The sequence below is a fragment of the Mustela lutreola genome, chromosome 5, assembly GCF_030435805.1.
Source record: "Mustela lutreola isolate mMusLut2 chromosome 5, mMusLut2.pri, whole genome shotgun sequence".
Taxonomy (NCBI): domain Eukaryota; kingdom Metazoa; phylum Chordata; class Mammalia; order Carnivora; family Mustelidae; genus Mustela; species Mustela lutreola.
Window position 1 is genome coordinate 62,997,415 of NC_081294.1, and position 144,179 is coordinate 63,141,593.

General features: G+C 38.6%; 2 protein-coding genes across 5 annotated transcripts; both read left to right on the forward strand.

Annotated features, from left to right (window-relative positions):
- The first annotated feature begins 25,006 nt into the window (after positions 1 to 25,006).
- CPEB4 (cytoplasmic polyadenylation element binding protein 4) lies at positions 25,007 to 88,700 on the forward strand. Of its 4 annotated transcripts, XM_059174331.1 has the most exons (10): positions 25,007 to 27,550; positions 44,101 to 44,182; positions 63,281 to 63,331; positions 72,415 to 72,438; positions 74,177 to 74,350; positions 77,654 to 77,743; positions 78,142 to 78,260; positions 80,292 to 80,406; positions 81,647 to 81,828; positions 84,247 to 88,700. In XM_059174331.1, the coding sequence occupies exons 1-10, from the start codon at positions 26,426 to 26,428 to the stop codon at positions 84,472 to 84,474; spliced, it is 2,190 nt and encodes a 729-aa protein (XP_059030314.1). In that variant the 5' UTR covers positions 25,007 to 26,425; the 3' UTR covers positions 84,475 to 88,700. The 4 variants fall into 4 exon arrangements, with proteins under 4 accessions (XP_059030314.1, XP_059030315.1, XP_059030316.1 ...); XM_059174332.1 differs by lacking the exon at positions 72,415 to 72,438; XM_059174333.1 differs by lacking the exon at positions 63,281 to 63,331.
- Positions 88,701 to 106,365: 17,665 nt separating this feature from the next.
- On the forward strand, positions 106,366 to 121,359 carry C5H5orf47 (chromosome 5 C5orf47 homolog). Its single transcript, XM_059173462.1, has 5 exons — positions 106,366 to 106,705; positions 115,171 to 115,256; positions 116,626 to 116,725; positions 118,138 to 118,171; positions 121,065 to 121,359. The coding sequence occupies exons 1-4, from the start codon at positions 106,429 to 106,431 to the stop codon at positions 118,155 to 118,157; spliced, it is 483 nt and encodes a 160-aa protein (XP_059029445.1). The 5' UTR covers positions 106,366 to 106,428; the 3' UTR covers positions 118,158 to 118,171; positions 121,065 to 121,359.
- The last annotated feature ends 22,820 nt before the right edge of the window (positions 121,360 to 144,179 follow it).

Sequence of the window (144,179 nt, forward strand, 5' to 3'; positions counted from 1 at the left end):
AACACTTGCTCTGTGCCGGGCAAGGTTCCCAGGGACCATACCCTTCTTGAAATGTCTAAGAAGGAAGTACTATAATTATGCCCACTTTACAGGTGAGAAAACTGAGGCAAGAGGAGGTTAAGTTAGTTGCCCCAGGTCATCCAGCTTAGGCATGGCAAAGCCAGGTTTAAATGCCAACAGCCTGGCCTCAGACTCCATGGAAACCTAGGCTACTCTGAACTGTCTCCACATGCAATCGCAGGCAGGGGTGTTGGAGCTGGTAGCAGAGGAGGCTGCTTCCCTTTTCCTCATTTGAAGTGAATCAGTTATATAGAACAATGCAGGGAACACTTCACTAAATCCCTGTTAGGGGCTTCTATGTACTACTTCACTTAGATTTACTAACCCCTTGTGAAATGAGGACTCTGGTCAAGCGTATTTCCCAGATGAGAAAACCAAGGTTAAGAGAGAGAAGACGTTTTTACCTAAGGCTAGGCGGCTAGGGAAAGACAGACTTAGAATGGGGACTTTGGTCAAGGGCAATGACCTCTCTAACTGCACTGTGTGTATTCATATATGTAAACCATATGTATGAATTGCTCAAGTTTGCTGAAAAAATATTACCGATTCAACATGGGGCGCACGTGCGATGCTGTTCCTCCTGATGTGACAGAGCGCTGCCACAGCCCTAGAACGCCTGGTGAAAGATCCATCTGAAGCCAAAATTCCAGCTTCTTCTGTGTTTCTTTCTCTGATCTTGGCCGTGTGCCTTTTTCTCTTCTTTTTTTCATGACCTCATAAGAAAGGAAGTTAGACCTAGGCCCGTTTCTTTAATCTTCCACCAATTTACCGCTTTGAGACAGTCTCTTGTTTCTCTTTTATTTTGCTGTCTTTGAATTTTTTTCAATATTCCTCCTTCTTCTCCTCCCTTCCTTCCTTCCTTTGTCACTCAGGCAACATCTATTGAGCACTTGCTGGCTGCGATGCTGTGGGAAGATCACCGGTAGTGGGGCAAAACTGGCCAGTGCCCACTGCCCCTGACTGACTAGCTCTGGCTTTGGATTAGCTCTTTCGCCCCTCCAGCCTCAGTATCCCCATCTGTAAAATGGGCTAATCCTGCAATGTACTCCACATGGGTGGTCACTCGAAAGAAGCCGTCGCAGCTGTGGAAGTGTCTGATAGGGAACTTGGCATGGGATGGGTGCTTGGTACGTGTTGATGGACGCTGTGAGAGGAGCGGGTGTGAGAGGAGGCTGAGGATGGGTTGCAGACCTTACCTTTGGAGAGGCCCCTGCCTAGAGAGGGAGATAGAGCAGAGACAATGCAGGCTGTGACAGGGCCAGAGGAAGGGGAAGATAAAGTGTCCTGAGGATTATCGGGAAGGAGAAAGGCTTGTCATGAAAATGCCTTCGGTCCTACAGAACAGCCTAGAAACACATTCCTCTCTCTTTCTCTATCTCTCTCTGTCTTTCTCTGAGGGGTCAGAATGATGTTTTTCTAGGCCAGATCTGAATCTGCCCTGAATCCTCAGTAAAATAGGGCAGAAGGTAATGAGAAGGAATTGAGGTGATCCTACCTGTGATTGAGGCCAGCGGGCTTAGACACTTGAGAAAGCTCCCTCAGGCTGCTCACATCCACAGCCAAGAGCCAGAAGTCCAAGTCTGCCCTGCGCCTGGCTCTGCCATTCCTAACTGTGTGACTTTGGACAAATACCCCATCATCCTAAAGCTTCAGACCCATCACCTACAAAATATGAAAAACAACAATTCCTATATTTAGGGATGTTATGAAGACAGAGAGAACTATATGCCAATTCAGGGCATATGGAATTTGTATAAGAATCAGCTTTTAACTTTCTTTCTCTTCCTGGTAAGTGTTGGGGGCTCTTCTGAGACAGGTGGGTTTTACTGGTCGATTGGAATTGAGGCAGCTTGGGGCACCTGGGTGGTTCAGTGGGTTAAAGCCTCTGCCTTCGGCTCAGGTCATGATCCCAGGGTCCTGGGATTGAGCCCCACATCGGGGTCTCTGCTCAGCAGGGAGCCTGTTTCCCACCCACCCCCCCGCCTGCTTGTCATCTCTGTCTGCCAAATAAGTAAATAAAATCTTAAAAAAAAAAAATTGTGACAGCTCTACAACACCTAAAGGGGTATGTTTTCCATGTTCAGCAGAGGAACTCTCAGAAATAGGTGACTTTTGAATCAACGGGAGCAAGCTACTTAGGAGAGGGTCAGGATCCTGACTCCAAAAGCCAAGTTTAAGGGTAGCACCCATCTGACTTGCTCTTGAGTTCACCTTGCATGGTGGGTTTAAGGTAGACGTGAAGGGGATGATATCCAGGGGCATTTTTTTTGGCTGCAACCATCAAAATGGGGCGAACCCTGCGTGAAGGTCAGCACCATCAATGATGTTCAGAGCTTCATAAAGCACGCGCGTGTGCACGTGCACACACACACACACACACAGACACACACACAGGCTCCACTGGACTATTCATGCAGTCAGCTCATGCATATGCATGAAGTAACTGTCCAATGACCAATCGGGGAACATCTTCTGATCAGGAAAGGAAAGGGTGTTCAATCAGGGAAGCCAAACTCTGTTCAAATCCAGGCTCTACCTCTTTCATCTCTTTGAGCCTCAGTTTCCTCGTTTGTAAAGATGGGGATAATAGCAAGGGCTGTTCAGGTCTATTACGTTAGAGAATTGAGATGAAAATGACCTGACACAGTGCTTAGAAAATAGGGGCTTAATAAATGCTGGTTAAATTGGAATCTGTTGAGGACTACAGGGACAATCAGACTGAATCAATATTTTTTAGGATTCTAAGGTAGCCTTGTGTCAGGTTCTGGGCATACAGAGATGACTAAAACATGCCATCGTGGGGTTTTTATTTTAGACAATGGGAGGGACATATACAAACATCAGGAAAGAAGTCACAGAAGTAGTCAGATTTATGCCAGTTTTAAAGGACATGAATGGGTTTGCAGTCAGAGATGGTCCTGAATTTGCAAAGTCCTCTTTGGCCATTTCTGACTTGGAAGAGCATAACCATAAAGAAAAATGAAACTCAATACTCTGTTCAGTTTAAATTGGTAGAGATCCCATCCAGGGTGTAAGGGACTGAGGGGGATGTCAGGCTAATGGCTCAGCCTGCACAAGTCTGCCAAGCATATGAGTGCACCAGCCTATACTATTATCCCAGAAACAGGCCACCACCATTGCGATCCCAAACTTCCTCTTTGCCCGCAAATCTCCAGTCCCAGGGAGGCAATGGCCTCTCTACAGCTCCATTTGAGAAGCAGTGTTTCAGAAATCTTCCCTTTGTCCATGCAGTCCCACACTCCATCCTCTTCCACCACGCTCTGTGCCCTGGGGAGGCTGATCTGGGTGGATTGAATCAATGGAGCCCCTTGCCCTCTGGTTCCTGTTTGGGCTCAAACAATGGGAAGCCTCAAACAGAGGGAGCCAGCAATGGGAAGGAGGGAGGAGACCAAGGTTTTTATTTATTTAGTCCCCTGCCTCTGCCTTGCTGGGCCACTGTAGGTTGGCTGGGTCCCTCTACCAAAAGCCACAGCTCCTGCCAGGTGGGCCTCTCCATACAGTACTGCCTCAGGGTTCAGGTCACTGCTCTGTCCCCTCTCTCTTCAGGCCTGGGGGAGGTGACAGCACTCAGTTATTACCGGCCCCAGCAAACTGCACTATCCCTGTGGTCTCCCCACATCTTTGTAAATAGCTCCTTTATGAAACTCTTCTCGAATCACTAATTTCAGTGTGGCATCTGTTTCCTGCCAGCCGCTGACTGACCCCTCCTGCTTCTCAGCCTGGATAGTGCTTTGCTCTGTGCATATATTTTTCCGGACCAGTGGAAAATAAGGCTGGAAATTTGGCCACGACAAGGTTGTCCTTCCAAATTTTTGCCCATCCTGTTTGCTGCTCCGTTTGGGCCAGTTGCAAGAGTCATTTTCCCTCCCAGTTGTAAGAAAAAGTGGTTCTTCAGGCCTAATCAGAGATCAGGAATCTCAGATGTATACGGGGACAGAATTCACATGAACCACTGAGGCACACTCCCCTACCATACGGGAAACTTCTCAGGATTAATATTCAATTACACACACCAAGCCCTCACAAAGCCATCCCGACACAAAGGATGCATACCCTTAACCTTAGTTGGTTTTATGACATTGGCTTGACTTTATTCCCTAATGATTCGCATAGACAGTGTCCCTAACATCCTCTGTTCTGTAGTCTTGTCATTTATAGATCTGCAGCGTGGAGAAAGGTAGTTCACGTTTTTTTGAACTCCTACTGGCTTCCAGGCACTTTGGGGCCTGTGGTAGGAAGTGGGACTGACACAGCGAACGGACATGATTCCCTACCCATTTGCTGCCTTAACCACTGACCAGCTTCTAACCCTGAGCCAGCTACTTAAGGCCCCCATTAATGCTTCAGCCTCCCCATGTGTAAAACCCATGTAATAATTGTCCCTATCTCCTGGAGTTGCTGTGAGGATTAAAATAATACAATGTATAAAGCACTCACACATGTTTATTATGGTTATGGCCATGAGCTCCTCTAATCTTCACGACAACCCTAGAGTGTATGTGATTGTCTCAATTTTGCAGGTCTGTCTGACCTTCTTCTAGCACACTCTGTCTGTGGAGATGAGGTGGGGGAACAGAGATGGGGAGGAGATGTAAAGAATACATTAACAATGGCCGCCAGTGTGTTGGGTCATTACTATGTGCCAGGAACCCTGCTAAGCTCATGACAGACACTATCCCAATTCAAACTTAAAATTATGCAAGGAGGAAGCTATTACCAACCTTATTCTACACAAGGAAACCGGGGCATCAAGGGTTAAGTCATACTGGTGACTCTGGCTGGATGGAATTCTGGTGCCCCCCACCTAGACATTCAAGTCCATAACCATGAGGAGAAGACAAAGTGCCACACTTTTCAACCGACAAAACTTGGAGATCCCACAGAAACCTGTCTGAGTCAGGAGATCTGCGCTGTGAGCTCCATCCCAGTATAAACCAGGTCGGTGTCCTGGGCTGCAGCAGTGAGAAGCCAGCTTAGCGCTGAGGCTGGCAAACGCAGGATCTGATGTAATCTATTCCATTACTGAGTGCGCAGTAGCTCATGTTTGAAAAAAAAAAAAAAAAAAGGCAAAGGAAAGAAAGAAGGAAAATGGCTGTAGAAATGGTCGGAAGGGGGGGGGAGGCCCAGAAGCCGGCCAATTGAAAAGCAGCAGCTGGCAGTACCGAAGCCCATCCCAGCGGCCATCAAACAGGAAGCAGGGGAGGACCCTAACCGTCCAAGTCATCATAATCCCCCACCTGCAGGACAATGAAAGAGATGAGGCCACTTTGACAAGGTCCCGTTCAGACAGGCTCCCACACAGCTAAGCTCGGTTGTACAAAGCAGTGTCACTGCTTCAGAGAAGACAGTGTGGGGGCACGAGAGCCCCAGGATAGAGTTCCTTCTCGGGGTGTGCTGTCTTCTCCAGCTCTGCCTCTGCCTGCCGCCTGCATGAGCGCAGGGGGAGACTGCCCAGTTTCCCCACGACAGGCATTCACTCAGACAGGAGAAAGAAGAACAAAAAGCAACGGATAAGATCCGGATAAGATCCGGCTTCATCCACCACAAAAAGGGGTGGGATGAGGGACAATATGTGTCAAACCTGCCATGACAGAGATTGGGGACGAGGCTGTTGAGGTGGGGACTCTCCTGAGAGAGACGGTCAGTGGTACCTAACAGTCAGCAGTTGTCACTATGTAGGGCTGAAACCTTGCTAGATAGAACTAGCTCAACCGTAGGTTGAAATCTGGCTCAGCTCAGATGGCTTCCCAGACAGGGAGCCCTGGATTCCACACCTAGCTCAGTCTCCTCTCTGGGCTTCCAGCCACCAGCCTGTACTCTGTGGCCCCGCCTCCGGACACGTTTGATTGGGCCAAGGGAAGAGGTCAGCTGACCCCCCCCAGATAGACCAATCAGAATCTCACAAGAAGGGGACCCCTCCTCCTTCCCCTCTCTCCTTTCTACTCCCGCCACCCCCCACCCAGGTTTGTTTTGATGTGTTTTGTTTCTTTTTTCCCCTTATTTTGTGCACTGTTATATCCCAAATGCCTACGATAATGCCTGGCAATGTAGTAGGTACTGCGTGTATATTTAACCGAAACTGCCTCCTCACTTCGAATCAGGATTCTGCTGACTGGTCTCTGCAGAGCTGGCACTGAGGTGCCTGTCCTAACTTGGGATCTGAGGCAGCCACATTCTGCAAAATGGATTGAAGAATGTGCAGAGGGAAAAGGAGGAGTAAGAAACAGAAACCAAGGGGATGGAGGCAGGGAAAGTCTGGGCAGGCGACAGGAACATGTGCCTGTATCTTCTTGATGTCTCCTTTTCGCCCTAAGCTAACTTGAGTGGGTCTTGATATTTAAAACCAAATCATTCTAACCAAAACAGCATGTCTCCTTGGAGTCCCTCCCTAAAGGAATTGCTGAGAATTCCTATGCACTCTTGAAGTATTTTTAGCCGAGTACACTTGGAGGCACGAAGGACAACTCTCACCCTTCACCAAATACCTTGTCTGATCTGCCTACTGAGACAGTGAGGAGGGTAATTCTAGAGCACGACTACCTGGCTCCCAGTCTGGCTCCCTCCCAGTGTCCTGCAACCCGTGGCAGGTGATCTAACTTTTCTGAGCCTCGGTTTCCTCCTTTGCAAAATGGACATGTTAATAGAATTTACCTCCATGGGTTATTTAAAAAAAAAAAATCTAAAGTGCTTTGTATGATGTTTAGTTAGTGCTAGATAATAATAATAATACATCCAAGACATTGACCAAGCAGGATTCCTATAAAAGCAATTTTATTTTGGCCTACCATTTCCCTTTATACCTATTCATTGTGTGCAATCTGTTCCTTGCTCTGGAATGAGAATATGGTCAATCCCATGAGTTTCCTAACCACTGTTAGGTAATAAAAGGTCCTGTAATCACTTTAACTCATGGACACTGCTCGAGATCAGTACTTACATCTTCTCCCCTCTTCCCCATAGGGCCTGCTGCCAGCATTTCTGCTCCCCCACTAGCTTGCTAACCTATTTTCTGGATCCTCCAAGGATCCTGTGGGCCTAGAGAAGGAAGGTAATGGGGATAGAAAGTTCTCAATTGCTTGTATACTGTCAAAGACAGCCTTTGCCCTTTCTAAGCGTGACAAATGTTTTATGTTGACAGTTTCACACAGATTTTCTGGAGATGTCCCTGCCTGACCACCTATGATGACAGCCTGTCACCTGCCCATCACAGGGTCATGTCACTACCTTCCCTCCTCTGCTGCCATCAGCCACTGTGGCTTCCCCGAGCATGCATCCCACCCAGGCCCACCGCATCCCCGACTGCAAAACAAGCTCTCTGGGAGTCCCTGAATGACGAAGGAGGAAGACTGAAGCACAAACTCTTTTTCCAAAGAAATTTTCACAAAACCTTCGCTAAATCTCAACCACCCAACCCCATTCTATCCTCCAAAGTGGTGAAGAGCTTTGAGAAGTGCAGCACTGGTTTGGGGATTTTTCTTTTATAAAGTCTTTACTTGGCAGTCCCTGCCCTGCCTACAGAATGCAGCAGCGTTGTACCTCGGTGCTTCTGTTAAAGGTCCCATTTTGATCTCCTGTGAATAATAAACCCACGTGTGCATTTAACCTATTCGTTCACAAAATGTGATGGGGCATTGTCTCAATAAATTCCTTACAGCAACTCTGTCAGGGTGACAATTCTGCTATCCCCATTTTATGGATAAGGACCTGGGAGGTACGGAGAGGTGGAAAAGCCTAACCGAGATCACACAGCAGAAGATCTGGAAGCAGATGTGCGCCGTCTGCCTGACTCCTTTCCATAGCAGCATGTAGCTTCCTGAATGAGGAAGGCACGGAAGGGCTCTGTGCCCTTGCTCTGGGCGGCCTGGCTCTTGAGCTGTGAGCCTTCCATGGCCCAAGACACTCCTGACTCACACACGGGATGCCCTAGAGGCCAACTCGGCTAGGCAGCAGCCTCCTCAGTACAGAGCTCAAACACAGGCCGAGACTTCCTTGATGCGGATGGACACGGCCAGCCCTGTGACTGGCAGCTGGGTTCAGAGAACCAGCCAAAGAAAAGCCTTGCTTCCTTTGCACATAAAGCGCCCATTCTCAGCCACACACACTGGCACAGGCACTCACAGACCAGAGCCTCAAAGGGCTGGACAATAAAACAGACACAGGCGAGAGCAAGAGATTTTTTTTTTTTTTTTCCTTTCCAAATGCAAAACCCAGATAATACTCAACACTTATATACAATTTGCATATGAGCTGAAATTTTTATAGGAAAGGCAGAGATTTCTTGTGCCAGAGTTTTGGGGGCAGATGGCTGGGGGAGGTGTCTATAAAGACAGCTTTATAGCCTGTGGCCACTTCCTCATGGTGATCAGCACATGGGCCCAAAATATACCAGCTCCCCCCCACCCCCTATTGCTCGTCTTCTACCCATCTTCCTTTCTCCTAGGCCCTCTCTCTCTCTCCATTATTGATACCTTCCTTATGGGAGCCCTGGGCTAGCTACAAAGATGAATGATATTCCACCTGGCCCTCTAGGGCCTTGCACTCAGATAGGGAGGCAGGAAAGGAAAAACCAACAATGAAAATCCAGGATAATAAAGACAGAGATACATGCAGAGTGCTGTGGGACCATAGAGTATGGAGGAGGGAGGAGGGATCCAGGGGATTTTCGAGACATTTTATGGCTGGTACAGACAGACAAGGCTGAGTGGTTGCCTAATGTGTCAGAACACATCCCAGCCTTTACACAGGATTGAGCGAATGTCAGCCTGTGGTGGACTGAGAGAGAGCTTCTTGGAGGAGGAGATGCTTGAGCTGAGTTGTGAGAGCACGTTGGTTAGGCAGACTGCGAGAGGGGGAACTCTAGGTCCAAGAAACATTCAAGGCAGAGAGGCAGAAGAGAGAGAGAGTCTAGTGTGTGATTTCAACACAACAAAGTTTCTAAACCCAAGCCTCTATTTCGTTGGAGGCTCAGTCAAAGAAATAGTGATCTGGTCCAACAATGGAAACTGTATGACGTACATCGGATGGCCAAGTCAAGGAATTTTCAAGGGGTGGGGGTTTACAATATGCAATGCATGAGAAGTTGTGTGCGGTTTTGCTGGGTACAGTCTTCCAGGCTAGAAATGGTTCAGGTGATCTTCAGGTTAAAGACCTGTAGCCTGGTGGTCATCCTTATGCCCCTTTGTCCTTGGAGTGTTTGGAACCTTCTGATTCTCAGTGGCCCAAATACCTAGATTTTGTCCAAAACCCAGTACTTGTTTTCCCAGATGGAGGAACACAATGAAAATCTAATAGACCCCACTGTGGTCTTGGGATGCTAGCTTCTGGTTCTCAACTGTCCCAGTCTTTGTGTAATGAACCTCTTGACCCCAGAAAGGAAGGCTCTATAACAGAATGGAAAAGGTCTTCTCCAGGACAAGAAGGAACTTCAGAGCTGAGACCTTTTCTCTTTACTATCCGAATGTCAAGACTCTGTCGAATATACCAGCCATTGCTTGGATCCATAATTCTGAAGTGACCAGCCTGCCAGGCAGCAAATAACATCCAAATTTTACACTAGGCAGTGAGAAAGAAAGAAAAATAAAATCAGGCTACTTCATCATTTTTCTCTCATGAAGGCATCTTATGAATATTTTGCTTTAAAAGACTAATGTGCTGAGGACTCGGGAAAAACGTATTTGTGTGCATTCATTAAGTCTCCCAACTCAGAAACACATTCTGGGACTAATTATTTTTTAACTAACTAATCAGCATGTTTCATTCATAAATTGGGATTTATCAGCATAGCACATGAAAGGAGAGAACATATTATTATTTTAATTTGGTTAATATGCAAAAATGCGCTGTGTTTGTAATGACCTGCTTTCACTGAATAGAAGCAGCCTGGAAACAGTAGTGGCTTCCTCTAATGAGGGTGCTGGCTCCCGGCCCCCCGCTGCTCGCACTAGACACTCTGTTTGCTCCCTGACCTATCGTGCTTCTGTCTCTCCTGCCAAGAGGCAGGAGCGATTTCCTCGCAAGGGAAAATACTGAACACTGGTGTATTTGCTCTGCTGATAGAACCAGTTACACCCGCTTTGTTAGTGGGAAGAGAAAAGCCTGGAGCACGAGGGTGGAGGGTGGTGGGAAAGAGTGTTCACTTTTGTTGGCTATAAAACACACACACACACACACATATGCACACACAAGCACGCACCCCGTGAACCTGACAAGAATAGGGCCCAAACCCACTAATAAGAGATTCCTCTGTAATCTAGTGATTCTCATCTCCTCTCACCCTATTGTGCCTGCCCTCTCGCGTGCTGTTTGTCTGTCATGCAAATAAATCCTGTTCTGAAGTCCCCTGATAAAGGGATTTATTATCAGCCTGACCTGAGTATCCCATTTGTTCCTGCAAATGAGCGGCTCCTCCTTGCTCCCACGCACCCTGATTTAGAGCCACAGAACCAGGGCTGCAGGATCACCCAGTTTATCAGGAGCCTGGATTAACTCCCTGCCCCCTGCAACTGTCAGGTCCTGCTTTGAAGCAGAATCATCTAGGCCCTCTGGCCTGCAGAGTCACCCTGGCCTCACACAGAAGCGCAGTGTGGGGATGGGTCGGGGCAGAAGTCATCGCTGGCCTTTCTGGGACATACTGGAGCAAGGTCCAGCTGCATTCTTTCTGGCCAGCCCTGGTGCCAGTCTGCCTCGGTCTCCGCCCGGACATCCTGATGTGGCACATTCTAGAGCCGGGCGTTGCTTTTCAGTTTTAAAGGACATTTCCTCTTCCATTTTTGTTTTTGTTTTTGGTTGTTGGTTTTTTTGTTTGTTTGTTTGTTTAATTTTTACTCTAGGATCTATTTTTAGATTAAGAAAGAAATACACGTGTTCGTTGTAGAAAATTTAGGTAAAGCAGAAAATGTTCCATTAAAAAAGTCTATAATCCCACTACCAACAGACAACCAGCACGTACACTCCCACTTTCCTTGTGCCCCTTTGTGCCTGTGGCAGACCAGGCTCTCTCGGTGACTGAGAGCAGTCTGGGCTTCCTCTATTTGTGAGGCAATACTGTAAAGCAGGATGGGGAAAAAAAAAAAAAGTGCTGTATTTTAAATGTTTACATGCGACAATCAGAGTCACATGATTGTTAAATGGCAAGAGTATGTCTGTGACTATGTGTAACTATTCAGAGTACCCCTGCGATTATTTATAAAACTGCATTTAGAGATGCCAAGAGGGTAAATTTGAGACCTCAAGGAAACACGAGACCCCAACCAATTGCTCTCCTGGGTCCCCCATCCCACCCCACTGGGTTTTGTATATGTGTGTTTGTGCTTGTAGTATATTAGCAATCATACTATTTTCACATTTTTCTATTCTGACTTAATCATACTTTGTGAACACTTTTACAAGTTAAAGAAAAATTCTTCTGCAACCAAGTTTTGATGGCTTACCCATTATTGAACAGTTCAGAGGATTCCTCACCTCCCCCAGCCATGATAATTAATAATGCATTGAACATCTTTATAGGAAAGCCTCTGTGACTCCCTCGGGTGACTTCCTCTGGATGGATTTCTGAAAGGAAAATGACTGAGTCACAGAGTAGGAACATTGTAGTGTCTTGTTTCGTGTTGCTTAGTTTTTTCCCAAATCGGTGGTACTGATTAACTGTAAAAGTTAGAATATTTTCATTGTTTTAATTAATCTGTTGCAGAAGTAATTCACAGAATGCAGGCTCCTGTAAAGGAATTTAAAAGTTAAAGCCATATTCTCTTCCAACTACCTCCTCTGATCTCTGAAGCCCTCAGTTAGCCACGATTTGCAGTTGGCAAATGTCCTCTGGTAATGCATTTAATTGATTATCTGAGTACTTATATGAAATGTGTACCTATGAACTAATAAAACCTGGTATATCTTTGTAACTATAGAAGACATGATATTTTTTGTGTCCACAACATGTAAAAATCTCTTTTTATACAAACGATATCATATTTTATGTGGGTTACTTGATTTCCTCCCCCACTTTGGCTGTCTTGAAATCTTTACTGGATACATATAAATCTATCTCATTCTAACTTTCCATATAGTTTTGGCAACCATTCATCTATGCACAAATATTTCAGGGGATTCCATTTTTTCCCATTTTTACAACTAGTGCTGCCCTTTTACATAAGCAAGTTATATTTGAACAAGTTATTTTTCTCTACAGCAGAAACCAAGAACTAGAATTCCTGGGTCATGGTCCAAGCAATTTTGGATAGACGCTGCCAAATGATAGAGGACATTTTAAATTACTTTTCTTATGGATTTCTAGAACAACTTGGACTTGGGCTTTATTATCGGTATATAGATCTGAAATGTTCCATTAGGTGGGGTATCACCCAAGGTCTGTTCGTGTATTCATTCATTAGCCCACCTATCTCTAGCTTGAGTACCCAGCATGGCCCTTTAATACAGAGTACACAGTCATCAATGAATGTGGGTTAGGTGCTCTCCTCTTCACCAGCCACACTCTTGAGGGGCCCCAACCTGACACCCAATTCCTTTCCACACCTGCCAACTCCTAGCTCATCTTTCCAGACAGTGCTCAAATTTCCCCTCTTCTTGGAAGCCCTCCCTGGAGCCCAGGCTGAGTAAGGCAACCTCTCTCCCATGTCCCCACGGCACCCTTATTTACTGACTTGTCATGCTTACTGCAGTTTGGTATATGTGCTGCCGAAGCGAGCACTTTACTGCAGTTTGGAATTTAGTCATCTCTCCCCTGTTGCACTGGAGAGTCTCAGGATCTCGATGGTGCCTGGCTTTGGGGCATCACCTGATACATGTGTATGGACTAAAGGCTGAACCACAAGCATGTATTCATGGCAGTGTGTCAGCTTCCAAAGGGAATGGGCCAAGTGTATGCAGCATTTTTCATATAGACCTTCACAGGAAAAGGTTGTAAACAATTAGATGGTTAATAGTTGACCCTTGATGGTGATCATGATGTTGATAAAAATGATGAACGATTGGTAAGTACAGTATATCATGAACTCTCTCACACACACAAATTTCGAACCGTGTCATTCACCTCTCTGGAAAGTGTTCATAACACTCCTCACTTCAATATTTCTCCATGAAATCGAGAAGTTTCTTAGGCAATTTATCTTTTAAAATGCATCGCAGGGATGACAAATGGCAGCAGAAAACCTGCTTAGATAGTTGGAGTGTGGCAGCTTCCTGTCATCAATCTCTGGGTAGGGTCTCCACTATGAAAAGAAATGGATGAAAAAAGACTGGAAATAAAGATATCAAAATGTGAATAATGGTGGCATTAGAGGAGTTAGGGCAATGTGTGAGGTTCTTTTTGCCTTTTTAAACCTTTTGGATTATTTTGCCACATACAAAAATTCATTTTGAATCAGAAAAATAGAAATCAGCAAAAAAAAAAAAAAGAAGTCTAGCAATTAATGGCATTGTATTTTATTTTTTGAAGATTTTATTTATTTATTTGACAGAGAGAGGGAGTGCACAAGCAGGGGTAGCAGCAGAGGGAGAAGCAGGCTCCTCATTGAATAGGGAGTGCAATGTGGGGCTCCATCCCAGGACTCTGAGATCATGACCTGAGCCTAAGCCACACACTTAACCAACTGAGCCACGCAGGTGCCCCAATTAGTGGCATTTAAAGAGAAAATTTTATATAATTGGGATGTGTATACATCCATGACAGAAGAAAATAATTCCAGCAGGTCTAACCTGAGTTATAAGCTCTCAGCTTACCTAGTCACTCATTCAAAATTCACTGGATATGGGGAGGACTATGCTAGGGGCAGAGTGGAAATGCCACCCTCGCAACGCTCACATCTAGTGGGAGCCACAAACTCAAGTACTAATGGGGATCAGGCAGCAAAGAGAAAGAAGTGAAATCCACCCACTGACCCACTCCTAAGATTTGCTAACATTTGCAGGCATAGGGAAAGAGTGTAAATGGACATCCATCTCCCATATGTCTAAATACTTATGTTATAAATAGAATTAACAAACTGAAGTACGGTCTAGTCTACTTGGATGGATACAACTTTACAATGACCTGGAAGGCCAAGTTCAAAGTTAGATTTCTCAGACTCTCAGACTTCCTTACCTGAAGATGATAATAGAGTCCCTGGCCCATGGTGCTCCCCTGCATCATACCATCCAGTCTTCTTTTCCTCCTTTGCTGGACTCCAGCTCACACAGCAAGTGGATGGGTACCTTGGCCTGCACATTCAAGCTTCATTCCCTTCCTTCCTCACGAGAACACCCCAGCTTTCTCTTGGCCACCCCTAAGGCCCAGGGTATGTATCCTAGCAGTGCTAGTCACGTTGGGAAGAGCTGAGAAAGAGGTCTCTACAGGCTCTGGAAGCAGGCACAGGTCTCATGGGCAGGGATCTCCAGTGTCCCTTGGCACTAGCGGTATTGTCTAATAGAGGCAGCGCAGGCATCCCTTGGCTCCTTGAACTCCTGGGGAAGGGCATCTTTGGCGAAGGGGCAGAGAAATGCCTCTAAGGCATGGAGCCAAAGGAAGGGCCCCACTTGCCTGGTTCCTAAGGCAGCACCATCAGCTGGATGGGTAGGGACTATGGTGAACTCAATGATGAACACCCCATCTTATGAGATCAGCAACTATTTAATTCCAGCCCCAAATCACCATATGTGGGAATCCAGATGGCCACATCTTCCATTTTTTTAAAAAAGATACAAATCTGGGTTTTCTTATAAAATTGCATAATTTCTACATGTTAGCAAGTAACAACTCGAAAAAAAAGTAAATTTTCCTGTAGGCCCAATCTAAAATATCTGTGAACCCCCTGCCTGTGACCTCGACGGAAGGAAAGAAAACTAGATAGAATTCCATTTACATGTTGCTTGACCACTTATTTGGCTTTGACAATGATATTCACCAATTCATTAGTGTCACTTAAGCCCATAAGTAAATGATGATATGTCTCCATTGCTGTATATGTGTCTGGATGTCAGGCATCTTCTGTTCTCCAGCAGAAATCCAATTTACTTGGTACCTTTCAGTACAGATGAATGCTCCCGTAACCCTGCAGGAAAGGCCTGATGCATGGATTTGCACCTTTTGCTTTCGTGATGCTGGCTTTCCTCATGTTCTCCTCTGGCCTGCCATAATAACGTGAGCACCTTCCTCTCGCTGCATTTCCCATACACTGCTGTCATTAGCTCGTTATGGCTGTCCCTTCGAGAATTATCTCCATGCCTGCAGGGCCTACCATGAAGCCTGTCACATGGTAGACACTTAATCTATTTTGTTTGTTCTGAACTGAATTTGTTGGTGGTTGGTGCTCTGTAATCACCCACATCTCCTCAGTCACAAATTAATAATAATCATAGCTGACATTTCTTGGACATCTGCTATTGTTTAGGTGCTGTGCCAAGACATTTACCTGCACTGCCTCATAGTATCCTCTCAACTAACTGCTTAATAATTTTCATTCCCATTTTCCAGATGCAGAAACTGAGGCTCAGAGAGACAAAGAGACCTGCTCATGAGTCCCTTGGCAAACGGCAAATGGCACTCTGGTAAATGGCAAAGATGGGATTTGAACCAATCCTGCCTGATTTAGAACATGTGTGTTCTTAACCAGTAAGCGAACATTTCCCTAAAGGGGCCACTGACAGTCCTGGAAACTCTTCCAGGTGGTACACAGAGGAGCTCTGAATCACTAGGCATTTGTTTTGCATATGTATTTACTTCGGTGTGTGTTAGGAAAAAAATAAATGGCAGCATCTGTTTATGACATGACATTGATTTTTCTGCTCATATTAGTGGTATAAAATTTTCCTTGTAAACTTATTTAGTTAAGTTCTAAAAAATTCAGTCCATTTACAAATAACATTGGGTGAAAAGTAAGATAGGTAATTTAATAACACAGCAAAAAACATGTGCATGGGCATATAAAAAAGACTAAAAAAAAACTCTGAACTAGAAAACTAGAAAAACTCAGCTCCATAAACCATCACATACGGATTCAAAAGAAACACAGACACATGCACACGTGCACACACACACACACACACACACCCCGAAACAAATGTTTAAACTCTCACCATGCACTTACAAGTTTGTAGAACGTTGCTTAGAAAATGCATCCCAGGCCTTGCGTAACGAGGGATCCAAACCAGCCTCTAAACTTCTAAATTTGAAGCATGTTTATTTCTTTTTCCTTTTTCTATTTTTGGAACTTAAATGGCCGAATGGATTAAAAAAATTGCCTCTAAATAAAAAATGAGCTAGGGGCCTGGAGCTCTCCTCTGCCTCATTTCGACTCCAAGCAAATGGTGAATTACAACACCCCTGGACATAGTGGTTTCTAACTGCCAAGCTGCCAGGCTTTTAAATAACAGCCGCCCAGAAGTGTGGCCATAATGCTACCTATTTCCCTTGCTACATTATTTATGCATTTATTTTATTTTACATGGGCTGTTGAACCTGAAGGTACTTCTGGGGGGGCCAGGTCATTTCAAGAAACCCATTATTGAGAATCAACTCAGCTACATTAGAAACCGGCACTTGCAAGTGTATATGATACTGTTCATCAATATTATATAATTACAGCCCCTGCAGTTGTTTTGGGTGATGATAACTTTACGTGTATGCATGTGTGTGTGTGTATGCTTGCACTCTCCAGTGGCTTCAAGGCAGTCTACTTCATTAGGAAGCTATTTAACATTGAGGGTATATCAATATAGACCAGCTTAATGCAATCGTGGAACTGTACCTAAACGGACTCGACCAAAATGAAGCTATTACTGTGTATAATGTGTTTTACACAAGACTGAAGTGGTTTACTAAGTTTATAAACCACTCTCCAGGATTTGCAGTGACTGATTTGCCAGAAGATCAGCAGTGTGGTAGAAGTGTTATGCCGATAGTAATTTGATGTTACTAATAGGAGATTGCTATATTTTTCATAGAACAACACAAAAGACCAACAGCAAGATCTAGAGTATTCTTTGTAAGATTTTCCAAAGTACGCTTATTGTTAAATTCAACCTAACATTTCTCACTTCAGATTTGCTTGTGACTTGTATATGTGAAGGGAAAGAAAATGGGTTAATTCAACCTTAATTCAACACGCACTCAGTAAAAGCCTACTGTGTGCTGGCATAATGCAGGACCCAGAGGATATGAAGAAAAAAGAGTATCGGACCCAGAAGAACAGGTCTAGTGAGCGGGATCTAAATGGTCAATTATGTAAAAGTCAGTTATATGGTTTAGTGTCTCTGCCAACTTAGGAGAAGACCACCTGCCTTTGCTGGAAGGTCAAAGAAGACCAGTGAGGGTGCTTGAGTAGGAGCCCCCATGGTAAACAAAGTAGGTGTTCTTGGCAAACAGACCTGTATGAAAAGGCCTAAGGAAGTTGTGTGGTGAGCAAAGGACACACTCTTTGCCTTCTCTAAAGACTCTCCCTTTACCCTTGCTAACAGAATCCTGATTCCGGGTTATGTTTCATGTTGAGGGTTCTTTAGTCTCAAGGAAGGCGGAACCAGGTCTGGTCTAGAATGTGGCATGACCCAGTTCTGACCCAAAAGATGTAACAGGAAGTGTGCTGAAGGGCCCTTGGGAAAGAGCTACTCTTGATCTGAAGAAAGCTCATGACTAGAAAGAAACTGAACTCTTTGAAGCCCTTGGTTTTTTGCCTCTGAAAGCCACAGTGTGATGACCAGATCTGTGGCAGACATCTTAAGTTGCTGAAGGGAAGGCCAAGAACATCTAGAGATTCCAACCCAGAGTCCTGACATCATTGACCAGCCAACATGAGCAGCCACCCACCTCGAGACTCCTTGATGTATAAGAAAAATAACCTCTTATTGCTAGGTCATTCTTACTCTTGCCTTCTATTACTTGTAGCAAATGGTATTCATGACTGATGGCAAGTTCATGGAACCTCAAGTTTTTCAGGATGCTTGAAACAATGTTCTGGGAGAGTTGCACAAAATGATGCTGAAATGTCATCCAGTTTGTCAGGTGCATGGGATGACATGTTAAGGATTCTGGCAGTGTTTTTCAGACAGTAGGTCCTTTTCCAGTGGGGTACACGAGATGGGTGAAGGTGGCACCCAGAGAAGGCAGCGCATACTCTTTAATCGCTCAAAGAAAAATTTAGTTCCCTTTCCATTCTCTATCAGTCCCTCTAATTATGTAAATAAGACCTTTCAAGATTGGGCTAGTAAGTCTTTAGGATCTTCCTAACCTTATTAGTCTTCCTTTTTGGCAAAAAGGAAGAAGCCCTCAACATCAGAGCCTTTGAAAGGCATACAGGAGCTAGAGGAAATTCATACCATTGTTTTGTTTTCAATATTTAAACATGATAATTACTTCTTGGTTATAGTAAGTGATAACTGTTTTTCATTTCAAGCGGTAAATCACGTTACCTTAAACAAGCTTTTAAGTTCTGTTAGAAGTTAAGCCAATTTACAGAAACATTAAATGTGTGACAGTGCAGGAACTATACCCAGTATGGCAAAAATTGTGGTGCTGGAACGAAAATCACTGAAGTTTGAAAAATATAGTTGAAGGGCTCCTGGGTGCCACAGTAAGTTAAGAGTCTAACTCTTGGTTTGGCTCAGGTAGTGACCTCAGGGTCCTGAGATCAAGCCCCATGTTGGGCCCACCATCGTGTCTGCTTGAGTTTCTCTCTCCCTCTCTCTCTGCCCCTCCCCTCTCAATAAATTAATAAATCTTTAAAAAAAAAAAGTCCAATTGAATATACCAGGAAGCCACTGAAGATGTTTGAACAATGGAGTAATTGTTAAGTAGACTCCCCATTTAGAAAGCTTCAGTGAACAAGGCCAGGTATTAAGCCTGAAGATAGCACCTGCAAAAAAACCCAGGTAAGAAATGACCAGACTTGAACCAAAGCAGGAGATGGAGAGAAGGAGGAAGAGAGAAATGAAGAAAACCTGGGGACCAAAATATAAGAGAATGGAGGAGGAAAAGGAGGAATTAAGGGTGACTCTTACATTTGGCTTAGCCAACTGCGATGAATCATGGCACCATTGAGTAAACCAGAGAAAAGGGAAGGAGGACTAAGGTTGGCCACAGTCAACTGAAGGCCCTTCTTAATCCCAGGTGGGCATGTTCTGTGGATCACAGGTTCTCAAAGCATATTCATCAAACCAGCGGCATTAGCATCTGAAAAATTGTTGGAAAAACAGATTCTGGCTCTACCCCATATGTATTCAATCAGAAATTCTAGTTTGTTTTAACTCGTCCTCCAGGTAATTCTGAAGCATGTTAAAATTTGAGGACCACTGGGTAGAGGAAGAGTTCTGAGTCAAGATACCTGGGCAAAATAACTGAATTATTTTAGACAAGGTCCCTCCCTGGACCTGTTTCTTTAACTGCAAAATGAGGGCATTGACTTGGCTATAAGACTCAGGTCAGTCGCTAAACTTCTCTAGGCCAAAGTGTCTCGCCCATCAGTATCCATCTCTCCTTTTCTTCATTGGTAATAGAATGTCACTTTTTAACTAGGTACATGAGTATGAAATAAAGGCCATACTTCCCAACCTCTTTTGGGAAGTATGTTGTACCCATATGGCCAAATTCCTGCCAGTGGGAGGAGAATGGAAGGATGTGTATGTCTTCTGAAAAGTTTCCTCTAAGAGAAGAGTCGTGTCCTTCTTCATCTTTCTCCTTTCAATCTAAAACACACGTATGATGGCTGGAGCTCGACCAACTATCTTGGATCACAGGCAGAAGTTCCATTTTGAGGAGGGAAGCAATGGGAGAGAAGGAAACTGGCTTCTGGTGACTTCTTGAAACCACCCCACAAGCCCTATATTGACTCTCCCAAACCCTTTTTATGTAAGAAAGGAACTTTTCGTTTTAGCCATTCTCATTTTGGTTTTTCTATGCTATTATATTATTTTGAGAGACTCTCTTGAAGTTTAGAATTTTATGAGAGGGGAGCCTAGGTGACTCAGTTGGTTAAGCATCTGCCTTCAGGTCAGATCATGATCCTGGGGTCCTGGGATCAAGCCGCATGTTGGGCTCCCTTCTCAGCCAGGAGCCTATTTTTTCCTCTCCTTCTCCCCCTGCTTGTGCTCTCCTGCTCTCTCTCTCTCTCTCTGTAAAATAAATAATCTTCAAAAAAAAAAAACTTATGAGAAAATAGTATGAGAAAACTTAATCAGAATATCTTGGGGGCGGGGAAGGTCTGGATATGTGCATTTGATGGGCTCCTATGGGGACAGATGCACACTGAAGTGTGCGGTTGGATACTTATGAATCAACTCTTACAACTGTTCTTTTGGAATATATATACTCCAAGAATTGGGGACCAGGAAATTTGGACATAAAAGAAGAGGAGCATTTTTAGTAATTTTCTTAAATAGATGCCTTCCTTTGAACGTTTATTGCTTATGGGTTTCAAAGTGAAATTGTTTAGGTAGTAAAAACTCTGGCTGAAAGGAAATCATCAGACAAATTGAACTAGTCTCTAAGAGTTTATGTCTCTGTTGGGGCTAGAATTTTGGTCTCTGTCTCCTAGCTCTCTGAGCTCTGCCCCCTGAAGCTTTCCTGCAAACTTTGAAAAGCTATTCCTTTTTCCAGTATCACAGGTGAAAATCCTCCAGCCTATCCACAGGGTGTGAGATGGCAGCTGTTCAACAGCACGGCTGTCTGGGGGTGGGTTCAGGGAAGTGAAGTGTGTCCAATCAAAACAGCAAGGGGTAATCTAGGTCAGCAGCCCATCCACATAGGTGGCTGAGGCCACGAAAGAATCTAAGTCATCCCATGTGATGCATGTCACAGTCTGGAAGGTCAACCCCCTGTTGCTGCTCACCTAAATCTTTGCCAGGATAAGGCAATTTCAAGTGAAGCATGTCTGTGTCTTGGACCTTTCCAAGCCATTTATTCAGTAACAATGCATTGGAGGAACTGGTTTCACCACCCCCACTAAAATGGCTTGTTAACTATGGACTCTACGTGAATGATAATACCTTAAATGGGAAAGCAGGAGGAAAACAGTGTTTAAAATGCAGAGGGTTTGTGCAGATTATAAAACAACAAACAAGAAGGGAAAATATAACCCAGCAATTAACTGTAAAAGAAAACACAAAACACAGTGGTGTTTTCTAAGTAAATGTGCACACTTTTCAATAATAAAACAGGGTGAAGACCAGAGGTGGGGTTTAATAAAACCTGCTTTCAGGACTTGGCTTTGTTTCTGTCCAGCTTGCCTTTTGGGAGTGAGCATCCAGATACTTTTGGAAAAGAAGATATTCTGAAGGTAATTCCACTCTATTCTCTTCCTCTACCTTCATAGGACCAGCCTTTAAATATTATTGTTATTTTTTTTAATTTCAGTAAAATATATAGTCCACTACTACATGAGAAGGCTTATTAACAAAGCTAAGCAGAGTAACTGCTGGGTATTAATCTCTTAGGGGACAGGACCATGGACCTGCCCAGACTTGTCTTCTTGCTACAGCTTACTACTCAACACCACCAAGGACAGTGTGTCCTTCAATTCCATCACAGAAAGCTCCTGGGCCAACAACTCTAAAATAAAAATGGATGAACTGTTTTAAATATTTCTGCATGCAATGAGCATGTACTCATGTAATTTATGCTAGTATCTAGTTGCTTTCTTGTACAGGTGTCGTATTTCCATAAGGTGCCTCTGTTTCACTCCGATGAACTGAAGCAGGGCTGCCACATTGTACAATTCTAGGGGGTGGCATTCACATAATAGTCTAAGGTGCCCTATGGAGTTGTACAGTGCACAACATGAGCGGCCTGGGGTGGCAACCCTGGTTACTAAAGTCACCAGGCAGGCCCCTGGGGAGCTGAGTGTGTGCTCTTGGGAGAAGGCTGACAGATGCTTCAAGGACAGAGGTGAAGGACCTCAGAATTGGAAAGGGGCAGAGTTCATCTTGTGTGATTATAAGGGGAGATTTATATCATCTCCCAGACTTTAAAAAGAGGCTGGTGAAGGAGATATTAGAACCATGTTTCCTAGGAGACTTGGGTTTGGGGGTGTGGTGGACTTCAAACCCCAGAGGGGGCTGGGCAGTGTCCAACAGGGTACATGCATTCACTAGTCTACAAGTTCTCTGAAGGTGTGTCAACCTTTTGCTGGACAGGGAGGGAAGTTTTGTTTTGTTTTGTTTTTAGCTGTTGTTTTTATCTGGTAGCAACTTAATGTTTGGACAGAGCTTGTTTTCTCTTAAAGGTCTTAGTGAACATGCTTCTTGGAGGAGCTCTCTTTTGCCAGCAGAGTGTTCCAGCCAGCACTTATCTGCGACTGCAGATCCCTTTGGAGATCCTAAATGGAGCTGCTGAATTGTTGTCATGGTTACCTCGGCCAGTTTCTGAGGCCAGAATATTTTTAAGGAGGGCAGCCCTGAGTTGGGTATCCTGGGTTTCTGAGCAGACAGTTGACCCAAGAGAATTGTTTCCCCTTTCCCTCTCCCATGCTCCTAACCAGGAGCCTGACGTCTATGGTGATCATCTTAGTTTCAGTCCAGCCCAAACCTACTGCCCCCGTTTGATTTCTTAAAAGATCAGGCTGACCTAGTAGCATGCTGACTGTGGCTCGGGTGTGCCTCCTTGTCTACAAATCAACACAAGTTTCATGGATTCAGTCATGCACCACAGCTGCTTCTAGACAAAAGACACCTGTGAAGTAAAAGTTCTCTATACTTCATGTGTTAAGGAACTAATTTTTTTTTTTTTTTTAAAACCTCGGCCCAGCACTTCACATATAGCTCATGTCACTCAGCAACTTGGTGAGAGAGGAAATATCATTCACATTTTTCCCATGAGGAACTAGGGCTTGGTTGAGGTAAAGCCCAGGGCAGTACAAGTAGGAAGTAGCAGAGGTAGGATTCAAATTACAATGTTGGGTTCCAAAGATAGTCCTTTTTCTTTCAAGTCCTGGCTGCCATTTTAGCCACTGAGAGCTGGTAGCTGCAAAGGACTGACCCATCTACTGGATATTGAGCTTTCATTCATTCATTCACTCAATGATTTTCTGAGTCCGCTTTGTGCCAGACACTATGCCGGCCACTAGGGATACAAAGTTAAGTCAAATAAAAACCTCTGCCCTTTGGAAACCAGCCCACTGACAATTAGCAGTAATTTAAAGAGAGGAATCTGCAAGATTTTAGAGAGAGGAAATCATTCTGGAGGAAATGACACCTAACCAAACCAGCAAGTCTCGAGGTATGTCCAGTTGTGGGGAATAGACAGCAGAGTAAGACCCAGTCCCTATGCTCAAAGAACTCGGAGTAGAGTTGTAGAAGGAAGACTCATGGTCATGATATAAGGAAGGACAGTAAAAATCACTTCTTAAGGCTCTAAACAGGTATTCTACATGGAAGTGTTGGCAGATTGAGAAACTGAGGCAGCAGAAACTAGGGCCAATCATGGAGGGCCATAGAAATGAAATGGAAGCCACCTTTGTTCATAAGATTCTTTTTAAAAGTCTTTGATCTTTCTTTGTTTTCCTACTTTTCTGGCTCTATTGTGATTCCTTCTCTTCATTTTTCACTTCTCATTTCCTACTAAAGGAAAACACTTATTCAAAGTCTTTAGAGCATATGCTGAGAGCAAGGCATTACCCTAGTCCTTAATGGTCGTGGTAAGTGGGAATGCACAGAGATTAACAAGAGCAGCTAATGAAAACCCTGAAGGATGAAAGTTTGAGAGAGGTGAACTCCTAATCAAACAGCAGAAGAAATGAAATAATTCATAAACTTGGAAAAGGGACTGTCATTCACCATAGATGGTTTGTTGACTCGTTTTTTCCAGCATTCATTCAGCAATGCTTTCAATCCACAAGATCCTCTCCTCAACGAGCCCACCGTGGAGCCCAGGTATGGCAGACATAAGCGGCCATAACGACAGTGTGATAAATGAGCATGAGAGACATACACAGGACTTACGAGCCATGTATGCTCGCAGGAGAGAATTCAGAAGGCAGAGCTGGTAGCTTTCGAACGGATTGCTAAAATGAAACAGGAGTCTACCAAGTGGAGAAGAAGGAAAGGACATGTTAAAAGGCACCGATAGCAGCTTGGTATGTTTGGAGCAGGTTGATGTGGGGCACTTGTTCGGAGATGAGGCGTTAAGGTGCACTGTCCACAGAGCGGAAAGGCCTTGAATACCAGACTAACGGGTTTGGCCTTTTTCATGGAAAGCGATCTGAACAGGTGAGGACCACGATTTTCGTGTTGGAAATGTCCCTCTAGTACAGCCTGTTCGGCAGACTAGAATAGGATGGAGAAGAGGGCTCAACTACGTACGCTTACAGCAACTGTATCTTTGTGCCTGAGAAACTGCACCAGACGGGTAACTAAGCCAAGCTGGGGAGTGGGGGTGGGGGAGTGGAAGGTGAAGGGAGAGTCCCGCGTGAAGGCTACAGGCAGGATAAGGACATACGCAGTTCTAGGCACGGCCCAGCGGCCGGGGAGACCCGCCTCCCCTTCCAGATCCCTCTGGGGCGGAGCTCGGGCCAAAGCACGTGACGCCTGGGGACCCACCTTTACTGTGGGCAGATCTCCCGGTCATCCGCGTCGTCCCTTGGATCCCCAAGACTCTGACTCTTTTTCTTAGTGCTAGAGGGATCCGTTCTCTTCCGTGCATCCCTATATGCAACTCCTGCAAAGCGTGGTGAGGGGAGAGAAACAGCGAAGGAAACCTTTGCCCACACTAAAGATGGCAACCTGCTGCGTTCTCTCTGGGTAGGGGAGCGGGTTCCAGGCTCCAGGCCTCACTGGGCGAGGCTCAGACGGAAGAGGCGTCTCTCGAGGTATGCTTTCGACCTTCCTAGGAGGGGACCAGAGCCGGGGGCGTGGCCTCCTCTAAATTCTAACAGCTGATTGGTATTTCGACAGGTGGGCGGAGTGCCCTCGGTACCCCACCCCTCCCTCTTCGAACCGGAAGTGTCTCTCGGTCTTTCCAGCTGGTTGTCATTTCACTCGGCTCGGTCCTGAGGAGAAGGACTCAGCCGCGGCTGCGGGACCCGGGCACCGGGAGGCGGTGGCGGCGGCGGCGGCGGCGGCATCGGCGACAGCAGAGGAGGAAGAGGAGGAAGAAGGAGAGAAGCAGCAGAGCCAGGCGGAGTCCGCAACAACGACCCCGGGGACTGCGGGACTGGGGTAAAGCGACGGCGGCGGCGGCGGCGGCGACGACGACGGCCCAGCAACCGTGAGGAGAAACAAAAGCCTTCTAAATTATAGATTTTTCTAAAATCTGGGGGAAAAAAGAGAGAGAGCACAAAGGGGGGAGGCCCTTCTCTTTTAGAATAACTACACTAGTGGGTTTTCCCTTTTTTTCCTCTTTTTTTCCCCCCTGCGGAGAATCGAACTGAGAGAACTGAACAAACCGCCCCTGGGTCCCATGAGGGAAAAAAACCCCGGAGCCGCAGAGAGGGGAAGAGGCCGAAACCGCAGGACCTTCCAGGTCGCCCCGTTGGTCCCCGCACCCCCGGGCCGCCAGCTCACCCTCCTCGAGTCTCGCTAATCCTTCCTGATCGCGATCCCCTCAAGAGGGAGAAACGGGTGTTTTCAACCCATTTCATGGGGGAGAGGAGGCCGGGGGGGGAGCCGAAGAACAGCGACCTCAGCAAGATCTGCACCCAAAGCCTCAGGAACAGCCCCAGAGGCCAAGACTGCACCCCGTGAAAGAGCAGAAACAGGACCAGGAACAGCAGAAACCTCCCTGCAATCATCTTTCCATTAGTCAATGCTGATTTCCTCTCCCGCAACCAGGAATTCACCTCCCACCCCAGATAACCTAATATAATCTATATATATAAATATATAATATATAATGTTCTTAAATTATTCCTGATTTTTTTTAACCAAGCTGCCAAGAAAAGAACGTATTCTCCTCTTAGCCCTATTCTAATTTTTATGTGAGTGAATCTAAACTGCTGAGGAAGATCATATGTGATTGTTAAATTATATATATATATATATATTTTTACTCCGCGCAATGCTTATTCTTCTACATCCATAGATGCTTGAGAAGCTGTGTTTTTGTCATTCATGTACATTTTCCTTTGGAAAAAGAAAGCGCCTATTTTACTAACCAAAGACTTGATTTTTACCCTCTTCGTTTTTATTCCCTCCTAGAAATAAGCCCAGTTGGATTCATGTCAATGTTTTAAGAGATTTTTTTTTAGTTTTTTTTTTTTCTTTCAGAGACCAGAATTCCAAATCAGAACTATTTCAAGTGATAAGCTGCGATCTTTGAGCTAGCTATAAATAAGACATTTCAAACAAACAACTTAAATTTTGGGTAGAGGCTACAAAGACGTGAGACATTAGGTTGTCATTTTTTATCGTAAGAATCTGATCCTAAAAATAATAAATGGGGGATTACGGGTTTGGAGTGCTAGTACAAAGCAATACTGGGAATAAATCTGCTTTTCCAGTCAGATTCCATCCACATCTGCAGCCTCCACACCATCACCAAAATGCCACCCCCAGCCCTGCTGCTTTTATAAATAATAACACAGCTGCCAATGGCAGCAGTGCCGGGTCAGCTTGGCTCTTTCCTGCTCCCGCTACCCATAACATTCAGGATGAGATCTTGGGGTCGGAAAAAGCAAAAAGTCAGCAACAGGAACAGCAAGACCCTTTAGAAAAGCAGCAGCTCTCACCCAGTCCAGGTCAGGAAGCTGGAATACTGCCTGAACCTGAGAAGGCAAAATCAGAAGAAAATCAAGGGGACAATTCTTCAGAAAATGGCAATGGGAAGGAGAAAATAAGAATCGAGTCACCAGTGTTGACAGGGTTTGATTATCAAGAAGCCACGGGGCTAGGTACTTCGACCCAACCCTTGACGTCTAGTGCTTCGTCTCTTACTGGTTTCAGTAACTGGTCAGCAGCGATAGCACCTTCTTCCTCTACAATCATCAATGAAGATGCAAGTTTCTTTCACCAGGGAGGGGTCCCGGCTGCTTCGGCTAATAACGGTGCTCTGTTGTTTCAAAATTTTCCCCATCATGTCAGCCCTGGCTTTGGAGGCAGCTTCTCCCCTCAGATCGGGCCTCTCTCACAGCACCACCCTCATCACCCTCATTTCCAGCATCATCACAGCCAGCATCAGCAGCAGAGGAGGTCTCCTGCCAGTCCCCATCCCCCACCTTTCACACATAGAAATGCTGCTTTTAACCAGCTGCCTCATTTGGCAAATAATCTTAACAAACCCCCCTCTCCATGGAGCAGCTACCAGAGTCCCTCTCCTACACCATCTTCTTCGTGGAGCCCGGGAGGTGGTGGATATGGGGGCTGGGGAGGTTCCCAAGGCCGAGATCACCGCAGAGGGCTGAATGGAGGAATAACGCCCCTGAATTCTATCTCGCCTCTGAAGAAAAATTTTGCAAGCAATCATATTCAGCTGCAGAAGTACGCTCGCCCCAGCTCTGCCTTTGCTCCTAAATCCTGGATGGAAGATAGCTTGAACAGGGCTGACAACATTTTTCCTTTTCCGGTAAGATTATGTTCCATTAATAGATTAAGATGAACAAGGAAGTTGCATGGTTTAATATCTATTTAACTAAGAGAGTTTGACTGGTCCATGTATATAGCAGAACTCTTCTTAGAAAATGAATTAATTATCAGATGTTATTTTGCCAGGACAGGAGTATGATTTGGAATAAAATATTCAGCTGTTTCTTTGATAAATTTCTAATTGTAATCTTCCCCACAGATAATAGTGTGAATTGGCATAATTATGAATACCAGGTAGCTAGAGATGTTGTAATTATTAACTATAATAGCTTTCTAGCCGGACAGGATCATCAGGGTTGGTTTTTCCCTACTTTTTTAGGTGAGAATAAATAATATATAGATATAAGTATACTTCATTGTGGAAACTGATGATCATTTTCTGCCCGGATGAAGTAACCGTATAACCAAAAAATTCATTTTTTTCCCTCCACTGTAGGCTAGCAATTATTCACTGAAAGCCAACTATTGAATTATAGTTTTCTCACTGGTTGCACTTTAAACCTGGAACCTCTCTGAACCTTGCAGTATGAACAGTCTGAATTCATCAATTCAGCAATTCCACTTAAACCTCTTTGCAAATTCCAGCCTGCCCTGTGTCAGAAAGGACTGGTACAGAAATGATCTAAATGTTTTCTTCATCTCCTTGTATTTTCAAATACCATGGAACTGTTGATCTCAGAGTGACTCTTTTATGATGCCTTTCATCCATTTGTTTATTTTCCAGTGTTAACACTAGGGGTGTAGATAAGCCATTCCTAAAAATAGATCCAGGCAAAGATCACTTGTCTTTCTTGCCACCAGTGTTTCCTTATTCTGTAAGAGTCACATGGTTTGATGTTTTTGAATTAATGAGCAGCCATTCTAGTTGATAGAAATAAAGAGAATTTCATAGTTAATTGAACATCAGATGCCCCACTGAGTTTGTATATTTGAGGGTATGATTGTTTATATGTGTTTGGAAAATTTATATGGGATAATAAGTTAACATTGAATCAGTCCTCACAGTGACCCTTCAAGGTAAGTTCTGTTATTATCCCCATTCTGTGGATGAGAAAATTGAGTATCAGAAAACTATAACTTGCCCAAAAGTGCACAACTAATAAGAGTACAAACCCTAGGTTGAAAAAACATGTATACATGTGTATACAAATATACATGTACCACAGATAGAGGGTTATTTTAGAGATGTTTCTGCAAGGGCTAAGACACATTACAAAACAGTTTCAATGTCCCCAGATATGATGTCAGCACAAAGCAGAACTATATGTTTTGATTAATAATTTGCTTAGTGGGAGGGCAAGTTTGCTAAGAGAATCCTGTGTCATTCCAAGGAATTAAATGTCCCTTCCTTCAAGGTTTCAGGTGGAATAGTTAGGATGTATCATAAAATATTTGATTAAGTTTAGTTTTAGATATTTAAAAATAATTTTTTGCCTGAGTATTAGAAAGCTGTTGACTTTTTGTTTTAGAAAGGCCTTTACTCAAACTGAAGAGCAATTATCTTGTGTTAGTGGCTAGGTAAAAGGCTTTTAGACATTGGTGATTTCACAAAGTCTATTTTTTAAAAAGTTGCTTTTAATATTCTTTGAACATAAATTTAAAGAAAATTTAGTGCAAAGGTGACTATTTTGAATTAGTCATATGTTGCTAATTTTTAAATCTAAGGTGGCATTCTGTACATTTTAATTGGATTAAGATTGGCTTGGAATTGAATACACTTTATTTTGTTAGAGTACACTGACAGAACGAACTTATAGGACTGAACTTATATGACCTCATGGTTTATTTTCTGTGGTCAGTTTACCAACGTTTGAAAGTTTGCTTTGGGAAAAATAAAAATTTCAGGAAATGAATAAACTATATACATGCATATTACCAATATTTTGGGAGACTAATGAAATCTTTTGGATCAGTTGGAGATTAAACTGATTTATGAAATAATAAAGTTAACTAAGCTTGACACTAAAAAATAGTGTTAGAAACTAAACTCTTCCCTTAGAATTGTTGTCTATCATGCTGAGGATGGAAAAGGATGAGTCCATATACCTGGCTGAAATATGGTAGGATGAAAAAGTAAATGGTTGATTTCTGCTCATCACTCCCTACCATTTTTAGGAATGGGAGGAGGGTTCAGGGGGCCAGGAACAAATGTGGGGGTGATTTGAAAGTCACAGTAGCATTTTGGGTTTTGAAAAAAAATACACAAGAAGTTAGTAAACTGATTACTGTATGCTTACTTAAATGAATGTAGTTCTCTGTGTGTGTGTGTGTCTTTGTGCGTTTTAACAGTTCTCTTTTGAATTGGTTTTTGGCAAAAAGAAGAAATACAATTTTGGATTGGTATGAATTACTTGGTTAGATTTGATATGAATAACTTGAAGGAATATTTATTTGACTGGGAGGCTGGAGACCTAGGTGGCTCTTGGCATTTGGGGACCTCAGTTTCTCCATAAAATGTGGGGGGTGGGGGGTGACAGAGGTGATGTCTAAGTTCCTTATGGTCCTGATGTGAGCTGTTGTGGAATTGAAATTGCTGCAACCACAACCATACTCTTTCCAAACCGCTGCCATCTTATTTAAATGTATTACCCTAAGCACTATTAATTTTAGGAAAGAAATTTTACAGATATTAGTAATTCAGTTTTAATGGCTATTGTTAAGAATTCCTTAGGTGTTATAGAGAGCTCTGGAAATATATCACAGAAATGACAGAATCCAGCTTACGTGATTATATTATAATATTAGTATTATTGAAAGGAAAGAGTTTACCTGCTATGTAACTAATATTGGACAATGTTTGTTTTATTTTAAAATTAATCAGAATGGTTTTTACATTTGTTTAATGCAGATTTGGGTATATATAGTGAATTAAAATTAATGATAACATTTTTAGTTTGTTTTGTTGTCCAGTCTTAACATTCTCTTTTATCTAAGCTTGTGGAGCAAAAACAGATTTCAAATATGTGACTAGTCCCCTTAATAATTGATATGGCAAGGCAATGTATTTTGGAAATATTTTTTATATTGAAAAAGGGTATTTTTCTAGTTTTTTTTTCTTTTTTGCTTGTTTAAAGCTCTCATTATATGAACTCAAATGACATGCCTCAAATCCTGTTTTCAGATAAAACTAAATGAATATACATTGACTAATAACTAACATGCTTACGGTTTCTAAATGTTTTACATTTATTAACTCATTTAATTTATCCAACAATCCTATGAGGTAAAAGTTATTATTACTATTCATATACAAGTCTTGGCTTTCAACCAATATACTACAGTGCCTCTTCACATAAATATAGTACAGGTGTGTAGTGGGGAGGAGGGAACACCTCCCAGAAACAAGATGAGAGGAAAAATTTTATGGTTTGAATGATTGATGCATGATAATCAAAAGATGATTACAGATTTGAAAATGGAAAAGAATAGAAAATAATAGAATATACCTATCAACTTTAAAATGCTAAACTTAGATAATACTCAAGTCAAAAAAATTTTCTTGTGTAGTTTTAGTATATACCAGGCACTGAACTAGGTGCTTTCACATGTTTGATTTTATTGTCCCAATTTCAAAATGAAGAAACAAGGTCAATATTCATGTGACTAAAGGCATGATTTGACCCTTATATTAAGGAGAAAAAAATCCTCCTTGTCCTGCCAAACACATCCTGGAATTCCAATGTCTAAACCAAATAATACATTGGAGCACTTGCCAGTAATTTTATTTGACTACAGCACCTCTTTGGAGGGGTGCCTAGATCTTCTGTCCTTACAGGAAAGTAAAGGAGAAATGTGTAGCATATATTCTGATAGTCTCTTATCTTCAGCTCAGGTATGCTCACACCTCCATTAGGTAAAAACCAGGAAGTAGGCAAAAAAATAAAAAACGAAAAATAAAAAGGAAGAGAGTGGATAGAATCTTTCACAAAGACCATCCTAAAACTTAATAGGGAGACATTTTAGGATTTAGAGCCCATTTGCTCTTACTTTAGACACAGTCACCATGGATTTGTTGAGTTGCCTTAACCAGGCAAATAATTCATGTCACTTTAATAACTCTGCTTATGTTGTCAGTTTATTGATCCTTCAAATTATATATAGCATCTTGTATTTGAAAACAGTTACTGCATTGCTTCAGTTCTGAAAGTCATGGTGAATTATTACAATTGTCTTAACTGTAACCTTGTTACACTTTTTGTTTTTTAATAATAGTCCCAGGAGGGATCTTTGTATGGGAAACGTTTTCTTTGACTTTGTATTTATTTATATTAGAAGAACGGAGATTAATTTCTTCACAATAAAGTATGGGTTGGATGGTTTTGGCTCCAGCAGAACTGAGATATTGGAAAAGCTTTGGGAAAGCATACCAGCTATATTATGCCTTTTTGTAGAAAGCCTTTGAACTAGGTTTAATTGCTTTTCTGATGGAATCAAAACTTGGGCGGGGTAGAGTTTTTTGATTACTTTTTGTTGTCTTCACAGAAGCCATGGAATATGATCAATACATTGTTCCACATCTTTCAGGAAAAACCTATTTATAGCAAGCTTAGTGAGCGTGGTTGTTGCTAGTTGCAACTAGAAGGATGCTCTTAGTTCATGGGTTTATGTTTTTGAGAATAATCCTTATTGTATTCATGAGAAAGAAGTGGAAAAGTAATCTTAAAGTTAATGTATGCCTAGTTTAAATTTTATAGCCTATATTTATTTTTTTATGACTTTATCTTGCTATAAGGAAAATTAGCTTGAAGATCCATTATCACATTTTTTCAGCACTACATTGTATCTCAGTTTTTGGTTCCATCACAAATAAGATAATGTGTATAATGCATTTCTCTTTAAGGCAGGGAGCCCATAACATGAGTATTTGTTTTAATATTTTCTTTTTTAAAAAAATATTTATTTATTTGACAGACAGAGATCACAAGTAGGAAGAGAAGCAGGCAGAGAGAGAGGAGGAAGCAAGCTCCCCACTGAGCAGAGATCTTGGTGCGGGGCTCCATTCCAGGACCCTGGGATCATGACCTGAGCTGAAGGCAGAGGCTTTAACCCACTGAGCCACCCAGGCGCCCCTGTTTTAATATTTTCTGACAAACTCATTTTATATTTAATTGTACAAAGAAAATTCCTCTTGCAGAAATTAAAGTGTATTTTTACCATGATAAATCTATGGCAATATGTAATTTTTTTACTTCAAATTTAGTATAGTTTCTCATCACATCTTATATTATTGAAACAAAAGGAGTTCTACTTTCAGGTTTTCAGAAAATTCTTAGTAGGTAGAATAATAAAAATGTTATTTTTAATCAGTTTCTGAAGGTGAGAAATAATTACTGAGATAGGCTATTTTATGAGGCCAAACATGTAGTAGAATGAAGCATAACCTCTGGATCCAAGTAGACTTGAGTTTGACTCTGCACTCTAATTAGCTGTGTGACCTTGAACAAATTGCTTAAGTTCAGGAAGAAAACCTCATCAACGTTTTAATACCCAGTAGTGAAGGCTTTTTGTGAGTACCTTAAGGGCCGTAGTAGGTAGCTTAATTTTTTTTTAAATTTAAAATATGGCTCTCTAAAATTTGTAAAATAATGAAATTAATTACAAATACAGTATTTTTGAACAGTTCTTTGTATTGCTTATCTTATTATACATGCTTTACTTCTTAGAGTACTCCTTTTGAATAAACTAGATGCAGCTTAAGACAGATAAAACATTTAGCCAAATTATCAGTTTTCTTGAGAAGTTTTATAATTGTATATATCTAAACTTTCATTAGTATTAGCAGACCACATCATTCAATATCTTGAAAGATTTTGCCTATGGTTATTTTAAGAAATTTAGAACATTTAATTTAGAACATGTGATTGTTTTTATATTCTCCTTACATTAAAGGAGACTATTTCAAAGGAGAATTTGTGATTTTTTTTTTTTTTTTTTTGGAGAAGAGATAGGAACGGGTACCATATATTTGAATTGAGTATATTTTATCTTTTATCCTGGATTTCAGTTTTGTTTTTTATATTTTAGTTAACTTATTTAGTACATTATTTATTAAACACCTCCTATGTTATGGACTAGGGACAAGGCTAGATATCTCATAAAAGTTGTTTTGGTTTGATTTATAATGTATTTCCGACCTGTGCTAACCCCTGAATGATACTAAACATACTTTTTTTCTCATTATAAACAAATTAGCAACTGATAGTTTCGTGTCATTTTAATCCAGGAGCTGTTACAAACTTTAAGACAAATTAGCAGATCCCACTTAAGGTATAACAAAAACAATGTGGTATTTTCAAATATTTTATTAATGGTCACATTTATAAATGTATTACTTTTACACTTATATGCAGCATGTGCTTATTTAAGTTTTGTGGCAAAATGGTAACACAAAAGGCAAACTTTAACCTATGGGAGTGGAGTTCGGGTCTCATTACATGTCAAGGAAGAAACTCCATCAGCCACTCACAAGTCCTCTCTCATGTTTGCAAACTGAATTATTAAAGTTCAAAGTCTTAAGCTGTTCAAGTACTTTTCATATTGTAGAATATTTAGGTTGGGCAATTTTTGTTTGCTGAGTATTTACCAGAAATATCCTAATCATTATTTTTTTATACATCCAAGCTAAATTATAGTTAATCCTCCAGGATTATACATTCTAAAGCCATATTTATATTTAAATATTATATAACATACTTTTCATAGTAGTCCTTCCAGGTGTTTTTGAGGGATGCATATAGTGCTAGTCAGTGAAGTAGTTGTCATCTTAATCTGTAAGAACCTTAAAAAAAAAAAGTCAGCATAAGAATATTGCTGTTCAGAAAAATCTCCTAATTGTAGTATGGAAGTCAGATCTGGGTTCCAAATATGGTCCTCCACTTACTAACTATAAGACCTGGGGCAAGCAACCTTCCTGATCCTTCATTTTCTCCTTTGTTTTGACTGGTTATCAAATAGAAATATTAATTAAAAATCTTGAAAATAGCACATATTCTTAAAATACGAAATGTGAAATATGGTATAATTTGTGTATGTTAATTTGAGCTTAATTTTAAAGAAGAATTTCATAAATCAAACTATGATTCCTTAAAATAAAGTCATTGTACGTAAATAATAGCGAGAATCAAGCTAGATGATGTCCTTATTTTCTTGAACACTGCTAAAAAATTTAGTGACCAACCGTTTTTTTTTTTTTTTTTTCTTTATATTCCCTGTCTCTATTTTGGTAAAGTGTTTAACCTCATGTCTTTTACGTTTTTTATTAGGGAAAAATTTAAGCATATTCAATAATAGACAAAATAGTATAAAACCCCCCCATGTGCATGTCATCTGGCTTCAGTAATGACCGACTCCTGGACCAACTCCTCTGTCTTCTTCCTAACCTTCTCTCCTTGCATGTTATTTTCAAGCAGTTCCCAGATATTGTATCATTCCAGTGTAAGTGCTTTAGTATGTGTCTCTAAAAGATTAGGAGTCTCCCCCCCACCCCCCCACCCCCGTAAAAACAACTACAAAGAAATTTTCTAGTGGTTTTTAAGAAAAGATAGTGAGAAACTGAAGCAAGGCCCACATTTCTGTTGCACTTGCTCAGCTTGTTTCCCCATTCAAGCTGGTACTAATCTCTAAGAAAATCGCTGCTGGCCTCATCTCCTCCCTTCTGGGCAGAGAAGTATGCTGGTGGTCACATGGCCATAAAAAAAATAAAGGAGGGGTGAGAGATCCATCAAAAGCGACAAAGCATCAATTGGTGGCTGAAAATTTGGGAGGAGATTCTCCAGTTTTCCTTTCTCCAGCTTATTCTTACCTTTTTAGCCCCATTTGGACTCCCAGGGACTTGTGGGAAGGTTCTCTGAAAGGAGAGTGATTAAGACAGGACTGGGAGCTCTTTGGTTGTGTTTTTGTTTGTTCGTCTGCTTTTATTTTTAAAGAGGAATTTCGAGGTTTGGGGCCTTTTGCTGGCCTTTGCACTGCATCAAATTTTTTCACTTCTTGCTCACTTTCAATCTACAAATGTTTGATACTTTCAGTGGACCATATGCTGGCAACACATGACCAAGGCGAGCATGCTCCTTCTTGTGACGTGTATAGTCTGGTGACCTCTTTGTACCTGAGTGTTTAGAAGTGCCTTCTATTCGGGGAAACTCTGGAGAGCTAAGGATATGAGGGTGGGAATTGTGAGAGCCCAGAATGGCTCTTTTTTCCTATAGGCTGCTTTTTGACTTTGGTCTCGGGCTCGCAAGAGAGATTTCATTGATTACAGGACACAGGCAAGCCTCAGTTTAGAAATAAAGATTGTGCTTTTGGGTGACCATTTTCTTTGCTGATTCTTGACCCTGATCAGGCCCAGCAGACATGGAGCAGAGGAACTCTAAAAGCCAGTAAGCAGCCAAAGATGGAGGAAGGGTCAGAAGGGTCTAAATGACTTCATTCTTTAGGGTTGAGTGTTAGTAATATTTAAGTATTTTCCTGAAACTAGTGACTTCTTGGCCCTGAGTAGCTTATTAATATTTTTTCTATTTCATTTTCCTATGAAAACAGGCTACAGGAAATAGCACAGAACAGCTGAATTATTCAGATATAACAATATCTAATTTAATATGTTAATTTCAGGCTCTTTTGCCATTTCACCAGAAAGAAGGGGCAGAAGGAATGTTTATTGAATGGGTCTGCTAACTGCTGCACATTTTGTGCAATCTGTCAGATACCTTATCCCATTACTCCTCACCAGCTTTATAAGGTCTCCTCATTTTGTTGATGAAACCAAAGTTCAGAGATGCTGTGGTGTCAAGATCACTTGTCTAGTAAGTGGTAATTTAAACTCAGGTCTTGGAATAGAGTAGTTTTTTATTGTTGTTTTGTTTTGTTTTGTTTTTTTTAGAGAGAGAGCATGAGAGTCCATGTTGGGGAGGACAGAGGGAGAGGGTTGTATTCATTTATTCTACTGGGTGTAAGAGCTTGATGTGGGGCTTGATCTCATGACTGTGAGATCATAACCTGAGCTGTTATCAAGAGTTGGATGCTTAACCAACTGAGCCACCCAGGTATCCTTTAGAATAAAATAGATTTTAATTATTTCTTTCTGCCAGGCAAGGTGAGAATCTACACACAGTCAAGAGAAGAAGTAGTCTGTTGATCCAGGAATTGACTGATCAAGTCTGGAATGGCAGTTTGTTTTTTAAATTCAGTTAAGTGGTGATAAGAAATGTTTACCATTTTAAGGATTTCTCATGCTCAAAATGAGTATGGTTTATTTAATAAAGGTGGAATTAAAGAAAGTTTCCTCAGAGGCTTTCTGAAGAAATCTGATTCATCAGTTCACATGGGAGCAAATGGACTTGTTGCTTCAAACAGGGTAATACACTAAAGACATTAATTTTTTAGTTATAGTTTTTTAAGGGAGCATCTGGTAGCCTGTAAGATTCTGCCTTCACTATTATGCCATCATAATGAGAAAGTACTGACTGAAGGTGATTAGTGTAGATGATTACCTCTTTGACTTTAACCTCTGACCTCGTTCTCAACATTCAGGTTCTCTGCATAGTGAAGGATGTCATACCTGCCAGGTGTTTGTTTATACATTGAAATTTCTAGGTCCTAATGAGGCTTATGAAATGAGCCACTTTTCTGAGCTTCTGCTCTGAGGTCAGACTCCTCCACTACTATATGACTTTGAGAGTTATTAGTTAACTTCTCATAGCATTATTTGCCTAAAATGGGGATGATACTTATATACACTTTATGTGATGGTTGTGAGGAATGAATGTATGTAAATCGTATATAATTCATATAAGATGCCCAACATGGAACCAGGAAGAACATGTTAGCCACTCTTTAATAATGGTGGTGTTGATGATGGACTACAGCATGCTACACCTATGCTACAGTCTGTGGCTATGGAGAGATTATGTGCGTGGTGCTTACAGCCTGCCGGGGGGATAGCTATAAGGGAACTTGTCAACATCCTATGGAATGGCATTATGCTAGTGGGGTGGGGGAAAAGGGACTTGGGCCTGCACTGGGATGTAAGGGTCATCTGGAAGTGGAATCATGAAGGTTGACTATGTAGTCAGTTTTTGATGCCTGTGGGCTTAAATGTTTAATCCAAGAAGAACATTTATATTTTGGAAAATCTCAGATTAAAACTCCCATAGTACCTTTGATTAATTATGGGCTCACTGGCACTTCAAACTTCCTGTTTATTTTGGCAGCTGACATACTGGCATATACTTTCCTTTCAAACCTAAATATTTTCTTTTCCCTTCTTCATTAGGGAAACTTTAAGCCAAGAAGAGAAACCTCATCAGCTGATACAGATACATAGTTGTCTGGGAAGTGACAATCATAGTAGTGTCTGTCTATATTATAGGGAGAGAGTGAGTAAAGGGAGTAGCTGACTTTTGGCTTTGGTTCTTAATAACGTGGTTACATTCAGTTAAGTACTTTTTGTGTTTTAGACCCAGTCTAGTGATGCAAAAACATACTAACTCAAATATAAAAAGACAAGACCAGTAATAGAATGGTCATGGTGGTTGATCTGTTGAAATTGAACTTGATTGTAATCTTTTTCCAAGTTAGGCATCTCAGAGCTTGGAGAAGGCTTTTTTGGGGGGGGTCGTTTTTTGGGGGTCTGAGAGCAAAGGCTGCCTCTTCATGCAGATACCTTAAAATGGTTGATGTAGAATATTTAAACTTGACTGTATCATGGCCAGTCTGCTACAAGTCACAATGCAACGTATCTAAGGAAGTTAACCTGTTGAATATAATTGCTTAACTCAGTGCTTCTCAAAGTGTGGTCCCTGTCATCACTTAGAAACTTATTAGAAGTGTGAATTCTTGGACCCTACCCAGAACTACCGATTGAGACACTTTATGGGTAATCTGTGATTTGACAAGATCTCCAGATGATTCTGATATGCTCCCAAGTATGAGAAACACTGGCTTAGAGTAGCCATCTGAGTGTCTTAAAAAAAAAAAAAAAAAAAAAAAAAAAAAAGCCACGAATGATGATTTTGGTTTGTGGTATAATTGCAGTGTAGTTGTTCTTCCTGTTGGTAATAGACCAACAGGTTCACGTGTTTATTTTGGCTACTTCTAGAATGTTATGCAAAGTCATGTCATCAGTTATTTGCTGATGCAAGTCTTCCTATTTTGCCATGGCAGTCAGGATTACTCAGGTGTAAATTAAAAGGATGGGTCCTGATTTTTGAAATACTTGTTTTATAAGAACATTATTTTTTTTCCAACTTTGATTTTTATATTGATTTGTATGGTTTTTCCTTTGGAAATTGTCCTGTAGAGATGACAGAAACCAAAGCCAACCAGTTACTAACATACAAGTTAATATATTAAATACAACAATTAAGATTACAAAATAAAATGAGGTCTAAGTATGGTAATCAAGTTTGTTTTGCTGAGCCTTGAAGATAATTGGTGCTCTTCTATTTTCATTCATGATTTATAATCTCACATGTTGTAGAGTCAGAAGGTCTAGGTTCAAATTCTGCCTCTCCACTTACTTTGCATTGATAGAGTTGTCTAATCACTCTCAACCTCCATTTCTTCATCTGTGAAATGGGATAACTGCTGAACATACCTAATTGTGTAGGATTTTTGTGAAGAATTAATAAGATCCCACATGGAAAGCATTAGATCTTGATAAGGGTCAGCTGCTGTTATTATGATGATTATTACTGTTTCTACCACTTCTACTTCTGTGGTTAGCAGTAGATAACTACGAGAGGCATCTGTGGTAGCTTTCTAATTTGTGTACCACGTCTCTTTGTCACCTCAGTGGGAAGAAGGAAGATAAGGCTTCTTATCTTTTTAGTACGTCTGATATTATTCCTGTATTATTCTTATACATACATTTTGTTCTTCTTTTGAGTTATTGAGAAATACTTGAGTGCCTCCTATTTTCTGGGCACTTGCCAGCATGTTCCTGCTCCCGGAACCTTTACAGCAGAATGTCTTATTCATTCAAATGTATGCCTTAATTAGTGTGGTCCTTGACTCCCATGATCATTACGTTATCCAAGGAATTATCGCCTGCTTTGGAGGGAGACTTAGGCTTGAATCCTGACTAAGCTGCTGAACTATGCAGTAACCTGTCTGTGCAGTAATTACAGAATTTTTCTTGGTCTTAGTTTTAATCATTAAAACAGGAATAATGCCATCTAACTTATAAAGAGGTATTAAGACAGTATTAATAAAGTACCTAAAATAATGTCAGATTTCTTAGTAGATGCTCAATAAAAGGTAGTTCTCTTTTTTTACCTTTTCTCCCTTTACGTTGCCAAGAGAAACTGGCTGGTGGTGGGCTGAAGCAGATTTGGTTGCTGGTGTTTTTTGTTTCATGGTAGATTCTTTGCCCTATTATCTTAAATCAGGACATCCCACATCAATCAATTGTTTTAAGTAAATTTTTTTTTTATTAAAAATCTTGTTATTTTGCATTGTGTATAGCGTAAGAAGATGCAGCAAATGTCCTAAGTTGCTAAGGGTTCATTTTCTTATTAACATTATTGATCCTCACCTGTTTGTGGGCACAAAGGGCACAAAGTGATGAGTTTTCATTAGCCATTCTCCTTTATGCTTTGCTTCCTGCCATACTCATCACCATAATTTAAGCCAAATCTTGGGAGAGCACAAGCTAAGGATGTCGGAAAGCTAGAATACAAATATATTTTGGACTTAGGAAAAGGACATTAGAGGTCTAATAAAACTCTTTCCTTTTTCAGATCAGTAAAGAGGTCTAGAAGATGAAAGAGTCCAAGCTCACATGACACACCAGTGGTGGAGTTGGGGCTTCCTAGTGTCTAATGCTCATTCTTCTGATTGACGCTGATATTCATATTTTGGTTATCAGCTCATAATCAATCAAGAAGAGTTTTCACTTAGCAGGGTTTCTATTTTATAGTTAGCTTACTTTCTGGAAATGGATCCAAGAAAATAGATAAGTGGTTATGATATTTGGCCCAATTAGCAATCAAAAGGGTAAAATCAAAGAATGAAATATGGAAACCAAAGCCCTCTTGATTTGATACTTTATCGGGTAAGAAAACCAACATTGTTTGTGCTACTGTTCTTATTCCTTGGGTTTATTTGTTTGGATCTACTTCCTTGGGTTTATTTGTTTGGACCTACTTCCACCTACTTCCTGATGGCATACTTACATTCTAGATTTTTGTTTTTGTTTTTAATTTGGGGTTAAAAGTAGATGGAGAAGATCAGTGAGAGGATAGTGAGAAGGATAACTTTAGACCCTCTCTGAGAATAGAATGTTTACTTGACAAAATATGTGGCTTTTGAACTCTTTGAATTGCAAAAGAATCATAAGAAGTAAAATGTTATACAAATGTAGTCATTTATAATAATTATAATAAGATTGGACTGTGGGAAAGAATACAGATTAGGCAAGGGTTGGCAAGAATGTGGTAACTGTGCCATTGGGTCCTGTACCTTGCACTTAAATCATTAGCAATCTGTCCAGACACTGTTCCCTTCTGAATCCATACCGAGCCTAAAAATCCTTCCCAACACATTGCATCTGAGGGGCGATACCAGTTGATGAGAGTTTGTATATTGGTGTTTATTTGTCACCCTTGTATTAAATCATGACAAAATGTAAAAAGGATAGAGGGTTTGTTTTTAATCCCATAAAGCATTACTTGAAAATTTAAAAATTTCATTAAGGATTTTAATTTTAATGTATTCCACCAATTAGAAGTGAGGGGTTATCTTACAAAAAATCTTCTGTTTCAGGCAGTATGTGATAGCTGGGCAGGAGGTAACGAAGTTGCTTTGCTAAAATTCATTTAGAAATGTACATTTAGAAATGTACAGGTAAAAAAGTAATTTCTTTCTTTAATGGACACAGCTGTCATAAACCAAAACATACTGTGGATGTGTATGTCTTTATCAGCTGCTTCTCTTCAGTGTTCTTGTTATTTAGTGATTGGCAAAATGTAAGTTCTGGAAATTCACAAGGTTGCTTAATGCTTTAGTTGCATTAAAAAAAAAAATAGCTGAGTACCCCCTACCCCACTACCCATTATAGTTATTTTGGCAGAAGAAAACCTATAACTCTACGGCAGGAAAGGGAAAATGTAAAAACAAACCTTAAAGAAGCAGAAGGAAAGAAACGTTTTAAACATTTAAAAATTACTTGAAGGAATTCATTTATTCATTACTTTAGCAAACACGTGTGCCTTCTACCTGTCAGGTCCTGTGTGAGGCACAGTGTTACAGAAATGTAGGACAAGGCTTCTCAACCTGTGTCACCTCATGGCACACCTAGAAAACATAATACTGAAACAAATCATCTGCTAGAGAGTTCCTGCCCTAGCTGTCAGTCCTGTGGGCTTAGGAAATGGATATCTTGGCATATTGTCACCCTTTGGGTTTGTATACATTGAGGACATTTGATGTAAGACATAACTTCCTACTCTTGGGAAACTGGCTAAAGATATAAGCAAGTTACTAGATACTGAGAATTATTGCCTCCAAGATAGGTTTTGTACTGGAGATAGTAGAGACAGTGGCTGGTGGGGTTATGGGTGTGGTTCATAGATTTCAGAACAGAGGACAAATCTAGTAACTGTAGAATGAGATAGTGGAATTTTAAATTAACTTCTTTCTCAGATTTTGCCTCAAATCCACTTTGCTTCCAAAAGAATATGCAATACAAGTTTTGAGTTAATTCAGTGCATAAGATGAAGAAGGATAAGAAAAACAGAACAGTGTTTTCCTTTTTGTGAACACTAACCTTTAAAAATTCTGATTCTGACCATGTGTCCTCCTGCTTCTCTATTGACCATGTTGAGTAAATGAAGATGATGAGGAAAGAATCAAGAAAAAAAAAATGGGAAAGATGTTCTGGAGGGAGTCATACCAGTTCAGAGCAGAATAGCATGTTAAGGCACCTGCTCCCCATCCCCATCTTCATCCTCTCCATACCACCTCTGCCCCAGGAAAAATCCTGTAATACTCTCTTTTAATTATTGGATTATATCCAAATATAACTATCTTTGGACTCCTAAAGTTGCAGAGTTGAAAAAAAAAAAAAAACTGGTATCCTATAACAATTCATTCAGTGAACACTCTGATTATCTACACGGTGTGGTGGGGTCAGGAGACGTGATCCCTGATTCACGGGATAAGACAAATAGTGTTATTGAAGGACAGAAGAGAAATGTCAGGTTGATCACAAAGTGCTCTCCAGTGGAGAGCGTGCTCTGTCAGTCTCAAGGCTCTAGAAATTAGCTAGGAAAGAGGGAATGTGAGATTCAACAAGTTTAAAAAAAGGGGTGGGGGATAAAATCAGGTGAACTTTTTTAAAAAGCTGGGGCTTTGAGTTAAAAAATAATATAAAAGAAAGCTGAAAAGGAGATTATAGAATTCTGCTTGTCCAGTTCCTGTGGAAGCCCCTTTTCTTTCATATTCTTGTGGTTGTATCCATGTGTGTACCAGTTTTATTCTTCAGGTGGGTCAGGAATCTGTATTACTGCTTCCTTTCAGAGTTTAATTTTAAAATGTTTTCATCTATTTCTCACTTATCAGGCCACACTTTAATTTTAGTTATTACTGGTACTTTTCCTCCGGAAGAATGCCAGAGCAGTTGGGTCGTTGTATATTTTAAGATTCCTCACCCACTCTTGAAATGCATTTTGTTAAGCCATGGTTTAGATCAACATGTTGACATTCTGTCTTCCCTTTAATTTTAATGGCCACAAAATCAAGACTGCTTTGCCACTTAGTGGTCTTACAGACCTTGGATAACTATTTTCACACTTTGGTTTATGAGAAAATACAGCTATTTTGAATAACTGTTCTGAATATTGCCATTCGGTAGCAGTATCTGCTGAATGTCAGCAAAGTTCATAACTGCTGTAACAAGTTTGGAAACTTTTGCCATGTTACTGCAATCTTAAGTGGCAGACAAAGGTTATAAATTTTATTTTACATTTGTTTCATGTTGTTGGCTATATGGAAATTGGTTTTAGTTGCTTCTGCTTTGTTAGTAAAAATAATGCTTTTATTGAAATAATTATTAGAAATCGGATCACTCTTTGCTGAGCCCTGGTTACTTTTGTGGTTTGTTTTTTTTTTAAGTGTTAAAAAATAAAATGCAAGAATAAATGAAACAAGACTGGATCAGAAGGGAGAAAAACCATTAGAGACTCTTAATCTCATAAAACAAACTGAGGGTTCCCGGGGAGAGGTGGGTAGGGAGAGGGGGGTGGGGTTATGGACATTGGGGAAGGTATGTGCTATGGTGAGTGCTGTGAAGTGTGTAAACCTGGCGATTCACAGACCTGTACCCCTGGAGCTAATAATACATTACATATAATGTAATAAAATAAAAAAATAAAATATTTAAAAAATAAAAATAAAATGCAGTAATAATGTACCTCATACACAGGGGGAGTAAAATTGCCCCTTTTGATCTGTGTCCCATCGAATGCAGCTTATTATTATCTCCTTTTGTAATTAAAAGCTATTGTAAAAGTGACTTGTGGCTGTTTGTGTTTACAGGATCGCCCCAGAACGTTTGATATGCACTCACTGGAGAGTTCACTCATTGACATTATGAGAGCTGAAAATGATTCCATTAAAGGTAATTTAAAAAATCGATTTGATTTTTAGTGAAGTAGATAAAATGTTGTTTTATTTATATATTCTCATGAACAGTATGGCAAATATTATGGATTCATACTTTGTATGTAGTCAGTTCCATCAATTTCATACATGTACCTCTCATTAAAAACTCAGACATATTTGATGGGCATCACTGTATGCCCATCAAAATACCAATTAAGAGAACTACAAGAGTACTGATTGCTAAGGGTGGGCAGTTAATGGGAAAGACATGAACCATATACCTCATTTTTTCAATATCTGAGGCAAAAAAGAATGCTCAGTGCCTCAAACCTCTTATGTCTCTCCACCCATGACAGTGACTATACACCCATAAGAGTTCAAATGTTGATAGAGTTTTGGTCTAGTTTCACATTTTTAAAGAAATGGCCAGTAGTTTCAAAGTTGAGATGAAGTTGTGTGCTTGAAATATTTTCTGTGGATCCTGTTAAGAAAAAATAGTGCTATTTCTACTTGGATTCTGGTCTCAATTCTAATACTAACTAGCTGTGTTATCTTGAATAAGACATTCATTTTGACTAGGCCTCAATTTCTTTCCTCTGTCTCTCTTTCTTTCTCTCTCTCTTTTTTTTTTTTTTTTTTTTTTTTAAGATTTTACTTATTTATTTTGAGTGAGAGAGAGAGTACAGGTGAACACACGTGCAGGGAGGGGCAGACAGAGAGGGAAAAGCAGACTCCACGCTGAGATCCCAGGACCCTGAGGTCAAGACCTGGGTGGAAGGCAGATGCTTAACCTACTGAGCCACCCAGGCCCCAAGGCCTCAGTTTCTAATCTTTATAATTACTGTTGCAGTAAGGGACTTATAATGGGGAGCTTTCAAAATAAAATATGGAGGGGCACCTTGGTGGCTCAGTGGGTTAAGCCTCTGCCTTGGGCTCAGGTCATGATCTCGGTGTCCTAGGATTGAGCCCTGCATCGGGCTCTCTGCTCAGCGGGAAGTCTGTTTCACCCTCTCTCTCTGCCTGCCTCTCTGCCTACTTGTGATCTTTGTCTGTCAAATAAATAAATAAAATCTTCTAAAAAAAAATATAGATGTGTAGGCCATATTCCAGGTGTGGGGTAGGGCTTGCATGTTTGTTTTTAATGTCTCATGTGCTTGGGTATCCAGGATTGAGAATTACCAGAGGAGGTATTCTTTAAGGGCCTTTCTGGCTCTGATTTTGTGAAAACTACCGCACAGAATAAAATATTTTTCTGCACAAAAATCTTCCAATTAGAAAGGAGATTTCTTTTTTCTTTGCTTGTTTTTGTAAAGAAATTTGGAATGTTTGATGTATTTGGTCATCCCACTTGTTTATTTGTTCATTCATTTGTTCATTCATTCATTTGGTGTTTATGATCCTGCTTTGTGCCAGACATAGCTTTGCACTGGGGTCAAAGGTAGCAAAACAGCCTGTACTTTAAATGGTGACTAGCCTGGCCTGGTTTTCCTTTGAGTTTGGTTTATTACATTACTAATGGAGTGAAACTTTTAAGTGTTTTTCAACGGACCAACAATGGTAAATTTTTTAATGAGGGGAGCTGTTTGAAGTTTGGAGAGATGAAAAATAACATATGATAAAAGTATGCATCCAGCTGTTGAGATAACTTTGAAATAAAAATATTTTGAAGATCCTTACTGAATTCCTCATGGAATTCTGATGGGTGACTTTAATCCGAATACACAATCTGGTTCTGAGGAAAGATGATCTCTCATTCAGAGTGGGCTTTATTTTTGCCATTTCTTAGTACTCTTTGAGTGGTATCTCAGCCTCTTTCACCCTTCTTTTAGTATTTTCATCAGAAAAGTGAGGAGAATGTAAGGCCCTTTCTAGCACCAGAAAAACTGTACACTCTTAAAAAGTAGCTAAAGGAGAAATTTGAATATGGTCTGTGCATTGATTGTACCAATGTCAGTTTCCTGGTTTGTACTATAGTTATGTAAGATGTCACCACTTGAAGACACGGGGGTAAGGGGTATATAGGATCTCTCTGTACTGTTTTTTTGCAACTTGCTTTGAACCTGCAATTATTTCAAAATTAAAAGCTAAGTACTGAAAAAATAGTTAAAGGTAAAGGACATTTGTTTATTAATGTATTAGATGCCTTCAGCAACTAACTTTCTTTCTTTTCTTTTCTTTTCCTTTTCTTTTCTTTTCTTTCTTTCTTTCTTGGAGAGCCTCTTATGTACTTGATACTACAGATAATAAATAATTAGAACTCATTTTCATGATAAGTGCCTATTTCTTTTTATTTCATGATATTTTATTTTGTTTCATGATAAGGGCCTTTCAGAGAAAACAGTTTACAAGCTGTAGCAGATATAAACTATCTATTATGTATTGCTTCTAAGAAGCAAGCCTCTACCTAGTACTTAGGTTAGATGTAAGAGTTGCACACATTATTCTAATAAAATTAACAGTAGCATTTCCTTGATTTATCAGATATAGCCAGGACATATCACAGGTTTATTTCTGTTTCTTCTTGTAGTTTGCTAAATCATTATGTAAAGTTCTGCTTTTATTCTGTATTCCCTTTTTAATTTCTTCTATCAACTTTTACTTAAATTAAGTTTCTTTAAGCTGATTCAGTAAGGATAATGAAAAGTTAAGTCTGATGACAGAAAACATTAAATCTGATTGGCCTAGTCTGGGAACATAAAAGTTTTGTAAAATACTTATTTATAAAAGGAAGTGTGGCAGAGTGAAAAGGCCATGGGTTTTGGAGTCAGATAGATCTGGTTTTAAATTGCCATTCTGCCACTACAGTTTGTGGTGGTTGTGAGGATTAATTGGTATGATGTATTTGTGAAATGCAGCATACTGCGTTTCATAGGAAACACTCAGTAAATGGTATGGATTATTACTAAGTATCTATTAAGTCTATTTTTATGCTTATTAAATGAGAAAGTCAGTTTCGAGGTAAGTTTAAGTGCCAGAGTGACTTAAGTATATTAACCGACTGAGCCTCTCAGGCGCCCGAAAGTAACTTAAATGTATTAAATGAACTCTGTCCCTTTTTTCTTCAAAGAGCAGTAAAGAATTCATAGGTGAGTTCATGATCCTAAAATGCCAAATTATAGTTATGCGTATTTTTTTTGTAAACCACAGTGATGAACTTTATCACTGTAGGCTGTCACTACCAAAATGTAGTTTGGCATAAGGGAATACTTCATTTCTGGTCAAATTCTTCTTTTGATTGAGATAGCTATAGAAAGGCTGTGCTTGGTTTTAACAGTGATTCTATTGTGAGATTTTGTTTAAAGGTGATATCAAAAGCTGAATATCTTAAAAACAACAACTTGTTATCTTTTTAAAATAAGTATATAAAACTTGCCAATCCATTTTGAAAATAAAAACCCCTCCATATGCTCTACTACCTTAGAAATGGAGGAAATAGAAAATGGACATATTTTCTGTGAGACTAGTAGAATATAATATGCCTCTCACAAAAAAAAAACTATAAGAATTCAATTAAAAGAATTAATTTTAGAACTGTTTTTTAAAAAGGCCCATCACTGGGAGGCAAATTTTATATTTGGGTTTATTTTATATTAAAAAAATTTCATAAAGTATATTGCAAATGACCTCTTACTTTTATCCTTCTTTTGCAGTTCCTCATAGAAATGTGATTTGTCATATGTGTTCAAATAATAAAGCCAAGAGCTGATACAGGAACTACATGTCGTATCAATTCTGATACAGCTGTATTATTTATTTAAGTTTAAAATACAAACCGAAAACTGAATTTTGTTCTTCCTTATGGGCAAAAAAACAAAAACAAAAACAAAAACAATTAAAAAACACTGCCTTCCTGTAGTGCAGTTTAAAATTATATTTTTGCAGTCAACAGACAAAATGCTTAATATACCTAGGGACCCTCAAATATAGCTTTTGAGTTTCTTTATGAATGTGTTATTGATTCCAACTGGCTTTGAAAACCTTTTTTTTTTTTTTATCATTTTAATCAATGTGGAAGAGGAGTATCTGGGTTTCATTTCATGATTTATATTACTATTGCTTCCTGTTTAAATAGTTTCTTGAAGAATTTTAAGGCTACTATAATTTTCTCCAAATACAGCTCTTTGGGATGAAAAGTATCCTCCCCCTACCTTATCTCCATGTTTTTTCTCTGATCAGCTGGCATGTCTGTATGTTATTTTTATCCCCGAAATTGTATATTGCCTTCTCCATAACCAATGTCGGTAACAGTCCACAGAAGCTCTTCCCCCGAGACTGATTTTATTTCTTTACTGCACACCCAGTCTCATAAGCTAAGAGCCTAAGCTATAGACAGAGTTGGAATTTTGATATCCCAGGTGGCAGCTTGCTCATTGCTGCAAAATTATTAGGCTTATCAAGTATTTTCTTCACCTGGACAGAAGAATCTTCTACTATTATAGGTATACCTACTATTACAGGTAGTCAGTTGATCATTTGGGGAATATTGTATCTTACAGTTATTTGTGCCTTTGCTTACCTGTGAAATTGGTACTTACTGTTTAGAAATGGAGCAGCTGGAAATAACGTGAAAACCACATGCAAATACATCTGTTTTCAGCCTTCTGAAGTATAGGTTGGACACAGTGTAATAAAGATTCATGAAATGGTATTATATTCAGTGTATAGGAGGAAAGACCTTGGAAAATTAAGGAGCCTTTTTTTTTTCTTTTCTGTGTGGGAAGGAAATAAAAGACTACAGACATAAACCAAGAAGTAGCACTTATGGAGTTGAAGCAGCGGGAGACCACACTGGAATAAAGAGGGGGAAAAAAAAAAAAACAGCTCTTGAAAATTATCAGATGTCCGATGGAGTAGAATAATCTGGGATTTCATCCTGGTTGGGTTGGGTATTTTAAATCCAATATATGAAAATAATTTCGTATCTAGTTTGCTTCATTTCACTAGAACGCCAAATGAGACAGCAAAATTGAGAGAAAAAAGGCCATTTGTAAGTTGTCAAAACATTATAATTGTTCTTCAGATATTAATTAACTAAATTATGAGTCAGAATGTCATTTTTCCTCAGAATATTGTGAAATTGGAATCTTTTTCTCTTTATATTGTAATAGGATGTATCTTGCTTTCATCTTTTGGAAGAGGGAACTCAACATATCTACCCCATCCCCCTGAGTTTCAGGCATTTAAATACTTGATTTGAATGTAAGCAATAATGGTTGCATTCAGAAATGCAAGTAGTTTCGAGTGCCAGTCTTTTGCATATCCCATGGTGCCCAAGAAACCTATTGCATATGGAGAGTAAGTAGTGGGAGTATGTTGTACAGTTAGACATTACTGCCACACTTGTTTCATGCATTCATTTAATACAAATTTATTTTAAGAGCTGGATCTACTCCAAAGATACTATGTATTTAATTTCTGACTGCTGAAGGTATTGTGACCTTGCGTTATAATATTTTTGATATATACGTTTTTCCTTTTTTACTCACATTAAATTTGGGGGCCCTTCCCCCACTAGTTTTCATTGCTGTGGATTTGTTTGAAACAAATGCTTAAATGAGTAGGCAAGTGATGATTCCATCTGTGCCTCTTTTCTTTGTTGCTAAGCAAAAGAATTTATAATGATCTCTCTAGAAGAAAATCATGAAACTCTGTTGAAAGTTTAGTACACAAAGCCTGTTTCATTTATTCTGTATAAGATTTTTTTTTTTTTAATGTCACTATAAGAGAATGACCATTGGGATAATTTAAATTCTTTATCTTTACAGTAGGGTGAGGAGAAAGTTCTACTTAAAAAAAGATAAGGTAAAAAATAACCAGGAAACCTTAAATTTTCCTTTAAAAGAATTTTTAAAATATTTCTATATTCCAGATTGCAGGCACGCAATTCTCTGTTTAAAGAGCAGATGTTGCAGACTGCTGCAGATGTTTTAGAACATTTAGAACATTTAGAACATTTATCGCATACCGACTTTATGTAGACCAAGATAGCTCCAAAAACTTTGGATGAGAGTTGCTGAAAATAGGACTAACTTTATACCATTGTCATAGATTTGAATTTTGGAGTAAATAAAAATATAAAAACAAAAGGAGCTCTTACTAAAAGAAGTTTCATTGCTATAATATTAAAATGATTTATTTCAATTGGTGGTGAGGGTTATTATTTCTTAAAGTATTTAACCTTTTCCTAGTTGAATCAGTTTGCCTCTGGCAATTTGAGAAAAGACTGCTATGCATTATTCTGAACCCCAGTCCTCCATCACCTTTATACAGGACCAGATGGCCATTTTCCTTTAAGGGACATGTAATGGAGCAGGATACAAAGTATCATAAAGAAGAAATGGGTAATGGAAAACAGCTAATTTAACTTGTGATTCTCTCTCTCTCTCTCTCTTTTTTTTTTTTTTAAGATTTTATTTATTTATTTGACAGAGAGAGAGATCACAAGTAGGCAGAGAAGCAGGCAGAGAGGGGGAAGCAAGCTTTCTGCTGAGCAGAGAGCCTGATGCAGGGCTTGATCCTATGACCTCGAGATCATTACCTGAGCGGAAGGCAGAGGCTTAACCCACTGAGCCACCCAGGCACCCCTTACTTGTGATTCTTAATCAAATTCCACCTTCCAAGTAAATTACCATTACTTGAAGTCAGATGTCTTCTGGTGAATTGGGGGATCTTTAAATATTACCCTTCCTGAGAACCCGCCAGGCTCTGAAAGCCCTGCTGGAGCCTTCCTGAACTCGGCTGGTTCCTTCTAGCTCTGTTTGGATGATACCAAGTAACTCAAAGCAGCATAGCAGGGGAGTGGGAGAGGCCTCCGTAGAGTAGACAGTTGCCTTATTTCTAGAAGCTTCATGAGTAATAGAGTAAGGTACATAACAAAGAAGACAGTTAAAACTCGGCTACCGTGAACTTCTTGTGTGGCTGTTTAGAAATGAAGCGGTTTCAACTCCTTTAGCACTCTCCCTTTTATGACTGCTGAAATGGAACATCCTAAACAGTCTTTCTCTTTTGCTTGGCTTAGTTGTGCGGCAGGATGGGACCTGGGCTTCTGTGTTGAGGTAATTCTTTTGTGAGCAAGGAGAGGACAAAGTAGTGGGGCATGGTTTTCTTTGTATTACGGATGCAGGGTGTATTCTTAATTTTGAATTACCGTCTCCTTTCTGGTTTCCTGCTGGTCAGGATTTGTTGGATTCCTCACAGCTCTGCATAGGCATAGCTTACAAAGGTGCGGATTTTGAACAGTGTGATTACACTTTTTTGGATTGGGGATTGCGGTTGTTTTTGGTTTTGTTGTTTTGTTTTAAGTGGGGGAGGGGAGTGCCTGGGAGAACAAAATGTGATATGTGTGTGAACACTGATGGGCTCGTAGCATTGGACTGAAGTCCTCACTGTGGCCTCCCAACTGAAAACAGCTCATTTTATACTAAACACTCCTTGTGTGGTGTCCAGGTCCTTCTCTGCCCATGTTACTGACTTAACATGTACTGGTAAGTAGAAAAGTAGTGATCCTTTGCCCTCTCTCCTCCCCACATTTCTGACAGAATATTGACCCTTGTTTTTATTTGTTCTGAAAGTCATATAAGCAGTTGTCACAAAGGGAGAGTTTGTCTTATGTCATCCATGATGTGGGTCCATAATTACTAAAGCAGTCCTCTTAATCCTGAACATGGGGCACAAAGAATCTCGTTTTGAGTCCATGAAAATTGAGTGGACCTCTTAAAACATTGTTAATCTCTGATTTTACCTGGGTGAGAGGTGAGGGTAAAGGGGCGTGGGGGAGTGTGAGAGGGTGGGGTGGTAAGTGAGAGTGAACTTGTTGTGATACTAGAAGGTTCAGGATCCTAAACATTTCTTAAAAGAGGCTTTTAACTTAGTAACTTGTTTTTTCCTTTACAAATTGTGTTAAGGCCCGCATGTTTTAAGGCTGTTGTGACTCAATTTTGTTGGATACACATTCAGGACAGGGACTGGTAAAGGAATCAACTACATGTGATAACGCTTAGAAATAAGAAGAAAATAATAACTTAGAAAGCAAGCAGTAGTCAGGTAACAAATTGACAAATGCTTTTCCATAATCTTTTACCCTTTCACAGTGTTGTGTACAACTTAATAAGTAAACGTTTTACGATATGGATAGAAATTAATACTATTTTCCATTCAGAAATGAAATCAGGATGACATTTCAGTAGTAAGGTTTTCAGACTTTGTTAAGAGTTTGTCAGTGTTAAATATTTGTGCCCTCCCTACACCATAAAATTCGTAGAAAGAGGCCCAGAGTATTTACAGAGGTCTCTTTTGCTTCTGCTCTGCATCCAATTTAATAATAGTATATGTGCACCTTTTGGTACCGTCACTTATTTTCTGTTTTCCCCTTCTGTATTATAAAATTCTGTGGAGTGGTAACTTGCTCTCTCATTTTGTGACAGGTACTAAACCAGACCTGTATACTCTTATCTATATAAGGAAAGCTCTTTTGATAATGGAGTAATATAATAGTGGCTTCACAACAATAGTGAAGGTCTTAAGACTTCCCTTGATACTGTTATATAATCTTTGATTGTTATTTGCTGACTTTGAGGGAGGGAAGCAGTGCCACCTTTATGACATAGCTGTCATAAAAATATCCAAGATTCTCTCTGCATTCAGTTTAATAACAGGAAGGACAGAACCATTGCTCAATTGTGGCACAAAATTATTTCTTCCTTTATATGCCTGGAATTTCTACCTGAATATTCTATGCAGTTGATTCATTTATCACCTGTGTATGCTTCATACAGTGACTTTCTCTACCCCAGCATTCCTTATTTTCTCCCCCCTCATGTTACCACTGTCCTTGCTACTAAGGTTAAAAGATGGAAAAGAGCTAAAACTCAGTGAATTTGTTGTTGTTCAGCAGTAAAAATTATGCAAAAGGAATACTTTTTAACTAATTTGAACTAGTTACTACTTTTTCAATCAGGTATTGAGATGGCCAGGCTGCCTCTGGGCTTCGTTATTTTGTCTAATTGGCTGATTCTGAATTCAGTCCCATGCCAGTGCACTCTGTTCTAAAAGCAAGGCTTTGTTTTATTCCGGGTATTACCTGGTAACCAGTCAATTAAGAACATTAGTAGAACTCTGAAGGGAAAGCAGTTCTATAATCTCTTTGGAATCTAGTTGGGCTGGTGCCAGTTGCTATACATTGGGAAAGGGGAGGAATCAACCAATTAGAGGACCCTTTTTTAATTCTCAAGAAACCAACAATAAGTGCAAATCTGAATTCTGAAGAGCAGCCATGATTAATTGAAGTATAAAGAACTTAAAAAAAAACTAACTTCTACTGGCTCTAATATTCCAAATAATAAATGCCTGGTATGGTTAATTAAATACAGATATTTAAATTAGCCACGCAGCCTCTTTGTTGTAAGTGATCAGTAGTTGTTAGCTTATAACAGACTTTCCCAAATTGTAAGAGGTGAAAAGAAGCATTTAGGATTGTGTTTGAACCTGGCTCTGCCATTAGCGGTTAAATGGTCTTGGGTCCATCACTTCTCTCTAGATCTTGGTTTCCTCACCTAGAAATGGAAGGATTGAACTTATAAATTACTATTAGCAATTCTATACAGTCTCTTGACATGGTACTCCTGAGTGACAAAATTGAAGGTTTTTGTAGTTTAATGACAAAAAGTAGTGTATGAACTTCATTTGAGTTTGGGTGTGGCAGTATTTAATATTGAGTAGTTATAGAAAGGGTATATCAGGAATCAGTCAATGTAGTCAGTTGAATGAAGGCTTTGTTTTTAGATAGCATCTTTTCTTTTTGAGATACGCCTAAAAATATGTTTAAGAAGCAGTTGTTTAAACTTGGCCTCACGAAATGTTTTTGCTCTCAGTCTGTGGACCACAGGCCTCTTCATCCATGGGAATGATTTGATGGGGCCTGTGAATCCATTCTGAGGAAGCATTCCAGTTAGGTGATAGGTATGTCATTTACATATACAGGATTATTTTTCAAAACCATGTGGATGCTGACATAATGCAATTAAAATACATTTAACGGTGTTGCTAAATTCACAGAAGGCTTGTATTAAGGTTGTTTGTCGTTTTACTTGTAGTATTCACTGGAGTGGGGGTTGGGGACCTCAGTTTTAGCATGGTGGGGAGGCTGTCTGAAATATGTTGATTCAAGTCAATCTTAGTAATTACAGAAGTTTATGAAACTGCCCTAGAGATCTTATCTAATTGTTCTGCTTTAAACTGCCATTACAATGTAACCCCCCATTACCATCAAGAACATAGTGTAAGAAGGAATTTAGTAGAGGAAATGGTGAGGATGGTGAGGATGAAGACACCAAACAGTGTTTTGGAACTTTGTCTCTGACATCTGGAACAGTCTATTTGCCCTATGAGGCAGGGCTAGGAGTGTGGGCTGTTTAGGCTGTATCTGGCACGATACTGGGGCGCAGGGAGAGCCATATGACCAGAGGAATGCACCTTGGAGTTGGCTGTTAGGGACAGACAGTGTTCTTGAAGTCACATGGTTTGGAAGTATGTTACGTTTTAGCTTCTGCTTATATTCCAGTTCCACAAATATTTGAGCACGCTCTGTGTGCCAGGTAGTAGTAGATCAAAGGACACGTTTGGTGCCAGTCTACATTTTTCTTTCTTGAGATAGACCTGGACATTGTGAATAGGAAGCAGTGTTAACAACCACTTCCAAGTGAAAGAGCACTTACTCCTGATACTATTTCTCTGACTTTTACTTTGCACCCCTTCTAAGATTTATATAACTTAAATCCACAATAATCTTTTATGTGAGTTTTTTGATCTCCATCCTACAGCTGGAGAAATTGAAGTTCAGAGAGACACAACAGCTTCTGTAGTCAGTCAACTAACGGGTAGCTAGAGTATCAAGATAGGAACACACAGCTTCTGACTCCTGGTTCATTTACTTGGGTGTTTATTGGGTAGGGTTAAAGAACTAAAAGATTTTTTTTTTTTTTTTTTTTTTTTTTTTTTGCTAGTATGCTTTAGACAGAGAGTAAGCATTCAAGTTTCCTAATTTCTACTTAGGAGACTGGGTGTAGAATTTAAGATCTGTGTATTATCATAGTCTGTAAAAGATTCAGCTCTCTCTTACATCTGCTGGCTTATTGAAGGGTACATTATTGGGGGTGGAGGTCAAAAGAGAATCACTGAAGGAACGGCTTATTCTTTTCCCTGATTCTGATTCACCAGGTCTGTCATGAGACTTAAGCATGGGTATTCTCCAAGTGACTCAAATACACTGTTCTTCTGCCCCACCCCCATCTTCACTCCCTTTGTGAACCACTTTGATATAAAGCCCTGGGAGGCCATTCATACAGCAAATACATATCAAGAATCAGGGGCGCCTGGGTGGCTCAGTGGGTTAAGCCTTCGGCTCAGGTCATGATCTCAGGGTCCTGGGATCGAGTCCCGCATCGGGCTCTCTGCTCAGCAGGGAGCCTGCTTCCTCCTCTCTCTCTCTGCCTGCTTCTCTGCCTACTTGTAATCTCTCTGTCAAATAAATAAATAAAATCTTATAAAAAAAAAATTAAAAAAAAAAAAAAAAGAATCAGCTGTGCCCGGCACTAGTTTAGACTGTTGGGATATATCAGGGAATAAAAACAAAGACTCCTGGCCTCATGCACCTTATCCTTCAAATAATTAGCAGGTATCTTTGAATGGCTTATTATTTAGTTTTGAAGGCTAATAAATAAGAGGAAGACTCTGTGCCTCGGATATAGACAGGAGAAAATAGAAACTAGGCCTTCTCAGAAATAACAAAAGGTGAAATTACAACAGGTATGAAATTCAAGCACATTCTTCATTAAGGTTCAGTAAAGTCACCAGAATTTATCTTAAATAAGTGATTAGAGTTGATGATAGGTATGTATGCAGAAAGCCAACTAGTGACTTTACTGATTGCTTTTTGGGGGTTGGACTTCAGTAACCAGTTTTAAGAGCAGTTTATCACTCTCTCTCAAGTTCTCAATCTTTTGCAAGCTTCTTGGCTTAGGTCCCTAGAGATTTTTTAACTTTGTCTTGATCTTTTATGTTCTGTCAGTACAGAGAGCCATTTCTCAAAATCATTTTTACCTTGGGGCCAGATCTACAACTCTTTCTTTATGTTTATTCACTGGTTCTTTTCAGATGTGTCTCTTGTAACACATGCCTTTTTTTATCAACCTTTTTTGCACGGTAGGAGAATTTTAACTTACTGCCTTGACTTTTTTCTAGGTTACTTAAAAGTTTTCTACTACCCGTTGGTCTGTTTTCCCACTTTTCTTTCCATTATAGTACCTTTTTTTTTTTAAAACTGGCTTTTGTTAATTTAAATTTGGACAGAAAGTATGCCTCATTTTTTAAGCTTAAAAAATCGTCGTTAATCACTGGTATCATCACATCCTCTTAAGGCAAGTTATCTTGTTGCTCTGTCCTCTAAATGTAGCACCCAGAATCAGAAGGCCTCTGGCAGGGATAAAAATAGCCTTCCTGCTTGCCGGCTTGTTGTTGGTTTACTGGCAGTAGGAAATCTTTTGAATTCCTTAATTGGGTCAGTTCTTTGCTGGTTTCTCTGTAGACATTCCCTTCTGCCTAAAATTCTTGGATGCTTTGAATCTTGCAACTTTGTACCTGCCCTGAGTTACAGTCAAAGCCATCCTTCTGTAATCTATAGAAATTTACCCATTGACTTTCCTTGTCTTATGGATAAATGTTATTTATTTATTTCTTTTGCCACTATTATAGTTTCTTATTACAATTGAAAAAGTAAATTTGAGCCATTGGTACAAAAAGAAGACCTCCTTAATTGTTGTTTTTTTTTTTTTAAAGGAACATTGTTCAGTTGAATTTTCAGTTTTCATTTCCTAAGTACTTTTGCTACTCTGCCAATTTGGCTATTATAAAAGTAAGGAGTTCGATTTTTTTTTTTCCTCTTGCTTCCCCCAAAGAAGAATTACACGCATTTGTAAAGAACAGTAGCAAACTCTGATTTTTCTGAAGCTGAAAAATCCCCCAGATGGCCACTCCCTTCTCCCAAGTTTTCAGTTTGGATCTTATTTGGCTAAAATGAATCCTTCCTCTTTCTTTCACAAGTGGAAAATCATTGGTTATCTCTGGATTATATTCTGAGAGGGGAAAAGTTTTAATATTAATAACATACCTCTTCTATGTCAGGGGAATTTTCTGAGCATTCTGCAAAAATGGTCTCATGAATTTCTCAACAGCCTTGGGAAGTAAATAGAAATACTTATTTTACTGAGGTTCATAGAAACTAAGTAATTTGACCTGGCTTACAAGATGGGATTGGTCTGACTCTCTACCCTTTCCATGGCAGAGAGACCACCAGTTGCTGGCTTTATTTAATTTATTCATTCTACAGCTATTTATTGAACATCTTTGCTCAAAACTCTGGAACGCAAAGCCCAAAATTTATCCTTAAAGATTTTGTTGCCTTAGAAAAAGAGTGTTTAGAAATAGATAATTTAAATATAGTGTAGTAGGTATAAAAGATGTTCTGTGGAATGTATGAGGTCATCTGAACCAGAGAATAGGTGGTTTGGGGCTGGGAGGACTTCCCATAGGATGTGAGGCGAGAGATAGATGGTACCTGGGCAAAAGGATGGTGGCCTGAGTGGTGAAACATTGGGAACAGAGAGAGGAGGGCATTCCAGACCGAGGGAGGAACCCAGAAGTAAAAATTAATGGACAAGTAGTTCTGAATGTCTGGAGTACCTAATGAGGGAAGGGAAATGGCGGTGTGGAGAGATGAAGCTGGAGAGATAGGCAAGTAGAGCCAAGAATTTTTAATAAGCCCTGGCTTTTAAAAAACTGAAAGCCAAGCTTTCTGGGAGAGTGGTTTTATTTAGCTTAAAATGTATATATCTTTGTGATTTAAATGGCTCTTTGAGTGGGTGAGAGGCAAGATTCTTCAGCTGATGTCAGTCCCAGCCAGCTCCTCCTTTGTTTGTGATTTTGCATGGAAACATCTTTACTGGAAGTTGGTTGTATCATACATAAGTAAAGTAAGGTACTGATTTTGATTTGGGGAGTTATTTTTAGGTCAATAGAATAAATTATTAAAAACAATTATCTTTATATCATTAAGTGATAGAATATATTGAACATATTTTATTAGTTCATATTGATATGTGTTCTGCATCTGGAGAAGTATAAACCTAGTGTTCAGAAACTGAATTTATTACACATTTCTTGAGCCTTGCTCTGCATCGTCCGGGTCCCCACAGCGCCATCTTGCTGCAAGTCTCAGGCAGTGTTGGTAAGAACAGCAGATAGAGAAAGGCAGGTGGAACAGCACCTCCTTTAAACAATTATTTGTGGAGGTATAGGTTCAACATACTTAAATGCGAACTAACGAAAATAAGCAGGAACAGAATCAGGAGGAACATTCTAGCTAAATAACAACAAATGTGTGTGTGTGCTACGTATATATTTGTGTGGTGTGTGTAAATCTTGGCTCTACCTTAAAAATGGGCCTAAGCCCATACTTACACTTCTCTGTTAGAAATTTTTAATGGTGTCCACTGAAAATCCTTCCCTTTTCTTTGGAGTATCCAGGTTTTTATAGTGTAAGTCAATCAAAAAAACTAACTTAGAATTTCACATTACTGTCACTTTATAGGACTGCATGCTGTATTTTGGGTAACTTTGCAGTTATTCTGTATTATTATTACTTAGCCTACACATATCACCAACAATTCTAGTATGACAGAAAAAGAGAAGGTCATACCATGAAATCTAATAGCTCTGTAGAACATTTGATATTTTTTGGTTTTTGTACATTTGAAGTAGCATTTATTATATCAATTCCTGCTGAATCATCAGTAGCCATAATATCTGGATTACATTTTAGAAAGTAACTTTCTCTAATTTTGACAAGAATACATACATTTATATACTCTAATGTATGAGAATATTTCCTTCTGGTCCTTTCTTCTTTTATCTCATTGACTAAGTTACTTTAGTTTCAGTCTTTAGAGAATTAGGATAGTACATAGTGTTCTTTTGGGCACTTACTCACCTGAGCAGTTCTTAGTCTGGTTGGTAAATATTGGTTCTTCAACTTGCAGATGCCTGGCATAGAATTGCCTAGTTGAAGTGCAAATCTTTTCTGGGCTGTAGAACTACCCCAGAGTATAGTTCCCCAGAGTCCCACTGTATCAGTTGCCTATATTTGGCTAGGTTGAGTCATATCACCAAATATAGCCTATGCCTTCTGCATGATGTATGCCAGGCTTCTGGCTCCAAATGCCACCGCTGGCCTCCAGAGACTCCTGCTTTCCTGTCATAAGATTAGGACTGCTGACCAGGCAGTATTTCTTCATATTTATAACACAATCAATACCAAGAGCCTTCAAAGGTTGAATTTTATCCACCAAATAGGGTTCACTTGCCTGAAATCCCAACCCCTCCTTCTCCCTTGAGAAATTCAGTTCTAGATGTACCAAAACCCAGTTATATTTATAGATAGAAGAGTTATCAAAAAAAAAAAAAAACAAACAAAACAAAACCCACAAACACTGGATTATATTCAGCTTCAGATAGTAGTTTATTTTTATTTTACTTCATTTTATTCATTTGTGAAATGCTGGTATTTTAAGTTCAGTGGAATGAACTCATTGGGTGCTTTCCTGGTACTTAAGCAGTAAACTCAAGGTACCTAGGTAAAGAAAGCTCTAATTCTTAAAGGGGGCTATTATGGTAGAAGAGAGAAAAAATTAATAGCTATAATGATTTACCTAAGAAGGTTGACTCTTGCAACATAGCTAGAAAGAAAAGTTGGTGAATTAATCTAAAAAGGGGGTTTCCTTTTTGGGAAAGTTACCCCAGAAAGAGGTGAATCTGAAGGGGGAAAGAAAAAAGATTTGAAAAATACCCTCCAATGGGAACAAAGGAAGAGCTCACTGTCTCAGACAAGAGAGGGGACCATAAGTGATCTAGTTGTGGGATAGAAGATGTAGAAATGCCTATTTAAACTGGCATCTGTAAAACAGAGAGGATCTTAGAGCAGAAATGAAGGGTGTACAAGCAGAATGAAAAGGTGTACAGGAGAATGAAAGGAAAGCTTGAAAGTCCCACTACGTTTATGAGAGTTTACGGAAGATTTCCAGAAAGGAAGTAATACGGGTTATCCATAATAGATGTTATGAATGGATGACTCGAGATATTTTAGTTGTAGATAAAAATTTACAGAAAGAACTGGCAGGTTAAGAAAGCATCATGAAGTTAAAAGGTTTTTTTTAAAAATGTCATTGCTTATATTTTAAAAATTGAAATAGAAAGTATTACTGATCGGTCAACAAAATGTCACAGGTGTATTTGTTACCCAGAAGCCAAAATTGATTCCAGCCTGACAAGACTCAAATAACAAGACCAGGGTAGAAAATTAAAAACAAGTATCACTTTCAGAGTTAAACTATGAACTTTGCCAGTGATTCTTCAGTGCCCTGTTGTCTTACCTGAAGGGTAGAATTACTGCATTCAGAAGCCTGAAGTATCAAAGGTCACCTACCTTGGCAATAGAGGGTGGGCTTTTAAGGAGCTGTGCGTTGAGGAAAATTCTGAGAACTGAGTTAAGGGATATTTTTGTGCCTGTCAAGTTGAAATATTCTTCTTATCTCTCTCTCCTTAAAACAGATAACCCAAAAGTTGAGTTTCTGATAAGGTAGAACTTGGTTTGTTTAAACTGGGCCAGCCGGTTTGGTAATTTGTCTTTTGTATTCTCATTGTTGATTATCCCTTCTTGGCATCAAATGAGAAGCATTTAGTTCATATGGAACAGTTCTGGTTTCAGCTGAAATGTTAGCATTAAAGAAATTTGAATATCTTCTTCGAAATAAAATATTTCCTCTTGAACTTTGTTTAATATAGTTAAATATTTTGTTTGTGTGTTGACCTACATCAACTTAAAAAAATGTTTTATGGTAAATAAAAATGGTACATATGATGCTTTTGTTAGTTTATTTACTAGAGGGTTTTTACAGCTATAAAATGTACACGTGTTCCATTCCAGAAAATCAGCTGCTGCTTTGAGTTAACTGATTCGGAAACACTACTCACCCCCTCCAAACTTTTGTTAACAGTTAAGGTCATGTTCTTTTTCCAGTATCTCCAGTCTGTTCTTTAAAAAAAAAAAATGTGCTTGTGACAGGTCATATGCTCCAGATTTATAGTTAAAAGCAGTTTCAGATGGACTTCACTGGATTTGGATACTTGGCTTTGTATATTAATTAGCCTTCAGTAACTGAGCCAATTTTTAGGAAGGAATTGAAATATCAAAATTAATTTTTGCCACCTCCTTCCCCATCTCCACCCGACACTCTAAATAGGAACAAGCTGAAATTGAAGTAAACTGTTTAACAACTTAGTAACCCTTGTATTTGATTTTAAATTATAGGAAAATTATTAAGTTCAGATTTTATTTCATATTAGATTCCCAAGCTTTGGATATGGGTTAATTAAAGCTATTAGCAGGGCGCCTGGGTGGCTCGGTGAGTTGGGCCGCTCGCTGCCTTCGGCTCAGGTCATGATCTCAGGGTCCTGGGATCGAGCCCCGCATCGGACTCTCTGCTCAGCGGGGAGCCTGCTTCCTCCTCTCTCTCTCTCTCTCTGCCTGCCTCTCTGCCTGCTTGTGGTCTCTCTCTGTCAAATAAATAAAATCTTTAAAAAAAAAAAAAGCTATTAGCAATAGAGGACAAGTTTTTTCCTTGATGATATAAGTTCATTCCTTTAGAGACCATTTCAAAGAAACATAATTTTGACAAGTTGAAGGATAGTTAAGGCCTAAAGTTCTTTCTAAAGGGTTGTTAATATATGGCTGATGGATTGATAGGACCACATATTAGCTCTGCTTCCCATAGTGTTGTTCAGTGAAACTAGATAGAAGTTTCCTGGCCTCTTGGAAGGCTTGCCTCAGCCTTAAGGCTGCTTCCTCACTTTTTCCATAGCTTTGGAGAGTCTGCTGTGATTCTGTGGGATTAGAGTTCAGGCTCCTGTTTTCCTAGTGGAATGTTTGTAATTATGAACCAATTCTAAATTCTCATAATACCTGATTTATAGAGTGCTGACTTTGGTAGATAATTAACAATCACATTCTTCTATTCATTCTCTAAATGAGCAAGACTTGTAGAGGGTTTTCCATCATTTTTATGAAGGTGGATGTAGATGTCAAATATGGAGACTCAAAAATGTTGCCCTAATGATTTTTTTATAACAGCATAGAACTAGGTATATGGTATGGTACTCAGAAGTAGGTATATGGTGTATGGTCTGGATACCTCAACTCAGTATGTAGAAACTCTTCCAGAACAGAAATGTAATTCCTGTTAAAGGGAGAGATCCCAGTGCAATTTCCCCCCTTTATTTGAGGCTACCAATTTGGAAAGATGTTGCATCTTCCAAAAATTTTAGTACTGTCACAGATTCTTTTTTGATGGACATCTTGGGTGTCCATTTTAGGTTCAAAACTAGATTTTGAACTACTTCAAAATTAGAAGGAAACTAACCCACCATTTTGTGAGTACCTACTGTGCTCTGGGCATTGTGCTATGTGCTTTGATATTTTCTGTCACATGTAAGTACAATAATATGTTTTTCTTTACTCTCTCTACTCTTCCTCCAAAGTGAGAATTTAAAACCATTAGTGTGTCTGTACATGTAGGCATAAGTCTGGCACTTTTGTTATGAATTATATAGAGAAATCTTCCTGCTAATTACGTACTTTTAAAAAACAAACTACACACATGAAAACATTTTTATATTTATGGGGCAAAAAAACCCTATTATTATGAGTTTCTATTCGAATATAATGTTATAAAGAAAATTACTTTGGAAATTAGAGACCAAATAGTTAAATATGAGGGATATTTTATTTTCCCACTTTCAAACTTACCCTTCTTTTTGGATGTTTGTTAACATGCTGATTGATATGTCCTCTGACTCATTGTGTTCATCAGCACAGCAAAGTTTTATCCCATAATAAAGCTTTTTAAAAATACCTTACCTTAATTAAAGCTATTAATTCAGCTTTGTTACTGAATACATTTAAACCATCTATGAAAAAATAAATTTAGTAACGGCCTTCTTTTACCTTCAGGTCGTCTAAACTATTCATATCCAGGATCCGATAGCTCTCTGCTTATTAATGGTAAGTGATAATTGATTTACCCTAGTGAAGTGCACAGAAATGAAACAAGTTAGTTCTAGATGAGAAAATATAATAGGTATGCTTTGACAAGTGGAAAAATGACATTAGTTTGTTCTGTAATGATAATTGTAAGTTGCTATTAATTTGTTAGCTGTATAATGAATAATTATTTTCCTCCAAATTGTGGCATTAACTTTTTTAAACGTTGAGAACTAACTTGTTCTCTATCTTGAAATTGGTGACAGAATAAATGAGAATCTCTAATGATACATAAAGAATGGTTTAATCTACCATTAGATTCTGTAGAGTGACCTTTGAAATGTCAACATGAAAACCATTTCCATGTAGTTAGAAAAATGTTCCAGGAGAAAGGGAGGGTAATCAGAGATCTGAAACCAGAAAATGCAGCCTGAGACCACAGGTCTTGACATTGTAGAGGACAAGGTCATTCACTATTTGCTGTTTAATGAGAACAAGAAAAATGAAGTTTTATTGACCTTCACAGTGCCCTTGGTAAATTCTCCTTTCTGGTTCTAAATATTGCCAGTGGGCTGTTGAGTTCTCTTTTATGTGCATATGCTGCAGCAGATTAAATTTAACAAGGAAGGGGCATCTCCTCCTAGAAGGAATTGAGTAAAAAAATGTCTGTTTTGTACTACTATAGTTTAATTAGGTGAAATACCAAAGTCTTATTTACTTCTTTTCTACTTATTCACTATTGAATATGGATTTTTAATTGTGCTCACAGTGCCTTCCATCTGTCAAAGCTCATTGTAAGTCCCACCATCTCGAAGACATGTTCTTGGCTGAATAGCTGTATTCTCATTATTCCAAAGATAAAACAAAACAAAACAAAAAAAACAACAAATTTTGTACTCCATGTCTATGGTATATTGTGAATGGAGGATTAAAAATTAGTTTTAGGAAAAAATTATTTTTATGACTGAATCTACTTTTGGTTAATATTTGGTATCAGTATTCTGTAGAACATAAGATTGTCGAGCCAGTAAAAGTTAAAAGGAAATTTGATTTATAAGAGTTGCCATGGGTGCATTAGATCCTCTGAAGACTGTATGATTTATAAAAGTTTCATTTATTCATCAGACTTTGGCCTTTTCATGCTACAGCTACCAGAAATAATACCAAAATATAATATTTCAGTATAAGTGTGGGTAGACCAAAAACCAAACCCAGTGGTGATAATGGCATCAAGATAAGCGGGAATAATGTAAGGGTTGCCATTCTAGCAAGACTTTAGCTTTTCCTGTGGAACAAGTTTCTGAGTCTGCATGCTGGAAATGGCAGTGAACCCAGGATTTGAGATGCTGATGTGCGATCATGGGCAAAGTGGTCAACTCTTCTTTGTCTCAATTTCCTCATGCAGTTGCTAAATTAGATCCATTCCCTCTGGAGTCCATCTTTGTTGAGGTGAGACTCTCTGAACTCTCTAATGGGTTTTCCTTAAAGCTAAATTCACTTCATTTTTTGAGAGTCTATTATTGTGAGATTGCCTCCTCTGCCCTTGCCGTTAATATCCTTTCTTTTATGAATAGATTATTTTTTGTGACCCTTTCTTGGCAAAGAAAAATAAAGGTAAAAAATAATTACTTTTTGAAATGTTATTAGTCCATAGACTCTAGAAAGGGACTGGGTAGTTTTTGCTGTTGCATACATGGAAACTGTGTTTATTAGAAAGGTATACAGGCTGAGTTTAAAAATTGTCTCAAACTGAAAGATAGGAAGATAAAGAACAAAGAGTTGTCAAAGAGGGAGAACTTGCTGGTTCCTTAAGTATAATCCTAGCGGGTTTATGACTGCCATGGTCTCAGATCTAGTGTTTACCTCAGAAGGTCATAGAACTTGATTTTATCAGATTTGTTCAAGTGTTAGTTCTTAATAATCAACCAACTAGGACCAGATGCCAGTTTATACATTCTCAATAAGGAATAAAACTAGGTAGACCAGATGCTGTAGGTGACTGACAGAGTTGTTTCTCCAATAGCAAAGTGCAGATTATAGCAGATTACTTTAAAATCATAAAATTAAAGCAAGGTGGGGGTGGAGGAAGGTTGAGACAATTTTTAATCATTTTGGTGTGGGTGTAGGCATTGCCCATTCTCTTCAGTCAGATTTATGAAACCTCTTCTATGGTGGATTGCTTCTATAGATAAATTAATCTCATTTGTGTGTTGATGTTTTAGTGACTTTACTGACAATTTAGTTCATGTTTTGGGGGTACCCATCTTATAAATCTAGTGTAAAGCGCTATTTGTATTTAACGAAGATAAACTTTGGACTCATAACTACTATCCATTTCACAGAATTGTGATGAAGATGAAATGCATGTAAATCATTTAGCATAGAGCTGCTAGGTAGTTAAAATAATAGAATGGTTAGGAATATTTGTGGCTAGGAATATTAGTGCTAATATACACATACATATTTTGGTTAGGAACATTAGCGCTAAAAATTTATAAGGAAAAAACAAAATGGGATTAAGATAAGTGTAAAAATCATCTATTGTTTAACATGCTTTTTTTTGCTGATTATTAAAATAGATAACATAAAAATTACTGTATTCGTTTTAAAATGCAGTCCTTTTGTATCTCATATCCATGCAGTCTCTCCTTAAAGCTGAAAATAAAAGCCTAGTACATTGTGTTGATTTACATTCATTATTCAACTTTAAGACTTTAAGGAACTGTAAGGAGCTCTTCTTCCCTGTCCACCATAAATTATCTATTCAGGCTTAAGAACCTTTAGAAAGGTGATTATTTATATAGCTACTCTACTTTGTCTCAACTGTAACTTTCAGAGCTTTTTCTTCCAAGCCGCTGTTGAGTTGAAAGCCATTTCTTTTTTGTTTAGATAAAAAGCGTGTGAGAACTGTTTACTCTCTTCACTTGAACATCTGAATTTTGACTATGATTTTCTTTTTTTTTTGACTATGATTTTCATTGTATAACTTGTTTTGAATTTTTCAAGTAATCTCAATGCTTTTTGGAAAAGAAGTAGGGTTTAAATCCTGAATAAATAAAAAGACAAAAAGATTCAGAGTAGTCTACCAGCTTCAGCAGTTTATATTGAAGTAATGTTGGGATTTGCATGTACAAAGATAAAAAGAGCTTACTCATCGAGTGGATCAAATTACTTTTTTTCCCCTTTGGCCATGCTCAATCGTCAGTTTTTATACTATGCAGTAACCTTCATATACCACTCATGACTTTTAAAAGACCCTGCCACCATAATGCAACAAATAATAATTAATAACTGTACTAAGAATGTTGTGGTGCACATTGTGGAAAAATTATTCAATCAATCTCTGTTATTAGTTGTAGAGATTTTTTTTTTTTTTTTTAAGAGGACATTCTTGGGCAAAATCCTTGGATGTTAAGTATATTAAAAAACCAAACTTTGTAGCTACTTTCTGCATACTGTATTAGTTTGCTGGAGCTACCTTAACAAGTACCACAGACTGGTGGCTTAATCAGAAATTTATTTCCTCAGAGCTTCTGGTTCTAGAGGTTACAAGTTTAAAATCAAAGTGCCAGCAAGGTTGATTTCTTCTGAGGCCTCCTTGGTTTGTAGATGGCTATCTTCTCTCTGTGTTCACATGATTTTCCCTCTGTGCATGAATGGTGTCCTAATCTCTTCTTTTAAGGACATCAGTCATACTGGATTAGGGCCTACCTCAGTGACCTCATTCAACCTTAATTACCTCTTTAAAGGCCCTGATGTCAAATACAGACCTACTCTGAGTTTCTGGAGGTTAGGACTTTAGCATATGAATTTTGAGGAGGGAACACAATTTATCCCAGAACAGATACTTTTTCGTAGTAAATTTTATGTAATAGGTATATAGTTAGAACATCCATTTTATGGTTATGAAAAGCAACTGACTCAGTTTCTCAGCCAAGTCAGAAAGGAGTTCTAAATTTGGGCCAGACTTACCTCACATTCCTGTGGTCTATCTTGGTGTAGCTTTGATACAGACACCAGATTGGAAGGTTAATTTTCCTTTTACCCATCTTGAAAACTTTTTTGCCTTAGACAACAAACATGCATTTGCAACCACCTCTTTTATGAAAGTGCTTGTGCTTGGTGCTTTTTTTCTCCAACCTTCCATTCCATTCCATTAGTTCATAGGATTAACTGCTTCAGAAATGAAATTCTGGCAGAGAAAGTTAAAGAACAACTGTAAAATATATTAGATTTTATAAATTCATGTATGTATTTCCTTTTCTTTGTGGATTTCTTTCACTTGGCAGCATCCACTAAAATATTTGCTTGTCCCAGAGGAGATTAGTTAAGAGATCTTTTTTAAAAAGGTTAGCATAGAACAATTCTTAATTATAGTTTTTTGGAATGAAAGGAGGAAGATTGTTTGCTTAAGGGGGGTGTAGTACACAGAAATCCATGAAAGTGGGGAGGGTATAATTTACCCACAAGAAATGTAGATTATAGTTACTTACTGAAAATGTATATAATGTGGTTCTAGTTGCTACAATAAGAAGAATGTTGAAAGATGCCTTGGTGAAAAAATATATTGTAAATTCTAAAGTGCTCTGCAGTTGTTAGCCTTAGAATAGTAATGAAAAGCTTAGAGTAATTATTGAAGACAACCTCAGAATATAGACACGGTTTATTTTTGCAGAAAGGAAGAAATTACTACTTACTGAAGATCATGACTGTGTGGTCATCATGTGTATATAGGGTATCTTTTGTTATTCTCTCTTCAGCTCTCCATTTTTGTAGAAAACTGAGGGTTAGGGATGTAGAGAAACTAGAGTGCCATTCTCTACCCTTTTCTAAAATAGCTCTTTACAAATAATATCTTTGTCTCTTCTTTATTGTATCGTATCAGCATTCTTTGACTATTGTACGAATAAGTTAGTATAAACACAAGCCAATGTGACATGTGAAATTCCAACTACTAGGCATATATTTAAAATAATTTTGTGACAGGGAGTCAGTCCATTACATTAGGGGTTGATTTATAAGATCATTTAAAATAATTCTTTGCATCTTTGTTGGATTGTATGCCCTGGTCTTTATGATGATTGTCTGCTTTTTGGTTCTATCAACTTTATTCTTTTGTTAACAGATTAATTCCTTTTAGCTTCAAGCCTTTGACTTTTATCTTTTTTTTTTTTTTAAAGATTTTATGTATTTATTTGACAGAGAGAAATCACAAGTAGATGGAGAGGCAGGCAGAGAGAGAGAGGGAAGCAGCTCCCTGCTGAGCAGAGAGCCCGATGCGGGACTCGACCCTAGGACCCTGAGATCATGACCTGAACCGAAGGCAGCGGCTTAACCCACTGAGCCACCCAGGCGCCCCGACTTTTATCTTTTTTAAATGATTTACTAACTTAACTAATTTCCCTACATACTTTTTTTTTTCAGTCCTACTAAAAAATCAGTTATATAACATCTTTGAATCTGAGTCCTCTACGCCTGTTTTTTCTAAATAGAATTGCTATCTGTTTCTCACCTTGGGGGCAATGAGAGGTAGATGGTAGAGGTAGAAGGTGGGCCAGATTAGCCTGAGTATGAGCAGTCTTTCATTGCCTACTAAAACCTAGTAATATTTTATCCTTCATCTTCTTTATAAAAATGTTTAGGTCTTCTCATGGAGGAAAGGATGTTTTTCTTTAATATAGAATTTGTTTGTTTTTAACATAAGTACCAAGAAGAAAACAAAAAAGGGGTATGTCCACAAGCATAGTAACATAGTTAATAAATGTAAATAGTACAGAAAGGGATAAATCAAGAAGTGAAATCCTTCTTTCCTTCCCCGTGCCAGTTTTTCTCTCTAAGGTTCTTGTGGTTGTTTTTAGAAAAAAGATTTCATCATATTTCCACATACCTGCTTATGTTTTCTTTATTTTTACACGTACACAATAAGAATCGTGCAGTACACACGGAAGTACAGTACTCATGGAAACTACGTCTTAGAGAGCTTTAGATATCAGCACATGACTATGTGCCAGTCTGAAAATGGCTGCATGCTAAAGTCTTTCTGTACCTTCTTTGCAAATCTAGTGTCCCAGAGTAGTAAAATGTTTTGCTTGAGGGAATTTAATGATGAATATAGGGCATTTGTAAGCAATCCTTTAAAGATATTTTGGAAATAAAGTGCTTTTCAATAGATCTAATAACAACATGCATCCAGAAATTATAAAATTTATAGCTAGAATGTTTCTAGCCCATTTAGAACCTTCTTGAATCATACTAGTACTAATCATGAAGTTATTCAGGACTTATAAGTAAAAACCAAGAAATAAAAATAAAAATAGATAAAGGTGTAAATAGTAGTCGTTTAAAACCCTATGGGTACTAGAAGATTTGTATTCAATAACAGCATGCATTTTTTGGAAATGTTTTTAACAGTATACTCTTTGGTAATTAAAGGGAAAATATGGGCAGGGTTTATTTCAGCAACTTAGCTAGAAGTTTTCCAAAATGTGATTTCTTAAAACATATTTAAAGGGAATTATTTTTTTAACTTTCTACTTCTTTGGATGTTTGAGAACTATCAAATAATAATGTGACAGTTGATAATCATGAGATTGGAAATCTGACATTTTCCTCAGTAAAGTGGTAAAGATCTGTGTTACAGGTACGGCATCATAATAATCTTAAGCCAAATATAATTTGAAACAGTTGGGAAAAAGGTGGTTAGTACATTTTTCACGGGTAGGATGAAGGGGCACCATTTACCATTTTGTTACTGTCTGGGTTCTGGTTACATAGGCAGCTTCATGTTATCGGAAATTCATTGAATTCTATACTTATGGTTTGTGTACTTTTCTGTATGCATGTCATGTCAAAATCTATGTTAAAAATAATATATAATTATTAACAGCATTATAATAAGTAGAAGTAAAAAAATTAAACACTCTTTTCTGTGTTCCAGAATATTACTGTTTTTTTTTTTTTTTAAGATTTTATTTATTTATTTGACAGGCAGAGATCACAAGTAGGCAGAGAGAGAGGAATGGAAGCAGGCTCCCTGCTGAGCAGAGAGCTGATGTGGGGCTCAATCCCAGGACTCTGGGATCATAACCTGAGCCAAAGGCAGAGGCTTTAACCCACTGAGCCATCCCAGCGCCCCTAATTTCCCTTTCTGATTCGGCAATTTTTATGTTGTAAGCATTGTACACCTGTAACTTATTTTCTCTTAATGTGGGAAAACATTTCTAGGTAGTTTTCAGAATTTAACCATGAATTCTTTTATATTAACCAGCTTAATTTTGTGGTACAAGATCAAAGATTGAAAGTACACATTTAAAGATTTTGAGATTTATTTGATTTTTGCCTTTAATCTGTAGCACTTACCCTTACTGAAACTATATTTATTTTTGATAAATGGAAGCTATGAGAATTTTATGTTAATTTTGTAGATTTTAGAAGTCTGCTCTCTTCAAATATCTCTTTTCTTGGAAATCTAAGCAGCATCAATCACCTTTTTAAGATTGACAGAACCAAGATTTTCAAATCATTAATTTTCCCAAACTCCATTATCATTGAAGCAGTCATAGTAATAGAATGTTCTTAAGCATCTGCTTTTATGATATCTTTGTCTTTTTAGCCTATGTCAGGTTGACTGAGAAAATACCTCCCCCCAACCCCAAATTTAAGACCTCTAGCAAAGTGAAATCCTAGCTGAAGGAAATTTTGTGTGGTTTTAATCCATTTGTTCAAGTACTTTGGTGAAATCCAATATATCTAGTAATGGGAGAAATGTATTTTGGTATGAGACCATTTCATTTTGGAAAATACCCGTATGGTATTTCTAAGTTATAAATTCAGTTGTAACTGAGTTGCACATATTGAGCATTTATCTAGTGGGCTAAGAATTAAAACCCTGAGCAATCTGTATAATGACTTCTTAAAGGTGCTACACCTTCTAACTCAGGAATCTATCCCAGCTTCCTGTTAGAACACACTGGCCAAGCCCTCACTTGTCCCATGTGCTTCTTTTCTAGGCATCTTTCCCTGAACATTACAGCACCCCAATTTGCTACATTGCCAGGCCTGCAATGCCCTTTCCTCTGGTTTTTCCTTAAAGTCTTAAATGCCATCTGATCTTCTCCTCAAATGCCACACCCCCCTCTCTGATTCTTTTATCTGAGCCAGTTTCTTCTCCTCTGTTCTTGTTGTACCTAACACCAATAGCAGTAGGTATGCTGCATTGTCATTTTTTGCTTATGTGGCTGTCTGGCGTTTCAGGTTGCTAGTTCCATGTAGTCAGGGCCCTGTACTGTTCATCCATAGTCCCTAGCAAGATCAGGCATTTAAGCAATGTTTATTGAATAGGGTCGAGGTAATTGGACAAGCTGGGCTTTTAAGTGCCAGTTTGTTTCGGGGAAGACATTTTCTCAAAAGTTTCTTGATTTCAAGTTTGTGCTGCCACTTGTCAAGTATCGAGGGAAATACATATAAGTACATTATATACTTCTCTTCTTAGCTGTAACCTACTTGGCAATAAAATGCCAAACTTTTACTTTTCAGCATTTGGGATGTGGTGGAAAATTTGGCAAGGAATAAGAAACTTTCTCTGGCTAAATTGATAAATTGATAAATTGCCTAAAGATTTCATTTGTTATGATTTCTTTTGTTAGGTATTAATCATAAAGCCATGGTATAAAATTGCTGTTTATCTTGTAGTGTTGAAAGAGTCATGAATTAAGTATTGAAATATTTACTGAAATGCTAGTTGGCAGGGAATTCTGGGAGCATTTAAGATCAGTATGATTGGAATTGGTTTAGATCATATTACATATTACCTTAGTATCATACTAGTCTGGATCCTGGGTGACAGTTACAGGCAACTACTTCTCTTACCACAAGTAAAATTCAGTACAGCTTTACAGTGTCCTTGAAGAACTTAAAAAAAAAAGTGCGTTAAATTGACCTCTCACCATCCAAATTCCTTGTTTTTGAGACATTTACTAGGAAATGAGGAATATAGTCAATTATTTTTTTTCAGTTTCAAAAACTGGTAGATGAAAGATCACAGTTGATTCTTCTGACAATGTTTGAAAGGTTGTTTTTTTTTTTTTTTCTCATTTGACATGCAGCAAGGACATATGGGCGAAGGAGAGGTAACATTACTGTTTCTAACTTTTGAATGTACCAGTTGTATTTGGAGAGGACCCAAGATTGCTCAATTTCTTACCCTTGTGGGGAAGAAGGGGAGGGGGGAATGCAATGTAGCTTTGATCCATACATACTTTATATGTCATAGTTAAGATTATAGACTTTCTAAGTTGAAGGAGTCAGAATGGTAGGATTTGAATTTGAATTGATAATGTCCCTGTATTATAAACTCAAACTCAGCTTAATTATATCTGAAGATTTATTTTACCTTTTTCTTTCTGAAAGGAATTTCTTGGAAGAAAAAAAAATTAAGGATCTTTAAAAGGGAAAATACGGTGTGACTAGTCTCAAATACTTGATTATATTGGAAGTTCAATTATACTTGAATACCTTATGTCTATTTTTTTCTACTAAGTCAGCATAATACATTTGGTTTAAAATGAGATTAGCTAAACAAATGACTACTCCTATAAATTTCAAACACTGGGGCGGGGGGGAAGCTCTAGAAATTTTAGAGAATTTTAAAGAATCATTTCTTAGAGGTTCCTGAATAAACCTGATTTTTACCAACTGTGATAGCTTTGCCTTTTTACAGACAAGTCAGCTAGATAGTCAAATAGCTTAACTTTCAAATGCAAGTGATTTTTAAACATTATTTCGGGAATAACTTCTAATTTTGTAGGTATTTTTTATCTTCATTTTATAACTCTTGAGTGTAGTTTTGTAGGGTAAATTCATAACAAATATATTGTTATTATTTGTGTTTAGTTCAGAAAGTTGAAAGGAAAACAAGTGTGGCAACAAAGGATATTGGAGTATTTCAGTAAAGGAAGAGCACTGAAGCTCTATTTCTATAGGAGCCATTAACAAACTCCTTATGTAGTACCTAGAAGTAAATTGGCCGTCTGAAAAGTGACAAAATAGTGCTTGAGAAATTCTAGTTATTTGTAGCTCAGTGTTTTGCTTATGATTTCCAAAGTTCATGTTTTGTTGTCAGGTAAATACAAGAATAATATGAACCACATTGGCATCTCTGGTCTTTTTCGCTTATATATTTTGTATGATAGGATTTTCAGACAGCAAACTTAATGTCTCATTTTTAGAATTAGATAGCACCAGTGGCAGCTGTTAATTACTCAACTAAAAGAAAATATATCTTTGCCATGCCTAAAAATCTTAAATTCTGTAAGACTAGATTGTGAAGTTGGATAACAGCATTAAATGGGTTTTGATTATATTCCATTAAGGTAGACCAAGATGAGTGCTCACTTTAAAAATTGACTTGTTTATTTTAAGGACAGTCTTAGAGTAAATTAGGTAGACTATATTATTTTGTGTTTTAAAAAAAATTAAGTGATCTAACATCTGATCGCCGAATTTAATGCTTAGTGTACATGTCTAGGTTGCCCCTTGGCCAGGGGGCCCTGCCAAGGCAATGGAGTCTCCTGCCAGCTGCTTTCCAGAGAATGCTCCCTCCTCCTATACTTCCATTTCACCTCACTGAAGTGTCTGGATCCCAGGGGGATAGTTGAGCAGCCTTCTATTTAACCATGCACTTTCTCTCTGACTCCACGGAGACTTTAAAGTGATGGGAATTCAAGAGCATATCTAAGTGATTTGTTATTCAGTGAGAAAAATAAAAGCAGTCTTATTGAATCTGCCGTTTTCCTTGTTTCTTGTGTCTGCTCAGCAGTGGCAAGGAACATTTGCTGTTAGCTTTTTTTTTTCTGCTTTCTATTCCAGGTCAGTCTTCACTGTTTCCAATGGAAGATGGATTCTTGGATGATGGCCGTGGGGATCAACCTCTTCATAGTGGCCTGGGTTCACCTCACTGCTTCACTCACCAGAATGGAGAAAGAGTGGAACGATATTCTCGAAAGGTGTTTGTGGGCGGATTACCTCCTGACATCGATGAAGGTATATTTACAAAGACCCAATAATTACATAACGCCTGGACTATGGCGCACAGTCCTAACTCATAGATGGTGGTTGCTGTTAAAATAACAATCTGATCTGACTCCAAGTATCCAGTTTTGATAGCATTGTTAGCTTGTCTTATCTTTCTATCCCGGCAGGTAAGATTAGTTTACGATGGGGCGCAGGATTTGGGGATTTGGGGAACCTGCTGTAGCTAGTGATTAGACTAAATGAAAAGAGTAACTGTCCTTGGGAAACCGTCTCAAGGGACCTGTTGTGGCCAAACACGTAGTGCTTACTGTGGTTTTGTCTGTGGGTGCTGCCTTAGCCAGATTCAGTATGTTTTCTTGTTTCCTACCTGCTGCAGAAATGTAGTTAATTGAATTTTGAAATCTTAAAGATGAACTTTGGAAAAATAAACCCTTAAGTTGTACCACAAGAAAGGAAATCTTAAGAGTTTTATCATTTTCTGAGTTTGTTTTCACTTGTCAAATATTTACAGGCTTTTAAAAAGTCACACACTGTTCTTAGGCTTGTTTACAGTATAACCAAGATAGAAAGTATTTGTGTGCATAGAGTTTCAATTCTAGTAGTGGAAGGCAGATAAAAAGTATGTAATCATGCAAGAAAATATCAGAGAGTAAGTATTGAAAAGAAAATAGTGTGATATTGCACTATTTTGTGATATAACAAATATAACGATTCAGGGTATCTTCTCAGATAAGGTGATTAAGGAAAGCCTCTTTTTTTTTTTTTTTTTTTTTGATAAAGTAGGCTTCATGCCAAGTATGGAGCCCAGTGTGGGGCTTGAGGCCATTACCCTGAAATCAGGACCTGAGCTGATACCAAGAGTTGGATGTCTAACTGAGCCACCCAGGTGTCCCAAGGATATCCTCTTTAAGGAAGTAGTATTTGAGCTGAGGCCTGCATTAGGAGCCAGCCAGAGATTTAGAGGATTAGTTGTTCAGCAATATTTTCTTCGTCTGTGGGTCTAAGTGACCCCAGTTCAAGTTCAGACTAAAATTCAAGTAGCAGACCGTATAGGAACCATATATCCTTACTGTTGGTGGTAATGGTTGTTTTCCTAATCTCTTCTGCCTTGGTTTCCTAAATGGAAATGACAATAAACCAGTTAATGTTACGGAGAATAGAATAGTTTTCTCTAAAAATCTATAAGGTCTAATAATAATGTTTAATAAGCTCCAATTTAGATTAAATGTATTGAGTCACTTCATTTTCCTTAAAAGGGTCAATCTTTTGGAAGGCTAATTCAAAAAAAGGTTTCAAAAATCAAAGATTGAACTAAACACAGCTCTCTTTTGTCTAATCTATGAAAAATTGTCTTGGGTGGAAGTTGTATTGGGATTTCAGGCTAGACTGAATCAGTCTTCATCCTGTTCTCAGAAGATCTAGCTTTCCAAAGTGTTCATGCTGGGCTGACCATGTGATCACAGTATTGGCCTCTCTAATAAGCTCCTGTGTGCGGCCTATTCTTTTCTTTGCCTGGAATCCTCATTTTCCTTAGTGCTATGGATTCTTGGGTCTTTGACCCTTGAAAGTCAAATCTTTAGCACAGATGGTGTTTAGTGAATGAATTATATGCTTACACACAAAAAGAGAGCAAAGACTGAATTTTGTCTGACCTTGCCTGGAGTAAAGTCCTTCTCTGGCCCAGATAGTCTCTATCTTTTTGGAAAATTACTGAGCAATCTTAAATGTGCAATTTCTAAAATTTTTAGAGGCACAGGTAAATATGACTAGTCTGGCAAAGAAGATGGTTTAAACAGCAAAATTAATGGGAAAAATGATAATCATCAAGCATATTGATAAGTCAGTAGCAATTTAAGTAGACAGATCTTTCTACTATAATGTGCAAGATGTATTCCTGGAGAATGTTGTGTTCTGAAGAATTATACACTAAAGATTATAAGGTTTCTGGAGAAATAGGGTAGGAAGCAAATAATTCAGAACCCAATTACCTTTGTACTGGAAGCATTAACAAAAAGAATTAATACCTTGGAAATGACTTGGACAATTTAAGCAAGTGGCTCAGTGTGGTTAGAGGCTGCCTTAAGGAATACTGAAAATACACAAAACCAACAGAGCAGAAATGCTGGCTTACAGGCTTGGAGGCAATGCAGATATAACTGGACCTGGGAGCATGTGAGGAAGTGCACACTCCCAGGAGATGAGAGCCCTGCACAGGTGGGATTGTGCCTCTCTAGTGTGGGAGCCCTGGTTGTTGTGCTCATTTTTCATTTTCTTTTGGGAGAGTAGGAGCATGGCTGCCTGCATATCAGACAAGCCTAGGGGCTTTTTCTTTTCTTGATGAATGTTAAAATTCTACTCCCACTAGTTCACCTTCCCTAGGAACAGTGATTTGCAAACCAGTACAACTTCCAGATTATGGTGATTTCATTCCACTATTTACCAGTCTCTCTTACATGAGCCAGATGATATTACAGAAATGGGCAGCAGAGCAGAGCAGACTGTACTGTTTCACAATCTGGAGGAGAGACAAACAGTTCTACCATCTTGGGACTTGAACACATTACGATCTCTTCTTTTCCTCTGTCCTTCCCTCCTCCCAGATCCTATCTATACATGCTTACCTACTCCTTCCAGAAGTTCTTTGGAAATTTATTTTTCCTATAGTCTACTCATGAATCCGGTCATGAGGAAATGGTACAGGCTGGGAGTTGTCCTACGGAATGAATGGTCTCTAAACTTTTAGGACTGTCAAAGATACAAAAGATAGGAAAAAATGAGAGGCTGTTCCAAAACCGAAGAATACGGATACCTTAGGGACAGAACATCTAAGTGTATCATGTGTTCTGGATAGGATTCTGATTGAGAAAGGAGAAAGAGATACTGTTGGGATAGTTTGAAATTTGGATAGAGTCTGTGAATTGGGGGGTAATAGTGTATGAATACTGGTTTCCTGATTGGGAGGGTTACATGATAGTGTATGAGGAAGTGATCTTGCTTTGAGCAGGTGCCAGTGGTTGTATTTCTGGATTATAGAGTGTCATGTAAGAAAAAAAAAATGATAGGTAGATAGGTAGGTTGATTCATGCATGCATAGAGATAGAAAGAAGGGCAAGAAAGAAGGAAGAAGGGGAAGGCCGGCCAGTGTGTAAAATAGTAATAGTTGGGGGATCTCGGTGAAAGGGATTTAGGAGTTCTTTATATTACTCTTGTAAATAGTGGTTTTGAAACTGTTTTTTCTAAACTACTTTCCAAAATGATTATAAAAATATTTAAATTTATTTATTTTTTTTGCTTTGCTTTGTTGTTCGTTAGATGAGATCACAGCTAGTTTTCGTCGCTTTGGCCCTTTGATTGTGGATTGGCCTCATAAAGCAGAGAGCAAATCCTATTTTCCTCCTAAAGGTAATCCTCATGATTCAATATACATGTACAGTGTGTCCTGATATTGTTTAGTGTTTAGCCTTTTCATAAATGTTTACTTTCGCTGTAAGATTTTTCATTGTTAAACTTATATTTTCCCAAATGTGCCCTTGAAATTTATACCTAATACATACTTTTGGTTCAAATTTAATTTGACTTCAAAAGATGTTCCAAGATACCAAACTGAACTTAATGTTGATCCTATCAACATTATTCCTACATCAGGTAGGAAGATGTAAGTTTTCTTAACCTTTTTTTACTCTTTCCCTTAGTTTCAGCTTATATACTTCCTTAGTTTCAGCTTATATACTTCCTTTCTGTTGAAGAATTAAAAAAAAAAATTAGGGAACAAATAAGCCTTTTTTTCTCCTTTTTATCAGGCTATGCATTCCTGCTCTTTCAAGATGAAAGCTCTGTTCAGGCTCTGATTGATGCATGTATTGAAGAAGATGGAAAACTCTACCTGTGTGTGTCAAGTCCCACTATCAAAGATAAGCCAGTGAGTGCTGTCTAACATGAAAATAGCTTTTTGTTTTTTGCTGTCATCTCTGCTTTGTTTGAAAACCCACAGACATCTTGATGTATCTTTTAATTGACATGTTCGTAACCTACTTACAAACTGCTATTGTTGTCAACCTAACATTGACATGCTATGTTATTTACACACATTATCTTACATTGAATTTTTTGGTTAATTAAGATATTGGTAAGTCTTTACCATTAAAAAATTTAACTTGATAACGCATTTGATAAAGTAGCTGAATTTCCTTGAATAATAGAACCCCCAAATCACAAATAGATATTTGTTTGTCTTCTTCTTCTCTTTGATCAAGATCTTACCCAATAGCTATCCTTAACTTTTTGCACTTGGTACTCTCCCAAAATAAAGTGAATTATACATATACAGAAATGTACATGGCATACTCTTTTTTATTCTTGAAAAAGTTTTTTTTTTTTTAAAGATTTTATTTATTTGACAGAGATCACAAGTAGGCAGAGAGGCAGGCAGAGAGAGAGAGGAGGAAGCAGGCTCCCTGCTGAGCAGTGAGCCCAGTGCGGGGCTCGATCCCAGGACCCTGGGATCATGACCTGAGCCAAAGGCTACTGAGCCACCCAGGCGCCCCAAAAATGTTTTTCTTTTTTCTTTTTTTTTTTTTTTTTAAGATTTTATTTATTTATTTGTTAGAGAGAGCGAGAGCGAGCACAGGCAGACAGAGTGGAAGGCAGAGGCAGAGGGAGAAGCAGGCTCCCTGCGGAGCAAGGAGCCGGATGCGGGACTTGATCCCAGGACGCTGGGACCATGACCTGAGCTGAAGGCAGCCGCCCAACCAACTGAGCCACCCAGGCGTCCCCAAAAATGTTTTTCTTTATCATAAAATTTAGTCTTTAGGAATAGTAGCAACCAGCCTGTTTTTTCAAATCTGACAAATCAACAATTTATTATCACTCAGCCAGATCTAGTAATGGGGTACAGTTCAGAATGGAGGTGCCTGTGGGTTCAGCTCACACAATAATTAATGGAGTTCCTCTTGGTGTCTTGGGATTGTCTAAGTCTGGAATGCTTTTCCCAGAGTTCCCATGGCCTAGATGGTAATTATATTTGACCTGTTTATGTTCCCTTGCAGTCGCCATAGGTATTTGAGTGTGGGACCTCTGGCTTAGGATTTTGTTGTTGTGCATATTAAGAATATCCTACTACGAGCCCATCTGTAGCCTTCGGTTTGGGCATTTGTAATAGTAAATGCAAACAATTAAAATAAGGTACACGATTCTTGGTTGACTAAAGCAGTGGACACATTGAAGTGTTTTATCATAAGTTTAGTGTAGATATCAAAATTTTTACTTTGAAATGCTTTTTGAAATAATGCAGCAGATTTATTAGTATCAGGAGTAGTTTGCACTTGTAGGATTGGGCACATAATCCTAGCACTGTATTCTGATCAGCATTAAATACGGTGATAACTTAAATTATGTGGATATTGGAGGATTGAGTAGGATAGAAGCCCAAATAATTTGAGAAACAGCTAATTAACTTACTAGTAATTAAGGACATATTAGTGATTTAGCTTATAATAGATAATAAAAATTGAATTTTCAACTTTCATTCACTTAAAAATGGTTCATTTAAAAAAATCACTTGCTCTTAAAAATGAGATGAAGGGGGACGCCTGGGTGGCTCAGTTGGTTGGACGACTGCCTTCGGCTCAGGTCATGGTCCCAGAGTCCTGGGATCGAGTCCTACATCGGGCTCCCAGCTCCATGGGGAGTCTGCTTCTCCCTCTGACCTTCTCCTTGCTCCTCACTCATGCTATCACTGTCTCTCTCTCAAATAAATAAATAAAATCTTTAAAATAAAAAATGAGATGAAGGGTTAGGCTATGCTATATGTAAGTCTTCTAATTTTTATTGATTTATAATGGTGTGGATTATTGTTGCTCTTAAAATAAAATACTCTACAATAATTTTTAACTTATTTCCTCATAAACTGTCTGCATTAAGAATGAGACATTCAGGTTTATCTGCTCTCTAGGTACAGATTCGGCCTTGGAATCTCAGTGACAGTGACTTCGTGATGGATGGTTCACAGCCTCTTGACCCACGAAAAACTATATTTGTCGGTGGTGTTCCTCGACCATTACGAGCTGGTAAGAAACAAACAGAACTACCCTCTTCACCTTTTAGCATAAGAAATACCTTATAAAGGTTTTTAAGAAAAATTCTCCACAAGCATTTGAGTTAATGTCCAAGAGCGAGAGTTCTAGAATCAAAGTATCTGGGTTTGAATTCATGTGCTCTGCTCCCAGTTAAAAGTTGAGTGATATTGGACAAATTATTTCCTCTAATTTTCAATTTCCTCATCAGTCAAATGGAGTAGTAAGTGTATCTGCTTCATATAGAGTTGTTCTGAGGATTAAGTGGGAAAAAGTGGTGCCAAGTGCTTTGTGTGGTGTTAGAGAGCACCACTCTCATCATCGTCTGGAAAAACCCTTCAAGAATAGATTTTAGGGTTTGTTTCCCATGGCCTCATTTGCTTACCAGTTCTTTACTGAGCTCTGGAATATAGTAGGGTTTTCTAGCAGCAGTGTATCGTGTTTTTTAGAGTAGTATTTACAGGTGAAATTTCATCCCAAACTTAAAGTAAAATGAGGCTTATTGGTATAAGTGAGAAAAAGAACATAAAATGAACAAGAATGCAGTTTAAAATTGTAAGATTTCTGGAGAAGATGATACATTCATGATTTCAGGTTTTAACATAAAAAATTGGTGAATAGCTAGACTCTAGGGAAAGGTAACAAAGGTTTGAAGGAAATCAACTAGAAGGACCTCCAGACAAGGTCTGTAAATCCATTTTCTAGCGTTCACATGATTGTTTATATTAAGTAATATATTATTAACCGTAAATATATGGTGGCAACATGGTATAAAGCAGACAGACCAGGGTGCCAAGCCCAGCGCTATCACTTAACCATCTGTGGCTCGATTTCCCCAGGAAATTACTACCTACTTCCTAGGGTTGTTGTGAAAATTAAAAGAGAACATATGTGAGGGTTGCTGGAGGGGCGTGGTGGGACGGATGGGGTGGGTGGGTGATGGACACTGGGGAGGGTATGTGCTATGGGGAGCGCTGGGAGTTGTGTAAGACTGTTGAATCAGAGACCTATACCCTGGAAACAAATAATACATCATATGTTAATAAAAAAAAAAAAGAACATATGTGAAACATCCAGTAGAGTTCCTGTCCTTTCTTAAAAGATTAATGATTGATTTATTAATTATTATAAGGTCGTGAGTTCAGAATACAGATGAACTGCTTTAAATGAAACCTTTGGTGAACTAGATGGATTTTCCTGATTTCAGTAACCTATTTGCTCCTATCTCATTTAGTGGAGCTTGCCATGATAATGGATCGTCTGTATGGAGGTGTGTGCTATGCTGGGATTGATACCGACCCTGAGTTGAAATACCCAAAAGGAGCTGGGCGAGTCGCATTCTCTAATCAACAGAGTTACATAGCTGCTATCAGTGCCCGCTTTGTTCAGCTGCAGCATGGAGAGATAGATAAACGGGTAAGTCCTAGATTATATTTTGGGGAGTTCTAGGAATGGCCCTCAGTGTGTCATTACCAAGATTGGAATGGGGGGATTTTATATGACAGTAAAATTAGCAGCTGACAGTATGTCTCTATGACCAATTAGGTGTGTGCTTTGTAATACATCTAAGGATTCCTACAAATTTTTTCTATCCCTTAGTGTTTTGTGTAGCCTAACACAACACTGTATCAATTTACTCGGGGCAATTTAATCTCCTAAACTAGCACCTCTATTCATTAATTTATTCGGTTAGTCAATCATTCAGTAAATATCATTATATCAAGTACAAACATCAATGCCCTTGAGATCTCCTGACTTTTTTTTTTAAAAATCATGAATACCTCAATAAGCCCTATTTTTCCAGTGCACTAGGTAACAAATCACTGAATGAATTCACTTGTAGGGCTGCATATCTTTGAAATATTTCATTATAACAGTTTAAATAGAAGAAATCATCTTTTTATTTGTAGTGTATTCTACCACCTGAAATTAGGTAGTAATTAGCATTATTTTTAGCACTTTAAATTCCTCTTTGTTGGTTAAGCTTCTGAATTAAAAAGCTGAAGAAAACCTCAGAGATAGTATCCTCCTCTGTTTTCTAAGGTACAGTTTTTGAAACTCTGTATTCATCTTATTTCTTTGCATTCATAGATTATTTCTTATCTTCGCGTTTCATGCATTCAGCAAATGTTTTAGCCCCTAGGACAAGAAGTCTCTGTCCTCAGTTTATGTTCTGATAGATAGAACTGTATCCTATACCAAAACTACTCAAAGTGTGCCAGCAGCAAATGGTTACTAGCTTGTGGTAAGATAGGAATTTACACCAGAATGTGAATCAGCTACATTAGTAAGCATAATGTTTAGTTCAGCTGACTTTTTTTTTTTTCCTCCCGGTAGAAAGACCCTCTTGATGATAGAAGCAATACATTGATTTATATTCTGGTGTCAGCTTCCTATTTCATGGGAGACTGGCACTTTCATTAGGACTGACTGATATCAACACTCTGAGGCATTGTGCTCAAAAAAGTCTTTTTTGATTGATTGTACTGTGCTGTTCTCAATTCATTATGTAGAAACTATCAAGTCAATAGTGGTTTACATTTATTGCTTATGTTTCATTTCATGTATATTCTACTTCAGTGTCAGTGTAAAATATAAGATGATAGTGGATATCATAGTATATTGTGAATCTTTAAACAGAAAGGTCTAGATTCTATTATAAACACAGGAAGAGGGCGAGACAAGTTGCAGAATACATTAAACAAGCCCACTTGTTTTTTGTTCACACTAAAAAATATCTACATCCACATGTGCAGTGTCTTCTGCCTCGCTGCTTCATCCCAACAAAGGTGTCAGAAGTGTAAGGTTAGTTATTGGAAATGCAGACTTCATTTGTATTCCTCTGCGATCAGATCTTTGACCAGTGTTCTTGCCACTCCTTCCATGTTAGAAAATGGCCTCGGGGCCAGAAGGCTGATGCTCTAGTTTCCTCTGCTCTTCCTGTCTTCATGTCACTCATCTTCTTTAGTTCACGGCTAATCTTTGTCAGGATTCCTTGACAAGAGCTGGATGGCACCAGAGGTAGTGATGACCTGGTATAAGGGAATTTAACCATGAGCCTCTCCAAGACTAAAAATAGCCAACTCTTTTCTCACTGGTGAATTAATAGCCAGGTTATTTTTAATGCTTGAGAGACTCCATTGACAGGTTGGCCTACTGAACACTGGAACAGACCCAGTTTTATAAATCCACCTCTCACTTTTAGATAAAAGTCAACCATTCTCACTGACAACTGAGCAGGGTTTTAGATTGTGAATACTATGGCTGCATCTTGTTTTCTCAGAGTTTTGAGTTTGTGATTATAACCCAAGATATGTACACTGTAAATAGAAACCCTGACCCAGGCTTTATTACAACTTAGAAGTTTCTGCCGCAGAAGCCGGAGATCTTCCCTCTGATGTGAATATTGAAGTGCTGTTTTGTGGAACTGGGAAGCTCTTAGTTGGTTTGTTTAAATTATATTTCCACGTATGACAAAAATCCAGATCCACTAGTTAAAGTGACAGTTTGTGTCTATAAATAATCACATGTGGGTTTAATCTCATAATGTTCTAAACAGTTGGCTTCTCTTTTTTATTTCTGGTAGAATCCCACTGTCCTTTGAAAAGTGGCTGTTTAATTAGACAGAAATGTAAAATGATGGGCATGAAAGCCTTGCCAGGTTCGTAGAAGATGGATTATCTTAATTTCAATAAAAGAATTATTGACTCTTGTTTTGCAGCACCCTGGCATATGTTCACTAGGACAGTAGATGGAAATGTACACACCATAGTCAGAGTTGCCTGGGCCATTCACTAAAAAATATAAACTTGTTTCTTTTCTTTTTGATTGCAGGTGGAAGTTAAGCCATATGTCTTGGATGATCAGCTGTGTGATGAATGTCAGGGGGCCCGTTGTGGGGGAAAATTTGCTCCATTTTTCTGTGCTAATGTTACCTGTCTGCAGTATTACTGTGAATATTGCTGGGCTGCTATTCATTCTCGTGCTGGCAGGGAATTCCACAAGCCCCTGGTGAAGGAAGGCGGTGACCGTCCGCGACATATTTCATTCCGCTGGAACTAAAGGGTAACTACAGTGCTCATTTTCAGGCCTCAGAATAAGTGCACTCTTCTGTTAATTCTGACCCCTTCCTCAACCTCTTCATGCTGGCATGTCCTTTTGTAGCAGCCCGTAACTTAACAATAGTATAATGAAAAGAATGACCTATAATATAGGTGTTTTGTAGATTCTTGTGTCACTGAAAAAAATATGTAAGAACTCCTTTTTCATATTGCCATCGTGTTGCATGGAAGTTTTGTTCTCTTGTTTTGCTGGAGACCAAGAGGATCCAAACTTCCTGTAACATTTTCTTAGAGGAGAAAGAGAAATATTAAAAGAGAAATGAAACAATAGAGTATTTTGGGTTTTTAATTAAATTATTGTTAATAATATAACATATAAGAATACTTTTATTAAAATTAACCATGCACCAATAACACTATCAGTCTGTCCTGACAGTTTTCCCCCCAGAGAAGTGCTTTTGCCCCTCCCTCCCTCCCTCCCTTCCTTCCTTCCTTCCTTCTTTCCTTCCTTTCCTCTCTTTTTTCCATCCCCCTTTTTTATTCATTTAACAGCAGTGGAGGAAGTTAACAATTATTAACAGGAAAGAGCATGTTAAAGCAAACACAAATGCATGAGCAAGATTGAAGCAGCATTAGAACAAATTGTAAGGGTTTAGAGGCCGAATAGAATTTCATGACGCCTCAGAGTTACTACCGCATCAGAAAAAAAATAGTAAAGTAGGCAGAGCTAGGTTTATTTTCTTTTCAACCATTTTAAAAACTTTAGAATGTAAAAATTGGGTAAATTTACTACTGAGGGGAGTGCACTTACTTATTTTTAAACTTCTTTATCTGGTCACAGCCCCAGGAAACCTACCAAAGCTAGAATTAACGACAACTGGTGGGAAAACTAGCATTTCCTCTCCTGAAGAACAAATGTATAAATTTTATTTTTGATGTTATATATGAACTCTATATCCTAATTTACTAACACTCATCAGGTGTCAGCCTTTGCTCTCCATTTTGACGTTAAAAAACGAGACAAAACAGAACAGATCTAGAGATACCTCAAGGATATCATTTTTGATTTTGTGTTAGAGTACAATTGTAGCCAAAACTGGAAAATGAAAACCAATATACAAATTGGCTGCTGATTGGCTTACTTTTCGATTTAAAGTTACTTTGGGTATCTGTAATTTAGTTGTAACATAGAAAATGAAAAAAAAAAAAGTTAAAAAAAAGTTAAGTAGTTGCAAAGTGTTTTGCACTGTTGAACTAAGTAACTGTGTAAATCTGTGCAAAGGTACGTATGTTTATCTTACTCTTCCTATAAAATAAAATAACATTACCGTTTCAGAACTTAGCATGGGACATAGTCAGTGTTTGAAGTGCCAACTTCATCAAGTAATGCATGCTTTATTATAAATAAAATTCTAGCTTTGAAAGGCGTTATTATGTGTTGAGCAGTATGCTTCAGGGGTAAATTTAAAATAGTCTCTTGAAGCCCTGGTCATGGAAGTAACTTTTATTTTAATCGACATTCTCTTATCAAATGCCCTACCCACCATTAAAAGGATTATTACCAGTGTGCAAAACGTTAAAAACACAAAAATCAAAATCTAATGTCAGTCTTGCTAGTTGTGCTACCTAACAGTACCATCTTGGATCCTTCAAAACCAAAGACTTGCCCCAGCACTACGGTGGAACCACCTGGCTGATGACCCCTACCGATTATCGTTAGGAAAAGCAGTCCTTTATTTTTAATACAGGCTTTAATGAAGTATATACCTGTTAAGTTCCAAAGGTCAAAATGGAGGCATATGCTGTCTAATGGTCAAACATAGGGAGCTGCTTTTAAAGAATTCCCTGCAAATATTGAAAGCAGTCATGCGAATGGAGGGTGCTCTTGTGTAGCTGGTCAGGGACTTTTTTTTCTTTTCTCCTGAACTACATAATTCTAATTGAAATGTTCATTTGCCTCTTTTTATTCTTTTAAATGCTTGTAGGTGGCTTGGGGTGTGCTATTGTGCTGTTCCTACTCAGTAAACAGGTGTGATGAGTTAACAAGAAATAACACTGTTTGAGAACTAGCTTTGAATAATAATTTTTCCCTTTGTACATGACCTGCTGAATTTCGGTACAGTGTTTTTGTAGCTAACTTATTTTGTCATGCACATAATGTATATTTGTTATGCACTACTTTTGTATATCTTGTTTTTCCAACAGTGAACATTTTTAGGCACACTTTTCACTGACGGGATATCTCTTTATGCAATACCTCAATTTTTCATATTGCAAAGAGTAGCTTTTTGTACTTTTATTACTGAGAGATCTTCATATACTTCATTTTTTAATATAAATAATTTTAATAAATTTTATTTTCTTATATTCTGCTTTTTATACATTTCAGTGCTCTGCATACATTTTAAATTATGAATGTTGTGCACTGGCAATGCTATTTTAGAGTCTGCAGAGAAGAGAAAGCATGTTGCTTAAACATCCTTCCCCAACACCAGCTATTGGTGTACCTATAATTTAAGAAATAGTTTATGTAAAGTCACAAATTAATGAAAAAAATTCGCATGAAAATGACAGATAACACTGTAGTTCCTAAAAAGAAAAAAAAAAATTAAATGCATAAGCATAGGGTAGAAATTTAAAATAACAAAATTGTCTACAGCTTCTTACTAAGTTTTTCAAATTATTCATAATGCAGACATTCTTGGTGAATGTTTAGCCATTTTTAATATTAATAAATTGATGTTAAGTGTTTGATTCAGAGATGTCTGCTCTTTTAATTATATATAAAGAAAAAAAAATAGCCTGCCGTGGGACAGGTGTGTAATGTTAGTATGCATGACTAATGTAAGAAATTGTTATTCTACTAATATTTACTTGTGATTGTGTGACAAGCGTGTTTACAGATTATTTGGTTACACTTCAATTTACAGGGCATAAACAATTATTATCTATTACTCTGAACTTTATTGATTACATGTCCTTCAGATTACATGGGATTGTAGTTGGGAGTTACCATGTAACTCAAAACATAATTAACATGTAATTAGTTTACAGACTTTAGAGTATCACTGCAATTTACCAAGCATGTAGTTCTAGCGCACTAGCATGGCACCAGCCATGTACTTACAATGTAGTTACAGAGTAATTACATGGTTATTTTTGCAATGTAAAATAAAGTGTTTCTGATTATTTTCTATGTAAAGGAACCCTCTCCCCTCCCCTTCTGGTCCCCACGCTTTGGTATAATATATATACTTCTCCATACACAGACCTCTGCAGAATGCAAAATAAAACTTGCAGTGAATGAATTTAGCATTTTATGAGAGTGCTGTTGGAAAGACTTGATAATTCACCCCTTTTGTTTTGAAGAGTTGAATCTTCTGTTAAAAGGTGATTTAAAACTTGAATGTGATGAATTGTGGCAAGTTAACTTCAAGTTATGTGCAATACTTATTTCAAACTTTTGAAAGATCTTTGCAGTGTAATTCTTTGTTTTTAATTGCAGACATTTAAAAATGTCATTTTCTACTGTTAAGAGTAATCCTCTTTCTTGCTGGTGTTTCTAAAGAAAAGAATCAGAAATCAATCTTTCTACTAATGTAAATTTGAGATTATTTTTAAAAATGGAATAAAAGAGGTTTTGGTCATTTGCTTTATTTTATTATCTTATTTTAAAGCTACTGTGATTGATAGCATTGTAAGAATTGGGACAATATTGTATTCAACTGTTTTATTTTTTATATTTTTAAAATTTAAAGTATAATTAGTTTTTATAATTTTCATCAGATTTTTGTTATATTTTTTGGAAGTGAAACTTTTAGCAAGTGGGTGTCTAGTTTTTACTAATCCCTAATGTTTTTTTTCCCAGTGTATTGCTCATATTATCAGAAGGAAAAGTTATTTAAGTATGTCAGTTAATTGTACTACTTGGCTGAATTTCCATATAGTTTTTACTGTGTATGGGGAGGTTGTAGTATTTATTATAGCATTTTAAATAAGGGTAATTCATTTTTTATTAAAGTCATTTTCACGTTAAGTTCCTATTTTTGTATGTTCTACTCTTAAGTTATATAACACAGTTCCTTTTTTAAAAGAGTTCATTTGTTGAAGTGCTAGTGGAAAATTAATGTTATTAAATAGTTTGCAAATGACTATTTATACCAGTATGCATATAATTTTTAAATATTTGTAATGTGAGATGTTGAATGAATAAAACTTTTAACTCAGCTTTCTTTTAATATACTTCTTTATTGTGAACATAAATAGATTATGCTTCCATGATTAGGAATGTATCATTTAAAAAGTACTAGGTGTATACTCTTGGGCCAAGGCAGAACGAATTGACATGAAAAGGTGTCCAGTCATTTAAGTACTAGTGGCAAGTGTGCATTGTTTACGTAAGTTTGTAAGTATTGGTGGGTTGTTGTCTTTGATCTGCACTATTCAGTCACATACTGCCCTGCAGAATCTTTTTTCTTTCTTTTTCTTTTTTATCTTTTCTTTTCTTTCTTTTTCTTTTTTCTCTTTTTTTTTTTTTTTTTTGTAGCCTTCAGTACATGTGTGTGAGGCCTCAGTCAGGATCTAAGCTAAAGGCCAAGTCACCTGCTTAAGTCCAGATGTCCAGCAAAAGTAAGGGAACATGCATCTTCATAGAGAAGGTCACTATCTGGAGGTTTAGTTTGTGGTCTTTGCTAATGAAGAGCCTTGATTTTTGGCCCTTGTATAAGAGGATCACGGTTAGCAAGTCTTGACTTTCAACCCTTGATTTTTGGCCATCGTATAAGAGGATCATGGTTAGCAAGCCTTGATTTTCAACCCATTGACTTTCAGTGCTTAACTGACTTGAGCCAGTTGCTAACATAGGGTATGGCCTCTGGGATAATAATCTCTATAGCCCAAGAATTGAAAGTGTTTTGTTTGATTTGGTCCATTCATTATGTGGACTACCGGGTCTGTGATGTATTATTATTTACATTTTAAACTGCATTTTCAAACTTTAACTTAATGATTTATTATGACATAAAGTATGACATGGAGGATATTCTGTTTTGTCAGATTTGATTTCTGTTCTTTCATACCTTGAGTATAGTATTCTTAAGCCTGGAAGAAGCAGTTCTCCTGAGACCAATGGACTGTAGAGGTCTTTTGCTTCTAAATTGTTTTTTCCTTAATATAGCTCTGTAAACTGTAGGGAGTACCTGAGGGCTGAACCAGCAGCCCATGAATTCAGTGGACGGACCCTAAGGAAGCCCCGGGGACATTGGACATGTGGGTGCCATTTGGTTGCTACCTTCTATAACATCTCTTGGCATTCTGGGTTCGTTTAAGCATTTGAGGAGAAAACACACACACACACACACACACACACACGAGTAGATTGTGTTTCTTTATTTTAGAAGTATTTATTTTAAGCAAGTGCTTATCAGCTGTAAATGATGCAACAACTGAATCTTGAAATAATATGTAGATACACTACTTTGGTATTTTAAATCACAGAACAGTGAATCTGAAAAGGGTGTGAGAGGCCATCTAGGCTGTGTTTCCTTATTCCCTGGTAGTTCACCCAAACTTGCCTAAAAAGGAAAGTTCTCCACCCCACTCTTAGCCATTCGTAACAATCGAGTTATTTCATAACCTCTTTTGGTAATGGCTTTGTATTAACATTCAGTTCAAAAGGAAAATCATTTTTTTAGGAGGTTTTTTTTTTAAGTTTGATAAATATTCCCTTAATGTGTGGTCAGAAGTCGTGGGGGAAAGTAAACTCCTGATTTTAAAATTTAAGAACTGTGAAGATGTTAATGAATTAAAAACATTTAAAGGGTAATTCTTTTTTTTTTTTTTTGAAGTATGTAATGATGGAATGAGAAACAAGAAACTCTTAATATTTCACAGATTGTGATCTTCAGAGGACTAAGGTGGTCCTCTATAAGAAACAGAGAAAAAAAATTAAAGTTCTGTCATTAAGTAAGCTCAGAAAGAATCAAAATATGCAACTAGCTCGTTAAGGCTTTTAAAGGTTGAAGAAATCTGTTTTTCTTTGTTTGAAGTGTTTCCCCTACCACCACCAAATTACTTTGCCCATAGTCTCTGATTGCAGATAATGTGGGTCCCATGAGACATACTTGGGATACATTGCTCTACATTTTGGTATGTTTACTGGTGTCAGGAAGTCAGAGAATCTCTCTCTGTTTTTTTGTTCTGCAAGGGCTCTTGATCCTGTCCCTCCCTAGTCATACCCAAGGCTGTTGTCATTGTCTACATTTAACTTTACAGAGTTTCGACATAGTTGCCTTGCTTCTAACCCCTGCACCATTTCCAGCTCAGCTCCATAATTCCCCTCCCTCTGCTCCCAGCTCTAGAAGAGAGACATTGCTTTACGGAATGAACCATCACCTTGCAAAGCTGTTTGGATTGTGCCATTCCCTGGCTCAGATCAGCCTTTATTTCTCATGAGGGCCAATCCAGGTACACCTTCAGACAAACTACTTGTTTGAATTTGCCCTTCAATGACATGCTATCTTTCTGATCACACATATCATTTCCCTCCTTGGAAAATTTTCCCTTGCAAATTGTCCCCCTGTACCCCTGCTGATGCTCTGAGAACAGGGACTGCTGGCTTTGAATAAATCTAAGAATTCAGAAAATGAACATTTGTGCCCTACTGTGAATTCTTCAGCAGCACCAATGCAGCCTCTCTTATTAAAGAACATTTTGCTTTGGCATCCCTGAATCTTGTTGGGATATTTTAAGTTCGAGTCTGTTTCTAGTCAGTTTGGGTGTCATTGTTGACTGGCTGGGACAAGTATCATATTGTGATTCAGTGTGGTGACCAGAGGTGGAAAAGTACAGTTTGTCTGAAGGAAGTTAAAAATGAACAGTGGCGTTCAAATCCAGTGCATGCGCCAGCCACCAGTGCGTTCTATTAGGTATAGTGTGATTAAGTGTCAGAGAAACACTGCTGGTGGGTAGATGGGGGCCTGGAAAGTGGTGAATCAGTGAATACAAATGGCAAAAGCCAAGCTTGAGCTTTCTTTATCCTCTTCACTGGAGTTCTATTTCAGTAAGCGGGGCTTTGATACCATAAAAAATGTCAATATGATTAAGCAAATGTCACCATTCTAAAGCAATTATTTTCAGCTCCTCTCTCATCCTGCCTCCAACACCAAAAGAGAGAGAAAAGAACCAAACACACCCAGTGGAAGGGGATGACCCTTCCATCCCCCACCTTGCTGCAAACCTTTACTAAGGGCAACATAGGGCATTTAAAATTTGTTCTGAAATGAGTTACCCAAGATGAGAACTGGGGGTATTAAAAATCTGTGAAGCCGGGGCACCTGGGTGGCTCAGTGGTTAAAGCCTCTGCCTTCGGCTGGGGTCATGATCCCAGGGTCCTGGGATCGAGCCCCTCGTCGGGCTCTCTGCTTGGCAGGGAGTCTGCCTCCTCCTCTCTCTCTCTCTCTGCCTGCCTCTCTGCCTACTTGTGATTTGTCTGTCAAATAAATAAATAAATAAAAATCTTAAAAAAACTTAAAAAAAAAGAAATCTGTGAAGCCGCACGAAGGTTCTAGGCAGGGTCCAGTACGGACCTGAGCCTCCTTAGTTGAATGCATGGAGGTGTCCTTCACCTCTCACAGTTGAGGGAAAAGGGAAGCAGCTGCTGCGTGTTTAACCACTGGTTGAAGATGGGATTCTGAAGACCTGCCCGCGGTGGGGGTGGCGTTATGGAATGGCTTCATCTATCAGGTGACTCTCAGCTCTCCTGAGAGTTTGGTTTGGTTCTGGAAGAGGAAACCAGTCATTGGTGACCACCTTGGTTGGGCAGGCAGTTACATACATTAGCATAGTTAGCACCCGCGTGAGGTACTGAACAGAATACAGATCTCTGGGAAAAGTTGGGTGGCTTGCAAGGTTACACAGCTAGTAAGTGGTAAAGGCTGGATTTAGTCCTCACCCATCAAACCCCACATTTTTTTTTTTTTTTCTATAAACCTCACTGCCAGGGGAATAGCAATGGACAGATTTTTTTTTTCAGTTGGTATTTGCTTTTTTTTTTTTTTTTTTTAAAGAGCTTTTTTATTTGAGAAAGAGAGTGCTCCTGAGCAGAGGGAGGGGGAGTGGCAGAAGGAGAGGCAGGCTCCCTGGGAGGCCAACTCAGTCTCAGGACCCTGGGATAATGACCTGAGCCAAAGGCAGATGCTTAACTGACTTGAGCCACCTAGGTGCCCCCTTCTATTTACTTTTTTTTTTTTTTAATTAATTTATTTTTTTCAGCATAACAGTTTTCATTGTTTTTGCACCACACCCAGTGCTCCAGGCAATACATGCCCTCTCTAATATTAACAAGACAGGAAACAACATGTGTTGAAGAGGATGTGGAGAAAGGGGAACCCTTCTATTTACTTTTAAAACAGAAGCTTCATTCTTAAAACGAATCTGGGTGCTAGGTATCACGTTTGAAAGTATAGAGACAGGAAGATGAAACAAAAGTTGCAGGAGAGAATGGGAGTTTGGATTGTGAGTGCTAACATGAGGCTACTTGCTTCCAAAGAACTGACTCTTGCTTGAGGGATTCACTCAAAGTCATGGAGTTGGGTAGTGGAGACCAGGTAGAAAGGCCAGATGGAAGCTCTTCTTCCATCATCAAGACTGGATGGCTTTGCCTACCTCTGTGGATCTTGTCTGCCTGCTGGCTTGGCTTATGTGCGTGTCTGTGTTTCAGCGGCCAGACTTGGTGTACCGATCATTCCAGGAGTAGGGGCAAGGGAGTGGAAGTGTCATTTCTTTAAACTTTGAGGAACTTCTTAATGCATATCTTTTCTCTTTGACCACCAGTGAAAGACAAATCAGTCTAAAGCAGGAAACAAATAAAAAGGACGATTTTCTCTAGTACTATGAACCATCAAATCCCACAACCACAAGCAGTTCTGGGAGGGAGAAGAACAATGACAAAACAGCTGGCATGGACACCATGTTTACCAAGTGCCAGCCATTTTGCTCACTAGAGGTGTTTCGTTTCTCTCTCCAATCCCACTACTTCATGTGATAGGTGCCTTTAGCGTGGTCACTTTCAGGTGGCTAAACTTCAGAAAGTTTAACCCGCAAATCCAGGATTGAAGCCTAGGCACACAGATATTAGGTCCTATTTTACCTTGGCCCGTTTGAATTTCCACCCAACCAAAGAAGAATTTCATTAAAATTTTACCAAGACATTATACTGAAAGGATACCATTTTACAAGTTGAAAAATCATTTGTCTTTATTTTGTCTGACGAGGATGGCTTCAACAATAACATGATAGCTTTTCTTTGTTTTTTTGTGTGGTAGTTATGTCATCTCCTAAATTGAGAGAACCAAGGAGTGGTGCGACCAACCGAATCACATGGGTGCCAAGAAAGGATATCTAGCGAGATGGATGGACGAATGGGTGGGTGGATCAGTAGGTAGGTAGGCAGATAGACTGACAGATTGACATACATATTAATATATCTATACATCCCATTTTTTGCAGGGGGGGGGCTGGAATTCAAGGAAAATCCCAGCCGGGAGAAAGGGTTTTATTTCTTCCTATAGAGCTATAAATGAACACGTTCTTTGTATAGAAATCAAGCCTTCCCTCACGCATCTCATTCTTTGAGACGCTGCAAAGTCGCTGTCATCTTGCAAAGGCAGTTTCTGAAATCTAAAAGAGCAGAGAGAGACTTTCTTACTGCTGAACTTTCCTGGTGAATTTTTAAACAGCACTTGAATATTTTGCTTTTGGACTGAGATGTCAGAATCATTAAAACAGATTTCTGCAGAGAATATATATTTATACATATTTCCTGATTTTATATAAATATATATGTATTTACATACATATATATGTGTGTGTGTGTGTATGTATATATATATATATATATATATATATATATATATATATATATATATTTAAAAAGAGAAAGAGAAGTATTTGCCATTTTTAGAGTTCTGGAGCTCCAGAGTGCAGAGCTTTGATCATTGCTGCAGCCCAGACTGCTGCTCCTGATCAGATGTGATGCTATAGAGCCTAGAAGAACCAACTTAGAATGTTTGAACATAGATTTGCAGCAAAATGCCCTTCTGAGGGAAATAATACGGCCACAGTCAAATACAGTCGTCAGCAACTTCCCTTTTCTTTGCCACCCAAAGAATTCAAGTCTAATAAAGACCAAACACGACATTCTAAAATTGGAAGACATACAATGGGGGACTCAAATTTGGTCCCCTAAGGTGTCCTACTTAAGTCAGAATCAGTAGCCCTCCCTGAGGGGTGTCCCAGGGTCCAGGGAATGAGGGCGGGTGAAGGTGGACAGTAGGGGGAATGGGAAGGACAGGAGAGGGGGAGTGGGACTCAGTTATCAAATACAGTTCTGTGCCAGAAATCTGTAGCTCTCCCTCCATACACAGAGCCAGCAGCTGGGGCCACAACCTTCCACACTGTCTCCTCTCTTTCCCAGAATGAGGAAATTTTGCCATGATGGCAGTAGTCACCCACGATGGCAGAAAATTGGAATCTTTTTTTTTTTGGCTTTCATTATGCTTATTTTATAGTACTTTCCCCTCTGAGTAAATAGGGAGGGCGCAGCTCCATGACCTTCAGAAGTGGGGTCTGTGCCTGTCTTAATCTGTTTCTGATAGCAGTTAGTGCCCTTGGCATATGTTAACTATTACTATGAGCATCCTAACGATTCTTGTTGCTGTTCTCTGACACAAAGTGCCGGTCCCTGCGCTGGGTTGGAGGCAGGAGCAGGTTTCAGGGTGACCATGCGTGTGGCTGGCAGAAGTCCTCTGCTGCTGCCATCCTACGTCATTTCCCCTCCATGTCTTCTCTGGGTTCTGCCCCATCCAGCCTGTAAGAGTTGCCATGGTGACGGTGGAAGTGTGGAGGCTTCAGGCCAAGTGCCTGCCTGGGCTGCGCCCTGTTCTTGCTGTCTCCCTTGCTCTTTGGGGATGGGATTCCTCCCACAGTGGGAGACCATACACCGCAGCAGAGGGTCAGGTGTCTGGGCTATTGATCTGAACACTAACTCCCAGGGACTGTGCCCTGGAACCCTGGTCAGTTTCAGCTCTGCAGAGTTTCAGATGAGCAGAGAATCTCTTTAGGCAAAGAAGCAGGAAGAGAGAGGTAAGAGCTAGAGATTCAACCTGGAGGTTGTCAGCTGACAGTTCAATTATACTGCCTTCGAGGAAATCTGATTTTTTAGTTTCTCGGTTATTTCCCCTCTGCCTTTATAAATGGCAAAATGCAGGCAAAGGTGGACCCAGGCATGGCAAGAGAGAGAAGAGGTGACTTGGATTTTGAAATCAGGGGTCTCTGGGGCTAGGGACATAGTTCTAGGGCGAGCCCCCAGGATTTATGTCCCATTGTCACCCCTGAGCGAGTGAATTTGGCTACATTAGGTAACCTCTGAATATGCGTTGTCTCACTAGTCAGAAGGGGCAGAAAATAATATCTCCATCATCAGGTTGCCATAAGGCTTCAATGAGGCCATTGTGGAGACTATCATCATCACCATTGTTGTCCCAGATCCAGCCACTGCAGGCCACAGCATCCCTGGGAATGTCCCTTCCCTTCTCTTCCTGAGATGCCACACTCACTGTCTCTGTACAGAGGAGTCAGTGATACCCATCTCCCAGAAGTGGGATGAGAACCGAGTCAGGGGAGTGCCCCTGGCCTGCCCAGACTCCGCAGAGCCTCCCTGCTGTCACCCCACCTCTCCTTCCCCCAGCTGCCCCCACGCTGTGCCATGTGCTCTCTGCTTGCCAGTCCTTAGCTGGAGTGGAACATAAATCTGGCTTTGCCAAACCCTTGCCTTGCCAAACTCTCCAACACCCTCCCATGGCCCTGGAGAGAAATCTCCATCCGTTTTCTCAAGTCCACAGGCCCTGCAGTATCTGCCCTGGCCTCCATCCCCCCTCCCCCCGCCCTCCTCCCCACTGTGCCCTCCAGCCACACTGTGGCCCTCTCTGTCCTCTGACACAAAGCCCCTCTCCTAGGGCAGCGTCTTTATCCCCCTCCCCAGATTGTTTCCTCAGTGAGAAATTCTCAGCCCTATTTCCCCGACTTCAGGCTTCAGCTCAACTCCCCTTTTGCCCTGTAGGACTTAGCTTAGACATCACGTCTGAGAACTTCCTGGGTCATTCTTTCTAAAACACCCCCTCCCACCCCACCCCCGCATCACACTTTGTTATCAGAAGCAGTCCTTCTGACTAGTACTTCTTACAATGTGTAATTAGCATTATATATAATTTGTTTACCTGGTTTTCCTGGGTATAGGAGATAAATATTGTCTTAGGCATATTTGGGTCCTCAGGACCAGTCATGCGTGGTGCACATCATAAGTGTTTAATAAATGTTTACTGAACAAGTGACTCATAGGATCCAGACGTTAGTTCTCTTTCCTAGACCTGTTCTCAAAACAGCCACTAAAGGATCTGTGCCTCAGAAAGGGAAGGGGGGAGGCTGACAGCTAATGGGGCCCCAAGGCTCAGGTATTTCACAAGTAGAATAGAGATCGGAATGCCAGATAAAAGTAGCTGGGAGCCCTGCTGTGCTCGTGGGCGCCAAGTTCATCTGGGGATACTGTTCCAATGCAGGGTCTGATTCTGCGCATCTGGGGTCCTGAGACTCTACCTTTCTAACAAGCTCTCAGGGGAACCCCATGCTGCTGCTTCTCAGACCATGAGGAGAAGCAAGAACTTAGTCCCCATGAAAACCTGGGATTTTTAAACCTTGGAGTACCGAGGACAGGGGCAGCGTAGTGGCTGGGAAAGCAGAACTGGACTGGGTTGAGGGTGCATCTCCGGAACTGGAAGCTGCTGGGACCCAGGACCCAGGGCCAGGAGGGGAAGAGTATCCTCCCAATGCCAGAGCAGACCAGCAAGATGGGGTTGAGAGACTGGAATCTTGTTATTTAGGATGTGCCTTTAGTCCCAGAGAGATATTTTTATCCCAGAATTTGCTCATTCATTTATCCACTCATTTCTTCAGCAAATATCTGCACATTATTTATCCTGAGGATACTGTGGGGACAGGACAGGTAAAGTCTCTGTCCTCTTGTCATGAACATCCTGGAAACGACCTGGATTTGAGACCGTGTGTGTGTGTGTGTGTGTGTGTGTGTGTGTGTGTGTGTGAGAGAGAGAGAGAGAGAGAGAGAGAGAAATTTGGGTAAGTCCTTTGGACTTTCAAGCCCTGGTAAAATATGATGCCAGTTCCCAACATAGGGAGTTGCTGGGGGATAGCCTCTGACAAAGATCATGCATTCTTATTATGTACAGAACCACTCATGTGAATTGTGAACTTGCTCTCTGTTAACCAAAGGTAGAAATCAGCAAAAGAGAATTACATTGAAGGGTTTTCTTGTTCATTCAATCATTCATCCAAGTGTTTGTATTGTTCTGGGCTCTGGGCATATTGTGGGGGCAAAGCCAGCGAAGTCTCTGTCCTGTTGTCATTCACATTTGGAGGGAGAAATCACATAATCAACAAGAAAACACATATATAAACAACAAAGTGTTCTGAGAGTTATGAGGAAAATAAAACAGGATAATTTGGTGAGACTAGAAGTGCGGCTACTTTAATTGGGAGGTTAGAAAAGACATATCTGACAGTTGAGATTTAAGTCGAGACCCTAGGAATGAGGGAAAAAAAGCCATGGTGAAATCTGAGGGAAAAGTACTTTGGGCAGAAAAAATAGCCCATGCAGGAGTCCTGAGGCAGGTCCAAGCTTGGCGTATTTAGGAAAGGAAGAGCAGGGCAGCTAGACAGTGACAAGAGGAAGAGGTCATGACATGAGCTCAGAGAGGCCAAAGGGCCAGAGAAGGCAGAGGCCTGTTAGCCACAGTAGAGGCTCTGGGTTTTAAAGTAGATGGAGAGCTGCTGAAGATTCAGCAGCCACAGGGGGAGGACGGGAACTGAGTTAGGATCGCCATGATGGTGTGGAAAAGAGCTTATGGGGAGCAAGAGTGGGAACAGAAGAACACTTCAGAAGTGATGGCCACGTGTTTGGGAGTGAGGACGGTGGATGTTGGTAGATGCCGATGGCATGGGCCAAGATGATGGCAGAACAGAGAGAGGTAAGCACGTTAGGGCTACAGGTTGGAGGCACAGATACAGGAGAATGACCTGGGTTTTGGCAAAATCCCACATGCTGTGTTGTTATTGGAGGAAACACAATTTACCAGGCCATACTAATCCTACTCCCTTGGAACACTGGGGCAAAAGCAAAACCTCCGTGGAACCACAGGAGGAAACAAGGCAGTTCCAATCCTACCTAGACACACAGACGCTTCAAAAGGAGGATATCGATTGATTAGAAGGGGAAATTTTTACCACATTCCCCTCCCTGTCTTTGGACATCTCATTGAAATTTGTTGCTTGTTTGAAAGAGCACGAGAGATCCATCTTTAACAAGAGCAAGTGGCACTTAGATGCCTTGAGCAGGCGCTAATTCTGATTAAGCATTATTTTAATTTGGAGGGGTTGTATGGAAGGAAGATGAGATAGATGGCTGACACAGACAATGTAATTAATCTTAGAGATGGGCTTAATAACCAGGGGACGAGGCATGTGTGCACGCGTGTGTACATGTGAGAATGTGTGTTTTGGTGGTGGAGAGGCAGCAATAGAGGGAGGGAATGCTCAATTTTCCTGTGACCAAGTCTAGAGAAATTCCTCTACCTTCCCCACAGGGCAGGGTCCTCCCATCCATTCATTCCCCTGGGGCCCTAAATTCTCTCATTCACAAAGGGTCTGTAAAATGGAGTCAGTTGACATTATCTTGAGATTAAACGATGGCCATAGAGATCCGCTGATGGGTGTGAGAATAGAACCATCATACCCATTTAAGCTTGGGCACCATTATCACAACCTCCGTCTGTAACGCATAAAGAATCCAGTCTTTAAAAAGAACACCTATAATTTCTTGAGAAACACATAATTCTGTTATGTTGTATTTTGGGAGTAAAAGCTCTATTTCTTTACTGCAAGCATTTTTAAATATATCATAATTTCTTCATGTGAAAAAAATGTACCTTCCCTCATGCTTCTTTCCCCCTGAAATGAAATTGCCTGGGCCCCTTTCTTTCTCAAGAAGCCCTGGGGTTAGCTTTTTGAAAGCTGGGGCTGGCTTAGCAGCAGGGTTGGTTCCAGATCCCCACACTTTATATTCCCGGGAACATTGTAGAAGCGGCAGGAAGGACTTGTCAGAACCAGGAGAGAGTGAAGGAACAGCACTTCAGGCACAGATGAGGTGGGAAGGCCCTTTTCTGACAGTCATCTGTGGCTGTCTCCTTGGGGGACCATATGTCCCATGCCTACAGCTGGCCAAATGAAATTCATGACTAGTAATATGCATCCGTTGGTTTTTCTCTCAGTTCCTGCAGCTGTTTGATGAAGGGGTGAGGGAGGGAGGAGCAAATCATCTCTTTTGTGGGCTGAGATGACATCTTATACAACTGTTCTTGGTCTTTCTACGCAGCGCACCCCCCCGCCCCCCACCGTCCCACACCTGCTGCCAGGGCCACTCACCCCACAAGGGCAAAGGGACTGGAAATGCATTTTCTCCAAGTGTTATTTTCAAAAATCCCAAATGAATTCAGGCTACTAACTCTTGGTAAAAATAAAAATTGAGTCGTTTTTTGAAGGGTGTGGAAAAGAGATTCTTTTTTATAAGGGAGCTGTGACTGCCACCTGGTGGATGATGTTAGCTGAGCAACTTCCTTCTGTTCCTGGCCTTTTCTAATGTGTCTAATCATTCATTTACTTATTTCTTTACAGTTACAACACGAGTATGGAATGCCCTGTGTGTGTCAGACACTGTGTTAAGTGCCTGGGTACATGCTGCGGGAACAAAAAGGTCAAGGTCCTGCGTTCATGTAGCAGCTGTAGGGTTTGTGGCGTGACAAGAAGTAAGCCACTAAATTAGATACTTTCAGATTGCAGTGAAGATAATGTGTAAGGAAGGGACTAGGGACAGGGAGTCAGGGACCCAGGGCTGCTCTCAGGAAGGTCCTTTGGGATGAGATCTGAACTCTGAGAAGGTTCTGGCTTTGTGAACTCCTTGCACCTGCTAGGCTCTCCTGACATCCCCCCTTGTTGTCCTGTCAGTGGCCATTCCCACTGACTGCTAGTGGAGCACTGGGTGGGCTTCAGGGGACAGGGGCATCGAGAGTGAAATCCGTGTTTGTTGCATGTGAGTGGGCCAAAATACGCCCATGAAGTACAGCAGCCTTGGTCTCCTCTGTTCCCTGCATCTGCCCCATTCCTGCTGTTGCCAGAGGGCATTACTTTGTATCAGATCCATTGTTTCTCCTGCCAATAAAATCCTCAAACACTGGATTAAAGAGGAGAAATAAGCCTGTTCAAAAGGACTGGAGAGCTTGGGCTGAAGTGAGAGGACCTCAAGGTTGTCAAGATTCCAGGGACAAGAAAAGCTCTAAGGTGGCTCTATAGTTTTCCTCCACCCACAGATGCCACCCAGTGTATGAGTGGTAGCCTAGTGTTCAGGGTTACCCAGAAGGCCCTCGTAAATGCCCTAGATGTTAAGCTGGGACACCTGAGGAAAGAGGATTAGATAGTACTGAAAAGAGGAGTAGTGGATTGGCTTACAGATGAGTAGAAAAGAACTGGACAGAAACATCTAGAGAAAAAAGAACAGAAACCACAGAAAAGAGCAAAAGAGATAAACGAAGCAGAGTAAAAAGATTTAACATGTAGTGGTCACAGGAAAAGGGAAAGAATGAAACAGAAGCAATACCAGAAGAAAGAATAGCCTAGAATTGATCAAATCTGATAAATGATATCAAAGCACACATTCAAGAAGCAGGATGGATGCAACGACCATCATACTGAGTCATTTCATGATAAAACTACTAAAAAGCAAAGACAAAAAGAAAACCTGAAAAACAAGCAAAGGGAAAAGATGTGTTACTTTTAAAGGGGCAGTAATATGACTGACAGTTGACTTCTCAAAGGAGATAGAAATTGTGAAACAATGGAATTTCTTCGTAGTGCTGAAAGAAAATGGCTGGCAGCCTTGAATTTGATTCCCAGCAAAAGCGTTCTTTAAATATTGTTACAAAAAGACACATCAGAGAAACAAGTACTAAGTGAATTCATCACCACTACAACATACTGATGTAAAATGTAAAGGTTGTCCTCTAGGTAGGGGGAAGATAATCCCATTTGGAAAAATGGATACATAGGAATGAATAAAAACACAATGGAGATGGTAAATACATCCATAATCAGTAAATCCAAATGAATAGTGACTGTTTAAAGCAGTAATAAACTTAATGTCTCACGATGCTTAAAATACATTGTAGAATTACCAAAATAATCTATATGCTGTTTACAACAGATATTATAAACAGAAGAAGGAAGAATGGTTGAAAGTAAAATAATGAAAAAGACATACCATGAAACAAAAACCACCAGAATATATGCCAAGAAGTATCATTAGCAATAAAGAGAAACTCTTCATAAAACTCAAAGGGTCAAGTTCCCGGGAGATATAACAATTCTTAATGTGTAGTCACCTAATAGCAGTTAAAGATATACTAAGCAATATTGACAGAACTAAAAGAACAAATAAAAATTCAGAGCTACAGAGGATGATTGTCAGCACACCTCTGTCAGTAACTGATAGAACAGTCTGACCTAATTTAGTTGAAAATACAACCTAGATAAAAATAAATCAACAAGATACATTAATTTAGAAACCTAGATAAGACACTTCACAAATCTGATCAAATTGGCATATATAGAACACTGGTCCCAACAATTACTGGTCCCAACATACTTTTCAATTGCACACAGTTAGTTCCCAAAAGTAGACCATATGCTGCATTCTAATACAAGTCTCAGAAAATTTCAAAGGACTGAAATTCATTCAGAGTGTGGTCACTGACCACTATGTAATTAAGCTAAAAATAAATAACAAAGTTGAAAAGCTCCAAAAAGTTTGGAAATGAAACAGTATACTTATACACAATCCACAGGCCTAAAAAATTACAATTAAAATATTTTGAATTGAATAATAAAAATTTCTCATATAAAACTTGTGGCATGCAGCTAAAGCTATGCTCAGAGGAAAATGTATAGCTTTACAACCTGCATTAGAAAAAAAGGTCTCAACATCAATGATTTAAATATCTATCTTAGGATGTTATAAAGGGAATTAGTGAATAATAGAGGGAATTGACAAAGTCAAAAGTTGATTCTTTGAACAGATTAATAAAATTGGTAACTTACTGTTGAGAACAAATCAGATAAAAAGCGGTACATAAGTTATCAATATCAGGAATGAAAAAGGAGATATCCCAATGCTTTTAGAGACATTAAGGAGATAAATGAAGAAATATTTGAACAATTTTTGTTACTCAGTTTTAAATGATAGAAGGAACGAACAAATCCTAGAAGAACACAGTTTACTAAACTGACCCAAAAAGAAATAGGAAATCTGAATAATCCTATAACAACTAAAGATGTTCTTACAAAGAAAACCCCATGCCCAGATGTCTTCATCAGTAAGTACTATCAAATACATAAGAAGTTGTAAGCCATTCTCTCTCATAAACATAGAAGTGAAAAGTCTAAAGAAAACAATCTTGAAACACCATATTTAGAGGTATAACAATCATATAGTATGATAGTATGTCACAAGTAAGTAGGATTTATCCCAGACAGAGGGTTGGTTTAACATTAGGATTTGATCAATGCAATTCATCACATTTACAGAATAAGGGAGTAAAATTATATAATCATCTCAATAGATTATAGCTAAAGTACTGGATAAAATTTAACACCAAACTAAACTCAAAATAGAAGGAAACTACCTTAATCTGATAAATATTATGATAAAAAACAAATTTACAGAAAATATTATACTTAATAATAAAACACTAAAACTTCCCTTTGAGATAGGAAATAAGGATATTTACTATCATCATTTGTATTCACAAATTATATTGGAGATTTTAGCCAAAGTGGACTGGATATCCATATAAACAAATAATTAATCTTGACTCTCTACATCATACTATTCATAAAAATCAATTCCAGGTGAATTAAATATTTAAATGTGAAGATAAAACAATAAAGCTTCTAGAAAATAACAGGAGAATATCCACGAATACACAAAGATTTGTTAAACCAAATTCATAAAGTATAATTCTAAAGAAAAATATTGATATATTGGACTACTTTATAAGATTGTATTTATTTATTTATTTATTTATTTATTTATTTGACAGAGTGACACACATTGAGAGAGGGAACACAAGCAGGGGAGTGGAAGAGGGAGAAGCAGGCTTGCTGCAGGGCAGGGAGCCTGATGTGGGGCTCCATCCCAGAACCCTGGGATCATGACCTGAGCCGAAGGCAAACATTTAACGACTGAGGCACCCAGGTGCCCCTGGACTACTTTAAAGTTTAACAAAACTTTTAAGAGTTCATAGAATAAAAGGTAAGTCACAGATTAGAAAAAAAAAATTGTAATACATACAACTAACAAATAGTTAATATATAGAATATATTAAAAAACCTCCTCTTAATGATTGAGAACAGAATGAAAACCCCATATAGAAATAGACAAGAGCTTTTAAAGTTTTTAAAAAGATTTCATTTATTTGAGAAAGAGAGAGAGAGACCAAGTGAGAAGGAGAGCAGAGTGGGGGAAAGGGGCTGAGGGAGAAGGAGAAGCAGACTTCCTACTGAGCAGGGAGCCCAATGTGGGGCTACATCCCAGAACCCCGGGACAATGACCTTAGCCAAGGTCAGATGCTTAACCAACCAAGCCAGCCAGGTGCACCTAGACAAGAGATTTAAACACAAAGGATGATATCCAAATAGACAATAAACCCAACTTCCTAAGTCATGAAGGAAATGCAAATTATAAGAAAGCAATACCACAGTGTGTGTTGGTCAATTTTATATGTCAAATTGCCTTGGCCACAGTACCCAGATATTTGGTCAAACATCACTGTAGATGTTTCTGTGAAGGTATTTCTTGATGACATTAACATTTAGATGGGTAGACTCTGAATATAGCAGATTACCCTCTATAGTATGGTTGGACCTCATCCAATCACTTGAAGGACTTAACAGAAAAAGAATGACCTCTCTTGAAGAAGGGGGAATTCTGCCAGCAGATGGTCTGCAGACTTGAACTGCAACATCAACTTTTCCCTGGTTCTTCAACCTTCTGCCTATCCTGAAGATTTTGGACTTGGCAACCTCCATATTTTTGTAAGCCAATTCTTTAAAACCTCTCCCTCTCTCTCCACACATACATACACCCCCACCCACCCACACACCCACATCTTTATTGTCTCTCTTTCTCTGGAAAGCCCTAATACACATATCCATCACAAGGGCTAAAATGAAAACCACTGACAAGGCCAAGTGGTGTTGAACACATGGAGTAACTGGAATTCGCGTGCTTTGCTAGCAGAAGTGGAAATTTGTACGACCCCTTCAGTGGCTTTTTGTTTTTCAGTGGCTACCAAAGCTGAACCTGTGAATACCCTAAGCAATTCCACAATAAAGCACAAACCTGCTAATAAATGTTCATCAAAAGATATACATTAATGTTCCTAGCAGCACTATTCATGATGGCCTTAGACTGGAGACAACCAAATGTCCATCAACAGCGGAATAGATGAATGAATGGCATTATAATCAAATGATGTAGAAATTCATATAATAACTTGTATCTCACAATCATAGCTTGAGTGAAGGAAGTCGAACCGTGGGCAAACCTCACTGATGCTGTTTGAATAGGAAGAAAGCACAGGGATTGAACTTGGGCGACGACATGAAGAGCTTCGGCAGTGCACCATTTCTTCACCTGGGTGGATCTTACATGGATATATTCAGGGTGTGAAAATTCATCCATCTGTATAGTGATGATCAGGGCACTTTCCTGCACATATTTATAATTCAATTAAAAAGATTCATTTTAAGAAAATATGTCTCTGTCACTGCCTGTTTGAGGGAAGTTATTCGTTTTGGAGCCTCAGTTCCTCTGCTGTAAAATGCTGCATGGATTTAAAAGGATGGTCTATGGGAAAACCATCTGTAAAGTATAAATTTAAAGATAGTGCCACATATACTTCATAGGGTATGTACTCAATAAAGGTGACATGAAAGTTAAGTCTAAGGGAACTCTCTCTGTGTGCCAGATGCCCGACATGCCTTATTTTGATTTAACAACCCAGTTACCCTGAATTTACTTCTGAGGAAACTGGAAGCTTAGAGAAGAAAAGTAGCTTGCCCAAATAATCCAGCTGGGAAACATGATGGGCCTCAAATAGGTGTGAGTAAGAAGCTGGCCTCAGGCTGATGGCCCAGCACAACATATACCAGCGTCCCGCTGGAACGCTCTGGCAGCAAAAGGTGCTGTCTCCTCTCCCCTCCCTCAGGCCCCCAACTTCATTGACTGACACTCCACGTTGGTCAAATCCAGGGTCAGCCGCTCACTCTGAAACCTTCCTCATACCCAGCCACGGGGAGGGGTGTCCCAATGGCCTGCTCCCTTTCCTCCCACCCCTTCTTGGTTTCTTCAAAGGGCTGTGCCCCATAGTCTGCTCTCTATCCCCAGTGATCCGGTTCCCAAACCGCACGGCCACTTTCCAGCTGAGTGGTCCACCATCTCCCCAACCGAACGCTTCCCGCCCCCCGGTTGACTGCTGCGTGGTCAACCCCAGACGCTGTCTGTCCCCTGACCACAGGGCGTCCCTCCTGCCTCGCTTACCCCATTGCCCACGCCCCGCCCACCTACCGCTCAAGCCCCGCCCCACGGTCCCGCGGCAGCGCGCGCCCCTCCCCTCCGCACGTGCACCATGGCCCCGCCCCCGCCCCCGCTGGGCGGTCCCGGCTGTGCGCTTCGCGGATCCTGAGGAAACTCCGCGGCGGTTCTGCTACCAGGGCGGCGATGGCGGCGGCTGGCCGGGAGCCCAAACGGGACGTGGCGCGCTTCGTTTACGTGACACGCTTCGGCTCGTACCGGTGCGGCGGCGTGTTGCAGCTGAGCAGCCGCCGGGCTCAGGGCCGCGGGAGCACCAGGCGCGGGGTGGGCTGCAGCCCTGAGGAGCCGTGGGCGGCGGCCCCAGCCGGCGCGGAGCTGGCCCCCGGCCCTAGGTCCCGGACCCCGGCTGCTTCCCCTCCGGCGTCGAGCGCGCGGAGCTGTCCCCAGCCGGCGGCGGGAGCAGGTGGCGCCTAGTGGGCGGCGGACGGGCGGGCGGGAGCGAGCCTCTTGTCTCAGAGCGGTGGGCGTCTCAGCCTCCCTTCCGCGTTCTGTCAGCCTTCCCAGCTTCGGTAATCCCGCGCCACCCGCGGCTTGGGGGCCGCGGGCGGCCACTCTCGGCTTCCCGTCAGCCCGGCGTGTGCAGGGCCAAACAGGAGCCCCCCACATGTCCCTGGCTTTACATGGGTCCTGGAAAGGGCGCCGAAGGGCACGTGCTGCCCACTAAGATCCGCCAGACTGACAGGAAGGGTCACTGCTTGGAGCCACTTGCGTCCTGCACAATGAGGGGGCCCGTGGCGTGCTTGTTGGTATTCTTTTTTTTTTTTTTTTAATTTTTTATTTTTTATTATCCCCAGTTGGTATTCTTATTGGCCACTGAATTTATATATTAGCTTAAGGAGGACTGACGTCTTTACCAGGCACTTCCTCTCTCAAAATGGGAACGACTTTCCATTTGTTCAGACTGCTTTTGTGTCTTTTCGGAATGTTCTAGATTTGAAATTTTCCCATAGGGTTTGTGTATTTCTTTGTTAAATTTATTCCTAGGTGTTTGATTTTCTGTTGAAAATGGGGTCTCCTCCTCCGTAATCCCCTCTGTTTATTGTTTGTATATAGGAAGGTCCTTGAGACAGAGGGGACAAGCAGACTCTGCTGCGGTGAGGCTAGACCTCAGGAGCCCGACATCATGACCTGAGCTGAAATCAAGACTGAGAAGCTCAGTCAGCGTATCACCCGGGAGCCCCACTTCTTAATCTCTTAAAAAAAAAATTCAACTGTATTTAGGATTGGTTTTATATAAATTTTGAGGGGGTTCGATAAAGTTATATCTCTAGTAACACACCACCACAATGAAGATGCAGAGCCTTTCTATTTCCTGGAAAAGCCCTTCCTCTTTTTTGAGAGCTTATCCCACCACCTGTGCTTTATTTATTTATTTTTTTAAGATTTTATTTATTTATTTGACAGAGATCACAAGTATGCAGAGCGGCAGGTAGAGAGAGAGAGGAGGAAGCAGGCTCCCCGCTGAGCAGAGAGCGCGATGCAGGGCTTGATTCCAGCACCCCGGGATCATGACCTAAGCTGAAGGCAGAGGCTTAGCCCACTGAGCCACCCAGGCGCCCCCCACCTTTGCTTTTTAAGAGTTCATTCAGCTCACCTATTAAAAGCGCCCAATTGTGCTTTTCGCAGAAATGTGCGACCATCACCATACTCGATTTTGGAACATTTCTAATACCCCAAAAGAGAAACCTGTAATTTGTACCATACCCTGTACCCATTAACGCTCAGGATTCCCTCTCACTGCTCACCCCTAACCCTAACCCTACTGCTAAGCAAATTCTAAACTTTCTGTCTCGATAGATTTGGACATTGCATATAAATTACATCATACAATATGTGAGCTTCCCTGATTATCTTCTTTGGATTAGGGTATTGGTTTTTGTGTGTTAACTTTAGATCCTAGCACTTCAGGGCATTCTTTTATTATTAGAGTTAGTTTTCTCATTGATACTGATTGTCCAGGTATATGATGATGTTATTTGCAAATAGAGAAAATTTCATTTCTTTTTTTTACCCATTTCTATGCCTGAAGTAGATTTGTCTTACTGCATCCATTAGCTACTACCTCATGTACAGTGTTGAATAGTAGTGGAGATTGTGGGCATCCTTGCCTTATTCCTGACCTTAGAGGAAATGCCTCTAGTATTCATCACTAAATAAGGTACTGGTTTAGGACCAAGGCATACATATTTAAAAATCTTAAAAAGTATTCCTCAATTTTTATTTTCTTCAGTTTTTTTTTTCAAATCATAAATGGGTATCGAATTTTGTCAAAGGCTTTCTCAGACCTATGGAGATAAACACATTTTACTGTTAGATTTATTAGTATGGTATATAATATAAATGGATTTTCAATATTGAACCAACCTTGCATTCTTGCAGTAAATCCTACTTGGTTATGATGTGTTATTTTCTTAAAGTAGCTTGAACTCTGCTAATAATTTGTTTAGAATTTTACATCGTGATCTATAGTTTTTCTTTCTTTGTACTCATCTGGTTTAGGTGTTAAAGTTATATTTACTTAATACAAGGAATTACAAAGTTTTTCTTCTTTTTCAATGCTCTGGAAAAATTTGTAGAACAGTGGGACTACCTGGTGTTTGAAGGTTTTGTAGAATTCTGTGAAATCATCTGGGTCTAGTGCTTTTTGTGGAATAATTCCTTAACAACTTTTTCTCTGTCTTCTATGAAATTGCTCTTTTTAAGCTTTCTAATTCTAATGGGTGAATTTTGGTAATCTATATTTCCCTAGGAAATTATCTGTTTCATCGGTGTTTCTAAATCTATTTGCGTAGAAGTACACGAAGTAGTGTGCGTGAAGTAGTGTCTTATAATTTTAAAAAAATTTGTTCTGTTTCAATAGTTATTTCCCAGTTGTCATTTTTTTCTGTATATATGTGTATTCCCCCCTTTTCTTGATCAAGTTAGCTAGTGTTTTGTTTTAATTTTTTAAAAACAAGATTTCAATTTATTAATGAGACATCTTGTTTTTCTAGTCTCTTTCTCATTAAAAAATAAAAAAGATGAAACTTTATTATCTCCTTGCATGTACTTTCTTTTGGTTTAATTTGTTCTTTTTATACTTTTTTTTCAGCAGGACATTTCATTCATTTATTTTTATTCTTCCTTTTTCTTGATAAGTGTTTAGTGTGATGCATTTTCTTCTAACTACTACTTTAAGTCCCATAGATTCTAATACACAATGTTTCCATTGTCACTATTCTTTAAAAGTATAATTTCAGTTTGTATTACCCTTCTCATTCTAGAGTTACTTAATAGAGTCAAGGGTTTTTTTTTAATGTCTGGGAATTTTCTGTTTTGTTTTCGTTAATACACTGTTTTATTGCATTATTTTTTTAAAAAATATTTTATTTATTTATTTGTCAGAGTGCACAAGCAGGGGGAGTGGCAGACAAAGGGAGATGCAGGCTCTTGCTGAGCAAGGGAGCCCGATGTGGTACTCGATCCCAGGACCCTGAGATCATGGCCTGAGCCGAAGGCAGACACAACCTACTGAGCCACCCAGCTGCCCCTATTTTGTTGCATTTCGATCTGAGTGTTTGTAAGGTCTCCATTTTTACGGGTGCTACTGATGTTTTCTTTGTGACCTAATTTATGATCCTTCCGTTTTGTTCTTTTTCTCCCCTGGAACCCATGCAATTGGAAGACTGTCCCTTTAAATCAGCTTGCCCTTTAAACTCAGTCAGTTCCATTAAATGGCATGCTTCGTACTTTATGTGATGTCTGGCCTTTTAAATTGCACATTGAAATCCCTTCTCTGTCATTTGTGCTCTAATCTGTCTGGTGTTATTTTAGTATTTTCATATTTAGGGTGGATTTAATCTTTCTGTTGGTTGCTACAGCTCTCCTGCAGGTACTTTTTCTGATGTCCCTCTTCTCTTCCCTGGTGGCCACAAAGCCCTGCTTGGGTGGAGCTGGAGCATATAGGATCATAGCTCCGTAATTGAATGATTTTTCTTATTTTACTTCAATGTTATTTTGCAGTTTCAGTGTTTTCTGTCCTTAAGTAATGCGGAGGGTGTGGTTTTGTGTAGAATTTTCAAAATGTGAAGTTGTTTGGTGTGAAATTTTGGGAATGCAGTTACTCTACATCTCCCATGGTCTTCAGTGACTCAGAAAGTCCCAAACTGAAGGTTTCTGAACAAGAGAAGTAAGGGGCACTTTGGTGCCTCAGTTGGTTAATGGACCAACTCTTGGTTTCAGCTCAAGTCATGACTTCAAGGTTGTGAGATTGAGCCCCACATCGGGTCTGTGCTCTGCAAAATCTGCATGCCCCTCTCCCTCTGTTTCTCCTTTTCCTCTCTCTCTCTCAAGTAAATAAATTTTAAAAAGAGAGAAGTGATAGGGTTAGATTTACTTGGTTCATGCTATATAAGGGAGATTGAATTGGAGGCAGGCAAGACTGAAGCCCAAGTTGAGGAATGTATAAATATTTTGTTAGCCTTCCAGACTAAATTCACTTTGATAATTTAGATGTATAAGATGGTACTCTGTCTGACATGATTGATTCCTGAGAATGAGCTGTGGCAGGAAGCCTTCAGATATACTAAGCAGGGCCATGATTTTGGACTCCAAGCCCCTCTAATGGCCTTAGTGTTAAAAGGCCCTCAGGTTTTTGGTTTGTTTTGTTTTATTCTGGCCCCTCTGCCAAGGATCAGAAAAATCCAGGGGTAGTATAAGACTCTTTAGCCCTGGGTTTCCAGCTTCTCTGAATAGTCGAAACAGGATAAAAGGTTTACTCTAGGAAAAGGAGAGAGTATGATGATGGTGGTGGTGGTAGTGGTGGTGAGGAGCTCTACAGCTTAGGCAAGAAACCAGGAAAAAATACAGTGGATTTGATTGAGAGCCTATATTGCTTTAGTGCCACAAATCAAAGGACAAATAATAGTCCATCAGCAAGATAGCAGATTAAAAGTGAAGAACACTGAAAGTGGATGAAGCAGCTTCTGGAAGAAAGAGGGGTGGAATGGAAGGGGTGCATGAATTCGTGCTTGAGATCACCACCTACGCCAGTTAGGAGTAACTGGGTAGCTGAGATTATAAAACTAGTGTTGTGTTGTTGTAACTTTATGCGGTGCAGACCTAGGATCACTTTCTTTTCTTTCTTTTTTTTTTTTTAAAGCTTTTATTTATTAATTTGACAGAGAGAAATCACAAGTAGTCGGAGAGGCAGCCAGAGAGAGAGAGAGAGATAGGGAAGCAGGCTCCCTGCTGAGCAGAGGGCCCGACGCGGGACTCGATCCCAGGACCCTGAGATCATGACCTGAGCCGAAGGCAGCGGCTTAACCCACTGAGCCACCCAGGTGCCCCCCTAGGATCACTTTCTTATGCTTGGTTTCTCTGCTGGGGTGGGAAAAGAAAATAGGGCAGTTTGCCCTGAATTTTGGTTTTGAAATTTTGGGATTTTTGCTGCTCCTTTGTAGTAGGGGTAACATGATCTGATATGGAGTACGGAGTTGGGCTGGGTGAGATTGGAGGCCAGAGTCCTGTTAGAGGATAGTCACAGTAGTCCAATGCAAAGATAAAAGGTCTCACCCAAGGTAGTGACCATATAGAATGCACAGGATCAATGACTGACTAAAATATGGAGAAGGAAGTTTTGATGCCAACTCTGAAGTTTATGCACTAGGCCGCTGGGCAGATGATGGAGCCATTAACTTCAGAGCCCCCTTGCTGTGCTTGTGAGACCAGGAATAGGGTCATAGATTTATATTTAAACCAAGCCAGAAGTGCTTAAGTTTTGCTCTGTTTTTGGTATATTTAATATTAATATTAAGGGGATGTTTATTAAATACTTATGCTTGGTACTCTATGGGGAGTAGGCAAATTATGTATCCATTAAACAACATTGAACACTCAGCACTGTGGGAACTAGATTTGGTGCTAGTGACATAGATGAATCAGAATGTTCTGCTGTCAGGGAACTTCTAAATGAATAATATGAATACAAGCTAGTAGATAGGAATGCTGCAAGAGAGAGATCTTACAAAGGCTTTAATAGTTTAGGGAAAGGAAAGACATAAAGGTAGGAAATAAAGGGACACAAATGGAGAAATTGCTAGTGGAAGGTTGAGATTATCAAGAGCATTGGCTTTGAAATCAGAAAGATATAATCTTGGCTCTGTCATTTACTAGTAGTGTAATATTGGCCAACTTGACTATTCTGATTCTCTGTTTCCTTATATGTAAAATGGGAATAATAGTTCTTACCATAACAGGTTACTGCAAAGACTAGGAGAAGTACAGAATGCATGCAGAGTACCCAGCACAGTGTTTGATATAGAATAAATGTACAGAGATGGTTTGGAGGAAAGGGGGGGATTATCCCAGTGAGTAGTATATAGTAAGCCTGAATAATATTGAATGAATGAAAACGAAGTTTTGGACCAGATTGTAGAATGCCTTGGAGACTGTAATTTAATAGTCACTGAAGATTTTTGAATGGTGGAGTAAAGTGATCAGAGACAGGTACACTTCTCTAAGATATACTTGAAGTTGTTTTTGTAAAGTGTAGTGGAGTTTAGAAATCCAGGAGCAGGAAAATCAGGAAACTCTTCTAACATTTTAAGCAAGACTAATAAATCAATTTTCACAGAACTTGGGAATATATTCATAATTTATATACAATAGAGGATGACAAGTGCTCTTGTGGAAGTACAAAAAATTGCTTTGGAAGTGGTGAATAATTTGAGGGTGAGGGAATCAGGGAAGGTTTTATGGTGATTGAAGCTCCCTGAGAGTCGCACATGTTGCTAAGCCAGGAGGGAATTACTGGTGGGAAAAATTGTGTGAGCATAGCCCTGTGTATAGATCTGTAACAGAGAGTGATTAGGGAAGAAGTAGGAGTGTATTTTGAATGTGTAGAAAGAAGGCTAGAGAAAGACTGGAAACATTAAGTTGGGACAAAGTCTTTGGTGTAGACTGGAGCTCCCCTTAGTGAAGTTTGCAAAACAAGTAGGAGAAATGATTTTGTCTTTTTTCTTTCTTATATCCTCTCTACTCCTTGACATATTTTAGATCCCCAGTAATTACAGGTAGACTTGATGGCTCCTATCCTGACCTTAAGGAGTAATATCTAGGTTAGGCAAGACTTATAAATGGAAAGCATTTGAGAATGATGCAAGTACAGTATTCCAAAGGTGTTGACATTTAGAGAAAAAGGTACATCTGGGTATATGAAGAACAGAGATTCTTAGACTTGAGTTGTTTTCCTACCCTATATCTGCATATCATCTGTACTATCATTTACTTAATATATTTATTTAAATATTTGCATTTTTTCCTCTCAACTAATTTTCTTTTGAGAACACTTTACATCATTATCTCAGTGACAAACCTGTATAGCTTGCCACAAATAGAAATTAATTAAAAGCAATCTAATAAAGACAAAGCAATATTATTAAATTCTAGCCAAACAGCTTGTCTAACAAATGTTGTCTGTAGTCATAAAGAGAGAGAAGCAAATTTCAGAGAAATCATAATGACATACTAGTTCCAAACTCAGACTTTCTCCCTGATGTAATCAGACTTAAAAATAATGGGACAGATAATGAGTTTCTCACTGTATGATTTAAGTTCTTTAGTGCCAGGTCTGTGCCCCACCTAGAATCAGTGGCACGCTTCTCACAAATTGGGAAATGCCATTTTAGAATAGTCTAATTCACTAGCAAAAGTAGTACTTATTGCCTATCTAATATTTATGGTATTAGATACTGGATCTCTAATAAAGAATAAAACACACTTCCCAAGTTAACAACATGAAAAATCTCATGGTAATTGAGCATAGGGTGCTTTCTGAAATCAGAGAAAGTTCCTGGAAAGCTAAATATTGAATGGGGGGAAGAAAGCCAGGTATAGAGTGGTAGTGGTAGGGCAGGGATAAGGTGGGTAAGGGTTTGGGTGGGAAGATTACAGACAAATATAAAGGCTTTCAGGGAGCACATGCTCACTGTTTTATGCCTTTGTTTTTGGACACAGAAGCCCTTGTGTTTTTTTCTAACAGTTAATATTTGGGAAGGCAGCATGGTTTAGTGAGTAGAGGAAGGAAACTTACTCACTCTGACAAACCTTTATTAGTACCTACTATGTGTTTGGTAGTGTGGGTAGAAAAATGACAAATATACACATAGCTTTGCCCTTAGGGAGGTCACAGCCTAGTGGAGGAAACACATTATAAATATGTGATATAAAAGTGTGCTAAGTGATGTGGCTTTGGTGTTCCTGGAGCTAGTGCTGTGCAAGGCACTGTAGAGAGGTGATGGTGTGAGCTGAGTCTTGAATAGCACGTAGAAATTTGCCTGGCCGGTGTGTGTGTGTGTGTGTGTGTGTGTGTGTGTGTGTGTGTACACGCATGCATGTACACAGAGTGTTTTAGCCACATAGAACAGCATGTGCGAAGGCTGGGAAGTATAAGAACAAGGCATTTGAGGAACCAAAGGCATTTGAGGAACCAAAGGTATTTGGGACAGTTGAAATCATAATGTGTGTCTGGAGTTTAATGGAGAAGAAAGGAGAATATAGAGATGCACTGGGTCAAGATGTGGCTTCTGGTATTTGTTTGGTGTTGCTGAATTTTTGGGACTCATCTGTGAAATCAGTAAAGAAAGGAGATTTTCTAGGCATTTCCAAGGTAGTTTCTTGGTTTTCTCCTCTAGCATATTACTAGCTTATTTGTAACCTGGTATTATCTAGTGAATAGAAATATACTAACAAGTATAAAAATCCTCAAAGACAGCTCAAGAGACATGTATAATTGTGCCTGTTATCAGGATAGTGAATCCTGTAAAATATGTGCCAGCCTTGATCTCTTACCTTTTCACTCTCTCTCTCTCTCTCTTTTTTTAAAATTAGCTTTAACCCAGAAGAATTTAGCTAAAAAGTTTGATTTCCCCATCCCTTTGAAAGAAGCTTCCAAAGTAGCGAAGAAAAAGAAAAAGGTATATTATAAAGGAGAATGAGCAGTGTTTGAATTCTAGATTAACCTTTCTAAATACAAATGTGTGAAGATACTCAACAGTAAAAATAGTTCCATCTTTTGAAAGTTTAATTTACTGAAGTGAGAAAATAGAATTAATTTAGCAGAAATGGAATTGGGTTTAGAAATATTTATTAACTTTAGAGAACAGTCCTTCCCGTGTTTGGAGATATAAACACATTTTAATCAAAATGTAATGGGAGATTTTTGAAAGCATGAAAATGTATCTCTCATAGAATATAGCAAACTTCAATAGTTAGTATAATATAAAGAGAAAATCATGGATTTAACAGAAAAGAATAACATCTGTATTGGTGTCATATTGTTCTTTTAAAGACAAGGGATATACATTTAGTTTGTAGAAGAAAAGCTAACAGTGATGACCCTTTACTACTGAACCATTTGCACCTCTAGTTGTCCACATATCATGGTAATTAGAGTGTTTTAAACATATTCAAGATCACTAGCTCTACAAATCTTTGTTTTCTACCATATATTTTACACTTTGGTTTAAAGAAACTATTAGTGATAATGACATATAAAATCGTATTATTTCTGCACTTTGACTCTGTATGAGTTACAACCCATGCATTGTATAAAATAACATTCAAGGAGATTCACCCTAAATGTATTTTGAGTGTACATCTCATCTTCCCACTATACTAAGAACTATTTCTTCCAAGAACCAATTCCCCTTGGGTGAGGAGAACAGAGCAGTAGCCAATGTTTACTTATAACTACTATATGTCACACACTGGGGTATGTGCTTTATATATATTTCATATGTTTATATATGTTTTTAATTAATTCTAATAATTCAATATATGAAGTTATTATTAGATGAGATGTAAAATACTTCCCAACGTCAAGCAACTGTTAAGTGGCAAAGCCAGAATCTGAGCCTAGATTTGTTTGCTTCCATAGTTCTCATTGGAGAACTGTCTGGTACTTTTGCTTTGGTGTGTCCTAGGAGAAATGTTTAATTCTTAACTAGAATAAAATACATTAAAAACTGCAAGAAAATAAAAAAAATACCATTAAAAACAAAATTGGATGTGTTGGAACAACTTAGGTAGAACTTTATAGATCTTGCCTTCATCCAGGAGAGTTAATGTAAATACTACAGAGAGGAAATGCTAGGAAGTTAGCAGAAGAGATGACTGATTGTAGGAAAACAATTACATTTAAGTTTTAGGTCTTTAAGTGCTGTTATTGTTTTTCAATGATACCCGTTGACAAGGCAACACGGTTGAGTCACTGCCAGTTGCCTTTGTCAAAATGTATTCCTGCTTCTCTGCTAAGTGTTCCTTAACTCTGCTTACTTTTTAAAGGTTTCAGTATGGAATAGAGTGTACAAAGTCATTTCTAGAATGCTTGAAGAAAATGAAAAATATAGACTCAGGCTGAAATACCAACAACTATCCTGTGAAAGTAAGTTAACACAGTTTTTGATTGTATTAAAGAATACTGGCTTCCCTAACTATTTAGTCACCCTTGGGTCACATTAGTCTAGTACTTCTAATTGTCACATTCAGTGTACAGGACTACAGAAATGTGGCTACCATATTATCACTGTTCATCATAATTAAAAGTACAAAACGTTTTAAGCTGAGCTATAGACTAGACCACAGGCGTAGGTGTGTGTGGAGGGGCGTAGAAGGTAAATGTTGACTAAATATACTGAGCAAAAGGAACACACTTATCTGTTAAATCTGTATTTTAATGTCAGCTTTTTAATACGATTACAAAACTCATCCATATTGATGAAGAAAAACATTTTAACTGCAATATAAAATGATATATTCTGTGTCACTTTGTTACTTCCTTCCATGGATGCTGCAGTCTAATGCATTTGACAAAACTGCCCTTGAATTATGGCCTTGATGTCATTAATTCATTCCTGGAAAACAACTCATAAATTAAACCAGGTTCTAAAGCTGCATCAATATTGAATTGATATTGTGGGCAGAGCAAAATTAGATGTAATCTTGTATACTTACTGAAGTAATAGGAAGTTCTGGATTCTCAACTTGGATTAAATTTATGTAACTAATAATGCCACATGAATTGATAGATCATAATAGTTACTTCCTTTTCTTCACATACTTGTTCTAATATTCATGTCACCATGCTGAACACTTATAGGTTTTTAGTACTGTCACTCAATGACAGCTACTATTTTGACAGTAAATCTGCAGAATTGAGTTTTGTGAAGATCATTTTCATAAGATGATAATTAGAATAGAATGCCATTTTGTACACAGTGTTAACTGGAAAATCATTACTGTTTGTGTAATACTGCATTAATAATGGCATAAATTGTTTGCAATGATGACATATAAACCAATGTTCAGATTAGTGATACTCTATTTATTCAGTTAAGAAGGAGAATGAGGCAGGATTAGGAAGAAAACAATAGTCTGTGGTTTTTTAGGTGAAAAGGATGTTTGAATAGATAGAGCAATGCACACAAACCCTGGACATTGTTCTAAGTGTTAATCCAGATCCAGTTACTTTAATAGACAGATTACATCTAATTCTGCTCTGGCCATACCTCGAACTTGTCAGTTCTCTTGTGACGTTTACTACTAACTATCAAGTAATCTTATAAGGCTTATTTGGCAAATTAAAATAATATTCTGTGTTTTCCAGAAATAGCTTGTTATAAACAAGAACCGTTGTAATTTATTATTTTGCATTACAATTTTCAACCAGATTACAAAAACTGATAATATTGTTTTAGAAATGTATTATAATTCTTATTTCTTAATAAGTATTTATTAATGGTAATACCAGTGTTAAAGGCCAACTTGAATTTTCTGTATATTTTATGTTGTTCCTAGACTCAAATTACACAAGATGAAATCTTATCTTCTGGTAAGAATCCATTTATATAACAGTTATAAAATATAGGTTTTATTTACTTCCCTTTTACACTTACCTTTTGCAAACTTTAGTGTATGCCATTGCTGATTCCAGCCTGTTTCCTTCCTTTAACCCAGTGTTTGGCACATATTAAGCACTCATTAAATATTTGTTGAAACTTGATAAACTTCATTTGAGCCCTATATTCATAGTGCTATTGAAACTACTCTTTCCATGATCCATGGTTTTTGTTTTTGTGGGTTTGTTTAGATTTCCTGGTTCACTTTTCTTTCTGAACTTGTCACATTTAATATTATCTTACTACTACTTTCAATTTTTCTTCTTTCTTAGTGTCCTGAAGGATATGACATGGTTTTCTTTCTGATTTTCTGACCATATTTTTTGTGTCTTTTTTAATTGTCCCTTTTGCTACCACTGAATAACAAATGCTGCCCTGAGAGTAATTTTTGGTTCTGCTCTCTCTTTACATATTTATTCTGAGTTAACATACACATCTAAAAAATATATATATATTTATTTATTTATTTCTTTATTTACTTACTTATTTGGCAGAAAGAGAGAAAGCACAGGCAGGGGGAGTGGCAGGCAGAGGCAGAGAGAGAAGCAGGCTCCCCACAGAGCAGGCAGCCAGACCTGGGGCTCTAGCCCAGGATCCTGGGATCCTGACCTAAGCCAAAGGCAGAGGCTTAACCAATTGAGCCACCCAGGTGCCCCAATATACCATTTTTATAGCTTCATTTACTCTGTGTGTATGACCCTTAAATCTTTCTTCTACCTTTGACCTCTGAATGTCTTTAGGCGATTCTACAGTTATTTTTTAAAAATTACATGTTTTGAATCAGTGAATCATCTCTCCTTTCATTTCAATTGTGCCTTGGTTTGCTAATTTCCTGGATTCATTGAATTTCTAGGGAGAGATTATATCCAGTTTGGTGGGGTTTGGGAAATACTAGAAAAATAAGCTGGGTGTTGAGAAAGAGAAATCAGAATTTTCTACATGGGAATGTGGGGGAGGGGGTGTATATTTTAGATATGGCCATGAGCAAGTTCATGGAGTCTAAGAAAATGTTCAGGAATGTAGTTTGATCAAGACTTGTTTATGGTATTCATTGTGAAGAAAGGTATAAAAGTATACTGAGACTGTATTTCAGAGGGTCTCATGTGAGTAATATTTGTATTCCATTAAATAGGCAATAAAAAAAACATGAAACATCTTCTTAACCCTTTATTCTAAATGATTACAAATGAGCGGAAAAGTTGCAAGAATAATACAAAGAACTCCAGCACACCCTTTACCTAGTTTCACTGATTTTTAATATCTTGTCACATTTGCTTTTTCATTCTTAGACACTTTCTAAGAAAAAATACACTGTCTTTCTCTGTGTATATATATATGTGTGTGTATAAAATATTACTCCTTAAGGAGTGCCTAGGCAGCTTAGTAAAGCATCTGAGGTTTAATTTTGGCTTAGGTCATGGTCTCAGGGTGGTGAGATCAAGCCCTGTGTCTGTATTTATGCTGAGCATGGAGTCTGCTTGAAATTTCTTCCCTCCCTCCCTCTCCCTTTGCCCCTCCCTGCAAGCTCTTTATCTTTAAAAAAAAAAAAAAAATATATATATATATATATATATATATATATATATATATATATATGTAAATCCCTTAATACTTTAGTGTCTATATCCTAAGGACAAAGGTATCTTTTATATAACCACACAACAATCAAATTCAGAAAATTTATTTTTCCTTTGTAATTAATAAGTATTTTATAGAAACATAATAAAAGATTATACAAATACCTTGCAAATACCTTGTACATCATCAGTATGGAACATTTTAAAGCAGTGGATTGATTATATCTGCATTTTAGAAAGAATCTGATGTTATTTTGTAGAAAGGTTTGGAATGGAGGCAAGACAGGAAGTGAAAAAACTGGGAATTCTGATAAGGTCCAAGTGAAAGTGAAATGCACTTAAATGGGAGTAGCAGAGTGGGTGGAGAGGAGACAAAGGATTTGCTGTGGGGGATAAGAGAGAGGATCCCAAGTTCTGCAAATGAGTAGATAAGAAAGAAGGAAGTCAGGAGAAGAACAGGTTTTGTGAAGCTACTGAATTTTATTTTGGTGTGTTGAATTCTAGCTGTAGTGATATATTCAGGTGAAAATTCCAGGTGCACAGCTGGAAGTGCCCTTTTGGAGCTACTGTACAATCTATGCTGTGTGAAGGTCATAGGTAGTTGTGGCAATAGATGTGCATGGAAACCTCAATGTGAGAATGCTGGGGGAGGAGAGGATTGAGAACACAATGTTGGTGATGTCTAAGATAAAAAGGAATTCTTAGTTTCAAAGAGTGATTGTAGGAGCTTAATCAGAAGTCATGATAGGGATACAAACAAAGCTTACAGAAGAAGGGGCTTGGCAGTTTAAAGGGTTGCAAAGTCCTTGTTCAGTGAGAGTGTAGGGATACAAAAAGTGGGAGTATAGAAATACTTCAGCTAGGAACAATTTAAGAGTCTGCACCTAGAAGTTAAGCAAAAGTGCCAACGGATGACATTGTCCAAAACAATAACCCACTTGTGAGTGGCTTGAAGTGACCTGGAGATAGAGGACTATGATACAGTGTTTTTGTGACAGTTTCTGTAAATGGAGCTATTGAAGTCATCAAGGTTTTTGGCAGCTGGAATGGAGAAGAAAATTATGAGTTATATACTGAGTGCATTAGAAGCTTTTTATGGTCAACTAGAGAAAGTAAAATTTATCAAAACAGTGAATACAGGATGTGGCTAATTGTTGCTTAGTAGTCTTAGAAATGTTAAAATATTTCAGTGACTATTGACCATGACATTTTATCTTAATGAGATTCAATTTTGTCATCTTTTATTTAGGATTAACCTATCTTTGGATCTGTTTACCTAAGAAGACTGTGAAGAGTTTAAAGATGGAACTTTAAATTGAATCATAATTATATGTTAATTTTGGCATGTTTTGTTGGAATTGGGACTTTCATAGTTGAATAGAAAAACTACCTTCATTATAAATTCATAATTGAATAGAAAAATTACCTTCATTATAAGTAAATTATATATTTCCTTGCAAGTTAATACAAATTTTTGTTAAATATTATTATCATATGCACACAAGTGTTACGCAGATATTATTCAAGTGTGAATTAATACTTATTCCATATCTTTTAAAATTAATTTTATACATTAAATTTAAATTTATAGTAAAATTTAAATTTAATGTATAAAATTAATTTTAAATTTATAGTAAAATTTAAATTTAAAAAGTAGTATAATTGCAGGCATTTAGAGTTGCCAACTTTTCCCTTTTATTAATGAGTCTGCAACCACCACTTTATTCATTCTTCATTTAGATGTAAATGATTTAAATTAAACTTGGATTCCATTTAAATTGTTTTTGGCTTCCTTTTTCTAAATTTCTCAGTTGTTTTATCATAAAAATCTACAATTTACATAGTGATGATTATTTTGGGTGTTAAAACTAATGGTTATTTAAACCATCTTTTCATCCTAAGGAAAATAGAAAATTTGTGCAAATTCTCAATTGTAATATGGAGTATTTTAGGAAAATTTGGAGGCAAAGATCAGAGGAAACATTCTTTTCCTTTCCAAGCCCCTAATTATTAGACACATTATTTTTTTTTCAGTCAATAAATGAGAGATTTAATATTTTGAAAATAATTTAGAAATGTTTCTTAGTGGAGCCCCATTATTTTCTACTCAGTATTAAGTAGTAGTCAACTATTGCCTAGACCATTTTTTTCTGCTTTTTGTTGATGCAGTCTCTTTCTGTAAATTGTATTAAAGGCTTAAGTAGAACTGAAAACTTAGGAAGAGAAGTCAAAAAGAGGTTTGCCCATGAAAAAGGCAAATAAAACAAAACAAAAAGAAACCTCACATGCATACTGAATTCTTTTACCACAAAAATTGAAGCACATGTATAGTAGATCTCTTTGGTTCTAGAGGCAATAGATTCCTCACCTAGAAATATTGGCCAGGTCCTTATGTTAGGTGACACAGAACGTTGCCAACTTTGAGTGGGATGCAGTGCAGGAAAGGGCTCTGCAGTAGGTTCATCCTGGGGTATAAGTCCTGCTGCTTGAGTCATATGAATTGGGAAGACCCTATGGTGTTGGAGATACCATTAAGAGGAACAGATGTAGTATGAAGCTTATATAAAGAAAGCCAACCACAGACCCCATAATGGAATTACAAATCAAGGCTATGCTGTTCACAACATAAAATTAAATGCCATTAGAGAGACAGTTTTGACATGTTTTGGGGCTCTTGTGGAGAGAAATTTACTTGGCCATGAGGCAAACAAACAACAAAATAACCAGCAGCAGACTGCCATAAAGTGAAAATAGTACATCTGGGAAGGAAACCTTCCCAGCAAGAGGTTCCTAAGTAGGACCAGAGAACACAAGTAGGCTATGTGAGGTGATAGTCCAATCCTCAGGTTACCCACATCTGCTATACTAGCTCGCCTCCCCTTGCTTGCACCTATGGCCAATATGAGAAGTCCCATATAATCGGATGAAAGAGGAGGAAAAGTCCGAGCTTTGGTTTATGAATGGATTGGCTCAATTGTGCATACAAAGCAATAGAGATGGTGGCAATACTATGACCATGTTCCAGAGTGGCCCTGAAAGACATTGGAAAGGGACACGTGTGGTGTTGCAAGCCACACACCTAGTCATCCACTTTGTAGTATAGGGGGAGTGTCTCAAGGTGAAAATCTTTGTGAATTTCAGTGGCCTGGCCGTTTTATCTAGAGCTTGGTAAGAAAGATGAATATTGGAGACAAGAAGGTAAGGTATAGATTAGAGGTATATGGATGGACATACGGGGAGGGACAAAGTGTGAAGATTTTTGTTTCACATGCTAATACTCATGAGAAGAGACACTGAACAACTAAGAATAATGACCAGTTGATGTTAGCTACCTGTCATCATTGGCTACCCAGGAACTTGATTGTCTTTCTGTTTTCAGTTTTTAAATTTCAGTTATTATTTTTTTCCTTATGCCTGCTTTGTGTTTGCTTGTTTATTTATTGATTGATTTCTTGATTCTTAAACTGGAGACTTAGATTATTGATTTGAGACTTTTCCTCTCTTCTTATGTATGCATTTAGTGCCATAATTTTTCCTCTCAGCACTGTTTTAACTACCCCACGGATTTTGATATGTTGCATTTTTTGTTTTTTTTTAAATTTAATTATAAATTTGTGTGTTCTTTTAGTTCTATCAGCTTTATCTTCACATATCTTGTATATTATTTGGTGCACACATATTTAGTTTTGCTATGTGTTCTTGGTAGATAGACCCCTTATAATTATATAATGTTCCTCTTTGTCTCTGGTAATTTTCTTTGCTCTTAAGTCTACTTGATAGGATCTTTATATAACTATTTCTGCTTTGTTTTAATATATTTTTTCCACCCTCTCACTTTCAATTTGTCTGTATCATTCATTATATTTGATATTGATATATAAGGGTTCTCTTCCATTTCATTTTATGTTTTCTAATTTTTCTTCATTTCTCTGTTTTCTTTTCCCTGCCGTCCTGCTTCTCATGTGATCTCCATTGACACTTGAGTCAGTAATGGTAGGGGTGGTCAGGGAGTGGGGGAAGAAAGATAAGGCTCATTACTTGCCAATAGGGTGGAGAATTCTGGCTCCCTATTTGGCCTTTTCTCACATAATCTCATTGGGTTATGGGGGCACTTTGATTTGGGGGAAAGTTGGAAGTCTGGGTTCCCCACTCAGCCTTTGCTGCTATGAGTGTTGTTTAGGATCCAGTTTTTTTCTGTGGTGTTTGGCTGGTGAAGAGAAGTTAGTAAAATTTTCTGTCTTTCTAGGCTATCCTTTTCCAGATGGAGCAGGTGTTTATTGGGACTTTTTTGTTTGTGCCCATTGGCATTTCCAGTCTGCTGCAAGTCCGGGATATATATTTGAGACCAAAAAACAAAGTAAAACTCCAGAAACTTACCACTGTGTTGTTATTTGGGCGTTGAGGTCCTTAGCTGATTTTTCTTCTTCTTTACATATTTGTATTCTGTTTGTTTTATATATAATATCCAAGGTTTTTAGTTTTTAATACTTAGTGGGAGGAATAGGGAAAAGTATATCTATTTTATTTTCCTAGAAACATAAGTCTCAATTCAAATTTTACAAAGGAAATTTACAGACAGTTCTATGAAGACAAGTAGTCATTTCATTAAACAGTGCTGAAACAACTGGATATCCATGTGAAAAACATGAACCTCTATCTAAACCTCATACCTTATATAAAAGAATAACTCAAAATGGATCATGCATGTAAATGCAAAGTATAAAACCAAAAAACGTTTAGAAGAAAATATAGGAGAAATTCTTAATGATCTAGAATTAAGGAAAGAGTTCAAAGTGGGTAAGTTTTATTTCATCAAATAAGGTACATAAATACTTAAAATATCTTTTAAAAAAAAAAAAGATTTTATTTTATTTATTTGACAGAGAGAGAACACAAGCAGGGGGAGTGGGAGAGGGAGAAGCAGGCTCCCCCAGAGCAGGGAGCCCAAATCAGGACTCGATCCCAGAACCCTGGGATCATGACCTGAGCAGAAGGCAGACGCTTAACGACTGAGCTACAGAGGCATCCCTCATCTTTATTCGTAATAGCCAAAAATTGAAAACAACTCCGGTGTCTTTCAGTGGATGAATAATTAAACCATGGTCACGAAACCATGGCATACTACTCAGCAATAAAAAGAAGCAAACTACTGATACACACAAAAACCTAAATGAATCTCCAGAGAATTGTGCTGAATGAAAAAAGCCAATCACAAAATACTGTATTCCATTTATGTAGCATTCTTGAAATGGAAAAATTATAGAAATAAAGAACAAATTAGTGGGTTCTAGGTTTTAAGGAGTGGATGAGGCTTGAAAGAAGTGCATGAAGCTATAATAAGGTGAATGATATTGATTGATTATAAAACTTTAAGTAAGCCTTGCATTCCTGAAGTAAACCCTGCTTGGTTGTGACTGTGTGTGTGTGTGTGTGTGTGTGTGTGTATATAAAATATATTCTGATCATATATATGTATGATCAGAATTGATTTGTTATTCTGTTGAGGATTTTTTATATTCATATTTTATATTTATGAAGGATATTGGTTTATAGTTTTATTGTAATTTTTGTTTGGTTTTAGTATCAAGGTAATGATATTTTCATGCAATGTTATTAGGTGCATACACATATAGACATAAATCATTGTTGTGACCTATGATAAAGGTCAAATTGGCAACTTTATCATTACATAATGTCTTTCTGTATTCTTGGTAATATTCCTTGTTCTGAAGTCTACTTTGATGTTAACATAGGTATTGTCATCCATTTGATTAGCACTGCATGGTGTATCCTTTTCCATCCTATTACTTTTAATATGTCTGTGTTTATATTCAAGGTCCATTTATTGTAGAAAGCCTATCATTTTAAAAATCCAATTTGGCAAGTTTTGTTTTTTAATTGGTATGGTTAGATTATTTACAGTATATGCAGTTATTGATACAGTTGGATTAAATTCTGACACCTAGATATCTATATTATGTTGATTCTGTCTCTTTTGGGGTTTTTTTTTTTCTGTTTTCTTTTGGATTGGGTATTTTTTATTACTCCTTTTAATCTAAACTCTTAGCTTAAGTATTATTTATCTACTGCTGCATAACCAAATCTTAGTAATTTAAAACCACATACATTTATTATCACAATTTCTACAAGTCAAATATAGACACAACTGAACTGAATCCTCTGCTTCATGGTCTTTTCCAAGTGTTCCAAGTATCAGCTTAGTATCTCTTGTCTAGTATGAAGTCTCAACTGGAGAAAGATCTACTTTCAAGTTTATTTATTGGTTATGGACAACATTAAGTTTCTTGCTAGCTGTTGGCTTATGTCCACCCTCTGTTTCTTGCCATTTGGGCTTCTCCAAAATAGAGTCTGTAGAAATGTGGAAGTTACGGTCTTTTATAAACAAATCACACAAGTGATATTACATTACTTTTATAAAATTATATTTTGAGAAATTTGTTTGAAACATGTCATTAGTTTCCTCCCATATTCAAGGGGAAGCAATTACATGAAGAAGTGATTACAGAAGAGGAGATCATTAGGGGCTTGTCTTAGAAGTCTGCCTACCATAGCTTATTTTGTATTACCTCTTTAAAAGAATTTAGTGGTTAAAATGTCCATACTACCCAAAGCAATCTACACATTTAATACAATCTCTATCAAAATACTAACAGTTTTTCACTAGGACAAACAATCCTAAATTTTGTATGGAATCACAGAAGATCCCAGATAGCCAAAGCAATCCTGAAAAAGCAAAGCAAAACTGGAGGCATCACAATTCTGGACTTCAAGCTATATTGCAAAGCTACAGTCATCAAGACAGTATGGTATGGGCACAAACACATAGAGCAGTGGACACATAGATCAGTGGAACAGAAGAGAAAACCCAGAAATGGACCCATAACTATATGGTTAACTAATCTTCAACAAAGCAAAAAAGACTGTGCCACAGAGAAAAGACAGTCTGTTTAACAAATGGTGTTGAAAACTGGACAGCCACATGCAGAAGAATGAACCTGGACCACTTTCTTATACCATACACAAAAATAAATTCAAAGTAGATGAAAGACCTAATATGAGAAAGGAATCCATCAAAATCCTAGAGGAAAACACAAGCAGCAATCTCTTCAACCTTGACCACAGCAACTTCTGTCTAGATTACATCTCCAAAGGCAAGGGAAACAAAGGCAAAAGTGAGCTATTGGGACTTCAAGATAAAAAGCTTTTGCACAGCAAAGGAAACAGTTGACAAAACTAAAAGGTAGCCTACTGAATGGAATTGCAAATGACATATTTGATAAAGAGTTAGTATCTAAAATCTAAAGACTTATCAAACTCAACACAAACACACAAAAATAATCCAGTTAAGAAATGAGCAGAAGACATAAATAGACATTTTCCCAAAGAAGATAGCCAGATAGCTAATAGACACATGAAGAGATGCTCAATGTCATTCATCATCAGGGAAATACATATTGAAACCACCTCACACCTGTCAGAATGATTAAAATTAGCAATATGAGAAACAACACGTGTTGGCAAGAATATGGAAAAAGGGAAACCCTCTTGCACTACTGGTGGGAATGCATACTGATGTAGCCACTCTGAAAAACAATATGGAAGTCCCTCAAAAAGTTAAAAATAGAACTACTCTATGATTCAGTAATTACATTATGAGGTATTTACCCAAAGAATACCAAAATACAGACTTGAAGGGGTACACACACCCCAATGTATATAACCATTCATAATAATCAAACTATGGAAAGAGATGAAAATATCCATCAACTGATGAATAGATAACACACACACACACACACACAGGAATATAACTCAGCCATCAAAAAGAATGAAATCTTGCCATTTGCAATGACATGGATAGAGCTAGAGTATATCATACTAAGTGAAATGAGTAAGTCAGAGAGAGACAATATATGATTTCAGTTATATTTGGAATTTAAGAAATCAAACAGATGAACAAATGGGGGTAGAAAGAGAGAGAGAGGGAAACGAACCATAAGAGACTCAACAATAGAGAATAAACTGAGGGTAGATGGAGGAAGAAAGGTGGAAGATGGCCTAGATTGGGTGATAGGTAGTAAGGAGGGAACTTGTGATGAGTGCTGGGTGTTGTTTTGAATCGTAGTCCCGAAATGAATATTGCACTGTATATTAACTAACTACTAGAATTTAAATAAAAATTAAAAAAAAATAGTGGTCTCTTTCATGTTTTCAGTATACATCTTAAATTATTTGGTCTGCCTTCAAATAATCTTTTAGAACAATTAAAAATAATTTTAAAATGAATTCTATATTTACCTTAATTTATGCCATATCCATTGATCATTTATTTGTGTAGACTCAAGTTTTTATCTGCTATCATCCTGATTGGAGAACTTCCTTTAGCATCTCTTACAGTGCATGTCTGCTGGTAATGATTACTCTTATTTTGTATCTCTGAAAAAAAATTATTTATTTTGTCTTTATTTTTGGAGAGTCTTTTCCCTGCATAGCACTTTTCTTTTTAAGAATGTTAAGGACAAAAAAAAAAAAAAAAAAAAAAGGGAGGAGTCAAGATGGCGGAGAAGTAGCAAGCTGAGACTGCTTCAGCTAGCCGGAGATCAGCTAGATAGCTTATCTAAAGATTGCAAACACCTGAAAATCCATCGGCAGATCGAAGAGAAGAAGAACAGCAATTCTGGAAACAGAAAAACAACCACTTTCTGAAAGGTAGGACCGGCGGAGAAGTGAATCCAAAGCGACGGGAAGATAGACCCCGGGGGGAGGGGCCGGCTCCCGGCAAGCGGCGGAGCAACCGCGCACAAAATCAGGACTTTTAAAAGTCTGTTCCGCGGAGGGACATCGCTCCAGGGGCTAAACCGGAGCGAAGCCCACGCGGGGTCAGCGTGGCCTCAGGTCCCGCAGGGTCACAGAAGGATCGGGGGTGTCTGAGTGTCGCAGAGCTTGCGGGTATTGGAACGGGAAAGCCGGCTACAGAGACAGAGCCGACAGTAAGCTCGCAGCTCCGTGTTACCTTGAACCGGTCGCAGGCTCGGTGAGCTCGGAGCGCGGCCGGAGGTCAGGCAGACGGGAGTAACTGGGCGCTGTTCTCTGAGGGCGCACTGAGGAGTGGGGCCCTGGGCTCTCGGCTCCTCCGGGCCGGAGACCAGGAGGCCGCCATTTGTATTCCCGTCCTCTGGAACTCTACGGAAAGCGCTCAGGGAACAAAAGCTCCTGAAAGCAAACCCGAGCGGATTACTCACCCCGGCCCCGGGTAAGGGCGGTGTAATTCCGCCTGGGGCAAAGACACTTGAAAATCACTACAACAGGCCCCTCCCCCAGAAGATCAACAAGAAATCCAGCCGAGACCAAGCTCACCTACCAAGGAGTGCGGTTTCAATACCAAGGAGAGCAGCAGAATTCCAGAGGAGGAGAAAGCCAAGCACGGAACTCATGGCTTTTTTCCTGTGATTTTTTTTAGTCTTGCAGTTAATTTAATTTTTTCTTTTTCATTTTTTTTTTTTTTCTCGCCTTCGGGTAAAATTTTTTTTTTTTTTAACTGTTACCTTTTTCTTTTTCTTTTTTAACGATTTTTTACTAGTTTATCTAATATATATATATATATTTTTACATTTTTCTTAGGTGTTTTCTTTTTTAAAAAAAAAATTCTTTTCTTTTTTTTTTTTTTTTCTTTTTTCTTTCTTCCTTTTTGAACCTCTTTTTATCCCCTTTCTCCCCACTCACGATTTTGGATCTCTTCTAATTTGGCTAAAGCATATTTTCCTGGGGTTGTTGCCACCCTTTTAGTATTTTACTTGCCCCTTCATTTACTCTTATCTGGACAAAATGACAAGACGTAAAAATTCACCACAAAAAAAAGAACAAGAGGCAGTACCGAAGGCTAGGGACCTAATCAATACAGACATCGGTAATATGTCAGATCTAGAGTTCAGAATGACAATTCTCAAGGTTCTAGCCGGGCTCGAAAAAGGCATGGAAGATATTAGAGAAACCCTCTCGAGAGATATAAAAGCCCTTTCTGGAGAAATAAAAGAACTAAAATCTAACCAAGTTGAAATCAAAAAAGCTATTAATGAGGTGCAATCAAAAATGGAGGCTCTCACTGCTAGGATAAATGAGGCAGAAGAAAGAATTAGTGATATAGAAGACCAAATGACAGAGAATAAAGAAGCTGATCAAAAGAGGGACAAACAGCTACTGGACCACGAGGGGAGAATTCGAGAAATAAGTGACACCATAAGACGAAACAACATTAGAATAATTGGGATTCCAGAAGAAGAAGAAAGTGAGAGGGGAGCAGAAGGTATACTGGAGAGAATTATTGGGGAGAATTTCCCCAATATGGCAAAGGGAACAAGCATCAAAATTCAGGAGGTTCAGAGAATGCCCCTCAAAATAAATAAGAATAGGCCCACACCCCGTCACATAATAGTAAAATTTACAAGTCTCAATGACAAAGAGAAAATCCTGAAAGCAGCCCGGGAAAAGAAGTCTGTAACATACAATGGTAAAAATATTAGATTGGCAGCTGACTTATCCACAGAGACCTGGCAGGCCAGAAAGAGCTGGCATGATATTTTCAGAGCACTAAACGAGAAAAACATGCAGCCAAGAATACTATATCCAGCTAGGCTATCATTGAAAATAGAAGGAGAGATTAAAAGCTTCCAGGACAAACAACAACTGAAAGAATTTGCAAATACCAAACCAGCTCTACAGGAAATATTGAAAGGGGTCCTCTAAGCAAAGAGAGAGCCTACAAGTGGTAGATCAGAAAGGAACAGAGACCATATACAGTAACAGTCACCTTACAGGCAATACAATGGCACTAAATTCATATCTCTCAATAGTTACCCTGAATGTGAATGGGCTAAATGCCCCTGTCAAAAGACACAGGGTATCAGAATGGATAAAAAAACAAAACCCATCTATATGTTGCCTCCAAGAAACACATTTTAAGCCCGAAGACACCTCCAGATTTAAAGTGAGGGGGTGGAAAAGAATTTACCATGCTAATGGACATCAGAAGAAAGCAGGAGTGGCAATCCTTATATCAGATCAATTAGATTTTAAGCCAAAGACTGTAATAAGAGATGAGGAAGGACACTATATCATACTCAAAGGGTCTGTCCAACAAGAAGATTTAACAATTTTAAATATCTATGCCCCCAACGTGGGAGCAGCCAACTATATAAACCAATTAATAACAAAATCAAAGAAACACATAAACAACAATACAATAATAGTAGGGGACTTTAATATTCCCCTCACTGAAATGGACAGGTCATCCAAGCAAAAGATCAGCAAGGAAATAAAGGCCTTAAATGACACACTGGACCAGATGGACATCACAGATATATTCAGAATATTTCATCCCAAAGCAACAGAATACACATTCTTCTCTAGTGCACATGGTACATTCTCCAGAATAGATCACATCCTCGGTCCTAAATCAGGACTCAACCGGTATCAAAAGATTGGGATCATTCCCTGCATATTTTCAGACCACAATGCTCTAAAGCTAGAACTCAACCACAAAAGGAAGTTTGGAAAGAACCCAAATACATGGAGACTAAACAGTATCCTTCTAAAGAATGAATGGGTCAACCGGGAAATTAAAGAAGAATTGAAAAAAATCATGGAAACAAATGATAATGAAAATACAACGGTTCAAAATCTGTGGGACACAACAAAGGCAGTCCTGAGAGGAAAATATATAGCGGTACAAGCCTTTCTCAAGAAACAAGAAAGGTCTCAGGTACACAACCTAACCCTACACCTAAAGGAGCTGGAGAAGGAACAAGAAAGAAACCCTAAGCCCAGCAGGAGAAGAGAAATCATAAAGATCAGAGCAGAAATCAATGAAATAGAAACCAAAAAAACAATAGAACAAATCAACGAAACTAGGAGCTGGTTCTTTGAAAGAATTAATAAAATTGATAAACCCCTGGCCCGACTTATCAAAAAGAAAAGAGAAAGGACCCAAATAAATAAAATCATGAATGAAAGAGGAGAGATCACAACTAACACCAAGGAAATACAAACTATTATAAGAACATACTATGAGCAACTCTACGGCAATAAATTTGACAATCTGGAAGAAATGGATGCATTCCTAGAAACATATAAACTACCACAACTGAACCATGAAGAAATAGAAAGCCTGAACAGACCCATAACCAGTAAGGAGATTGAAACAGTCATTAAAAATCTCCAAACAAACAAAAGCCCAGGGCCAGACGGCTTCCCGGGGGAATTCTACCAAACATTTAAAGAAGAACTAATTCCTATTCTCCTGAAACTGTTCCAAAAAATAGAAATGGAAGGAAAACTTCCAAACTCATTTTATGAGGCCAGCATCACCTTGATCCCAAAACCAGACAAGGATCCCACCAAAAAAGAGAACTATAGACCGATATCCTTGATGAACACAGATGCGAAAATACTCAACAAAATACTAGCCAATCGGATTCAACAGTACATTAAAAAGATTATTCACCACGACCAAGTGGGATTTATTCCAGGGCTGCAAGGTTGGTTCAACATCCGCAAATCAGTCAATGTGATACAACACATCAATAAAAGTAAGAACAAGAACCATATGATACTCTCAATAGATGCTGAAAAAGCATTTGACAAAGTACAACATCCCTTCCTGATCAAAACTCTTCAAAGTGTAGGGATAGAGGGCACATACCTCAATATCATCAAAGCCATCTATGAAAAACCCACCGCAAATATCATTCTCAATGGAGAAAAACTGAAAGCTTTTCCGCTAAGGTCAGGAACACGGCAGGGATGTCCATTATCACCACTGCTATTCAACATCGTACTAGAGGTCCTAGCCTCAGCAATCAGACAACAAAAGGAAATTAAAGGCATCCAAATCGGCAAAGAAGAAGTCAAATTATCACTCTTCGCAGATGATATGATACTATATGTGGAAAACCCAAAAGACTCCACTCCAAAACTGCTAGAACTTATACAGGAATTCAGTAAAGTGTCAGGATATAAAATCAATGCACAGAAATCAGTTGCATTTCTCTACACCAACAGCAAGACAGAAGAAAGAGATATTAAGGAGTCAATCCCATTTACAATTGCATCCAAAACCATAAGATACCTAGGAATAAACCTAACCAAAGAGACACAGAATCTATACTCAGAAAACTATAAAGTACTCATGAAAGAAATTGAGGAAGACACAAAGAAATGGAAAAATGTTCCATGCTCCTGGATTGGAAGAATAAATATTGTGAAAATGTCTATGCTACCTAAAGCAATCTACACATTTAATGCAATTCCTATCAAAGTACCATCCATCTTTTTCAAAGAAATGGAACAAATAATTCTAAAATTTATATGGAACCAGAAAAGACCTCGAATAGCCAAAGGGATATTGAAAAAGAAAGCCAACGTTGGTGGCATCACAATTCCGGACTTCAAGCTCTATTACAAAGCTGTCATCATCAAGACAGCATGGTACTGGCACAAAAACAGACACATAGATCAATGGAACAGAATAGAGAGCCCAGAAATAGACCCTCAACTCTATGGTCAACTAATCTTCGACAAAGCAGGAAAGAATGTCCAATGGAAAAAAGACAGCCTTTTCAATAAATGGTGCTGGGAAAATTGGACAGCCACATGCAGAAAAATGAAATTGGACCATTTCCTTACACCACACACAAAAATAGACTCAAAATGGATGAAGGACCTCAATGTACGAAAGGAATCCATCAAAATCCTTGAGGAGAACACGGGCAGCAACCTCTTCGACCTCTGCCGCAGCAACATCTTCCTAGGAACAACGCAAAAGGCAAGGGAAGCAAGGGAAAAAATGAACTACTGGGATTTCATCAAGATCAAAAGCTTTTGCACAGCAAAGGAAACAGTTAACAAAATCAAAAGACAACTGACAGAATGGGAGAAGATATTTGCAAACGACATATCAGATAAAGGACTAGTGTCCAGAATCTATAAAGAACTTAGCAAACTCAACACCCAAAGAACAAATAATCCAATCAAGAAATGGGCAGAAGACATGAACAGACATTTCTGCAAAGAAGACATCCAGATGGCCAACAGACACATGAAAAAGTGCTCCATATCACTTGGCATCAGGGAAATACAAATCAAAACCACAATGAGATATCACCTCACACCAGTCAGAATGGCTAAAATCAACAAGTCAGGAAATGACAGATGCTGGCGAGGATGCGGAGAAAGGGGAACCCTCCTACACTGTTGGTGGGAATGCAAGCTGGTGCAGCCACTCTGGAAAACAGCATGGAGGTTCCTCAAAATGTTGAAAATAGAACTGCCCTATGACCCAGCAATTGCACTATTGGGTATTTACCCTAAAGATACAAATGTAGTGATCCAAAGGGACACATGCACCCGAATGTTTATAGCAGCAATGTCCACAATAGCCAAACTATGGAAAGAACCTAGATGTCCATCAACAGATGAATGGATCAAGAAGATGTGGTATATATACACAATGGAATACTATGCAGCCATCAAAAGAAATGAAATCTTGCCATTTGCAACAACATGGATGGAACTAGAGCGTATCATGCTTAGCGAAATAAGTCAAGCAGAGAAAGACAACTATCATATGATCTCCCTGATATGAGGAAGTGGTGATGCAACATGGAGGCTTAAGTGGGTAGAAGAATAAATGAAACAAGATGGGATTGGGAGGGAGACAAACCATAAGTGACTCTTAATCTCACAAAACAAACTGAGGGTTGCCGGGGGGAGGGGGTTGGGGAGAAGGGGGTGGGATTATGGACATTGGGGAGGGTATGTGATTTGGTGAGTGCTGTGAAGTGTGTAAACCTGGTGATTCACAGACCTGGGGATAAAAATATATGTATATAAAAAATATATGTTTATAAAAAAAAAAAAAAAAAAAAAAAAAAAAAAAAAAAAAAAAAAAAAAAGAAAGAATGTTAAGGACAACACTCCATTGTCTTCTAGCTTGCATAGTTTCTGATGAGAAGTCTGTTGTTATTTCTGACATGCTTCTTTGTATGTGAAGTTTCTTTTGTCTCTGGATGCCTTTAAGAGTTTCCCTCTTTTTGGTCTTCAGCAGTTTGAATCTGACCTAAGTTGTTTCAGTTTGTTTGTTTTTGTTTTTATCCCTGGTGTCTTTTGAACTTTTTGGATATTTGGTTTGGTGTCTTTTATTACTTTTGAAAAAATTGCCATTATCTGTTCAAATATTTCTTCCATTTCATGTTTTCTTTCTTCTCCTTTTAGTATTCCAGTTACACATTTATTAGATGTTTCATATTGTCTTACAGCTTATGAATGTTCTATTTTTTGCATTCTTCTGTATCTTTTGTTTCAGTTTGGGCAATTTTTGTTGATATATCTTCAAGTTCATTAATTCTTTCCACCATTGTTTCAAGTCTGCTGATGAGACTTCAGAGGATATTCTTCATCTCTGTTTACTAGCATTAACATTTTCGTATTCTAACTTTTTTGTTCTTGTTGTTCCTAATATTTTCATTTGATTTTTTTTCTAAATGTTTAATTTTTCTGATGAAATTTCTCATTTGGTTATGCATGTCGTCAACCTTTCCTACTAGAGATAGGGAAAAGAGACATGAACAGAAGTTTGTGCCTTTTCTGTAGTGCTGTTATTTTCCTATCCAAGTTCTACACCATGAAGGAGGCTTTCTCTAGCTTTTTGCTCTTTCCACACTCTTTCTTGTGAGCACATGGTAAAACATGTGGAGAGTACCTGTGAGTGGGTGAAAATTCTCATGTCTGTTGTTCCTGGGGATTCCATACTTTCATACTGCCTCAAATTCAGCTTTTAGCAATCCATTTAAATTTTAATTATTCTTAGCAACTTGTGCAGTGTCTGGCATCTATCCCAGGTAAGCAAGTGCTCACATGCCCATCTTTCCTTAACTTTCAGGTAAGTTGGTTGCACTGTAACCTCAGCACTCTGATGCGTTAAAGAAAAATTGTGATTTTTATAGATATTCAGCTTTTGTTTTGTTGTTGTGGTGGTTGGGATGGGAGTGATGCTCTTTCTAGTATATACTAAGCTGAATCCAGAAATTTGGGCCATTGACTATTTCTTGACTATATTTAATTTCATGTCATCATGAAATTTTGATCACCATGTCTGTCCCCTATCAAATTTATGGATTTCAAGGATATACATTTCATTAATGACTAATCTTTGATTCATGACATTCTCATTGATCAGTGCATGGTCTGCTTTTAGTTATTTTAAATAATACAATAAGCAACTGTGAACATACCCCCACAACAGTATCTTGAAATTTAGTTATATCTAATCACATTGTTCAATACCTTCAACCCATCCTCCCTATCTTTCCTATTCAAGATAACCATCTTACTGTTCCTGTGTCTATGATCCTAGGACTAATTTCCTTTTTATAGTTTTATTATAATCATATCCCCAAAACTTGTATTATAAATCTAATTATTTAATTTTCTAATGAGGACATGCTGCATATAATCTTTTTGGACTTTTAATATTATATTGATATTACTTTTTAACACATTGCTAACATTCATGTATATTGTTGACTTTCATTGTGGTTTGTTTTATTCTGTACTTTTTAAAAAGTTAAGTAAAGTTGGGAAAATATCCACATTTCTGGGAATAACACATTTTGAGCCTAGATTTTTTTATTTTGCCTTTTTATAAATACATTGGCCACTTGCTCAATCTGCTTAATTTTATTGATGATAAATTATAATAATCCTAAGTGAGTTCTCTGGTTTCTATGCTTTCAGAAACCTGATTGTGTATATAAAAATACTTTATATTCCTAGAAAAGTTACAGAATAAAATCCAATTAATCAACCAATTATCAAATTGAAGGACCCGGTGCTGCCTCAGAAATATCATTTACCTTATTCTTTACTTTCTAAGAATCTGAGTATGGGGAGGTTTTTTATATTTGTGAAAGTGCTCCAGTAGAATCTCAAATGACTCCATTTAAATGTCAGTTGTCATGTTGGCCTTTCTGTGACCCTAATGTGTCCTCATTGGACCTTATTATTTCAGGAATCTGGTGAAGTTCAGATATATTTTTCAAACAACCTGAAATAACCTAATTGACTTTGGGTGACTATTAGTCCCAATATTTTTTTGGGTGACTATTAGTCCCAATATTTTATGCAATTTTTTGTTTTTGTTTTAAACAATCACCCTGAAATGGGATCTTCTGGATGTCAAGAGACAGAGACCAGATGAAAACTGGAATTATCCGAACAAAAGGTAGTGCAGTTAACAAATGTGTACTACCCACTCCTGCCTGAAGGTGGGAGTCTTCAATTATGTAACAGCCCAGGGCAGAGGTTGTGGAGGTGCAGTGACATCTAGTCAGAAGTCTTCTGCCTTTCTGAGTCAGGTTTTAGTGGGACATTCATTCATTCACTCTATTTACGTAATAGTTATTGAGTACCTATGTTCCAGATTCTGTTCCAGGCTCTGGAGGAACAGAAGTGAACAAAACATGCAAAAATCTCTGTCCTTGGGGTAAAACAGATAATAAAATAAATCAATGCTAAAAAATACAATGGAGAAAAATAAAGGAGATGAAGGTGTATCAAGGGATGCAGTCTTAAGTAGGGAGGTGAAGTGAAGGTCTCACGTAGAAGGTAATACATAATTACAAACCTGAAGTAAGGAAGTCAGACATGCAGATACATTAAGAAAACTGTAAGAACATTCTGCAGAGGTCAATGTCCTAAGGCCAAAGAAGGAGGGAGGTACAGGATAGTACTATAAGTTTATTTTCTTTTTCTTATGATTTTCCTGAAATTTTCTCTAACATTCTCTAACATTTCTTTATTGTGAGAATACAGTATATAATACATATAGCATAAAAATATATGTTAATTAACTATTTATGTTACCCGTAAGCCTTCTGGTCAATAGTAGACTGTTAGTACAGTAATTAAGTTTTGGGGGAGTCAAAGTTATACATAGATTTTTGACTGTGTGGGAGATCAGTGCCCCTAATCCCTGAATTGTCCAACGGTCAGCTGTATATATGCATACACATACATGGAATATTATTCAGTCTTAAGAAGGAAATCCTGGGGTGCCTGGGTGGCTCAGTGGGTTAAAGCCTCTGCCTTCAGCTCAGGTCATGATCCCAGGGTCCTGGGATCAAGGCCCGCATCGTACTTTCTGCTCAGTGGGGAGCCTGCTTCCCCTACTCTCTCTGCCTACTTATGATCTCTCTCTGTCAAATAAATAAAACATTTTAAAAAAAGAAGGAAATCCTGTTATTTATAGCAACATGATTAAACCTAGAGGACATTATGCTAAGTTATTAAGCCGGGCCCAGAAAAACAAATATACCTGATCTCATTTATATGTGAAATCTATAGGAGTTGAACTCATGGAAGCAGAGAGTAGAATGATGCTGTCCAGGGGCAGGGGAGTGGGGGAAATGGAGAGATGCTGTTCAAAGGATACAAAGTTTTCAAAATGATGCAGTTTGCAGTTATGCAAAATAAATGTTTTGGAAATCTAATGTACAGTGTGCTGACTGTAGTTAATAATACCATACCATATATTTGAAATTTGGTGAGGGTAGATTTTTTTTGAAGATTTTATTTATTCATTTGAGAGAGAGAGAGTACAAGTAGAGGAGAGAGGCAGAGTAAGAGGAGAAAGCAGGCTCCCTGCAGAGGAGCTCAACCCCAGGACTCTGGGATCATGACCTGAGCCAAAGACAGATGCTTAACTGACTGATCTACCCAGGTGCCCTGAAAATAGATCTTATATGTCTTCACCACACATAGAAAAAAGTGGTAACTATATGAGGTGATGGGTCTTTTAGTTTGATTGTGGTGATTATTTCACAGTGTATACCCATATTAACACAGTGTACACCTTAAATATTTATAATGCTTATTAATTATATTTCAATAAGGTTGGAAGACAAATAACAATAGATGTTTACAACCTGTTAATCCTTTCTGGTGTGTCAGAGAGGAATAAAAAGAATTTTCCAAAGGTGTTCGTAACATCTAGTGAACTTATACTCAACTATCTGATTTCACCATGTTAACTTACTTATCTCTTATAAATTACTTTTTTTAAGCCTGTTCTTTTTAGACTCAGTAGATTTTTTTCTCTAGCAGAAGAGTATTCATTTTTCCTTATTGATTTAAAAATAAGTAATGTTTTGGGGGAGACGAACAAAGAAGGGAGAGTTAGGAAGAGAATGAAAATCAGCCAAAAATCCTGCAGAAAAACCCTATAAACATTTTTATGTATTTCAATCTTTTTTCTTGAAATATAATTTGACATACAACGTTGTGTAAATTTAAGGTATACAACATGCTAATTGGATACATTCATATATTGTAATATGATCGCCATTGTAGAAATATTAGCACCTCTGTCACATTTTGCAATTATTCTTTCTTTTTTTTATTTTTCGTTTTAGAGAAAGAGGAGAGAGGGGCAAAAGGAGAGGGAGAGAGACAATTTTTTTTAAGATTTTATTTATTTCAGAGAGAGAGTGAGCACAAGCAGGGGGAGGGGCAACAGGAGAGGGACAAGCAGACACCCTGCCCACTGGGGACTCTGATGCAGGGCTTGATCTCAGGACTGTGAGATCACAACCCAAGCTGAAGTCAGATGCTTAACCAACTGAGCTACCCAGGTGTCCTGAAAGAGAATCTTAAGCAGGCTCTGTGCCCAGCACAGAATTCCACATGGGGCTTGATCTCACAACCCTGAGATCATGACCTGAGGTGAAATCAAGAGAGTCAGATACTTAACTGATGCCCTGGTTGTTTCTCCTTCTAGTTGGTATTCAGTCTTTATATTTTCACATAGTCAAAATCATAATGTCTCTTCAATTTTGATTTCCTCTCTTTATTCAACATAATAAACACTTCCCATGTTACCTAAAATTCTATGACATTATTTTAATGACTGCATAAGATTTCATTATATGATGTGAACTAAAATTTACCCATCTACCTCCTTGTTGTTGATGTTTAGGTTGGGAGAACTAAATCCCTACTCTCATTAAACCATGATTACACAAATAATCATATAATTTTTAAGACTGATAGGTATTTCAACATAGGAAAACAGAGTCCTATTTTTCAGGAAGTACAAGGGGGAGTAAAATATAGTCTGGGGTTTCGGGGAGACTTCTCTGAGAAGGTAATATTAAAGTGACTCTGAAGAATAATAAGAAATTACTATAGGACTAGGAAAGAGCACTCCCTGAAGAGGGAGTCACAAAGGAAACATGTGAAAAGTCGCTGGCTTGGGAAGGAGTGTGTTTGAGAGGTCAGGGAAGCTGGAGCATAGCTGTAAGGGGAAGGGTGGCAGGAGGTGAAGTTTGTGGAATAGGCAGGGGACAAACTATAAAGAGCCTTTCAGACTGAATTTGAGATTTTGGTCTTTATCTTGAAAAAGAAGAAGGCAGGGTGAAGAAGAAGAAGAAGAAGAAGAAGAAGAAGAAGAGGAAAACCTTCTAAGGAATTGTAAGCAAGGAAATAACATTACTAGACTTTCTGTTTTACAGAAATTGCTTGGACTACTGTATAAAGAATAGCTTGGTGGGGAGGAAAACACAGTTGTAAGGAGAATTGTTAGATGGGGTGACTGAGTGGACTCAGGAGTCATGGAGAGAGAGGGGTGGGCTGATGTGAGAGAAATGTGGGAGGGAGAATAATCAGGACTTGGTGATTAGATATAGGAGTGAGGAATAAGATGTCAAGAATTCCTGTCAGTTTTCTCGTTGGATAATGGGTAGATAATGGCACAATTCACCAAGAGGCAAAGCCAGAGGAGGTGATTATTTGAGATGAGAGATCAGGAGTTCAGTTTTAGACATGCTCAGATTCAAGTGCCCATCCATTGGAATGGATATATCCAGGGAACAGTTATATATATGGGTGTGGAGTCCAGAACAAATCTCTGTGCTTGGGACATAAATTTAGGAGTTACCAGTATAGGAACAGTATTTAAAGTCACAGGTGTGACTGTCAAGAGAGGGAGCATGAGGACAGCCTCACGCTGATAAAGCCTGTGGTGGGTGCTGTGCTGTCCAGTTATGTCCCCCTACAGGACTGAAGGTCTTTTGCCCCTTGCGTGTTGGGTGACAGCCTTAGCTATTAGCCCTCTCCAGGAATTGCCCTTGGCTGAAGAGCCCCCTTGCCCAAGTTCCTTCTCTCTTGGAGAAGGGTGTCCACCTGCAATTGAATTCAAAAACAACTAAGAAAGTTCATCCTGGCTTCACAGGTACTTGTGAGATTGTCTGAGGGCTTTGTTGAGATCGTATCACAGTTCAAGTTCTCCCTCTGGTCAATCCTGCTTCCCTCCCTCTCTTCATCCTGAGCATTCCCTAATAAGTTTCCTGCATTCAAAGTTCTCAGAATCCACTCAGTTGTGACTCATTTTACAAAAAAAAAAAAAAAAAAAAAAAAAAAAAGGGAAAACTTTTGTTGGAAAAGACAGATGAATGGATCATTTAACAGGAAAAAATCCCCTGGAATTCATTTTAAAGACATATGCTTCTAGGCACAATTTAAAACTTAAAAAAAAAAAAAAGGCTTTGTTCTTATCGACTTATTTCTAAGTGGATCCTCAGCCTTAATTGGAAGGATTCTTCATAAGTCATCCTGTTTGAATTAAGCTGATGTCAATTTTCACCCCAGAGCTTGCCTGCTTTTTAAAGAAAGTCTTCTTCATCTGTTTCTAACCAATCTGAGGAGAGATGTAGACTAGCCTTTCTATTGTTTGCCTTTTGGCCTCTCTATTGTCCGTTTTTCCTTCAAATCAAAAGTAGGCAATGCCCTCTTCCCTTTTTAAGAAGAAAGAGAATCTCATGCTTTTCATAGTTTTCGGACTGCTGTTGTTTGAAATTTAAATATAGAGCTCTAGCAATAATATGAGCATAGCTTCCTTTTATGCTGGCCTCTGGGAGATTCTTAGAACAGATTTCTAAAAAGCTTACATTCCTATCACACCATTAAATTTTGAATAACGTTCTTAAACTGACAACTTAAGAAGATTTATAATTTGACATTTAAAGTGCTTTCATCATCTCTTTCATTGGAGGTATATCTTATACATGGAAACAAAACAAAACAAAACATTAAATGCTAGGATGCAATGAAAACCTATCACAGAAACATCACACATCCTTTGAAACTTATGTATGTAAAGTAATTATTTTCAGATAAAGTATTATTGAGCCCTTTGGGAAAAGATTCACACTGTATTCTAACTTTTCTCCCACTATGAATCCTGACAAGAGTGTTTCAGGAAATGGAAGTAAAATGGGAAAATGTGCATCAGTGAAGGTAAAGACTTGGGTTTAATATCTGATAAATATGAGAGAAGTAAGAGGCAGGAGGAGGAGAAAAAAATGTGACGTGATGTGAAAAAAATGTGTGCTAATTATCTCATTTTACATGGAAGGATATTTGAAAGATTTTGTTTTATTCTTGAAGCTGGGAGATGAAAGTTGACTCAAATATGTTTTGGACATATTAAAAAATAACTGAAGACATAATTTTAAAACACTGTATGTGCCTTTCAAATTATTGGAGGAAAATTTGTGTAAAAAATAATGAAGGAAGTCACAAAGAAAAATAAACATTATAACAAGTATAAGACCATACATATCATCATAAGAGCTAATTTTAAGGACTTAAATTCCCACATTAAAAAGGTTACTTATAATGACCTATGTAAAAAATAAAGTCTAATTATAAAAGGCTGGAAAGAGCAAATACAATCATAGAAAAAAGAGTTTGCATTTGTATTTTAGATAGAGGAATTCAAATCACAAAGCACTAAAAAGGACTCAAAGCTCATTTTATATCCATAAAAGCAAAATTCACAAGAAGATGTGACATTGTGAAAGTATATGTCAAACAACATAGCTTTCATGCAAGGAGAAACATCACAACGCAATAGAAAATAGTAACACCTTTAATTTCATTTTTTTAAAAGATTTATTTATTTTAGAGAGAGAGCGAATGAGGGGAAAGGGGAAAGGAGAGAAATCTAAAGCAGACTTCCTGCTGAGTGCAGAGACCCTGAGATCAGGATGTGAGCTGAAACCAAGAGTCAGATGCCCTACTGACTAAGCCACCCAAGTACCCTGCCTTTCATTTCTTATCAGATCAAGCAAGTGACAAATCAGTTAGGGTACAGAAGATTTAAGTATCTTATATAACAGATTTGACTTAATAGTTATGTATAAAAATCATATGTATTTGAATAGAAAATCACTTACTTCCTTATGAAAATTTAACAGAAATAAATCATATGCTAGGCCACAAAGCAAATTTAATACATTCTTCAAAATAGAAAATGTACAGAAAATACTCCTAGACTACACAAAATAAAACTAGAAACTGGTCTCAAAAGATACAAATTAATAATGATGAAAAGCATGTAGAAATTAAAATAAAACAAAACTATTTTACTAAAGGACTCCAGTCAGTGAAACAAATCTTCTTAAGATATCTGAAGATTAATAATGAAAGACCTGTAGTAATCAGAGATAAATTAAAATAATAATGTTGATTTCCCATTTTCAAACAGGAGGAAAGCAAATCAATTAACTAGATATTTGTTCCAGGAAGTTCAAAAGACAAAAATGAGATAAATTTAAGGAAATCAGGAAAAGGAAAACTTTTTAAAGTGTAAATTAGGAAAATAAAAACAGAACTGATTAACATAGGGTCCAAAAAATGTGTATCTAATAATTGGAAAACATGAATAAATATTATTTTGGACTTACAGGTGTTGTTCTAAGCTCCTTACATATATTAACTTCTTATAATGACCTTATGCAGCAAGTAGTAGTAGTATCCTGACTTATAATGGGGAAACTGAGACATAGAAAATTAAGTAACTTACCTGAGACCAAAAATGTTGACCCCAGACAGTTTGGCTCTAAAGACTGTCCTTAATTTCCATAGTATACACACAATTATTAAGGAAAATGGTTACAAACTCATAGAACAATAAATACCAATTAAAACATTCACAAGTGAAAAAATGCATATGACATTATGCTAAAAACATGGATGTTTTAAAAATGTTTTTATAAGTAACTTATGGTACAAGCCATCTAGAATTGTCAGATAATGTTCAAAAGAATGATTATTTCTTTGTTTCATTCAGGACAATTCCAATACACTGTCTTAAGGGTATATTAGCAGGTTAAGGGTGAAGCTGATAAAGTTTAAACTCTTCAGCATGTGAGGGTCAGTGGGTTAAAGCCTCTGCCTTTGGCTCAGGTCATGATCCCAGGATCCTGGGATGGAGCCCTGTATCTGGCTCTCT

Excerpts from the sequence above, each read along its gene's own strand:
- CPEB4 (XM_059174331.1), top strand. The coding sequence starts at position 26,426 with ATGGGGGATTACGGGTTTGGAGTGCTAGTACAAAGCAATACTGGGAAT. Across the intron at positions 63,332-72,414 it reads TAGCTCTCTGCTTATTAATG|CAAGGACATATGGGCGAAGG; the intron begins GTAAGTGATAAT and ends TTTGACATGCAG. Across the intron at positions 78,261-80,291 it reads CCACTATCAAAGATAAGCCA|GTACAGATTCGGCCTTGGAA; the intron begins GTGAGTGCTGTC and ends TCTGCTCTCTAG.
- C5H5orf47 (XM_059173462.1), top strand. The coding sequence starts at position 106,429 with ATGGCGGCGGCTGGCCGGGAGCCCAAACGGGACGTGGCGCGCTTCGTT. Across the intron at positions 115,257-116,625 it reads TAGCGAAGAAAAAGAAAAAG|GTTTCAGTATGGAATAGAGT; the intron begins GTATATTATAAA and ends TACTTTTTAAAG. Across the intron at positions 116,726-118,137 it reads CCAACAACTATCCTGTGAAA|ACTCAAATTACACAAGATGA; the intron begins GTAAGTTAACAC and ends TGTTGTTCCTAG.